The sequence below is a fragment of the Silene latifolia genome, chromosome 9, assembly GCF_048544455.1.
Source record: "Silene latifolia isolate original U9 population chromosome 9, ASM4854445v1, whole genome shotgun sequence".
Taxonomy (NCBI): Eukaryota; Viridiplantae; Streptophyta; class Magnoliopsida; order Caryophyllales; family Caryophyllaceae; genus Silene; species Silene latifolia.
Window position 1 is genome coordinate 195,650,893 of NC_133534.1, and position 144,179 is coordinate 195,795,071.

Genomic DNA, 144,179 nt, shown 5'->3' on the forward strand with positions numbered 1-144,179 from the left:
CAAACAAAACAATCTTCAAAAACGCACTAAAAAAACGACTCGCCTTTCTTTTCAAGCAAAAGACGAGTCAAAACAACGACAACCAAAAATGGCACCTCAAGACCCACATAAGGTCCGCCAACAACCCAAAGTACGTTCCCGATTCAATGGGATACTTTCAACGACTTAAAAGGGCAATCTTACGCCAATTTGAGCGCAAAGAGGTCAAAATTTCAAAAGACGACCACAACGAGGCAACGTTATTTTACCGCGTCTCAATGCGACCTAAACTACCAATAAGGTCCATTTCAAAATAAAATGACTCAATTAAAGCCCAAACAGACTCTTCTTTTGTCAGACATAAGACCGTCACAAAAGGCAAAAATTCCAATCTTGCCCACAATACCCAACAAAGGTCCAAAATGGCAAACACGGTCATCCCCGACTACAATGCAACCTAGTGGGGTACACAACTCAAGCAAATAAACTTGACATTGTGAAATGAGACGGTTTCCATGTCTCATTCACATTTTTCGAGCATAGGGAGCGGAAACGGGGACCAAAATGCAAACTAAAAGCACCCCTATACTCCTAAAAAGGTTTCTAACCTAATGCAATCATCAATTTCACTCGAAATTGGCTTAATAAAAAACGCTCAATTTGATTTTTAAGGGTATATGATTTTACCCTAATTCAATCAAAGAAAAGACCAAAAAATTCAAATGCATTCAAGAGGAATTACAGACCTTGAGATGACATGTTGATAATGGCAAGAAAACGAGCAAGGAAGCAAGGTCGACAATGGCGATTTTGGCCTGTTTGTCGCGTGTTTAAAGAAGACGGAGTGAGAATGGGGAAGCTCCCTTCCCTCGCCAAGGTGCTCGCGCCTCAATGAGGCCTCCCTTTGCTTTTCCAGCGAAGTTCTGGGCTTTAGCCCAATTCCCCAAACAAACTATCAAATTTCAAAAAAAGGCAATTAAAACCGCCCTTTCATTTCAAAAATAATAGTGAAATTCAAAATTCACTATTTCTTCAAATTTCAAACGACGGCAATTAAAATATTCATTTCACTTCAAAAATCAACAATAGTGAAAATTCAAAATCCACTATTTCTTCAAATGTCAACGACGGTAACAAAAACGGTCACTTCAAAAACAATAATAGTGAAATTCAAAATTTGCTATTTCCACGGCGGCGTCAAAAGCCCCATCTGTCAAAAACCAAGCAGGTAGCAGGATTCAAACCCGCTATCCCCACAAACATTCAATACAAGCACCGAGATTTCCCAACAGGATGTCGGGGGCTTCCTCGCGAAGCCCGCTATTTCAAAACAAGCCCATCCAACATGGCTATTTCCACGGTCGATCAATCGACCCTTCATTATAGCAGGCGGGCCTTACAATCGCGTATGGCTCGCAGGCCTTACAAACGCATTATGGCTGGCGGGTCTTACAATCGCAAATGGCTGGCGGGCCTTACAACCGCGTATGGCTGATGAGCCTTACAATGCATTATGGCTGGCGAGCCTTACAATCGCATATGGCTGGCGAGCCTTACAACGCATTATGGCTGGCGAGCCGTACAAAGCACCGCGGCTGGCGAGCCCCTTTTCATATACGCGCAGCGGCTGGCGAGCCCCTTCATATACGCCTAGTGGCTGGCGAGCCCCTTCATATCCGCAGCATGGCTGGCGGGTCTTAAAAACGCACATTCAATGCAGCTGGCGAGCCTTTGTCCGCAAACAATGATACAAATCAAGTACGTATCCCTAAAATACCTCGGGTATAACTCCTCCCCACAGCTGGCAAAGCTTTGTCCGCAAACAATGATACAAATCTAGGACGTATCCCGAAGATGCCTCGGGTACGACTCCTCCCAACAGCTGGCGAGCCTTTGTCCGCCAACAAGATACGACTCGAGGACATATCCCGAAGATGCTCAGGTATGACTCCTTCTTATTTCTAGCCAGCTTTTGTACGTAGTTGTAGATACCCAGTATCTGCTGAGACTCCAACAAACACCCGATGATTATCGGACTACAACATGTTTTGGGATCGCAGCGTTTGATCGACAGTTTGTGTACAACTTTACGTCGGAAAACTTAAAACGATTTCGAAAACAAAACATTTCAAAACATTTCAAAAATACCTGGAGTGTCTAATGCACGGCGACGGGGTCGCGATGACACTAACTAGAGTCAAAATCGACACCGGACCAAAAACCGACTCAAAAATTCAAATCCCGACTCCAACAACGAGTCAAACCGAGTCAAACACAAAAACAAAATATCTCAAAGCCTTCTATGCTAAGTTTTCCCGGATTCATGTTGGTCAAGTACCAAACATGTGACTACAAAACCTAGGATAGAACAAATCATGATTGCGTTTGTTGTGAAAGCAACAACACAGCTCGAAGACCCGCGACGTGGCTCGCGCCTCTTTGAGCAGCCCAAGTGGCCACGTCGCTCAAACCTCACACAACCACTCATTCTCCTATAAATACCCCTCAAATGCCACCCATTTGAGAGTTACGCCAGTGTCCGCCCCCTCTTTTCTCACTTAAAATTCTCGACTCGACTTCTAAAGTCACAATCCGACGCGTGTTTACGACCTCACGATCGTAAACACGAGCCTTACATTTTGTTTGGTACCGTCATCGTGCATTAAACCACTTGACCTACCACTTCGACCACTACACCATCACTAAACTTTTAAAACACTCTTTTTACTTACCAAAACGGTTTTAAACCGAGTTTTTTCCGATTAAACAAGTTGTTACACTTACGTCGGTCACTCGCCATAACCAAACATGTAAGTATGAGGGTGTAAAAATCCTCTTTTATTATGTTTTCATTTGTTCATGACTCTAACATGCTAAAACATGCATAACATGAACCAAAACATGGAATAAACGAGCCAAAACTGATTTTTGGTCTGAGGCAGAAGCCCCTTATGTCGCCAAATGGCTCGCGCCTAAATGGGGTACTCAGACCAGAGATCAAACGTGTTTGTTCTCGTCATTTCCCTCAATCCATTTTTCATATTTGTAATCGGTTTTTACCATTTCAAGTATTTTCGAAACCTTTTTGTTTCATTTCACATGTTTTAACCATAAAACATTTTTCACCCTTGGTTCTTCATACCATGACGGTTAAATCCGTGTTTCGGTGATAATATTTGGTTAATGACATTTAAAAGGTAATTTAAAGCCTTTTATTCCATTTCTTTACATTTTCAAACAAACATATTAGTCACCAACACGAAATCATCCTTGGTTCTACATACCATGACGGATTTTAACCCGGGTACGATGATGAGTATCGACTAATTACATTCCAAATGGGCTTAAAACAATTAGTCCATGATCATTTTCAAAACTATTCATGTCAAGTTTGTCAAATCGAACCCGACACCGAATATTATCAAATAATGATGATTATTCGAGTCTAGTTCTTCAAATCAACAAATGCGGTCTAAACGACCCTTTCAAAATCAAACCGGGTTCAAAAACCCATTTTTAACACGTTTTTCAACGTTTTCTAAACAGTCAGAATACGGCATACAACCGTTGGCTAACCCGCGCCTCAAGCAGGCCTTTTCCTTCGCATTTTCAAAACCAGAGGGAGGCCCCTTACATCGCCGGCTGGCTCGCACCTCTTATAGCCGTCTGGTACAGGGCCTGTTCCCATCCAGCATTAGTCCAAGACGATCCCGACTCCAGTTAACCCGGATATAGGACGGATCAGATGACTATTCGATTATTCAAACCACATTTGCAAAATGCCATACTAAGACAAATGGATCATGTTATGCACCCTAAACCTAATACGGTAAATGGATGTTTAATTTCCGTTTTGCATGCAAATCAATCATTAATCCAACTCGACATCTTATACTTGATACGTGGATTAAATCAACCGACTTAGAAAGCTCTCACATGTTAGGTTTAAATCATTGGATGCGCATTCATGCATTGAAACCGTTTTATCAACTTTTGCATTCACCCAACCAAGATCGATCAGTAGAGGCCGCTAAACGCGGGCGGGATTGGATGTCTGATTAAAGGGCTTCCCAATACGTACCTTCACCTCTTACTCAGAAACTTTGGATAGTGGACGACCTTATCCAGGGCGTACGAGAGTCATTCTAGAGATAGGATACTAAAGAGGGACGATTTCCTTATCTTTAGTACCTATGTCAAACGCTGCTTTGTGCTTCGATTTGACCGAGGTATAAAGTGGATTTCGAACGGGTTCCAGGCATCCCACAAATGCTTGGTGGCGACTCCGAACATCTCTAATCGTTTCGAGACCCTTACCGAGACGAAACCGACCGATCTAAAACGATCTGGTCGAAAGCATTTTTTACGCCGCCGAGCGTGGCTTTCAAAAAAGACCGCTGCCATTGTCCACAGATCGGCTGGGCATAAGCAGGTGGGCCATGTCCTCAGATTGGCGGCTCCGCTGGGGATAACTAGGACACTTACGTCTTTGTGATCCCGAGATGGTGAGACTCAAACGAGGTCTTGGTTGAATGCATTAATTGATATTACGGTCACGGTCGGGTTCCTTGTCCGGGCCCACAACCTAACCCTTTTCGACCAATTGGCTCGTCTCATCGGCGTGAGTTTTCTCATCCCCGCGTTTCGAATCCCGATTGAGTCAAGCATACCATTGACGTCACACATTTCTGTTTCGTCATAGAGCTTTCATCACTTTCGAGCACGAGGCTAGGGCACCCTCCTTACACATTTTGTTTGGATTGGTATCCCTCTCGCAAATCGGGGTTTGATTGCTTGGTGTGTAACCCACCCTTTTAAGCCAAAACCCGTGTCAGCATGATGCATAATATAATGAACTGTGAGTGCTTATGTGCTAGTTGATCATAAGTCCTTCCGTGTCATTTTCAAACTTTCAAAAACACCCTTTTTACGCCGTTATAATGGCCATTTCAAACCTCAGTCTTTCGCCGGCCGATGCACGCCTTTCTAGGCCGTCGTAATGACGATTTTCAAACCCGGTTTTGTATAACCATTACAAAACGCCTTTCTAGGCCGTCGTAATGACGATTTTCAAACCCGATTTTGTATAACCATTTCAAAACGCCTTTCTAGGCCGTCGTAATGACCATTTTCAAACCCGGTTTTGTATAACCATTTCAAAACGCCTTTCTAGGCCGTCGTAATGACGATTTTCAAACTCGGTTTTGTATAACCATTTCAAAACGCCTTTCTAGGCCGTCGTAATGACGATTTTCAAACCCGGTTTTGTATAACCATTTCAAATCACCTTTCTAGGTGTAGATACCTCGTTTCTGCACCTCCCGCAAACCACCCGGTGATGATTGGGCCGCATGTTTGGTACGCGGAACGATTTGTGACAGTTCGTAAGTTTATCGTCAAGTGATCGCTCAAACACTTATGTCTACCTCATGGTCGTCATCTAGGTGTCATTACGGTCGTTTTGGCAGTAGTTAGAGTACATTTGGAGTCCGGGTCAAAAACCGTCTTCATTTTCTAAAACCGTCAAATCCCGAGTCAAAGCAATGTGCTTGTTTACCTAAGGTTAGGATGTCATAAAATGTTGAGATTATATCTCATTTTGAGTCTCATGTCACTTCATTAGGCTAAACTAAAAGTTTACATTACAAAATGTGCATTTCATTTAGTTAAATTGACAACCTGAGCTTTAGGCCCGTTTTACGAGGTGATACCGACTTTTTTGGGTCAGGCCTATTTGACAGAAAGTTCTAGATCTCTTTCTTAGCTTTCCAACGCCACCGAATTCACCTTAATCCGAGTCTTGTAGAGAAAGTTATGCCTAAAATACGACAGGCTGTCAAACGTTTTCTACGCGAGAGGAACCTACCGGGAAAGGACGCGCAAGTCTTTGCGCCTCTTCCAAGGGACGCAGCACCGCCGCGCCTCTTCCTCAAGGTTTTCTTTTTGTCCAAGTTTCCGCGTTTAACCTAAGTCGGTTGTTTCCGGATCTTTCCTTCCGTATCCTAGTCTTACCATAATTCCGTCGTGTGATTAGTATAAATAAGGAGCTTCGCTCCTCATATTTCTCACGCGAGTGTCCGCCCTTCTCTTCCTCCTTTGCATTCTAGACTTTGTTCTTACTTTTTGGCGTCTACGTGCTTGAACTTTCGACCACGTAAGCTCGGATCCTTCTGAGTACCAGCCTCCCCGTTTGCATGACCGACCAATTTGACCAACTACACATCAATCAACTTAATTAACTTAATCGTTTTCCTCTTACGAGGGCACTTTCTTTGCATTCGCGTCGAGCATCACTAATCGATATCTTAGGCCTTCTCGTTTCGTCAACATGTAAGTCTGAGGGTGTATAATCCTTGTTTATTTATTGTATTTATTTATTGTATCATCATCAATTGTAAGGTTTATGTCGAAAATACCTTTTAAAACCGATTTCTAAAACCATGCTTTAAAACCTCTTTTTACGGATTTCCAACAGATAACCGTTGATAAAGGACGCAAAGAATCGCGCGCCTCTTGAAAGGAGCGCAGATTCTGCCGCGCCTCTTCGTGAGGGGCCGCGCAGATTCTCGCTTCCTTTCTTCTTCGTTCGTCCTCTGTTATTCGTCAAAGTTATTTTATTTGTTTCGTTTGTTTGTTAAATCTTCATCACAGCATATAATTCACATGTATATTTAATCATCATCATCATTAATTTATTTTAATCATCACAAATCCGACTTAAATCCCTTATAATCCAATATTTGCGGGTTTTCGTCATTAAATTCAATTCCGGGTTGTAGAGATTCAATTCATCAATATTGGGTTTCTGGAATTCGTCTTTGATATAGTTTAGACCCGTCTATTGTCATATTCATCACATATTCGTCATTAATCCATCGTATTTAACTTAATTAATTCAATTAATTTGTTTGACTCATTAATATTTTTCACTTCTGTCATTATTCCATTGTGTATTAATTCGTTTAATTCCGTCTCATCCATGTTTTGTTGTTTTATGACCCCATTCATATGTTAAATAACCTATTAATCACTTTCATCCGAGTAAATAATTTAATCCGTCGTTAAATTGACCAACGAGCCTTAACAACACGCAATTCCGGCTTCACAACCAGAATTCAGGCCAGGAATAGACGCAGCGTCTGCTGCGCCTATTCCAAAGGACGCAGCTCTGCTGCGCCTGTTCCGGGTTGAATTCTGACCCTGAACTCCGTTTCTGCCTTGACCTAATTTAAATTAGTTTACGTATAATCAACTATTATTCGTATTATCACCTTCTGTTGTGTTCGTTAATTTATTCTTTTATTCTTCTTTCTTCAAATTATCCGTTTTAAAGGTATTTTCGACATAAATCGCATAACCCAGTGTAATTATTGTAATTTTCATTATTATAATTTATAATTATTGTATTTCCTTTATCATTTGTATATTTTCACATATAATTGAACATTAAATCCTACTTCGACCCAATTGTATGCTAATTACGTGTCAACCGACTTAGTCTAGATCTCACATGCTAGGATTAAAACTTGGATGTTGCATTGCATGCATATAGCCGACGATATATCGAGTACGAATAACTTCCCTAATCATTAGTAGAGGCCGCTATCGAGGCGGGCGGGATTAGGTGTTCGATCAAAAGAGCTTCCTAATACGTACCCTCACCCCTTACTCCAGATATCTGTGAATACCCGTGTTCATTGGCATCCACGAGAGTCATTCTAGACATAGAAGGCTAAGGGTAACGATTGCTTAGTGTTCATGTCACTACTTTGTGTCTTGACATGACACGAGGTATTCGAACGGTTCCAATTTCCCATAAAAATTGGTGGCAACTCCATACAAAAATGCAAACGCTTGTTTCTCTTTTCCTCCCAAGCGCCCCCGTGGGCCCCCGCTGTCCACAGTTTGGCGACTCCGCTGGGGATAATACACTTACGTGTAGAAAGGGTGAAACTTGAACAAGGTTAGGGAATAGTTTGTACAAGACAATTGTCGGTTTTCATAACTCGGTCTTCCTAGATCGTTTATTCGGCCTTCCTAGGCCCAACCCAACCCATTCGACCAATCGTCCCGTCTAAACGGTCCTGATTCTTATTCGGGCCTAAGGATGAATAGCGATTGACGTCATCCATACCATGGTACTTACTCTTGTTTGTATCAAGGGCCTTCACTACTTGAGGAAATGGACTAGGAATCGGCCTTACTCTTGTTTGGTACGAGCCTCTCCACAGACTTCGGGTTTGATGGTTCGGTATGGCAACCCACCCTTTAAACCAAAACCCTTTTAAAAGCACTCAGCATCCCGTTATAATGCTTGTATAAATGTTTGTACCATATGTGATCACCATTTCTAAAACAAACCATGACGATTTTTGTAAAATCAAAATCTTCTTCAAAATGTAAAAGTTTTCGAATAGGCCAAATTTAGCGCAAAACCGAGTCGAAACTCTATCCATTTGTCGAGTCAAACTTCGGGCCTAAAACCCATTTAAAAAATAAATACAAAAAACAAAGAAAAGGAAAAAAAACCAAAAACGTTTTATTCAAAATATTTTCAAACCGTGTAAATATAAATGTGTAAATTCAATCGGGCTAAGTTAGAGTCAAAGTTCAAACCGACTATATCCTAGTCGGAACTCTGTCAAGTCATAAACCCGCTTTCCTTTACATTTTTGGTTCTTCGAGTCAAGTCTTAAGGCGTCACGCCGTCATTTTGGACCCCCCTACCCCAATTCAGTTAGGATCTAAACACTCGAGTCATACGTTCTGAGGCTCAACACACGAGTCTCAACACACGAGTCTCAACACACGAGTCTTAATGGGCCTCATATTTCAGTCTAAACTACAACAGTCTTCTTAACACCTATAAGCAAACCTCGAGTCCAGAATCAACACGTGTCGTCAATCCCGTCAATAAGGTCAACTGTATAAATGTCATTCCGTCAAAGTTAACACTCGAGGCTAAAATTATAGTCAAGCACCGTGAATTCAAACACGGGAAGTCGCTCACGACATTTCATGAATCACAAGTCAAGTCTAGATGTGTCATCTTATCCATTCCTTTATTTGTTGCCTTAGTATGCGTGATCCCATGTCGAATCAAGTTGTAATGCGCGTCATTTCTGTCGAGTAGGAATCCGGCAAGTTCCGTCAGTCAGCCAAGCCACAATCACCGTGTCTCTCCAAGACGTTTATGCCATGATCCTAGAAGTTCAAGCTACAGTGGAAAATTTGAGCATTCGCGTCCTCACCCTTGAAAATGGAATGGTGGAAAAGAACATGCCAACTTGGGAAACCTCTAGTCTAGGTCGTCCAAAGCTTATCTCTTGCAATAACCATCGTCCTAGAAAGCCGAAAACAGCTGAAAAGAAACCTGGGAGGCATCAAAGGGTGCTTACCGATTTAGGCATGTCTTATGCCGATGCTTTGAAGAGACTTTCTGCCCAAGGCATGCTACATCCAATAGGGCCGACTCCGGATCCACCATTGGAGAAACAGGTGAACCTCTGGAAGGGCAACAAATACTGCTTATATCACCAAGGTAGAGGCCATGATAGTGAAGAGTGTTTTCTCTTGAAACACACCATCGAAGATATGATCGAAGAGGGCAAGCTTCCCAAGCCACCTTCCGCCAAGAAATCCAAGAAGATCGACCCTCTTGGGTCCAATATCAATAAACATGATGAAGAATCATTCCTGGATTGTTATCATCTCCTCAATCATCATGATAACGAAGAGATCAATGTCCTCGAAGACGAAGATATCCAAAATGGAATGCTCATGCTTTCCATGGCCTTCAACAATAAATTCTCCAAAATAGAAGGGGCCATTGATATCCTAAACTCTCGACTTGCCAACATAGAGAACCAGTTCGCTGAAATGGGTAAGAAGCTCGATGCCCAACCTCTCAAGATGAAAAGGGTCCAGACAAACCCTCAACCTAATAGTCCTAAAGCAAAAACTGAGCAATGTATCTTTAGTTCTTCTAATCCAAGCATCAAAATCAACAAAGTCAACCTCATGGAGCCTTTGTAAAAAAACTCTCCCAGGTCATTCACAAGTTTAGGCATACCGTATGCCCTAGCCTTAAACAAATTATCCACTCTAGGTCTTCTTGAACCAATAGGGCCTACCCCAGATCCGGAAAGGAAGTCTAAGTTTTGGGATGGCAATTCGTATTGTCAATACCATAGAGGAAGGGGAAATGACACCGAGAATTGTTACAAACTAAAGAATATCATCCAGGATAATATCGAGAACGGCAAGTACCATGAATCGACCTTTGCTCAAGCTGACATTAAGTGTGATAGGGCTAAACTCATGGAAGCTCCACCCAGAAGACCGAGACGGGCTCCTAGAGCATTCGCTAACCTTAGCATTACTTATGCGGCGGCACTACAAATGTTAGTATCACAGGGCAAATTACACCTAATCGGTCCAACTCCAGACCCTGAAAACATACTACCTAGATGGGACAGTAATGCATATTGCCAATATCATCGTGGTAGGGGACATGATACAGAAGCGTGCTTTTGTTTGAAGCATATAGTCCAAGATATGATTGAAAGTGGGAAGTTGTCCCTCTCAACTTTTAACCTACAAGGTAGCTTAGGCAATCCTCATGGATATACCACTTATCAAGAAACTCTTCTTGACTGTTATCCTTCCTGTGTTCCCAATAATGAGGACGAGGTGTTCAAATGGATGAATGCTCAAAGTCAGATGCCGAAGCCAGTTGCTAGAAGAGTAAAAGTTCAAGCGTGGGCCGATGATTACGAGTCTAGATTTGAAATCGAGTCAAAGTCCAAATCCGAGTCCGAGTCTTAGGCTTTCTATCCCATAATTTTGTCATAATGTCTTTCTTCGTGTCCATTTTCATTCCTAGTGACAACCTGGGGGCTGTCCCACGAGTCACGTGTCTTCTCGAGTCTATGTTAAATATATTTATCATTCATTTCAATAAAGGTACAATTTTCAATCCACATATTCTTCTATCATATCTCTTCCACTACAAGAAAAACGCGGGTTACTAACGGCCCTACCGACGGAAAAAAGAGGCCGTCAGAAAACACGGGTTACTGACGGATGTGTGATGGAAATTCCGTCAGTAAAGTTTCCTGACGGATATCCCGTCAGTATCTATTGGCGCGTTAACCAAGTCAAAGGCGCCAAAAAAACTGTGACGGAAATTCCGTCAGTAATCTCTTAATACTGACGGAAAATCCGTCAGTGGGCTTTACACGTTAAATTGGATTACAGCTGGAAATCAATTTAGCCTCCTGACGGAATATCCGTCGTTTTTTTTCTAATCGACGGAATATCCGTCGGTGGGTCAATTATTAGTTGATATTAGTGTGTGACAGGGTGTCACAATAATTGTAGCACTGACGGATATTCCGTCAGAATTTTCAAAATACTGACGGATATTCCGTCAGGATTTCTACTTTAACTGACGTGTACAGTCACTTGCATTATTTTCTGATAAAGTGAACGTATGACGGATTTTCCGTCAGTATTTTGACAATAACCGACGGAATTTCCGTCAGAGGTTTCTATTAACTTAAACACGCGAAGAGTTTCTCCTTCACTTTACTAAAATTCCCCCAAATCAATTAAAATCGCCTTAACCCTTACCTCCTTAAAACCCGACACCACCACCACCCTCCTCCACTTCCGGCGCCACCACCACCACCACCAACACCACCACGCCGTCGCCATCACTATAAGGTAATTAACTTTATCTTTTTTTTCTATTTCCTTTATCTTTTTCCTTCTCCTTCATCCTTTTCCTTCTCCTTTTCTTATTTATCTTTTTTTTTTGTTAATAGTAGGCCGCCGCCTCCGCCCGCCTCCGCCAGCCGCAGCCGCCACTGCCCTTTCTTTTTCATTTTTTTTTGTCAAGTTAATTAGGTATTACTCCTTTTAATTTTTTTAATTAGTTTAATTAATTTAGATTATTAATTATTGTTTTAATCCGTCAGAGGTTTCTACTGACGGATATTCCGTCAGAATTGTGAAAAAACTGACGGATATTACTCTTTTTAATTTTTTTAATTAGTTTAATTAATTTAGATTATTAGTTATTGTTTTAATTGTTGTTGAAAAAGGGTTGGTGTTGATGCATGTTGACTTAGGATAGAAGCCAATGTTGTGACGGATGTATGTTGTTAATTTAGATTATTAGTTATAATTTTTTTTTTTTTAATGTATGCATGTTGACTTAAGATAGATATTTAATTTTATTGTTAAAAATTAGATTATTGCTAAATGTTAATTAGAATAGATATGAATTAGACTAGATATGTAAAATGAAAAGTAAATCATGTTAGTTTTTGTTAATTGAAAAAGTAGTCATTGTTGTATGTTTTGTTTTTAATATTGTTAAAATTATTGTTCATATTGACCTAGTACCCGTTCAAAAATTACTCACTAGGAGTAATTTTTGAATAGTCCCGATTTTGGGATTTGTCTTTTGCACGTTTTAAATCACTTAGGTAGTAAACATGTGCTTGTGATTTGTTAATGAGAAAAGAGTTTGGTGACAATTCCTTTAATGTTCTCTAAATGCATATGTAGAGTAATTATTTATTCTATATTGTGTATTTGGAGAACGGATGGGAATTTCTTTAAATTTTTTTTCTCATTAATAAATCACAAGTACATGTTTGCTAGTGACTTAAAACGTACATTGATGGGTTTAGGTTGGAGTGATAAGGACCCAATTCAAAGAAATACAATATTTATATTGGTTAAAATGTTAAATTATTGTTTATTATGCTTGATTTTGATTGTTGTTAGGTTATTATCTTTTTTAATGACATATATAAATGTGTAGATATATAATAACATGAAAAGATTAGAACGGCAGTGGATGTATGAAAGATTAGACGAAAAAAAGAAACCCAAGAAAGCATATGCAGAGGGGGTGAAAGAGTTTATTAAATTCGCGGAAGGAAGTAGTGAGTACAAGAATTTAGGTGAAATGAGGTGTCCGTGTAAGAAATGCAAAAACCTAGGTTTTAAAAGGAAAGCAGATGTTCAAATTCGTCTTTGGTCGTATGGTTTCGCCGATAATTAATATGTATGGACGTATCACGGTGAGAAACTACCTAGTACAAATGCTAGTGAGAATCCTTACCGTGAGTTCGTGGAAAATGCATTGCGTGATACTGTTGACCAAATTTTGGAGGATCGACTTAATCCTGATGACCTTAACAATGAAGAAGTGCGTTATGAAACCCCGAACCCCCAAGTTTCTTCGTTCTTTAAAATGTTAGAGCAAGCTGAACAACCGGTGTTTGAGGGAAGTGATATGAGTTTGTTGCAAGCAGCTGCTAGGTTGTTATCAATCAAATGTGAGAACAACATATCTCTTAGATGCGCTAATAGTTTTGTGTCGTTCGTTGGTGACATAATTCCAAAGGAAAATCAAATGGCGCGCAATTTTTATGAGATTAAAAAAGTTCTGAAGGGACTCCAACTTCCCCATGAAAAGATTGATGCATGTATCAATGGATGCATGCTTTTCTGGGAGGAAAATTCTAATCTTGAAGAATGTACAAAGTGTCGTGCATCTCGGTATAAAGGTAAAAAGAATTCAAGTGGGAGGCGAATTCCATGTAAACCAATAACTTATTTCCCGCTTGCGCCAAGGTTACAACTACTATATGCAACCAAGCACATAGCAGGTGAGATGAGTTGGCACTACAAAAACTCTCGATTAAGAGAAAGGGGGACAATGGCACATCTAAGTGATGGAGAAGCGTGGAAGCATTTCGATAGAGAGCATCCAGATTTTGCAAGTGAACCCCGGAATGTTAGGCTAGGTTTGTGTACGGATGGATTTCAACCTTTTGGGCAGTTTGGGACGAAATACTCTTGTTGGCCCGTGATTGTGACTCCGTACAACTTACCTCCTTGGTTATGCATGAAGAGACAATTTCTGTTCTTGTCTGTGCTAGTTCCCGGTCCTAAGAATCCGAAGTCAAATTTAGATGTTTTCCTCCAACCGTTGATCAAAGAGTTGAAACAACTTTGGGAAACCGGCATTAATGTGGACGATCAACGATTTCCCGGCTTATGGCATGCTTTCTGGTTTGTCCACAAGTGGATATCGTGCCTGTCCTTATTGTCCTAAAAATGATCATAGATCTTTTTGGCTTAAAAATAGCAAAAAGGTTTGTTGGTTTGATTGTCACCGTGAGTTCTTAACACCTGATCATCCTTTCCGCGACAATTGTAAGCATTTTCTTAAAAACAGAAAAACTGAGAATCGCATAGCCGCATCGAAACTAACGGGTGATGAAGTGTGGGAATCCGTAAAAGAGTTGCCTAAAATAGTTGATGCTTCTGATAAAGAATTGAAAAGATTGAAAGATCAGAATGAAGGTTGGTGGAAACAAAGCATATTCTGGGAACTTCCCTATTGGAAAAAGTTGCTGATTCGACACAACTTGGATGTTATGCACATTGAGAAAAAAATTTTTGAACAACTTATCAACACCATCATGGATGTACCAGGTAAAACTAAATTTGACAATAAGGGTAAAGAAGACTTTAATGAACTTTGCTATAAACGGACCACATCATCTAGGTTTGTTTTATCAAACGCGGAGAAAAAGGCTCTATGTGACTGGGTTGCTAACTTAAAATTCCCGGATGGTTATGCTTCAGATTTGAGTCGGTGTGTTGACCATAAAAAGATGGTGTTACATTCCATGAAAAGTCATGATTGTCATGTCTTTATGGAACGACTACTCCCCGTTGCCTTGAAAGAGTTGCTCCCGACAGGTCCTTGGAATGCAATAACTGAGATAAGCCAATTTTTTAGAGACCTGTGTACTTCTACGATTAGAGTTGATTCTATGGAACGTCTAGAGTCAAACATTGCGGAGATAATATGCAAGTTAGAGAAGATATTTCCCCCGTCTTTTTTCAATTCCATGGAGCATTTGCCTCTTCACCTACCTTATGAAGCAAAAGTTGGAGGACCTGTTCAATATCGATGGATGTATCCATTTGAGAGATTTCTTAATCATATAAAAAAAAAGATTGGCAACAAAGCTCGGGTGGAGGGTTCAATATGCAACGCTTTTTTGTTAGAGGAAATTTCAAATTTCTGTTCTTTTTATTTCGAAGATCACATTGACACAAAAGCAAAAGACTTAGATGTTGGTGTAAATTCCGATGACCAGTTGAAATCTAAGTTACCTGAGTTATTCAATGATGACATGGGAACTACAACCGGAAAATGTATACAGAGGTACTTAACTGAGAAAGAGTATGAAGAAGCTCATTTTTATGTGCTAAGGAACTGTGGAGATTTTTTAGATACTTATGAAAAGTAAGTTAATACTTCATCATTACTCAATTGTTTTTTAATTATCAAATTAGATCGAATTTATAGGTAATTAATACATAACTAAAACATGCTTTCCCTACTTATAGGGAATTTGAGGCACATATCAAAATCAATTTTCCTGATGTCACATCCTCTGATGATGTTTGGGCATCACATGAGAAAAGTTTTCCGAAATGGTTCCGAAATCAAGTAAGTGATGATACATTTTCTTTGAAATTGAACTATACATTTAGATTTTTTATTAGATATTGAAAAAAATATAACAACTTAATTAACATTTTTTTATTCATAGGTTCATAGATTGAAGGATCATCTAATAATAGTTTTAGCATTGGGTCCTAGTAACATGGTGAAGTATTGGAGACGGAATTCCATCAACGGCTATAAGTTTCGAGCTTATAAGGAAGGAGTTGATGTTTCGAAGTCTACGTTAAGCAATGGGGTTTATGTGAATTCAACTGAAGGGTTGGACTACTATGGAACCCTAAATGAAGTAATTGAGCTTTCTTATTATGCCGGGCAAAGGGTTTATAGGGTTATATTGTTTAAATGTGATTGGCTTGATAATTCCCCACAAGGACTTAGTATCCATAAGGTTTATGGACTTGTAGATGTAAACGAGAAAAAGAAACTTCGTGGACATAACCCATTTGTGGCAGCTTTTCAAGTCGATCAAGTTTGTTATGCTCCTTATCCAACCATTAAGAAAGGTAATCAAGGTATTCAGTGGTCCGCGGTTTTTAAAACCAAGGCAAGATCACAAGTTGATGCTCCTATTGAAGAAAGTGTCTTTCAAGAAGATGTGGTTGTGAATGATCACTCAATTTCACCGATTTTGTTGGAAGATATAGAGGATGAAGATGTATACGAAGTGACAGTGGAAAGAGGTCAAGGGGAATATGACAGAGACGTCGAAGAAGAAGGGGATGAAGATGAAGTTGAAGAACTTATTAGATACGAAAATGAGGAATCAGAGGAAGAAGTAGGAGTGCTTTTTCGGAAGATGAACTGTTTTGATTTGTAGTGATAGTGATAGTGAGGAGGACTAGTTGTAATTGTACAATTATTAAACATTCAATAAAATATGCCCTCCGTTTTTTTACTTGTCGTTCTAAGCTATTTGTTTTTTTGTTTTATACATGTCGTTTTAGCTTAACATCAATAGTGTGTTTCAATTTTCAAGGTTTGGTTATAAGAAACCTCTCAATTCACCCAATAAAATGCATTAAAGAAGAGGCAAGTGGTAATTAGTTCAAAGTTTTCCATAGTGTTTTTTTCAATTGTTTATATATATCCTGCAGAAATGGTTGTTTTGAACTAACGATTTTTTTTTTGAACTAACAATTTGAATTGTTTACATGCAGTGATTATGCCGAACATTTTTCGCCGTATGATTGGGAGCAATAGTAAGGCAAATGCATCTCAACGGAATCGGGAGGACGACGAGGTTGAGAATGAGGAAAATCCTGAACCTCCAACAGATAGACAGGAGAACATGCAGGTGATTCTCTCAGAGGCCCGTGCTCGGCCAGATCATTTTTGGTAAGTTTATGTTACTTTTTTAATTTTTAAAAAACTTAACATTTACAGTTTTAATTTCAAATATTTATGTGTTTTTCAGGTGGGATGACGAACCAATCAAGAAATATGTTACTTGGTCGTTCACCTGTAACACAGGAGATGAGTACTTCACTAGGTGGGGTGAAGCGAGTAACGCACAGCGTCGGAAGATGTGGAATTACTTTGCGGTAATTATGTTTTTCAATAATAATTTTCTTAAGTTTATAATAATTTTCTTAAGTTTATAAGAATTTTCCAAAGTTTTATATAACTAATTTCACACTTGTTTTTGAAACAGACTCATGTAAGATCCATCGATCCTGGGTATGATCCTATTCCTGAGTGGTAGGCGAGGGTAACGAGGCGGATTACCACTCTTATTAATGGACTAAAATATAACAAGAAACCGCCAAAGTGGGTGCCTGCTACTTAGTTGGAGAACCTTAGTAATAGGCCAAATGATCCTACTTTTGCCAAACATTCGAAAATCAACACGGCAAATAGGAAGTCGGGTGGGAAAGATGGGAAAGCATTGGGCACCCACACTCTTGGTCGGAAGAGTTGCTCCGATGCTTTCAAGGAATTGGTAAGTATTGTTTATATTGCTTTTAAAAAGTGGTTAATATATATGATTGACAAATATATACTTGATTTTACTTGTTTCCATAATAATTTCAGGGTCAAGAGGCCACCCTCCACAAGATGTTTATGAAGACGAAGAAAAATAAGAAGGGCGAGTGGGTTAACCCTCGAGCGGCTGATATTGAGGTAAATTCTTGAATTTAATTTAATATTTATTTTTATTACAAAAAACGATAATCTCTTTCTTATAAAGATAGGTATATATATATCATTTCTGACGATTTTCTATTTTTTCAGCGTGATTTCCAAGAGGAGATGAGTCAGCCATTGCCACCTGGACAGTCTCCCGACGAGATTCGGGCCTACTACAAGGCTGTAGGAGGCTTTGACGAGAAGAACCGGATGTTTGGGACAGGAGATACAGGGGCCCAAATATGGTATGATCTTCCTCCTAACAAAGCTGGCCGACGGTCTTTATCTTATGCTCCTAGCATGATTTCACAGCTTTCCACCCAAATGAATGATGAGCAATCTGCTCGAGTTGCTCTTGAAAGACAGGTTCGTGAACAGGCTGAAAAAATGGCGGCAATGAGAAAGGCTTGGGCTGATTTGCAAGCATCTCAACCCCCAAACACGTGTTCACAATTTACTCCACATAGACGGGATGACTTTGGGGGTGGTGATGACGGGTTTGGAGGTATTGGTGGTAGTTTTATTGACCCTATAAACACTTAGAGCCTTTAAGTTAGAGCCTTTAGGTTAGAGCCTTTAGGTTAGAACTTTAGTTTAGTTAGTATTGTCGTCTAGTAAGTATGAAAGACATGGTAAAACAATTCTCTGTTTAATTTGTAAGACAATGTACAAATTTGACTATGTTTTTATGTAAAACAATTTGCGTCCCCTTCTCTTTTGTTGTCTATTGATTCCCGCATTAGGGGTCGACGTGAAATGGATTCCCACTTGGCGGTCGACGATTGGATGTGTTTTGCAGGTTTTGTTTATATTGGAAACGATGCAAATAGGCATCGTGGCTGGGCAGAAGGCTGTATTTGAAACGATGCAAAAAACGCATCGTGGCTGGGCAGCAGGCTGCTGTATCCTCTCTTGTTTTTTAATAAATCTGACGGAAATTCCGTCAGTATTTTCTTTTTACCGACGGAATTTCCGTCACTGTTTTTCTCCATCATTTTCCCAGAATTAACAGAAATGTGCCACGTGTCTACACACTGACGGAAATTCCGTCAGTACAAAGCAAAATACTGACGGAATATCCGTCACTACCCTCTGTTAATTTGATTTCAGAAACTTACGTGGAATGCCACGTGTCTAGACACCACTGACGGAAATTCCGTCAGTAATGAGAAACACTGACGGAAATTCCGTCACTATTGACCTATAAATAAAGACGGATTTTCCGTCAAAGATCCGTCAGTTTTTTGGAAGACTGACGGAAATTCCGTCAGTACAGGTATTTTACTGACGAAATAAGCTGACCCTGATTACTGACGGAATTTCCGTCAGGAAATTGCAATACTGACGGAAATGCCGTCAGTATGGGCTTTATTTTTCCGTCAGTTTCCCGCGTTTTTCTTGTAGTGTTCCTTCATCCCATTTCCTGTGACAACAAGAATTGATTTGAGACATTTTAAAACAAACAACAACAATGTGAGTACCCTTATACGATGTTCCGTTCTATGTTGTAGAGGACCTGAAACTCCGTGTCCATTTTTCTTACCTATTCCATGTCTGGCAATAGAAACCACAATATAACCTTAGTTTAGCACGAGCCTATCTCTAGAGATTCTAGGACGAATCCAGACCATCTCCCTTGTTAGCAATCCATGACGGAAGGCAAGCCCATTCCCCACAATAAACAACCCGTGTTACAAAAAAGACCAACCCGTTTCACACCCAAGGTGCTAGTCTAACCCAAATCCATGTTGGCAAACAAATCCAAGACGATACGAGCCATGATCAAAGACAAAGGCTCAATCAAGAAAAATGATCCAAGATCAATATCCAAGAAAAACGAGTCAAAAGAACAAGGCTCAATCAATGAAGCAAGTCAATGTCGATATCCAAAGTCAAAATTGTCTTCAAAACCTGGATCAAGAATCTGAGCAGAAGCCAAGATAAGTTCTAGACCAAGAATCTGAGTCTGAATCAAGAACGAGTACGCAAAATCCAAGTGCCAAACGGAATACTGCTGAAGTCCATATAGAATCAAGACATCAATGAAAGATGGTCATCTAGCACCCTCATTTAGCCTTTCACACATCACACACCCTAAGTCCTTCTCGAGACCGTTACAGGGAGATAGTTAGGAATTTTGAGAATCCTCTAAAGCTCGTCAAATATAACCATCCTTTAGGGCCAAGACATGGAAATTTGAACCCACGTCATTTTAACCTACCTTTATGTGCTCAGGCTACATCAAGCCAAGAGACTCAATTTCCAAGCCACATTACAAGCCATAACCCCATCAAGTCTTAACTCCACAAAATCAAGCTCCAGAGATTTGTTCATCAAAGCCTCTTATGTCCAAGTTCCACATTCCAAATATCCAATCCAGTTTCACCTTGACCCAGACACGGAGTCTTCAATACTTTGCTACCCAGAATGGGACATACCCATATCATCCTTAGGGTCCACTCTTAAGTGTGCTCACATGACAAGGAAATTTTTACTAAATTAGTTACACCTCTTTGGTCTATGATCAAAGGGAGTTATCTCAAATCAGTTCTTCGAGTCACCAAAGGAATACACCCTTGTGACCCTGCACTTTAAGGCCCTAACAACATAGCTTAGGCACACAGCTGAACTACGATCTAGTTTGATTTCACCTACTCAGGTGGATACGTAGGCAGTCCTTTCTTACCCAAGAAGGATACAACCACAACACCCAAACAAAATTAACCAAACCACAGAACTACGATCTGGTTTGATTTCACTTCACGTGAATACGTAGGCAGTCCTCAAGGACACAACCATCCCAATTTTCAACCTTCCAACCTCAACCAACACCTCTATACTAGGGGCTCCTTTTTGTCGCCCAGCCTTTTTTACCAAAGTCCAGAGTCATCCTCTCATCCTGGGGGCTTCTTTTCCAAGATGTCACCCTTCCTTTATTCCTCTAAGTCTAGCTAGTACTCGGGACAATGACAACGGTCTTAGATCAATTCTCCAAGTTATCGTGCCTCAAGAGGGGTTTCTTTTACAGCAAACGGTGGTGAAGAAGTCCTAGTAGACAGATGATCCATGGCTCATGCCTTGCCTTTATATGCCTTCATCATTCTTGCAATTCTTATACCTTTGGAACTGATATGCATTGTCACCCACACTTGGCTAGGGGTTGCGCATACTTAAGCAAAGTCTGTCAAAGTCATCCCTGTGTCGCGTCAAATTCAAGTAGTGTCGTGTCAGTCAAACCTAAGTCTACATTTCGCGTTGCGTCCTTATAAGGTCTACGCCGCGTCAGTCACGTGTCTAAAGCCCATTTGAATATGCATAACGCATTACAAACGACAAACTTCTTTGAACAAGTTTTAAACAACTTTTAAAAAGAGACAACTTTTGTAAAACCTATGTGTTTCCTCATTCGAGGTCCATGTGATAATTGCTTACGTGCATATATTAGATTGCATTCTTGTGTGGCTACTAACCATGCAGGTAAGTATCAGAAGCAGTACTTTATCAAGACCTCGCTTGCCATAACGAACGAATACTCTTTGACAGGTGTTTCGACACACCTCTATTCTGTTCCCCCAGCGAGAGTAAGCGGATAGACAATCTCTCTCAAGACATGGAAATAAATTCCCGATTATGTTCCCCCAGCGAGAGTTCACGACCGACAGTCATTTCCTCTCGAGACATGGAGATCAGCATTGACCCAACATTCTTCTGAAGTTTGTTTGAAGATGACCCAAGCAGATTTCTCCCAGCAGTTCCCGCCTGTGTCCTGCTACTTACAATATTTCTCGAAGTCTACCCAAGCAGTTTTCTCTCAGCAGTTCCCGCCTGTGTCCTGCTACTCGCAATTTTTCTTGTTCCCAAGCCAGAGCCTCCTTCCTTAGGTTCGTAAACCCAAAGTTAGGATTCGTACCCTTAGATTCTTAGATCCCAAAATGGCCTCCTTTAGGTTCGTAAACCTTTAAGCTCCCACACCAACATCCTTAGGTTCATAAACCCATAAATCCTTTTGGAGTTGTCATACCTTTTCTTTTTTCCTCAGAAAGCTCAAACGCACGCGTTTAAAACAAGAATTAGCAACCCAGTAGTTCCTAAACTTAACCTTAGGATCCCAATTCCTCTTAGGTTCATAAGCCTTTAAGTTCCCATACCAGCCGTCCTTTTAGGTTCATATTGTAATACTCCGTATTTTATAATACTACTTAAGTCGGGTTAATTGTTTAGTCGATAATTACGTCAAGTTGTTTTACTTGACTCGTGTGGTATCGTAAGATCGAGTACGTCAAGTTATTTTACTTGACTCGCGTGGTATCGTAAGATCTAGTTGTTTCGTAAGTTAATTAAGACGGGTTTATATGGAATTCGAGATGTGAGCTAACCCATTTACCCTCGACCCATTTGAGTTTACCCAAATGTTTAATCCAATTAACCCAACACCCAACATCATGTCTTTAACCTAATTTTTACCCTAACACTACACAACCCTCATCTCACCTGCCTCCCTCACTTCGACGGCACGCATTTTCAGATTCACACAAAGAGCCTTTCATTTGATTGAAGATTTCTCATCGATTCCAACCTAATTCGATTTCCCTGTTTGTAAGTCGATTTCATTCCATTGTTTATACTGTTTTAAAGTATTCGTCTTCAAAAAGTTTGAAAAGAGAGTCCTGTTTATTTGATGTCTAGTTTATGCATATAAAAGCTCGTAGTTAAATTCTTTATGGTTTGTCCTAGGTGATTTATTTATGAACATGTCGCTGAAAAGTCCGCGAATCTGATTTGGTTGTGGAAAATGATTTGAAACCCTAATTTTTATGTCGATTCAGTTATGAGGCTTCTTCATACATCATCTTTGTATAGTCTAGATGATAATAGGATTTGGAATTTCTGAAAAATAATGTTTTAAACTCGTTTTATGAATCAATACTTTTTATGCGACGGTTTCTGTCAGTTTTTGGAAATCAGTCTGAAAACCCTTGATAAGTTTGGAATTTTAGAAAAACACGTTAGATATAATTTGTAGCTAAGACTCATGGGGTTTCAATCCAATTGGCCTTGTATCAATTTGATTTTTCTGGAATTAGTTATGTATTTTATTCCGAGTCTATCATGTGCTGGAAAATCAGGAAAAGTCGTGTTTGTTCTTTAAGTTGATATTCCTATTAAGTTATGATGAGTCTAGGTGGTGTGCATGATTATTTGATTGAGTAGGTGGTAATTATACATAATTATGATATGTAGGTGATGGATATGTGAAGGATCGTAATTGGTTGCTTGTGTGTGCTTGGATTGCGAAAAGGTAGGGAAATACACTTGACTTCTTATCGTGTTGTTGAATTGTGTTGACTTGTTTGTGTTTCATATGACCAAATTGTGAACGTGACTTGATTCGTGGTTGTGGATTACGCTATGATATGGTTGACTGAACTGTTCGTGTTGAGTGTGTTATCACAACATTTGGTAGCTGGCATGATTTCATTCATTGATATACATATTGTATTGCATTGTTTTCTTGTTGGGCATTCATATGCATTGGAGATGGAGGATGTTGAGGTGATGTGGTGTGGTGATGATGATGTTGTGATAAGGCCCGGGCGGGTTCTGCAGGACTTGCCCTGGTGTCCTCAGTGCGAGTGCGCAGATCGGCTACGGTCGATATATATAGTCTACCGGGGATCGGTATGGCTGGGTTGTCCGGGTTATGAGATATGAGATATGAGTTATGAGATATGAGTTATGAGATATGAGTAATGAGATATGAGATGGAGATGGAGGTGACGGAGGAGCATGCATATCATATTTTGTTGTTGCATTATATTACCCTACTCAACCTCGTGGTTGACCCTGTGTATTCGTGAACACCTGTGATGAACCTTTTAATGGGGAGCAGGTTGACAGGTACCTCAGAGACTGATAGGAGCTGGATGGGAAGAGAGCTTGGATTGCACGACTTAGAGCTAGCCCACTTTTATTTCTGTTTAGTTATCGACTTTATTTTCGTTTGAGACTTGTTTCATTTCGGATGTATAATTATATAAATTGCCTTGGAGTTTAATTTGTTATTCACTACCTCGGGAAACCGAGATGGTAATGATCCGGTTTATTAGGGAATGTCTTGCTAAAGGCTCCTTCATAAACCGGGGTGTTACAAAGTGGTATCGAGCATACGATCCTCGTGCCTAAACCAATGAACCCAATGAACGTAGGATGTGTCTAAATAAAATGAACCCCTGGGAATAAACTGTTAGGAGCTCACAGTGCGGTTAAGAAGGCGCCCTTAATGCGTGCTCTTTTGCCCTCTCAGTTTTGAACCAGGTAACCCGAGAGAAATTGAGGTAATGGGGTAGTTAGAAGGAAACCTTGGATATAATCGAGTTGATGTATACCTTGAGACCCATATATTCTAACCATTCTGCAGGACAACGTTATGGTAAGTATTTTGTATGAATGATGACGCGATCATATGATGTTGTGGAGATGAGAAATGAAATTTTCGTGTTCAGGTTGATAATCAATGAAGTGTTGGATTGTGGTAATCGCGAGCGTGAAAATGATTGCGAATTGATGATATTTATCTGGATGGATGTTGAATGATGTGTTGATAGTACTATTATGTCTAGTGATATGCGGTTATGTGATCCCGAAGCCATGCTAGTATAGTATCGTGATAGTAATGAGAAACACTATTGAATTGCATGTTTCTAGTCATAGCAATCGTGATTTAGATGTAAGGAGTAGATCGTGATGCGAAGGGATTCTATGGGATAGATGTTTACGTAAGTACAAAGTGTGAGATTTAAGTTGGGATGGGTTAGTATACATAGTATGTTCATAAGAGCTTGTAACATAGTAAAGAATGACCTAGTGCTGAAACTCGTTTTGTCTGATTTTACTCTTTAAATGACCTTACTGCCATTTCTTTTCTGTTTACTGCCTATGGATGAATATTTTATGAGATATAGCCTCGTGAGTTAGTGTTCATTTGGCGTTGGTTTCATGCTTATAGGATATACGGATTAGGAGTAATAAATATTTTAGTGGGCTGTGGTTAGGAAGTTCCTGTGCAGTGATGTTTTGACCAACGATTTTGTAAAAATCCTCATTTAAATTGTATTAATAATTTTTGCATAATTCCAACTCCTTCGATCAGAAGATTCGCATATGCTTTCAAATTGATAAGCCACGAAAATTCGTGATGTCTCTATATTAAATGGTAAGTTTTGCAAACTGACCCAAGTTTCGGACCAATTGCTGCCACATACTTGCTTGGACCAACTGAGTTGCAAGATCCTTTAAAAATTGAATTCTTGAGCTTTGGACCTCATTCTTTTTCTCACGAGTTACTAACTCTATGTATGTTATAAAAAGTAATATAACTCAAGTTTTCGTTGAACGGTTATTTATTCGTGACTTTTGAAAGTTACAATGTGAATCATGACTTGTAAAATGTGCGTTCTATGTTAAAGTTTTCATATAATTGTTTGGTTATTTCGTGAGCCTTATTAATGTGACCTTATAATGTTTTATATCATGATAGTAGCACGCATGTACAGTAGTTATGTATCTTAACAAGTGATAAAATTAAAATTTAGTTGATAACATTGTTGGCATGATAGTATGAGTGAAATTGAATAGCTTAATTTGATTCTTAATCGAGGGTGAAATATTTTATACGAGTCCAGTTGTTTGCATATTTTATATATGTTTGGCATGTTGTAATATCTCTGGTGTGTTCATCATATTTGCGTAGTAGTCGGATATATGTAAATATAAAACTATATTGTCATATCTTGGTAAAGTTGATGGCGTTTTAATTTGATTGTTCTAATATACTCGCACGAATAATTATAATAATTATGTTTAAATGTTTACACATGGATGGTAGTAATGAGTATGTCTAAATGTTCACACATGTAGGATGTCATCTAAGTTCTCATGTCTTTTATGTGAGTCTGTGTGCCTATAGTTATACTTATTACTTTTATTGCATTAATTTATTTCAGTTGAACCTACACTTATGATAATAAAATAGTGTTGTTGTTCCTTATTGGATAGGTTCATAGTTATATTGTCATGAAATGCTAAGGTGATTGTTGCAATTGTCACGATATTTGAAATATAGTTGATATAGTTACGATATAGTTACGATATTTGAAATATATTCTCAAACCGTCGAATTATAATGGGATAACCCTTTGATGATTCACATGATATGCATTGGTTTAAATGATAGTCGTTATAGTTACGTTTAATTGAGCCTACAATTGCCTAATTGTTCAAATCGTGCAAATCGGAAAAGTTGTTGAAGTTGCTAGTAATTTACCATAGATAAGGTTCTACAAAGTATATGATGGCAAATGTGTATGTTTAAGTTGTTTATGCGAGATCTTTTGTTTTTCTTGAAAATGAGTTATACTAAGTTCTTTGGACACAATTGAACGATATGGTTGCTAATGAAGTAATGTTGTGGTTGTCATGGATCATATGTTGCTACTTTTATTGGGAAATATGTTTTTTAATTGATATCGTGCAAACAATTTTGATAATTTAAAATATGAATTTTGAGTATGTTGTTGATTGTTTAAATTCATCGGCCTAATTCGTGACCTGAACCAGTGAGTGAGTAAATGGTTGTATGGACATGTCAATAAGATCCTGTGATTGTGATGGATAGTAGTGGTAGATCTATTTTCTGTGATATTTTTACAAATGTGAGAAGTTTCTTAAATTGTTTTGTTATTTTTACTCTCGCTCGTTCATGGTCTATAATTGATCATCAAATTTGCTTAATTACATACATGCCCTTTGCCCTCGTGCTTACTCTATCCCAACACCAACTTTGATTATGAAGACCATTAGTTAGTGAGCTATTTTCGTCATATGCGAGGACGTGGTTGAGTTTTATTTTCTTTGTCGAGGTAACACGGTATTACCGTCCCTAATACTTTATTATTGTTCGGGGTTGTATGTGTATGTGTCATTATTTGTCATCGTTTTATGATATCAATTTGTACAAGGTAATTGTGAATTTCTGGTGATTGTCATTATTTCGGTTACTTAATTATGAATTTTGAAAGTTGTTGCATGATGTTTGATTGTTGAGATTGTAAGTTATGTGAGTTTCATATAAAAGTTAATCAAACATGAATTATGTGATGTAACCATGTAATACTACGATATGAATTCGTAACATGAACGGTAGGCTTATGATATGAGTATGAACCTTGTTATATGATAATATAATCTTAATCGTTTCGGTGGGTTTTGTGTAAAGTAGTCTCAATTATAGAAACGCTATTACATTGCTTGAATTTTGCCTAGTGTCTTTCTCTAAACCTGATTTGCATAAATATGGATTTTACTTCTATGATGTGATTACTGATATGAAATATTTTAATCCGTCAAGTATGAACTATGAGTTAGTGATTGTCTACATTGATGTAAATGTGTTAATTTGGTATCAAAGCATCCAAGTAATTGTTACCTTGATTTTGTGTAATGCGTAGCATGAAATTGACAAGTGTGTTTTGTTCTTTGGAAAAGTCGGATGTTAGTTGTCGTATAGAGTAATTAGCTTATCGATGATTTGTGTCTATTGTTTCAAGTAATCTTCTTGAACTTTGGATGTGGAATTTCATAATGGGGTTACGGGGACGTAACCATGTTTTAAGGAGGATAGGATTGTAAAATCGTGGTGGTTTACGATCTGGCTAAGTGGTATGTTATGATTGGCTGACTGAGAATTGACCATGCATGGAGTCTGCTGTTTTAATTTGTTATTACTCGGTCAATGTTGTGGTTCTTTAAGTGCCACATACTTCTGTCGTATGTCCAACTTTGGGGACAAAGTTTCTTAAGGGGGGTAGAATATAACACTTCGCGTTTTAGAGCTTATGTTTATGTACTACTTGTGTTGTCTTATGCTTGGGGATGTTTGGTTATCGTTATGGGGTGGCGAACTTCGGGACGAAGTTCATTTTAAGGGGGGAAGACTGTAATACTCCGTATTTTATAATACTACTTAAGTCGGGTTAATTGTTTAGTCGATAATTACGTCAAGTTGTTTTACTTGACTCGCGTGGTATCGTAAGATCGAGTACGTCAAGTTATTTTACTTGACTCGCGTGGTATCGTAAGATCTAGTTGTTTCGTAAGTTAATTAAGACGGGTTTATATGGAATTCGAGATGTGAGCTAAGCCATTTACCCTCGACCCATTTGAGTTTACCCAAATGTTTAATCCAATTAACCCAACACCCAACATCATGTCTTTAACCTAATTTTTACCCTAACACTACACAACCCTCATCTCACCTGCCTCCCTCACTTCGACGGCACGCATTTTCAGATTCACACAAAGAGCCTTTCATTTGATTGAAGATTTCTCATCGATTCCAACCTAATTCGATTTCCCTGTTTGTAAGTCGATTTCATTCCATTGTTTATACTGTTTTAAAGTATTCGTCTTCAAAAAGTTTGAAAAGAGAGTCCTGTTTATTTGATGTCTAGTTTATGCATATAAAAGCTCGTAGTTAAATTCTTTATGGTTTGTCCTAGGTGATTTATTTATGAACATGTCGCTGAAAAGTCCGCGAATCTGATTTGGTTGTGGAAAATGATTTGAAACCCTAATTTTTATGTCGATTCAGTTATGAGGCTTCTTCATACATCATCTTTGTATAGTCTAGATGATAATAGGATTTGGAATTTCTGAAAAATAATGTTTTAAACTCGTTTTATGAATCAATACTTTTTATGCGACGGTTTCTGTCAGTTTTTGGAAATCAGTCTGAAAACCCTTGATAAGTTTGGAATTTTAGAAAAACACGTTAGATATAATTTGTAGCTAAGACTCATGGGGTTTCAATCCAATTGGCCTTGTATCAATTTGATTTTTCTGGAATTAGTTATGTATTTTATTCCGAGTCTGTCACGTGCTGGAAAATCAGGAAAAGTCGTGTTTGTTCTTTAAGTTGATATTCCTATTAAGTTATGATGAGTCTAGGTGGTGTGCATGATTATTTGATTGAGTAGGTGGTAATTATACATAATTATGATATGTAGGTGATGGATATGTGAAGGATCGTAATTGGTTGCTTGTGTGTGCTTGGATTGCGAAAAGGTAGGGAAATACACTTGACTTCTTATCGTGTTGTTGAATTGTGTTGACTTGTTTGTGTTTCATATGACCAAATTGTGAACGTGACTTGATTCGTGGTTGTGGATTACGCTATGATATGGTTGACTGAACTGTTCGTGTTGAGTGTGTTATCACAACATTTGGTAGCTGGCATGATTTCATTCATTGATATACATATTGTATTGCATTGTTTACTGTTGGGCATTCATATGCATTGGAGATGGAGGATGTTGAGGTGATGTGGTGTGGTGATGATGATGTTGTGATAAGGCCCAGGCGGGTTCTGCAGGACTTGCCCTGGTGTCCTCAGCTGCGAGCTGGCAGATCGGCTACGGTCGATATATATAGTCTACCGGGGATCGGTATGGCTGGGTTGTCCGGGTTATGAGATATGAGATATGAGTTATGAGATATGAGTTATGAGATATGAGTAATGAGATATGAGATGAGATGGAGATGGAGGTGACGGAGGAGCATGCATATCATATTTTGTTGTTGCATTATATTACCCTACTCAACCTCGTGGTTGACCCTGTGTATTCGTGAACACCTGTGATGAACCTTTTAATGGGGAGCAGGTTGACAGGTACCTCAGAGACTGATAGGAGCTGGATGGGAAGAGAGCTTGGATTGCCTGACTTAGAGCTAGCCCACTTTTTTTTTGTTTAGTTATCGACTTTATTTTCGAGTTTGAGACTTGTTTCATTTTAGGATGTATAATTATATAAATTGCCTTGGAGTTTAATTTGTTATTCACTACCTCGGGAAACCGAGATGGTAACAGTCCGGTTTATTAGGGAATGTCTTGCTAAAGGCTCCTTCATAAACCGGGGTGTTACACATATACCCAGGTTCACACACCTAGCTTCTTTTAAGTTCCCAAACTCCCTAGAGTTTACACTTATACCCTTTAGGATCATATTCCTTTAGGATCTCCTTTTCCTTTTAGGATCATATTCCTTTAGGATCACCTTTCCTTAGAGTTCCTACACCCAAACCTTGGTTACCCCTTTAAGTTGAACTTATATTTGACCTCCTTCCCGTCGATGCTTTCCTTTAGGGTCCCACACCCTAGCTCAATCCTTATATATCTCTTAGGTCTTACCCTTAGCTCCTACGCTTACCCTTAGCTCCTACGCTTACCCTTAGCTCATACGCAACTCCGGAAGCATCTCGAGAAAGAAGTCTCAGGTATGGTCTCTTCTTATGGCTGGCGAGCTTCCTTACGTAGTCTAATGGACTTTAAACGACCCTCCCCGATAGTCGACAGACTCTAAAATGTTCCCGACGACAGGTCCTTGGCTCATACCCCTTGAGCCGCCTCGCGTCGCCATAGTCGTCAGGTTGTAATCTTCGATTGACCTGATGGCTATACTTGACTTTCGCCTTGTCCAAGCCTCAGTCAAAGTGGGGGCTCTGTAGATACCTCGTTTCTGCACCTCCCGCAAACCACCCGGTGATGATTGGGCCGCATGTTTGGTACGCGGAACGATTTGTGACAGTTCATAAGTTTATCGTCAAGTGATCGCTCAAACATTTATGTCTACCTCATGGTCGTCATCTAGGTGTCATTGCGGTCGTTTTGGCAGTAGTTAGAGTACATTTGGAGTCCGGGTCAAAAACCGTCTTCATTTTCTAAAACCGTCAAATCCCGAGTCAAAGCAATGTGCTTGTTTACCTAAGGTTAGGATGTCATAAAATGTTGAGATTATATCTCATTTTGAGTCTCATGTCACTTCATTAGGCTAAACTAAAAGTTTACATTACAAAATGTGCATTTCATTTAGTTAAATTGACAACCTGAGCTTTAGGCCCGTTTTACGTGGTGATAACGACTTTTTTGGGTCAGGCCTATTTGACAGAAAGTTCTAGATCTCTTTCTTAGCTTTCCAACGCCACCGAAATCACCTTAATCCGAGTCTTGTAGAGAAAGTTATGCCTAAAATACGACAGGCTGTCAAACGCGTTTTCTACGCGCAGAAGAACCTACCCGGGAAAGGACGCAGCAAGTGCTGCGCCTCTTCCAAGGGACGCAGCACCTAATGCGCCTCTTCCTCAAGGTTTTCTTTTTGTCCAAGTTTCCGCGTTTAACCTAAGTCGGTTGTTTCCGGATCTTTCCTTCCGTATCCTAGTCTTACCATAATTCCGTCGTGTGATTAGTATAAATAAGGAGCTTCGCTCCTCATATTTCTCACGCGAGTGTCCGCCCTTCTCTTCCCCCTTTGCATTCTAGACTTTGTTCTTACTTTTTGGCGTCTACGTGCTTGAACTTTCGACCACGTAAGCTCGGATCCTTCTGAGTACCAGCCTCCCCGTTTGCATGACCGACCAATTTGACCAACTACACATCAATCAACTTAATTAACTTAATCGTTTTCCTCTTACGAGGGCACTTTCTTTGCATTCGTGTCGAGCATCACTAATCGATATCTTAGTCCTTCTCGTTTCGTCAACATGTAAGTCTGAGGGTGTATAATCCTTGTTTATTTATTGTATTTATTTATTGTATCATCATCAATTGTAAGGTTTATGTCGAAAATACCTTTTAAAACCGATTTCTAAAACCATGCTTTAAAACCTCTTTTTACGGATTTCCAGCAGATAACCGTTGAGAAAGGACGCAAAGAATCGCTGCGCCTCTTGAAGGAGCTTATTCTCGCTGCGCCTCTTCGTGAGGGCCGCGCATTCTCGCTTCCTTTCTTCTTCGTTCGTCCTCTGTTATTCGTCAAAGTTCTTTTATTTGTTTCGTTTGTTTGTTAATTCTTCATCACAGCATATAATTCACATGTATATTTAATCATCATCATTAATTTATTTTAATCATCACAAATCCGACTTAAATCCCTTATAATCCAATATTTGCGGGTTTTCGTCATTAAATTCAATTCCGGGTTGTAGAGATTCAATTCATCAATATTGGGTTTCTGGAATTCGTCTTTGATATAGTTTAGACCTGTCTATTGTCATATTCATCACATATTCGTCATTAATCCATCGTATTTAACTTAATTAATTCAATTAATTTGTTTGACTCATTAATATTTTTCACTTCTGTCATTATTCCATCATGTATTAATTCGTTTAATTCCGTCTCATCCATGTTTTGTTGTTTTATGACCCCATTCATATGTTAAATAACCTATTAATCACTTTCATCCGAGTAAATAATTTAATCCGTCGTTAAATTCACCAACGAGCCTTAACAACACGCAATTCCGGCTTCACAGCCAGAATTCAGGCCAGGAATAGACGCAGCGTCTGCTGCGCCTATTCCAAAGGACGCAGCTCTGCTGCACCTGTTCCGGGTTGAATTCTGACCCTGAACTCCGTTTCTGCCTTGACCTATTTTAAATTAGTTTAAGTATAATCAACTATTATTCGTATTATCACCTTCTGTTGTGTTCGTTAATTTATTCTTTTATTCTTCTTTCTTCAAATTATCCGTTTTAAAGGTATTTTCGACATAAATCGCCTAACCCAGTGTAATTATTGTAATTTTCATTATTGTAATTTATAATTATTGTATTTCCTTTATCATTTGTATATTTTCACATATAATTGAACACTAAATCCTACTTCGACCCAATTGTATGCTAATTACGTGTCAACCGACTTAGTCTAATTCTCACATGCTAGGATTAAAACTTGGATGTTGCATTGCATGCATATAGCCGACGATATATCGAGTACGAATAACTTCCCTAATCATTAGTAGAGGCCGCTATCGAGGCGGGCGGGATTAGGTGTTCAATCAAAAGAGCTTCCTAATACGTACCCTCACCCCTTACTCCAAATATCTGTGAACATCCGTGTTCATTGGCATCTACGAGAGTCATTCTAGACATAGAATGCTAAGGGTAATGATTGCTTAGTGTTCATGTCACTACTTTGTGTCTTGACATGACACGAGGTATTCGAACGGTTCCAATTTCCCATAAAAATTGGTGGCGACTCCATACAAAAATGCAAACGCTTGTTTCTCTTTTCCTCCCAAGCGCCCCCGTGGGCCCCCGCTGTCCACACTAGGCCGTCGTAATGACGATTTTTCAAACCCGGTTTTGTATAACCGTTTCAAATCACCTTTTTACGCCGTTATAATCGCCGCGTCTAGACACGAATTTTAACCCGTTTCGCGCCGACAATGGCTCTTTCAAAACCCGAGAAAACCACACACCCTTTTCTCGAGACACTTTCGAGATCCCGAGGACCATGCACCGTCTCCGAGACCTTTTCAAACATTTTAAACTCGATTTTCAAAACATACAGTTTCGAATTTCAAAACCGTCTTGGGAAGCAACACACTGTTTTCCGAGCCGACTCAAACTCAAACCGTCTTTTGCAAATAAACTTAAGACAACCCTTTTCAACTGATCTACTTGCGGAGATTTCTATCTTTGGAAGCCGCCCATTAAAGCGACAAATGAATCTTTTTGAAAATTCCTATTTTCGAAAACTTCAGTCCACCATTCCAATTCTGCCTCGTGTCTATCGAGTCAAAGCAAACGTACTTATGGGTCTTTATTTATGAGTCGTCTCACCACGAGACCCGTCCAATGGCGTCACGCCGTCATGTTGGACTCGTGTCAAAGATTCGGTCAAACACCATCACGTCATAAATCGAGTCAGCACCGAGGGACCACTCACGGTCACACCGTCTTGTTGAGTCGATCTTTGTCTGGTCCTCTGTGTTGTCTGCGTTCAGTCTTGGAACCGTGTCGGATTGAGTTGTAATGTGAGCCGTTTTTCTGCCTCAGAGCCATGACCCCATCTTCAACTTCGTCTGTCAACCACAACAACAATGATAACAACAGAGATGTCACAACTGATCAGCTAGCCAGCCTGCTTACCGCTCTTAAGGTCACTCTGGATTGCGTCGAGACCCGTATCCACGCTCTCGAGAACAAGGAAATTGGGGAACACAATACCCCACCTCTGGCTGAAACTGAGAAGAGGCTGAAACTCTTGGAAGAGCAGCTCCTAGCCCGGGGCAACAATATGCACCTTGAAAATAACCGAAGGTTCGAACCTGTTGGGGACCACTTACCTGACAACTTCACCCTTACCGATGTGCCTAAGTTCAAGGGAGTGGAGGACCCACTCAACCACATCTGTGCTTTCAAAGACTACATGGCCATTAAGGGGGTCAAACAGGAGCTCTTTACCCGGATCTTCCCATCCTCTCTGGAGCCGATTCCTAGCCAATGGTACTACTCCTTGGATCCGAAAAACCTTACCACTTGGGATGAGATCGCAGTTGAGTTTGCCAAACAGTATGCCGACAACGTCGAAATCCGGGCCAACACCCGTACTCTCGAGGTGCTAACCCAAAACGACAATGAAGGATTCACTGAGTTTCTAACCCGTTGGAGGAGGGTGAGTACTCAGCTGGTCAGTAAGCCGAGTGAATAAACTCTGGTGGAAAAATTTGTCAACAACCTCCGCCCGGTTTATGCCAACCTGCTGAGGTATCAGAATATCAAAAATTTTCAAGATCTGCAGATTCTGGGGACACGTATTGAGGACGACCTCCGAAGGGTTTCTTAGCATAAACCACCGGCAGGGGTTACCAGGGATCCACCTCGACCGGATCTCGCCCTTACGGTCAGACAAACAAGATTAATGAGGTCAACCTCGTCGAACCATCTGCCAAGAAAATCGAGCGCCCCCAGAGAGTGTTCACCAACATAGGGTCGACTTATGCAAGTGCCCTGAAAAGGCTCATGGACCAAGGGAAGCTACAACCGATCGGACCCAACCCGGATCCGACCGATGCCAAGAAGTCCCGATTTTGGAACCCCAACGCCTACTGCCAGTATCATCGAGAGAAAGGGCATGATACCGAAAATTGCTTCAAACTCAAGCACCTCATTCAGGACATGATTGAGAAAGGACATTTGCCCATACCCCCACCAACCAAACCGAACAACAAAACGACTCCCCCGGGAATTCACGCCATCTCTGACGACGAGCCGGCCCTAGACTGCTCTCATCTCATCTTGCCAATAGACGACGGGGTGAATGTTCTGGAAAAGGACCCTTCAGACGGAGTGTTCGTGTTCAGTGCTGCCACCATGCTCACTATGTTTCAGCAAGTTGAAGAGGCCATAGCCAACCTCTCTGAGAGAATCACCCGACTGGACGACGCCTATCGTCGACTCATCTTCAATCCCCCAACACCGCGTCCGAGGGAGAATTCCCCAAGCATTTAAAACTACCCACCCCAGGATGGATTGCTCCCGCGACCATTTTGGCATAGGCCTCACGAAAATCACCCTCAAAATAACTACCCCCACAAAAATCGCCCTCACAAAAATATTCCCCACAAGAACTACCCACCGAGGAATACCCCTCCAAGGTATCCTCGAGACCCTGAAATTAACGGCATATGGCGGGAGGATGTTGAAGATGTCTATGTCATCCCAGGGAAGGAAAAGCGGACGAAGGAAATCGGACACCTCACCCGGTCTGTACGTCCCTATCAGAATCCGAGCAACTCAACGGCCGTTCCAACAACGAATGACCAAATCGTCCCAGAGGTGGACACTCAACCAAAGGCCCCCGAGAACTCAATCTTGAAACAGCTCCAGAAAGCGAAAGCCGAAATCTCAATTTGGCAACTAATCGCAACGTCTTTTGAGCATCGACAGGCCTTGCTGCAGGCCTTGGGAAAATTAACTGTGCCCTCCACCTCTTCTCCAGAAGAAATAGTGGCACACATGACGAGAGACGCCCTGATCTGAGCAACCCGGTCGTCTTCTCCGGCGAGGATATTCCCCTGTTCGGAGCCAATCATAACCTGGCCCTGTACATCACCGTACAATGCCTCCAAAAGAATATACCAATGGTCCTCGTGGATGACGGTTCCGCCGTGATTGTCATTCCTCTCAAAACTGCCCACAGGCTGGGTATCAAGGAATCTGATTTAATCCTAACACATCAAGGTGTACGCGCCTACGACGGCACTCGTCGCAAGTTCGCTGGGCTAGTCACTTTGACCGTCGCAACCGGACCCTGAGAAAGACAAACCAGTTTTCAAGTGGTCGACATCGACGCGTCCTTCAACATGCTCCTGGGACGTCCCTGGATTCACGCTGTCAAGGCAGTCACATCAACGCTCCACCAAAAGATCAGGGTCCCTTTCAACGGGAAAACGATCACGATCCCCGCTTCCCCAATCAAAGCAGTTATGAGAAGAGGGGTAGCCTCCCAAGCCATTGAGGAGGACGACAATGAAATGTGGGGTTTCCAAGCCGTAAACGCCATAACTGATGAACCTGCATCCTCTGAGTGTGACCCGTTCACCAACCTCACGATCAACCGTATCATGATGCGTCAGGGTTATTTCCCGGGTTTGCCGCTCAATCCACTAAAGGACCCATTGCCTCCCTTGAAACAGGCTAAGGCCCCCAACATTCCCTTTGGGCTAGGATACGAACCTACCAATGAAGATATCTGGGAGATGAACCTCCTAATCCGAAAACGCAAGAAGCACGGAGTCACCCTCCGTCCCTACCACCTGACTCTCAACGGATACTTTGTCCCCGAGGGAGAGTCTGAACTCTACCACGGCTTTCCGGAGCCGATCTATGACTCTTTGTCAAGGGCTAGATACCCGGGAGTGGAAGTCTTCCAGGACTGCTACTTTATTCCCAACAACATTGAAGCTGCATCAACTGAGTCCAAACTGTCACCATGCCTTGACGGACAAGCTGTCAGACTCCTCTTTGGGGAAGATAACATCATACACCTCGACTATGAGGACATCATCAACATCGCCCTGAAAGACAATCAGTTTGATCCAACCGCCTTGATCTCCGATACTGACCCGGAGAAAGCTACCCAGGGCTGGAGGAAAACCATCAAGTGCACTGATCGCCAAGGCCGCATTCTCAAGATAACAACTGGAGAAGGCCCTATGTTCAAGGAGGGAGGTGAAGAAGGATCTAAGTCTGAGTCTGAGTCGGAGTCAGAGTCTGTTATAGCTCCTAACACTCCAGATGTCCCAGTCAAGGTCCCCTTCCCACTGTTTTATCACAAAGTCGTGGCTGATTCAGAGGCTGAGTCTACTAGGGTCACCCCCACTCCAATGAAAGGTGACGACCTGGAGTCTGTAAAAGGGGCCACTTCCTCTGTCGTGTCGCCTCTGACTGACCACGAGATGTCTGTCCTTTCCGAGCTTTTCGCTCGTGTCAACTTAATGAACGCTAAGTTTGCTTATGACTCGTCTCAATTTAACTGCAATGCAATTCTGAATGATCATGAGGAACTTGACTTGGGTAACTACCCACCTCACTTAGCCAACGAACTTAACAAGCGAGAAACCAGAACCCCCATCATTGAGGAATACGAACCTATTAAAGTAGGAACCGACAAGACACCTAAAGAACTTAGGATAGGGACAACCCTGGACCCCTCGGAAAGATAACAATTCATTGACCTCCTCCACGAATACAAGGACGTGTTCGCCTGGTCTTACAAAGATATGGCTGGGATTGACAGAGAAATTGCAGAGCACCGGATACCCATTAAACCCGGATCTAAACATGTGAAGCAGAAGCTACGCCGGATGCGTCCTGAATGGGCCCTAAAAATCAAAGAAGAGGTAGACAAACAGTTCAAGGCTGGGTTCATCAAAGTGTCTGAATACTCGGATTGGGTGGCCAACATTGTGCCGGTACCGAAGAAAGACGGGAGAATTCGGGTTTGCGTCGACTTCAGGGATCTGAACAAGGTAAGTCCAAAAGATGACTTCCCTTTGCCACATGTTGACATTCTGGTGGACAACACTGCCGAGCATGCTCTCCTATCATTAATGGACGGGTATGCTGGGTACAACCAGATTAAGATGGCTGAGGAAGACATGCACAAGACTGCGTTCACTACACAGTGGGGTACATATTGCTACACGGTCATGCCTTTCGGCCTCATCAACGCCGGGGCAACCTATCAAAGAACCGCTACCACTCTCCTACATGATATGATGCACAAGGAGGTAGAGGTGTATGTGGATGACATGATTGTCAAATCAAAAGAACGGGACGGCCACATCAATGCCCTCCGGAAATTCTTCGCTCGTCTGCGGAAGTATAACATGAGACTAAATCCTCAGAAGTGTGCATTCGGGGTCACCTCCGGAAAACTCTTAGGACATGTCGTCAGCAAGAGAGGCATTGAGATTGATCCAACCAAAATCAAAGCCCTTCAACAAATGCCTCGGCCATGGAACGAGAAGGAGATTCAGGGATATCTCGGTCAGATCCAATACATCAGCCGGTTCATTGCCAAGCTCACTATGATTTGCGAACCGATATTCAAGAAGCTTCGTGCCTCCGATCACACCGATTAGGATGACAACTGTCAGAAGGCGTTCGACAGGATGAAGGAAATCCTATCCATACCTCCTGTCCTCATGCCACCTCAACCAGGGATTTCTCTATCCCTATACCTGACTGTTACCAACACAGCCATGGGCGCAATGCTAGCACAAACAGTTGGCAACGAGGAGCGAGCCATCTACTACATCAGCAAAAAGTTCATTGAGTACGAGACGAGGTATACCCAACTGGAAAAGACATACCTTGCCCTAGTATGGTCAACAAAGAAGCTGCGGCATTACATACTCAGCTACACGGTCCACATCTACTCCAAGATGGACCCGGTTAAATACATCTTCGAAAAACCCGTACTAAACGGAAGGCTGTCTAGATGGACACTCATGCTGTCTGAATTTGACCTCAAGTTCGTACCCCTCAAGGTTATCAAGGGAAGACCAGGCGCCGACTTCCTAGTAGAAAATCCCGTCAACGAGGATCCAACGACCGACACATGGTCACTTCCTAACGAAGACATCCTTTGTGCCGGCTCTGACGCCTGGGACCTATACTTTGATGGTGCATCTAATCTGAGAGGCTTCGGGGTAGGAATCCTTCTAATATCACCAGAGGGAGAACATGTTCGGATCTCGGTCAAGCTAGACTTCGCCGTCGCCAACAATGCCGCTGAATATGAAGCATGTCTCATCGGCCTATAAGCAGCCATCACACTTGGCATCAAGAGATTGAGGGTCCATGGCGATTCCTCACTCATCATCAATCAGGTATCCGGATCATGGAAAATCCGATCTGACAGCCTAGCTTCTTACCAAGCGAAGATCAGTCAAGAGGCCGAGTTCTTCAACCAAGTCGACTACTTCCACTTGCCGCGAGAGGAAAATCAATTTGCTGATGCCCTGGCAAAGCTTGTCGCGCTCGTCAACATACCTGACGACATGACATCGATGCCCCTATGTGTCGAGAGAAGGAGCGAGCCAGCTCACATTTGTGCCATTATCGACGACAAGGAAAGCCATTATGAACCTTGGTACCAAGCCATCCTCAATTACAAAACCAAAACCGAATTCCCACCCAACTCTGATCAAAGAGGACAAAGAGCCATCCGTTTACTTGCATCACAATTCGTGATAAACCAAAATCAACTCTACAAAAGAACACCCCAAGGAATTCCCCTCCTTTGCATTGACCATCACAAAGCCAAGAAGGTCATGGGAGAGGTTCACGACGGATAATGTGGCCCTCACATGAGTGCAATGATGCTTACACGGAAAATCATGCGGCTAGGTTACTACTGGACCACCATGGAAGCCGATTGTCGTAACTACGTCAAACATTGCCACAATTGCCAAATCTTCGCCAACATACAACACATACCACCATCCCTTTTATACACCATGACATCACCCTGGCCATTCTCAACCTGGGGCATCGACATCATCGGGAAAGTCAACCCGATAGGCACCAAGGGGCATTGCTTCGTCCTCGTCGCTATCGACTACTTTACCAAATGTGTAGAAGCACAGTCATATGCAGTCTTGACCGCCAAACAAGTGGCCAAGTTCATTCAAAACAACATCATTTGCCGATATGGGGTACCCCATGAAATCATCAGCGATCAAGGCTCCGACTTCCGGGCGGAAACTCAAGCTTTGCTGGACAAATACAAGATCAAACGACATCGATCATCCCCATATCGTCCCCAAACTAACGGAGCGGTGGAGGCAGCGAACAAAACTCTTGTTACCATTATCAAGAAAATGCAAGACAACTACCGCGATTGGCCGAGCAAACTCCCATTCGCACTCTGGGGATATCGAACCTCCATTCGAACACCGACAGGCGCCACACCCTTCTACCTAGCATACGGTATGGAGGCGGTTCAACCGGTAGAGTTAGAGGTCCCATCTCTACGCATCCTACTAGAGAGTCAAGTCCCTGAGGCGGAATTGACCCGTCGAAGGTACGAACAACTCACTCTTCTAGACGAACGACGACTCAACGCCTTGCACAACGTCCAGCTATACCAACGACGTATACAACGGGCATTCAACAAGAAGGTTAAACCCAGAAACATCCAAGAGGGCGACTTGGTCCTCAAGTCAGTTCGAGCACCGTTACCCGTCGATCCGAGGGGAAAATTCAAACTTAACTGGGTCGGGCCATACCTGGTCAAGAAAATACTTTCGGGGGGCGTAGTGAGACTGAGTGACCTAGACGGGGAAGACTTTACAAACCCGACCAACCTAGACCAACTCAAGAAATACTACCCTTGAACCATAGCAACCAACAACCTAGCCTAGTTTTACAACTAGCATCGACCTCAACCCTTTTCAAGTCAAGTTCCTCAATATGTTCTGATTTGAAATTGTATGTTTCATCGAGTCTAAGCTGTGGCACCTTGCCCGTTTCAAATGTCCTTTGATCCGTCAAAGGCACTGTCCATTTGCACTACCAAAAATAAACCCCCTGAACTACGAGCATGGTTTGATTTCACCTCTTTAGGTGGATACGTAGGCAGTCCCTCTTATGCCTGAGGGATACAACCACAAAACCCAATTCAAATTCACAAAATATTTCGAACTACGATCATGGTTTGATTTCACCTCTTCAGGTGGATACGTAGGCAGTCCTTTCTTACACAAGAAGGATACAACCATTCCCACAATAAAAAAAAACATCCCCATCAAAAAAGAGAAAGGGAAAACCATTCCCTTTCCCCACAAAATACAAAAATGAGCCTTTCTCCCTTTCCACAAAATACCACTTTCCCAAGTGCAAACATTTAGGACGATTCAAATCGAATTGCCTTTACCAATGGATGGAAGAAACAAACGTTCACAACGTTATATACGAGCAATCCTCTTATTTAATGGGAGGGATTACATTTTCAACAACAAATAAAGCTCGACGAGTCTACAACTTGTCAAAGCTAAGGTGTCCACTAACACACCTCACATAATAAAACTAGCACAAAACACACAACAACTAGCTTGTACAACATAATAAAAACTCACAACAATAATACAACATAATAATAAAGTGGGTAATGGAGGTCTTCACTCTTCCATTCTACCCTTGCCTTTTCCCTCGGGGTACATCTTCCCCTTGTTCTTCTTGTTGGCCCGCCTAGCATGGACCTCTTCCTCGGAACGGATCCTAAACGGATCTAAGACGGCGACGGCTTCCGGTCTAGCACAAGACCCCATATTTGACCCAAGACAAGCCAATGCACGGCCCACCATATTCTTGAGGCCGGAACTCCTCCTCTTCGGTGGTCTCATCACATCGGGGGTAGCTCCATCAACATACTCCTCGAAGAAAGCACGGTTGGCCTTGCCAACCTCTCGATACTTCAAATCGACAACCTCGTCCTTACGAAATTTGGATCTCTCTTCCAAGAACGGAGCACGTGACCACTTGACATAAGTGGGAGTCACCCATGTCGTAGCAGCGGGGTTTGGCACCTCCCAAAGTGGCCGAGTGGCCCACCATCTTTCGAAGAACTCCACTAGCTCGGAGTTCCGGAACACATTCTCTTGGACAAGAGTATCTTGAGCGGGCCCCTTTTGTTGACGATCCATTTGCCTCATGAGCCTTTCGGGATAAATGAAGGAAACTACCTTCAAGCCCACCACCATCAAAGAACGAGGGATAGCACCCGAAGCGGGCAACCCCGTAAAGGACCTCAAGTGCCACCACGGCACCACCCAACGAATATGAGGACCACCCTCCTCCGCCAATCTTGCGGCCCAATAGGCCTCGGTGGAAGCAAAACTATCCGAGTACAACTTCTTTCTCATGGTAAGGTGAAGGAAGGAGTAAGAAGAAGGACTAACCGGAGGCTCTACATACCTTAGCCTCTCCAATAGCCACACTTGGAGGATCCTTGGCGATCTAAAAGAGGGAGCTTCTCCAGAAGAGCCTTCCTTGTCCAAAGCTTGGATAATCTCTCCAAGCACCAACCACGATGGATCTCTACCATGCTCCATTTGCTCAATCACATGAATAAGGGTCATGCTACCATGGCATCTTGGCCCCTCCTTCTTCAAGACATCAACAAAGAGGTACACATGGACAAGGCAAAATGCAAGAGCCCTTCTCCTAGCCACCTCCGAGACATTAGCATCTAATCGATTTGAAAAGATGTTGATAAGAGCCAACATATCCACGCCATGTGGATCAAGAAGAAAGTTGATTTAGCTTGTTGATAAGCCCAACATGGAACGGAATTTCTCCTTGTAGCACAACCGAGTCGGAGGAAGCACCGGAGCACAACCCGGCCACCCGCCAATGACTCCAACTTCTTCGGCGAGAGGACAAATTTCACCTTTCAGGAAAACGAAAACATGTTGTTTCGAATCCCAAAACCGAGAACATGCTTCAAGAAATGAAGGTTGCACCTTGACTTGACGAAGCACCAACAATTGACCAACTCCCATACAATCGAGTTGATACTTCTCGGGAGGCGGCAAATCCCGGCACCATTGCCGCAAGGCGTTCTTGAAAGCATCCATGAAATATTTTTGTGGAAAAAGAAGAGGTTTTGTAGAGATGTTTTTGTGTTTCGGATGATGAAACAATGAAGCGCAAACGTCCCTATTTATACAAAATGATCAGAGCATTTTTCAGAAAAAGAGGAGAGTCGGCTTCCATCGCCAAGACGATCGCGCCTCTTTGAGGCTTCCCCAGGATTCCCGCTGTTGACTTGTCTCTTTCAACATGTGTTTTCTCCTGACACCTCAAACCTCCCGCCAGGAACCTCGCGCCTCTTCGGGATGATTCGGGAAATTTTGTGTTTCCTCACACTCACATTTCCTTGTTTTCGCGTTTTACGAAATCCGACACGGTTTCCATGACGCAGCTTTAAACATACGGATTTTTCTTTCTTTTTTTAAAGGGAGGAAGGGCTAGTCACCCCGTTCCGCGATGAATCGTTTCCATGTCAGTCGAAATTCCGAAAATTTTTCGCTTTTTTACAATTCAAAAATCAAAATCGAAAATTGATAACACGGCATCAATTTTCCTCAAAAATTCAAGCGCTCACAAATTCGAGTCTTGACATCAAAAGCCAAATATACTCGTAAAAATCCTTTTCTAAAATTATTTCCTGACGGTTTGAGTTTTATATTTTTTCGAGTCAATTTTCAAAATTTCGATGCAATTTAATTCACGACACGAGTTAATTGCTCAAATTTTCAGCAATTCCTTTGAATTCCGAACGTGACGATTTGTCACGGAATTTTCAAAATTCATTTCAAAATTTCAAATTTTAACTTCAAGTCATCTTGGTTAATTTTGTTTTCAATCAAATGTTTTTACGTGTTTGCGTTTTGCGTATGTGCTATCTATCGCCTGTTTTCTATGCTAACGATGCAGGAACTAGTGCGAAGCAAAAGGAGAATCAACAGCCGACGGCGTTCCTCTGAAACACAATACAAAAAGCCAACATTCACAAAATAAACTACAGTCCAAAAACACATATATACACCGCCTCACGCAAAATGTAAATTTGTACAGACAAGAGTCCAAGACACGGACATACTACAACGACTACTCGACGTCTCCCGTCGGACCAGTCCTGGTCTCACTAGGAGTCGCTGCCAACGCAGACACCACCACTAGCTCAGACTCCCTCTCCGGGGAACTCTCTAGCGTCTCACGCTCCATCTCGACGTGAAGCTCCTCCGCTGCAGCCAACTGAGCCTTCAGTGAGGCAATCTCCGCGTCTCGGCTCCGCAGCTCGTCCTCGTGACGCCTCAAGTCCCGGTCCCGACGGGTAATCCCCAACCCCTGGGCCTCGATCATAGACCTGGCTGCCTCCAAATCAGCACGGACCCGAGCAAACTCCGCCGGATCCGCAGTGCCCTGCAAAACACAATAACAGATCCTCAAGATCTAAAAATGTTAAACACAACACCAAATACACGAAATACAACACACAAAACGTACCTGAGAAAGCCGAGCCTCCCTCGTAGCCAGCGCCCTTTAGCGGTTGGCCATCCGCCACAAGTCCTGGTGACTGACAGTCGTCACCTGCAAAATAAAAATTTCCTTCAAAATAATGTAAGGCAAAGTATAAATGGAGAGAATGTTCAAGTCGGGAACTCACCCTAAGAACAGTCAACCTCCACACCATACCGGATCGGCCACCTCGGCCACCGCGGGCTCCGGTAAACGCAACTGAAGCTCCTCGCCACCTGGCCCCTGAAAAGTGGTCTCCGTCGGGAAAGCTGGGGGCAGAGTCCTCATCAGCGGGTCGACTCCCTGCCATTTGGAACCACATCAAAAATGACAAACCCTCCTATCAAGAGAGGCAATGAAAACAAAAGAAAAGAGGAAAACATACCTCGATCGGGTACCAAGCAAGCCTCGATAACCGGAAGGTGTCGTAGTCGGCGTCCCGCAGCAACAGCTCCTCACCTCCCCGACCGTGAAGGTGCTCCTCAACCTCATCAGGAGTCGACTCCTAGAACAACACCCCAGGTGGGTCAACCGGCACGACGAAGGTCTCGGTAAAGCACTGGCAAACTAGACGCTCGCCTAAGTACCAAACCGGCTCAATCGCCGTCTCCAAGTACAAGCGCAGGGAGCTGCGAGGTCGTAAACGCTCCGTGATGGCAGCCGGCATACCCGTGTAGTGCTCCCAGGGCCGCCCAACAAACTGCATTCGAGACAAAGCTGCTCAGCTAACTGGGGGCTTCACAAGCTACCTAATCATCCTATCTCTGTCTATCTCTATCTAAGGGAGAAGGGGGAAGAGAAAAAGAACTTACATCAGCAACCCGAAGCTTATTCACGCGACGCCTGCAGTCCTCGTAAGTCGACTTGGTCGACTTCTTCCGAGACACCGTCCAACCCCTCACAGCAGGGTAAGCCGAGGGAACACCGTCTGTAGTCCCCGGACGCAGAGGACTGAAGTAAGCATACAACCAAGCCTGTAATCAAACACAGCAAACACAAATCAACCAATTTCTCAAAAAATTGCCTAAATCAAACTCAAAAAACTACCACAAAAAAACGCTCGTACCTCAAAGCTGAGGCCGGGACCAACCAGAGCAGGAGCACTACCCGCTCCCACTGTCTCCGAACGCACCGCCGCGTGCAAGTACCGGGTGAAACTCGCCAAAGCCGGCGTAACCCAGTCAAACCGACCCAAAGTGTCAAGGTCGGCAAGAAGAGGAAGCACCTTGGTCGACAAGCGCTCGCCCTTGTCACCCAAGAAGTACCACAACCACAGCCGCGCCTCCCTCGCGTCGGTCTCAACCTCTGCCTCCGGGTTCGCCAACGGCGCCGAAACAACACCTGCCACCCTCTTAGTGAAGTGGTCCTTCACGTAAGAACTCACAATCAGGTACGGAGTGACGTCGGAAGGCTCCGGCAAAGCAGTATCGATCAAAGCAGTGACCGCAGGAGAGGACACTCTCTCCGGAGTCGCGGTAAACTCAATGGGAAGCTCACCATAGGGAAGGCCGAATACCATAGCAAAGTCCTCTAGAGTCACGCTGACCTCCCCAAACTCCACGTGGAACGACGACGTCGTGTCCCAGTACCGATCCAACATAGCGCGGATCAAACACAGGTTCGACCTAATCGAGGACCTGTGAATGTCCCGCCAAGCGGCCACCAACGGCCCAAAAGCCGACCTCTCTATCAACGACCTCGACCCAGCTTGGAGAACGTCGTAGAGGCCCAAGCAGGTAGAAAAGCTCGAGAAAGTCCTCATGGTGCCGATCTCCTGAAATCAAAAACAGACAACGTCAGAATGCCTATTTAGGCTCGACATTTCAAAAATGACAAAATTCAACCGGGGAATGCGACTCACCATGCCCTCGTGAGCACGGTAGGAAAGGTGCCGGTCCAGTCGAAACAACAACTGGCTACCGTCAAAACCCTCGGCCCACTCAGGCGCCACCCGTAAAAGCAACCCCCGCGGGGCCGTAACTCGCCTGGCTCTCCAGGTCGCGACGTCAGCATCGTCCTCAGCCGTCTCCGCTCTCCGCCTCTTGTGACCGCGAGACTCAACGTGGTGGACAGGGCCCAACTCAACAACCCTGTTGACGTCCCGCAACGTCCGCCTAGTCGCCCGAGGACGTCGCTCCCTCAAAGAACCCTCCTCCCGGAGGTACTCGCCTCAGCCCCAGTCTGAGCTCTACCGGCGCTAACAGCCCCAACAACGGGCTCTGCATGCTCCTCGACGGCCCCTGAGGCCCCAATAGTCTGCTCAAGAGGCCTCTCCTCCTAAGTAACGTCCTCCACAACCACGGCGGGTGTGCTAATCGGAGTACTAACCGGGCCCGACCCGAACAACTCCTCAAAAGTCGCAGCCATGGACTCGGCCTGCCCCGAACACTCTCCTACAAACAAAAAAGCGTCAGCCGAAATTTCGGCATTACGACGGCATGAAATGGATAAACCCAAAAAAAAACACAACCTGCAATACAAAAACAAAGGGCAATCCCGCCCCAAACCATTCACAAAAAAAACACAAAAATGACTCGCCCCTCTTTTCAAGCAAAAGATGAGTCAAAACCACAAAAACGGCATTACAAGACCCATACAAGGTCCGCGAAGAACCCGAAATACATTCCCGACACAATGGGGATTTCACACTCCCGACACAATGGGGATTTTTCTACGGTTCAAAAAGGCAAATTCATACGCTAATTTGAGCCCAAACATGTCAAAAATTCAAAAACGACCGCAAAAAGGCAAACGTGATTTTATCACGCCCCAAGGTGACCTAAAATACCAATAAGGTCCATTTCAAGGCAAACTGACTCAATTCAAGCACAAACAAGCGCTTATTTTATCAGACGTAAGACCGTCGCAAAAGGCAAAAATCCAATTTTGCCCACAAACATCCAACGAAGGTCCTTAAAAGGCAAACACGGGTTTTCCCAACTACAATGCAACCTAATGGGACCCACTCCCCGAGCAAATAAACTTGGCATTGTGAAATAAGACGGTTTCTCGCATCACTCACGTTTTTCGAGCATAGGGAGCGGGAACGGGGACCAAAATGCAAACTAAAAGAACCTCTATACTCCTAAACAGGTTTCTAACCTAATGCAAACATCAATTTCACTCGAAATTGGCTCAATCAAAAACGCCCAATTCGATTTTTAGAGCAAAATTTCGCCCTAATTTAATCAAGTTAAAATCGACAAATTTGAAAGGATTCAAGAGGGAATACTTACCTTGAGATGACATTTGTTGACAATGGCACGGACAAAAGCAAGCTAGAAGGTCCTTTAATGGCGATTCTGCGAGATTTTTGAGGTTGAAGATGAATGATCATCCGCGGCTCAACCTCGCGTCTTTTTAACAGAAAATAGGGAACCCGGCTTCTATCGCCAGATGGCTCGCGCCTAAACCAGGCCTCCCCTTTTCTTTTTCAGCAAAAATTGGGTTTTGGCCCAATTCCCCACAACAAATTCGAATTTTCGTTGACGATATTGAATGTCGTCATTTCCTCGAAAAACAAACAAAACCAAATAGTGAAAATTCAAATTCGCTATTTTCAAAAACTTCAAGCAACGGCGGCACATAAACCGTCACTTCAATCAATAGTGAAGATTTCAAATTCACTATTTCTTTCAAAATGTCAACGGCGGCACATAAACCGTCACTTCAATCAATAGTGAAGATTCCAAATTCACTATTTCTTTCAAAGTGTCAACGGCGGCACATAAACCGTCACTTCAATCAATAGTGAAGATTCCAAATTCACTATTTCTTTCAAATGTCAACGGCGGCACATAAACCGTCACTTCAATCAATAGTGAAGATTCCAAGTTCACTATTTCTTTCAAACGTCAACGGCGGCACCGTCACTTCAAACGCTATAGCAAACTCAAATTTGCTATTTTCCTTCAAAATTAAAACAAACGGCGATCAAAACCGCCACTACAAATTCAAGCCGACGAATGGTGAAAATTCCAAATTCACTATTCCTTCAAATACCAGCAGGGGGTTTCCTCGCGGAACCCACTCATTCCAAAAATAGTGGTAATGAGAATCCATACCCACTATTTCCCCAGCAGCTTCACGAGTTCGCTACTTTAAAAACAAGCCCATTCGACGCGGCTACCCCATGGTCCATTAACCGACCGTATCATTAGCTGGCGAGCCTTTGTCCGCAAACATTCAAGGACAGATCCCGAAGATGCCTCGGGTACATTTCCTTATCATTGGCTGGCGAGCCTTTGTCCGCAAACATTCAAGGACAAATCCCCAAGATACCTCGGGTACATTTCTTTATCACCAGGGCTGGCGAGCTTTTGTCCGCAACCTTTCAAGGACACATCCCGAAGATGCCTCGGGTACATTTCTTTGTCTCGGCTGGCGAGCCTTACAACGCACCGCGGCTGGCGAGCCCTCCTCACAAACGCACCAGGGCTGGTTGTCCGCAACCTTTTAAGGACACATCCCTAGGATGCCTCGGGTACATTTCCTTATCTCGACTGGCGAGCCTTACAACGCATCGCGGCTGGCGAGCCCTCCTCACATACGCACCGCAGCTGGCGAGCATTTATCCGCAACCATGCAAGGGCATACCCGAAGATGCCTCAGGTATGACTCCTTCTTATGGCTGGCGAGCCTTAACACGTAGTCTAATGGACTTTAAACGACCCGTACGGACAGTCGAAAGACTTTAAAATGTTCCCGACGACAGGTCCTTTGACTCGTACCCTCGAGTCGCCTTGGCGTCGCCCTTCCCGACGGCAAGTCCTTGGCCCGAATCCTTTCGAGCCGCCTGGACGTCGCTTGGGTCTTCAGATTGTAATCTTCGATTGACCTGGGGACTCTACTTTGACTTTCGCCCTGTCCAAGCCTTAGTCAAAGTGGGGGCTCTGTAGATACCCAGTATCTGCTGAGACTTCAACAAACACCCGATGATTATCGGACTACAACATGTTTTGGGATCGCAGCATTTGATCGACAGTTTGTGTACAACTTTACGTCGGAAAACTTAAAATGATTTCGAAAACAAAACATTTCAAAACATTTCAAAAATAACTGGAGTGTTTAATGCACGGTGACGGGGTCGCGATGACACTAACTAGAGTCAAAACCGACACCGGACCAAAAACCGACTTAAAAATTCAAATCCCGGCTCCAACAACGAGTCAAACACAAAAACAAAATATCTCAAAGCCTTCTATGCTAAGTTTTCCCGGATTCATGTTGGTCAAGTACCAAACATGTGACTACAAAACCTAGGATAGAACAAATCATGATTGCGTTTGTTGTGAAAGCGACAACACAGCTCGAAGACCCGCGATGTGGCTCGCGCCTCTTTGAGCAGCCCAAGTGGCCACGTCGCTCAAAACTCACACAACCACTCATTCTCCTATAAATACCCCTCAAATGCCACCCATTTGAGAGTTACGCGAGTGTCCGCCCCCCCCCCCCCTTTTCTCCCTTAAAATTCTCGACTCGACTTCTAAAGTCACAATCCGACGCGTGTTGACGACCTACCGATCGTAAACACGAGCCTTACACATTTTTTGGTACCATCATCGTGCATTAAACCACTTGACCTACCACTTTGATGCGACCATAATTGGCGCATATTTAGCCCCCGAATTACCATTGTTTCTATGCTTTTTAGTGCCTATTTAAGTCATTTCTTATCTTTAGTTCTTTGTTTTGCATATTCTTTGAGATTTTGATCCCTTGGTAGGAAAGGAGTAAGAATCTTGCATTTTCATGGCAAAACAAGGCTAAATTGATCACATTCAATGACCAAGCATCAAGGAGAGACAAGACTAGAAGGCCTTTGTACATAGCATAATAGAAGAGCATTGTTGAGAAAAGGATCCTTGAGTCCCCAAGGAAATCCCCAAGGAATTCATGAAGAAAAGGGAAGAAAAAGAAGAAGGAAAGTCATTGAACTACAATCCGAACGGATTGTAGAGAATCCGTCCGTCCTCGCCAGTCCGAGCGTCCTCACCAGGAATCCGCTCGGATTCCCCATGCCCAGTCCGAGCGTCTTGTTCCTTGATCCGCTCGGATCGTCCATCCCAGATCCGGCCGTCCCGACTCCCAGCCGCACGGATCACAGCACAGCACAGTTTCGTTCTTCAAGCTACGAAATGGAGAAGCCCTTCTCTCGGATAATCCCGGAGGCTCCTTGCTCAACTTAAAAAGTGTAATTACTAGTTTAGCCCTTAGTTAACCCTAATGCATCCTCCCTAATTTTCACTATAAATACCCCATTAGTCTAATTAGAGGAGCATGTTCTTTTTATCAATAGTTAGAGTAGTTAATATCAATCAAATCTCTCTTCAATATTGTAATCAAGTATTAATCTAGTTTTAATCCAAGTTTTAGTTCTTGAATCTCTCTCTTGTTCTTCATTTATTTTGGGTAATTAGAAGATTATTGGGTTTATTGGGAGATTGACAACCTTCCATCAATCATCAAGTTCTTCTATTATTCTTTGCATCTTTATTATTGGAATCATTAGTAGGTATAATCTCTTAATCCCTTTTTAATTATTGCTAATTACTTTCATTTATTCATCATGTTTCATTATGTTAGTATGATTGACAACCTTTCTAGCATGATCAATATGATAATGAGTGAGTAGTCTCTTAGCTAGGGTTTAATGGGTGATTAGGGAAACCAACATGGGGAATGATTCATGCTTAAATTAATATGCTTTCATATCTTATTTGCTTGCTTGTTTTGATCTTAATACATGCACATGTTATATTTGATGAAATGCTAAGCCTATGAATCCTTGCATTTACTATCATCTTCTATCCTTTCAACTTGACTTGTAAGACATAACCCAACTCGAGTCTTGTTAGACCATGCATGTGTTGAGTAGGAAAGATTAAGTCGACTTGTAGGTGTTGTACAATCTAATCGATTCGGCTCCGGGACCCAAACTTTCCTAGGATTGTAAGATATAACCCAACTCGATCCATCACAACAATAATTGCTTGCTTATAATTTGAGAACATGTTTGTATGATCATATCCCATGAATCCCCTATGAACCCATGACACCCTAGTGCTTTTAATCAATTGTTTACACCCCTTATTTTATTTACCTTGCTAGTTTATTTTCATTGTTATTTTAGTTTAGTAACCTTCTACATCAACCCAATTTGTGACACCCCCTAGACACCGCTAGTTACAATAGAATCTTCATTTCAATACCCGTCCCTTGGGATCCGACCTTTACTTGCCTCTTTACTAATTGTAGAGTTGTTTGTGAAGTATAAATTGTGTTTTGTATCGACCATTGACCAACGACCACATATGTTTAATTGTGAACACCAAATGGCTCCGATCAAAAATGGCGCCGTTGCCGGGGACGGTGTTTAATTGATTTAAGATTTCTTTTATTGTTATTAGTTGTGTCTTTTTTCACCTTGGGGAAGTAAAACTCCTCAAGGTTTGTTCTAATTGTTTTCTAGTTGTTTGATATTTTGCATGTCTAGAAGGTTACAAAGAGATTTGTTACCTTTTGACCGTGAAATCGAAAGAACCTTGACGAATAATAGGAGACTTGTTAGGAGGAATTTGGGAGGTATTGGTGAAGTTGTTCAACCCACTAGTGAGTTTGTCAATCCTTTCGCAATAGAAGGAGAAGAGAACCCATTTAACAATATCCCACAAAATCCACCTACAATGCCTAAATTCTCGTCACACTCTATACCCACCGAGGAGGATTTACCAAATGGTACTCCTACCCCGCAACATCTCACCGGTAATTTTATTGCCAAGTCCGCCTTCATCCAACTAGTTGAGAGGAGCCAATTCGGGGGAATGCCTAGTGAGGACCCTCATTCTCATATGGAAACATTTTGTGATTATTGTGAAGCTATCTCTCAAACGGGCGTGACTCAAGACCAAATAAGATGGGTCTTATTTCCTTTTTCGTTAATCGGCACCGCAAAGCAATGGTTGAAGGGCCTTGATAAGGCCACTCTTGGAATAGATTCTTGGAAGAAGTTAGCTCTAGCTTTCTACAAAAAATTCTACCCACCGGAGAAGACCAATATGCTAAGAGCTCAAATTACGGGTTTTAAGCAAAGGGATGAAGAGTCTTTGTATGAAGGTTGGGAGCGGTTCAAAGGTATTTGTCTCTCATGTCCTCACCATGGACTTAGCGAATGGTTTTTAGTGCAACAATTTTGGAATGGTTTATATGAAGATTCAAGGAACATTCTCAATATGGGATCAAATGGAATGTTCACCGAAGTTGATGACAATCAAACATGGAACAAGATTGAGGAAATGGCGGTCCATAATTCGCAATATAGTAGGCCTCGCAAGGCTACTAGAGAAGGAAAGTATGAAGTGGACACCGTTACTCAATTGGGTGCTCAACTTAGTGCTCACATTGACACAATCAACTTGAAGTTTGAACAAGCTATGGCTAGACTTGAGGAAAACTCAAAATCATCAAAGCATCATGTCAATGCCATGACGGCATCCTCATCAATCCCAAGCGGGATATGTGAGAATTGTGGAACCTTGGGTCATGACTCAAGTGAATGTAGGGGAACAACCGAACAAGTTAATGCTTTCCAAGCTTACAAAAGTGGTACCCCTTATTCAAATTTTTACAATGAAAACACCAAGTTCCATCCAAATCTCTCATACAAGAGCCAAAATGTTCAAAACCCTCAAACAACATACACTCCACCACCCATGAGAAATCATAATCAAAGACCCTTTTTCAACCAAAACCAAAGTTACCAAAATCAAAATCCATACAATCACCACAATGACCAAAGTTTTGATGTCCAAAAAGCGGTCCTTCAAATGCAAAAAAATCAACACGAATTTTTCACCCAAATGCAAAAGGATAGCCAAGCAAAAGACACCACCATCAACAACATTCTAGCTCACACCAAGATGTTGGAAACACAATTGACCCAACTAGCATCTTCAAACTCACAAAGGCAAAAGGGGCAATTACCACCTCAAGGTAATCCCCCTAGACATGAAACGGTTAGTGCCATTCACTTGAGAAGTGGTACAACATATGAAGCACCGAAGGAGCAAGTTGAGAATGAAGTTGTGAGAGCTAGTGAGAATGAAGTTGTAGTGCAAGGTTCCAAGGTAGGAGAATCATCAAAAGAAGAAAGTTCAAAGAAAAATGAAGACAAAGCCAAAGAAAAGGAACCCATTGTGATTAGACTTCCTTTTCCAAGTCGTCAAGCCAAGCCTAAATTTGATGATCAACTTGGAAAGTTCATGGAAATTGTGAAGAATTTAGAAGTCTCAATTCCTTTCACGGAATTAATCAATCACGTTCCGGCCTATGTAAAGTACATGAAAGATATCCCCACAAAGAAGAAGTCAATCCGGAAACTTGAGACTATCGCCTTCACTAAGGTGAGTAGTGCAATTCTTCAAGGGAGTTCACCTCCAAAGTTAAAGGATCCGGGAAGCTTCTCAATACCGTGTACCATTGGCGACACGACGATCAACAAAGCCTTATGTGATCTAGGGGCTAGAGTGAGTGTCATGCCGTACTCGGTAAGTAAAAGGTTGGGAATGGGAGAGCTTAAATGTACCAATATCACTCTTCAAATGGCCGATAGATCGACAAAGACACCATTAGGGATATGGGAAGATGTCCCCGTGCGAATTGGGAAGTTTTTCATCCCGGTGGACTTTGTCATTGTTGATATGGAGGAAGATTCCAACATTCCAATCATCTTAGGAAGACCTTTCCTACACACCGCGGGTGCGGTGATTGATGTGAAACATGGAGAGCTCACTCTAGAAGTGGGAGATGAAAGCATAACATTTAATCTTGACAAGACCATGAGAGCTCCTCGTTTGCATGAGCCATGTTTCATGATTGACCATTATAGCCGAAAAGATGAAAAGAAGAAATCGGAACTCCAATGGAGGAAGAAAATTGAAGATGCTCCATTCAAAGAGCAAGTGAATTGTGACAAGGAGAGCTTGCAAAGCTCATCAAAATCAACCAAGGAAGAAGATGATGGCCTCATTGGCCAAGAGAAGAAATTGGGAGAGTTGTCTCCATCCAAGCAAGAGATTTTCAATGATCAACTCAATGAAGTTTATGGTCTTTGGGACAACGAATTTGAAGGGATCTTTAATCCCTACATTGGGCATGCTATCGATCATGATCAACAACAAGGGCCACGGTCTATTGAGGACCTCTACCACAACAATGAACAAGCTTTTAATTATTTCTTCGAGGTGTTGAGCAACATCAACAACACCTTGAACATGCCCCCTTGACATCTCATCAAGAATGAGAGTTTGGTGGAGTCCTCCTAAACCACCATTTGTAAATATTTCTAACTCCCTAACTTACTTTTCAATTTTTGTATTGCATTTTTGTCATTTTTGGATTTTATTTACTTTGATCAAAATAATTGTCATGAAAAGAGAGAAGTGAGGGAGGGATTAACAATTTTAAATTGATGTGTAGTGCTTTACCTTAGTGTGGGGATGGCAATTGCCTAGGCTATTCATGCCTTAGTAATGCCCCCACAATGAAGAACACAAGATTTGAAAGAAAGAAAGAAAGAATGATAAGGGAAATGCATTGTGCACGAATGAAGCGAATCGAATCCGGAACAAAGGACAAGGATCCGAGCGGATTCCGATAATCCGCCCGTCTGCGCAGAGAATCCGTCCGTCTTTCGAGAAGACGCCCGTCTTGGGCTTGGGCTGAAAACGCAAATTCTTGATGTTGAAGAATCCGAGCGGATTTCTGGAAAGACGCCCGTCTCACAGAATCCGTCCGTCTTTTGACTAAGACGCCCGTCTTGCAGCTGAAGAAAAACAAAGAAAAATCTCTGGACAAGAATCCGTCCGTCCTGCACGAAATCCGTCCGTCTCATCCAAAAAGAATCCGAGCGGATTCCCCAGAATCCGCCCGTCTCTAGGCGGGATTTTTGAAAATTTGAAGCCGAAGAATCCGAGCGGATTGCGCCTAATCCGCACGGATTGTCCCTGCGTCCTAATATTGTCGAGTTCTTTAAATACCCACCCCACCTTCATTCACTCATAAACACTACCCATAACATCAAAACCCTCATCCTCTCCATCTCAAAAACAAAAACCCTCAACAAAAATCAAATCAACCCATCCTTCAAACAACAAATTAATCACTCCATCTTCATTAACAATCAAAACCAAGCACAAAATCTTCACCTTTGAATTGATTTTTGTTCTCATAAAGGCAAAGCCTTTCACCTTCAAAATCGATTTGGGCATTCTACAAATTGAAGATTTTTGACTCTTTACTTGGTTAGCTCATCAAATGGCAAGAACAAAGGGAGCAACAAAGGCACCAAAAGCAAAGGCTCTCTCTCAAAGACAAAAAGCTCTACAAACAAAGAAAGCTATGGCAATGGTGGTAGCAACACCAAGCTTGGAAGTGCAACCACAACAACAAAAAATTTCTATGGAAGCATCACCTTCTACTCCGGTAATTAACCAACTCTTGCATTACCCGGAGGTAACATTCATTTCCGATGCCCATAGAGATACATTTGTCAAGTTTGCTATGAAACAAATCCAATCCACCAAATTCATATGTCAAGATGCTTTAGAGAAGTTAGGTGTTCTTGAACAAACAAGAGTCTTTTTCAATGCCATGGGTTTGAAGAAATTGTTTGAAATGAAGGAAGTAACATACCCCTCCCTTGTTTTGGAATTCTTAAGTTCTTTAAAAGTGACAAAAGTTGAGAATAGGGAAAATATTGAGTTTCGTCTAGCTAACACTAGTAGACGCATTACCTTTCCGGAATTGGGTAAAATTTTGGGTCTTAGCGATGAACATAAATTTTATAAGCAATATGGGAAGTATGATCCCGAGCCTCTTTGGGAGGCAATCTCCGGGAAGAAATTTGAAGATTTTAAAGCTTGTCGTGCTCTTTTGGTCCATCATCCGGGCATAAGAGTATGGCACAAAGTTGTGGGAAATACCATAATTGCTAGGAAAGACACCAATCATTTTACGGGACTCGATTTTATTCTCCTTGAATCAACTTTGAATATTGGAAGAATTCACACCAAGCCCTACAATTCTTTGAGGCTATTGGTTGATAGATGGCTCCATGTAGATAGTGGGAAGAAGGGTCAAACCGTAATTGTTAATGGCGGCCTTGTCACGGTCCTAGCCAAGCACTTTGATCCTAATTTCAATAAGGATAGCAAGTACAAGGCTAAGGATGGTGGCCATCTTATTGATATGTCCACCTTGATTAACAAGGGCGAGTTCGCGACTTTAGGACGTCTCCTAAGTCTTTGCATTAGCTCCTAACAACTCCTACCCGGGTTCATATTAGTTTAACTCCCTAGCTTCATTAGGTTCATTAGTTACAAGTTCCAAAACCTGCCTCTGATACCACTTTGTAATACCCCCATACACCAAGATGCCTTACCAAGACCACCTAATGCATGGAAGTGATACCACTTTGTAATACCCCCGAGGCAATGTATATAAAAAGGACCATAAAAAATCGTACTTTATTAAAAAAAAAGTTTAGTGCAATACAAACCAAAACCAAAACTGTCAAATGAAATACAACTGTTCCAAATACCAAAACCAACTAAAAGAAATATAAATTTCAACAACACAACGGAAGACTTTAAGTGACACGTGGTGACTCGATCCCAGCTATCCCTCGCGCTATCCATCTCATACCTGCTCAATAACTGCTCACCATCCCCGAATGGATCACCACAGTGTTTAAAACAATTAAACAGGGTCAGTTACTGATTACACAATATAAGATAAGTCAATATCAACAATACAACAATCACCCAACTCCGTCACATCACCAATCACCTGACTAGCCTGAAGAACTAGTCCTGCCAGATTACGGCCGTAACCAGTAATCCTCACCGCCAGTGGGGACCGCAGCCACTACTACAGATACAGGCTATAACAACGGTAAAAAACCGTTGTTATATAAAAAAGCGGACGTTGTTAAAGCGTCCGTTGTAGAAGGTTTTAACAACGGTTGGCTTACTTAAGGAAACCGTTGTTAAAACTATTAACCACGGTTTTATGTATAAAAACCCGTTGTGGAAAGTGTGACACAATTTTGGGGGGAAAGTTATAACAACGGGTTTTAATATACAAAACCGTTGTTATAACTAAAGACAACGGGTTGTTATAAAATAACCGTTGTTGTTTGTTCTTAAAAAATAAAAAAAAATTAAATTAAATATTACTAGATGCATGCATAATTACGGCTGTTAGAATTCGATGCATGCATTATTACCGACATCACTTTGTACATATGAACGGATAATATGGAATGAGAAGGGTTAGTAATAGGATTTGAAGCAGCATTATTGAGAGATATGATGATGATTATGGCACAACTTCCTAACATATTTATTAATTAAAAAGCAATTAACTCAACCCACACATTGCTTAGTATAAATACATTGCATATCTCAACTAACATTTCCATTATCTCATATATTCATCTCCAAACTCTAACTGTTAAAATAAACTCTACTTAATCTTTCAAATCAAACTCAAAAAACTCTAACAAAATGAATGATTTCATCCTAAAGACTCTTACCATGATCGAGAACAACAACAACTTCATCCGCCGGTTCCTCCATATTGAGGAAAGTTTCAGGAGCTACCTTGCGGAAGCTCGATCCGCACTGAAGCACGCCAAAGAAGATGGCTTGACGGAGCAGCAGCAGTTGCAGCTATATGACGATATAGCAACTGCAGAACGGAACCTCCAAATAGCCAAGGAGGAGAGGATGGATACGATAGAGCACAATAAGATCCTCCATGAAAATATAAGAATTGCATTTTTACATATGTAATTTTTTTTTTTTAATTTATGTATTTATAAATATATATATATATATATATTAATTATGTTTATCTTACTTCTTCATCTTGCTTCTTCATTGTTTTAGTAACTAATTATGCGAACAATACTTAAACAAATAACATAATGGTCGATAAAAACACATATATGCAAAAGAAATAAATAGAAAAAGAAAATAATGACGATGAAACTAGGATTTGGCGAGATTTACCTGATAAATACAGAACGTAATAGACGATGAAATCACAGTGACGGCGAGAAGATAAAGCGACGATGAGAAAGAGAGAAATAGAGAAAGAGAGAAAGAGAGTGTGTATGTGTTTTGTGTTTTGTGTTTGTTTGTCTGCTGTGTTTGTGTTTGTGTATTAAGGGTTGTGTTTTGTGGCTGCAGCAGACTTCTGTTTGTGTGGTTTATAGTATGGAAGGTATTGACAACGGTTATTAAACAACAACCGTTGTGAAATATGTTTTAACAACGGTTGTAAAAAACACCCGTTGTCAAATATGTTTTAACAACGGGTTTCAAAAGTAACCGTTGTGATTACTTTTCACTAACTTTGCGCCAATTTTGCGCCAAATTATTAACAACGGTTCCGCATGTGTGACCCGTTGTTAAAAATAATAACAACGGTTTTTATAACCATACCCGTTGTAATTGATTTTAGTAAAATTCGCGCCATACATTCTACAACGTCTATTGTGATTTTCGTGAATAATCGTTGTTAAAGGGGCGTTGTAGTTGCCTAAATTTGTAGTAGCCGTTCCCACCTAAGCCCCACTCATCAATACCGAGCGCAAACCCAAGTTCATTATTGTGCACATCCCCTTTGTGGCGGGTTCCACAAAGGGTGAATCAAGGGCGTGAAGCCACTCCCGCAAGTGACTCCACTCACCCGTGGGCGCACCTCGCGAAGCACAGACAAACACAACCAACCAACTATACATCAACAATTACCAATTACCAAATCCAATACGATATAGATCAACAACAATAAACAACCATCAACAATCAACCATCAAATACAATATAACCAATAACTGAGTAGGGAAACCCTACCTGGAAAAGCAATCACCAAGATCGTCAGAATCAGCTAATCAGAAACGTCTCTCTACGAAATCACCTTCTATCAATCACACAATCATACCATTACCATCTAACAATCACAATACTCCCAAAACCCCAAAAATACACAATTAGGGTTTCAACCAAAATCAATGAAAGGACATAAAAATCATACTATGATCTTACCCACAATGCGACGGTCTCAACGGCGTAAAGAACTTAGAAATCCGACGACACAAGCCTTGGGATTTGATAGTAATGCGAAAGAGAGAAGCAACGTAACTTATTTTAATCTTTATGAAAGTTAAAGTAGGGTAAAAAGTGAAAAGAACTGACGAAAGGTGTTTATATATCTTTCTCGCATTGCTAACAAAACCCGTCAAAAACAACTCGTAAAACCGACTTACTCGATCATGTAAGTCAGTTACTCGAGCGAGTGGCCCCTACTCGATCGAGTACCCATCAAACAGAACACTGTTTCGTAACCAAAACACACTTACTCGGCAGAGTAAGCCTTACTCGATAGAGTACCCAACAGCACAGAAAATCGTAGTATTATAAGCCCATTTTGATCATACTTAATGAATCCGCCAAAGGAGTTGTCGATGGCTTAGACAATATGCATTCTGTGATATTCTATTGGTAACTCGGGGAGAATGATCCACGTTGGGACCATTTTGATCATAGCCATAGATGGCTGGAAATTTGGGGACCAAGCTAGGACATGCAGGTACTGTCCATGGAAGAATCATGGCCCATTATCTTTAATACCCTGAATTTCAACAGCACTTTCTATTTTACAAGAATAGTAACCCTTTCCAAGTCCAATTAAATTAATTGGATGTTTATAATTCCACACGGTATAGAGGAGGAGGATAAATGGTTTGACTCCAAAGATTTCCCAGTGAGCTCAATTATTAAAGTGTTTTCCCATTTAGATCTGATTGACAGCAAAACCGGTTGGGGTAGTTTGATAACTGGGTCGGAGGTGGTGGGATTGGTGTTAGAGGTGGGGGTTTGATTGGGTTTTTGAGGTGAGGTAGGGAGGGGATCAGATTCTCAAGAATCGAATCGGTTAGAGCGGCTCGGTACGAGGTGGGTGGTAATAAACCCAAGGCTCTAAAGAGCCGTTGCTCTCACAAATCAAGGGATTATCCTTGATTAATCCTTCACATATTTGTACATATAGCTGTTGCATATTATTCTTTACCATATATATGAAGATCTCTAGCTTGTATATATAGTTAGTCATATGCTTGTGTAAGGATACAATAAACGTGAATGATAATCAACATATTTCCCATATATTGTTTCTAATATGGTATCAGTAACTAGGTTAATAATCCTCTAAAACAATCCTTTCCTTCCTCTGTTTTCTTTTCTGAAAAAAAAAAAACAAAACACCAAACAGCCGTCTTCATCAATGACGGTCTCCACAGAGAAACCCCACGAATCAAAAACCGAGTCTTCATATAATCTCATCCATGTCGAGAATACCGGCAGCAAAATCACTCAAATCGCATTCAACGGCACTAATTACGACGAATGGTCCCAATCCTTTAAGCTTGCTCTCCTTGCTAAGGGTAAATTGGGATATATAGATGGCACCATCAGTAAGCCGCCTGATTCCGACTCAAATATCGAATCATGGCGAAGTGCAAATGCGTTGGTCACTCTTTGGATATATAATGCCCATGAATCTGACATTCGCAAGCAAGTCTCGTTACGTCCTGAGGCAAAACAAGTATGGGACAACATCAAGACCCGTTTCTGCCAAGCCAATGACGCACGTGTGTATCGATTGCAGGCTGACTTAATCGCCTGCCGTCAAGGACCTACGGAATCATTAATGTCATACTATGGTCGCATCACAACCCTCTGGGATGAAAAACTCGAAAACCATCCCCTTCCGTCCTGCTCATGTAACCCATGTCGTTGCGATTTGGTGACGGTCATGGACGCTCGTAGGGAGAAGAAAAGGGTCCGGGATTTCTTGCTTGGTCTCGATGAACGTTTCTACAACGCACGGTCTCATATTCTCGGTACCAATCCTCTTCCCAATTTAAATTTTGCCTATAATCGTTTGTTACAGGAAGAAGGCGTTCGAAATTTAACTGCTCAACGTATTGAATCCAAACCCGAACCCATGGCCTTTGCTACCCGTATAAACCAGGGAAGTCGAGGGCAAGGAGGGGTTCGTAATGATCCACCACCTACTGGTATTAATCGTACTCGTTGTATTGCTTGTAATCGCTTCGGTCATAATTATAAAATCTGTTTTCGTGTCACCGGTCTTTTTCCCGAGTGGTGGGGGGACAGACCGCGTGACCTTATAGTCGTGGATGCTAGTGACCCCAACAATCCCGTCGTCGTTAAAACTTACCGTGGCAGGGATAGGCGTCATAATACAGCTGGTCCGCAACCCCGTGCTCACATGGTTGCGGGGCAGTCCTCTACTTCCTCCCAACAGTCGGGTAATAACAGGTTTGATGTCAACAATGTTGGGAAATGTGTCCTCAACAATAGTGCGATCACATGATTTAAATATCATTATTAAATCTCATTTTAAGAATACATGTGGGATGTAATATTTTACAGTCAACTGGTCCACACATATCGGTAATGATTGGCTGACTAGAGTTTGACATTATTGTCGTGCGACGGTGGTGATCAGTTGATCCCCTTAGGTCATACCTATAGGGAAATACTCTTAATTGATTATTTAATCAATCATATACCGATATGAGTTAATTAAATTGCTTAAAATTGACGGATGATTTTGTGAGTATAATTTACGTATCTTATTGTAAATATGATTAAATAAGACACGGTCTAAGTAATCGAATTATTTTATTACTTGGATGAAATTATTGTTTAAAGAAACAATTGAAACGGAATGAATAAATTATTATAAATACAGAATGTTGTAGTTTATAATTTGGAAACCATTTTGGTACAAGTAATTACGAATTACTAGTCGATTTTGTATATGACATATTTTATGAGTATGTTGATTTTTAATATGTTAAAAATACATTACAATTTCATATGTCAAGTAACATGTCACATATGTTATAATTGACAAATGACAAAATAAAATGGACCATCCATTTTATTTTGTATGTACCGAAATTATAAGGAGTTAGTGGAATAAAATTGTGTTAATTGTTTAGTGGTAGACACAATGATAAAAGCTAACTAGTAGGCTTGCATGCCTAGTCTCTTGTGAAGAGCAAATATGAAAGCTATTGGGCAACCTACCCAAGGCCAAAATTTCGGCCAAAATGAAAAGAAAAGAAAGAGTTTTCTTTTTCCTAATTCATTCATTTATACAAGAATATAATTTTCTAGTGTGAGAAAATTAATATACTCTCTAAATATTATGAAATCTAGAGAAATAAACTCACAAATATTATCACCTCTTGACCGAAATTCTCAAGAGTAAAAATACAATTTATTTGTATCAATTTTATTGTAAAACCATTATTATTACTAGATCTATATAGTATTGGTTTATTAAGATGTATTCCTTGGGTATATGCTTTTGGGAGGGATTCTACATTTGAGTCCTTGTTCATCCATTGAGGAAAGCACAAGAACAAAAGAGAAGGAGATCTCTTTTGTGCCCATAAAATCGAAACATCCATTGTAAGAATATGATTTCTTCTCTATTTTGTTTATTTGTTTGCATGCATAAAATCCACATTTAATTTTATGACAAATTAATTTCGACATATAAGAAGTATGTTAGTATGTATATGAATCTACATTTCCTTCAATTGGTATCAGAGCCACGGTTTGTTTGCATGCAAATCGGTTAAAAGTTTTTCCGAGTTACAAGAATAACAAATAAAACTTGTAAATTTTGTGTTATTATGATATATCACGAAATTAATCCATGCATGTTAAAATTTCTGGTCCTAAAATGTTTTAGGATATTTTGGTTAATTTTTCGGATTTTTATTGTTCATATTTAACAATAATGGCATTTAAATGTGATTTTATGAGTAAAAATGTCATTTTTGGTCTAAAATTAGCTATACTTCGAATTTTTCATTGATTTTTGGATATGTTGTCACATATATTATTTTGAGATAACCTGTAAATTTTCATAATTTTTGGACTTGTTATGCTCGAAAAATGAATTTCTCATTATTAAATTCGGATTTAAGTGAAAAATAGGTTAATATGAGTTAAATTTCGAATCTGGTCATAGAAAATTAATATGTTGTCACATGCAATTTTACAAGATGTGTGTAAAATAATTGGCTATAAAGAAGTCTTTTTGCATGATTTATGGATTTTTGAAGAAAAATAGCATAAATAGTGACATTATTAGTTGAAAATTAATAAAACATAATCTATGACTTAGGAAAAACGTCTAATGTTGCATTTTATTATCTTTTTCAGATCTAAAATTGAAAAGTTAATGAAAATAATTTTTCCATGTTTTTATGATTATTTTATTAAAAATCGATAAACCGCAACATTGTTTTTCTGGTAAATTTTCGAAATTTTTAACCTAAGATTTTGAACATTATGAGTGTCATGGAATTTTTCCAGAATGTTCATGAGTTTAAATTTTGAATTTTGAATTTATTTGAAATTTTGTGATTTATTTGAAGTTTAATAGCTTATTTTGTAATTTTTAGTCCATTTATGAACAATTTTATAAAATATGGGTTAATTATGGTCAAATTATTAGTGAAGACTATATTTTGAGTCCTAAGAGGTTAGGGTAATTAACTTATGCATAAATATGAGTTTATGTATTTTTGTGATTATAAAAATGTTGAAATCACGCAAATCCGTAAAAACCGAGTAATATACGATATTGGCAAATTAAAGGCGATTTAGCATAAAATTGAGCATGTTCTTACATATTATAATGCTGCATTTTCTTTATGATTGTCATAATTTTAATTTATGTAATTTTTGAATTATGTAATTTTACTTAGTATGGCCTTAGATTTTAATTGGTATTTCCCGAAATGTATGGGAATATCGATTCGGTTGTAATTTTTTATTGTGATCTCGTATCACCGTTTTGTAATTTAATAGATTTATTTTATTTTAGTTACAAATGTATAATAGGAAATTATGTAATTTGTTATGTAATTTTATTCATTCCGGAGTTCCCAAAGACGGATTTCTTCAAGAATGGTGATACATAAAGACGGTGTTACCTCGAGATGCGTGCCACAACCGAAGTTCAAGGGACCAATGGAGTTGGTTTCCGAATATGTAATAGTTAAATAGTTTTTCTATTTTAGGAAAGGCCATACTAGGATTTATTTATTTTATGCTTGTATTTTATTTTATGTCACATGCATCGCTAAATCGCCATAACTAAACATGCATTGTTATTTTATCGAGTTCATCGACCGTGTCAATTAGAATTATCGTAGTTCACCGCTTTAGTTCACTTAAAACGTAATAGATAATAAATTGACATGACCTCTCGCTAAAACAATCAATTGAGACATAGCCTTACCAAATAGTAGAAACCATGAAAACCTATTTCGCGAGGGAGTGCACTCGGCTACCCCGGGGTACAAACCTTGTTACGTAGGGGAAGTGGGTGATAAATGTTAATCCACCGAATTCATGTTGATGAGGGTTTCATCGGCTACCCCGTGCCTAAGTTGATGTGGGTTTGGATAATGGACACATTTATTCGAAATTTAGATTGAACTCAACAAAAGTAATTGATAAGGGTTTCATCGGCTACCCCGTGCCCTTGTTGATGTGTTTTGGGCTATAGATAAATATTAGAGTAATTTTATCGACCGAGAGTTCTAAAAGTAGAATCGATTAAAGAGTTAATCCACCGAGTTATATTGATAAGGGTTTCATCGGCTACCCCGTGCCCAAGTTAATATGAATTTGGATCTTGGAATCATTTATCATAGTTGGGTAGAGGTCACTATGTAAATGCTATACTTGTTTACAAGTATTAATATAACGATGAATGTTTTGTTTTCCACTATTCCGTTATCATATTGTTCTATTTCTTTACCACAATTCATATACGATATCATTTCGATTTTGATTCAAATCTCCATTAAAACATCGTAACTAAAGACAAATATGAATTTGCTTCTAAAACCTCAAGTGATCCATTGCTAAGGATCTCTTGTAAAGAGTATAGATAAAGGATATTCATTATCAAACAGGTTTTTGATTCTTGACTAACACATCTACTTACAATGGACTGTTATGTTTCATATACTTAATTTAATTAAGTACCTTGAAATGATAAATTGTTTTGGTAATTAGATTTGTTGGAATTCATAATTGACCAAAATAATGCAACCACTTCAACGAAAGTTTTAAGACTAATACGAACAAATGAAGAGTAATCTTCATGAATTCAATTTTGCTTCTCAAAGCAAAGACTCATTGAAATAAGTGGGAGCATTCTCTTAAACCGTTAAGATGAGGACGAGGTTCAAGAAGTAAAAATAATAATGGAATTGATACAAGGTAATGTTGAAAGTAAAGTCATTGAGGAATGACGTTACTAAACCTATCAATCCCGACCAATAAAGTTTCCATTGTCTTAAATGTTGGACACAAGAAAGGAAACTGCCCCAAATTATTGAAGAATCAACAAGTTAGTTGTGGGACATCTAATGGGACCTTCTTTTTAAATGTTTATTTGATTAAACATAAATTTTGCTAATACCACTTCGTCAATATTAGAAACCAGTGGAGGTTTTCATCATTGTACTTGATACATAGGATGATTAGAATATGACGACTAGCAACAATAATGTCGAGAGATAGAGTAATTGTGTACTCAATCTAGTTTTTGGATTTAAAGTTGTACTTAATTGTGACTATTAAGTGCATAAACTCTAAATAAGAATATAAACTTGTTAAGATACAAAAAGGGTTTTCACTTTTGTGACCCTATACACCACGATTTGATGTATGGCTAGCCCATTATCAAGGTGATTATATTCTAAAACAAACTAGAATGACATATCATGTAGATGATGTAAGATTCAAATTGGTAACCCAAGATTAAACCTTAAATTTTGGAATGATGAACGCAAAGAGTTATCAAGTACTCTTGAAAGCATTAGATCGTTAATGGTATATGCGTATCTTGTATTCAAAGCAAGATGTCTCGTGCCTTTTGGTTGAAAAGGAGATCGAGGTTGTAAATCATTGATCCAAAATAGGTTGATCATTTTCTTTTACCAACGATTTAAGTTGACACTAATGTGTTCACTTAATAAAGTAAATAGAGAAATCTTTGAAGAAGTTCAAAAGTTCAAGGAATCACGATTTAGTCGTGATGGGATTATCAAAGTGAAGACTTTGATATAAGCCAAAGGAAATGTGATATAGTATCACAAGTTAATCTCTCTTATCACGCATTATGAAATAATGTGTGGTTGGATAAGAAATCAAACGCTATTCAATATGGTTTGAACTTCGATCAAGTTACTTTGAGTCACTTGATCCTTTTGGGGATTTAATCATTTTGTCTAAATTATTTTTCCACTAAATCAAAACATATGAGATATGAAATGGTAAGGGTACCATGCTTGTAAGTTCTGACAAGAAACAAATGCTCATTTTTCCCTTTCAATTTTCACGAGTACGACGGGTATGCGGCTCATGAAGCTGTCTTTCTAAAATACAAGTTTATTTCTAGAAGACAGAGTGGGAGAAATTATTCAAAGAGCCACAAAGATGTTATGTCGCAAGAAACTGGTCTTTCTTGGCTACGTGAGATGTTTTGTGTAAAACGTTGTCGCAAGAAACTGGTCTTTCTTGGCTACATGAGACGTTTTGTGTAAGACATTGTTTCTTCAAAACCTAAGAGGTTAAAATTCGTCACTTGTTAAAAATGATGAATTCATGTTACTTTTAAGAAAGTAAAGAGCTTATAACTTACAAAAGAAATTGTTTGATTCAAGTTGATTACTTCTAGAAAGTAATGAACATATGACTTACATAAGAGTGTTTAAAGTCACAACTCAATACAAGGCCTAGAGCCATGAAAATCCGAAACAAAAAGGCTTGATTAGTGACAAAGGGTTTTGCACTAATAAAGAGATATTTCAAAGCAAGATTGGTTGCAAAGGGTTTTGCACTAATTGAATTGCTTAAGTCTATTTGGATCTTCTTAGGGATTGTGTTTCATTATGAGGTTCTGAAATACATAGCGAGTGAATCTAAAACCCACTTCTTCAATAGAAGAAATGTATTCAATACATGTCATGAGTTTATTAGATTCTTGCAATCCTAAGATAATGTGAAACTTAAGAGAGGGTCTTAAGTAGGACATCAATGAGTAAGAATCAATATTTTGATCATGTGATAAAACGTTTGTCGATAAGTCGAGAGGTTGTGTTTATACATGGAGTTTAGTGGGAGTTACGGAAATTTTAATTAGTCCGATATGTGGATGACATATTGATCATTAAGAATGATTTAAGACTTTTGGAGTATTATAATACATCTTGAATATCCGGATTTATGAAGATAAATCCACATGATATTAGCGTCAGTAAGAAGTCTTATGTTGATAAGATTCATGACTAGTTTAATTAAATTGAACATATTTGATTGATTCCATTTGCTTCCGCTGCCGGATCAATTAAATGAGTAATGATGTATAACACTTCATATACTTTGAGTATGATGAATTGTTTTCAAAATCGAATTTAAGTAATCTTTACCTAGTATATAAAGATTACCCTTAAAGTGCATACAGAAGCATTAAGGAAGTAAAGCAAGGTGTTTATGATGCAATTTTGTGTAAGGGTGTTACACAAGTGACAATTGACAATTGAGATTGCGCATGGTTTCCGACAAAACCATAATCAAAACACATTAAGATGGTTAAGATACCATTGCGGCTATGTTAATTAAGAAGTAGATTTTCTAGAATCGTTCTAGGCAATAAAGAACAATGAGAAATATTTATAATGGAAATTGAGTACACTTGTAATCATGAGATGTACAAGAGGATGAGTCCCCACACACTTTGTGAAAACAAAGTGGGAGCTATTCTTAGGCTAGAGGGCCTATGTCTTGATTGGATCTCGACACGTACTCAGAAAGTTTTGTGATGCAAATGTATACATTACAAAGGAAAACGAATATGTAGTAAGGTTGAGTAAGGTACAAGAAGTTGATAAAACCTACTAACCAAAGCCTTCTCATAGGCTAAACATGATGAGACATGTCATTTCAATTGAATTGAAATGAACAACTACATACAAGATCAAATTAGATTATAGAACACGAAATAGTAATCAAGCATTGACTATTCACATGTGATAATCGCATTTGTCGTTTGAGTTTTACTTTAAAACTCTTTTATTATACCTTGTTACATCCAAACGGGTTGTAGAGACAATTGAACCCCGTTAAAGTGAACACGGATTAGCATGGTATTCGCCCATAGTCACTTGTATGAGGTGACATCTCGAAGTGACTAGAGTGTGATGCGATTGATGGCAAGTTCAAGTGCCATAGAGTCATGTGAGATGACTAGTCGATCACATAGGCAGACTGTTAGGAACATTTTGTCGGGCCTTATGACCGCTTATAGAGTTCTGGCAAATTTATATAGCCTGGTCGTGGCGAGAGCTGCTATATTATTCTAATGAGTCGATTCTTTTGACTAAAGACTATTCACCTAAGATGGCACAGTTTCAGATTAACTTTGATTTGTGTTACTACGACCTTCGTAAATGGGGTCAAATGGGCATATTTTGGGTTATGATGGCTGTGGCTAGTCGAAGGGAATGAGTGCGATAGGAATTGTCCATCCCCTTGTCAGGGTTAAAACAATATCTCAGGGCCACTCGAGGAGTAATGAACTGGAAATGCGTGGCCACGCTCGGAAGGTATCTATGATAGATAAATCCGGTCAAATCAGTTATTCTCCAGATCGAGGAAACCACTCTCGATATGATCACTTGCAAGTACGACCCGAAAGACACCTTGCATTGAGTGGGAGATAGTAATAGGACAAGAGAATTGGTGACGCACACTTGTCGAGGACAAGTGGGAGATTGTTGGGAAATGTGTCCTCAACAATAGTGCGATCACATGATTTAAATATCATTATTAAATCTCATTTTAAGAATACATGTGGGATGTAATATTTTACAGTCAACTGGTCCACACATATCGGTAATGATTGGTGACTAGAGTTTGACATTACGTCGTCGTGCGACGGTGGTGATCGATTGATCCCCTTAGGTCATACCTATAGGGAAATACTCTTAATTGATTATTTAATTAATCATATACCGATATGAGTTAATTAAATTGCTTAAAATTGACGGATGATTTTGTGAGTATAATTTACGTATCTTATTGTAAATATGATTAAATAAGACACGGTCTAAGTAATCGAATTATTTTATTACTTGGATGAAATTATTGTTTAAAGAAACAATTGAAACGGAATGAATAAATTATTATAAATACAGAATGTTGTAGTTTATAATTTGGAAACCATTTTGGTACAAGTAATTACGAATTACTAGTCGATTTTGTATATGACATATTTTATGAGTATGTTTATTTTTAATATGTTAAAAATACATTACAATTTCATATGTCAAGTAACATGTCACATATGTTATAATTGACAAATGACAAAATAAAATGGACCATCCATTTTATTTTGTATGTACCGAAATTATAAGGAGTTAGTGGAATAAAATTGTGTTAATTGTTTAGTGGTAGACACAATGATAAAAGCTAACTAGTAGGCTTGCATGCCTAGTCTCTTGTGAAGAGCAAATATGAAAGCTATTGGGCAACCTACCCAAGGCCAAAATTTCGGCCAAAATGAAAAGAAAAGAAAGAGTTTTCTTTTTCCTAATTCATTCATTTATACAAGAATATAATTTTCTAGTGTGAGAAAATTAATATACTCTCTAAATATTATGAAATCTAGAGAAATAAACTCACAAATATTATCACCTCTTGACCGAAATTCTCAAGAGTAAAAATACAATTTATTTGTATCAATTTTATTGTAAAACCATTATTATTAGTAGATCTATATAGTATTGGTTTATTAAGATGTATTCCTTGGGTATATGCTTTTGGGAGGGATTCTACATTTGAGTCCTTGTTCATCCATTGAGGAAAGCACAAGAACAAAAGAGAAGGAGATCTCTTTTGTGCCCATTAAATCGAAACATCCATTGTAAGAATATGATTTCTTCTCTATTTTGTTTATTTGTTTGCATGCATAAAATCCACATTTAATTTTATGACAAATTAATTTCGACATATAAGAAGTATGTTAGTATGTATATGAATCTACATTTCCTTCAAACAATATGTCCCCAGCCGAATTGGTGGAGCTCCAACACTTGTGGGAATCACACAAGTCCGCTTCCACAGACCGTCTCAATGGTAATACTCCTTTTTCTTCTTGGATTGTGGATACCGGGGCATCACGTACGACACATGTCGGGATGTCTCTCACATTTTACAAATATTCGTCAAATACCACCCTTATCTGTTGGTTTACCAAATGGAGATTTTACGAAAGCTACCAAATGTGGTGATATATTTCTCTCATCCCGTCTTGTTTTAAAAGATGTTTTATATGCCGCGAACTTACAATGTCATCTTATTTCTGTTTCGAGTCTACTTCTTCATGACTCTCTAATTATTCAATTTTCTCAAAAATTATGTCTCATCCAGGACCGTTCCTCGAGGATGCTGATTGAAGCATGTGAGCAACGTGAGGGGCTGTACTATTTAACAGGTGTCCACACTGACGAAGTCAAAGCTTATTCTGTGAGCCTCAATAATACCGTCGAGCTATGTCATAGAAGGTTGGGACATCCGTCCACAAATATTTCGCCATTTTTACCATTTATTGATACAAACTCTCGTCATAGTTCTCATTTTTTAAGTAAGACATGTGATGTTTGCCTTCGTGCTAAACAAACACGTGAACAATTTTCTTTAAGCTCAAATAATGCTATTGAACCTTTTGATCTCATTCACTGCGATTTATGGGGTAAATACTCCGCTAACGGCTCATGTGAATCCATTTATCGGAATCATCACTATTCATAGCTTGTGAAAACGTAACCGGATCATTATCCACACTAATGTAAAATTCACATTGATATACTTCATAGTCATCTGAAATAGCTGGCTTTCTAGGTCTTGTGGACCTTCTTAATGTTATTTCAGGTGCTGTATCAACAACCTCAGTGACGATGTTATCATTCGGGAGTGGAGGATCATCAACATTAGGTTCCACAATATTGACTGAGTCAACATTATCATTATGTGGAACTTCATCAATAGAAATTGGGGGCAAAGGAACTGGAATTGCCACCCTAACCTCATTGACGACGACATCCCTTACCTGATCACTCCCACTAACTTCGCCATTCTCAAGGAATTTGGCATTTCCGGTTTCAACAATTCTTGTCTTGTGTGTAGGACAGTAAAACTTATACCCTTTGGACTTTTCTGGATAGCCGATAAAGAAACCACTAATGGTTCTAGGATCAAGCTTCCTTTCAAGTGGATTATAAATGCGTGCCTCTGCTGGGCATCCCCATACATGTAAGTGTTGAAGACTCGGTTTCCATCCTTTCCACAGTTCAAATGGTGTCTTTGAAATCGCTTTATCGGGAACCCGATTTCCAACATACACAGCGATCATAAGGGCGTGCATCCACAACTTCATGGGTAGATTGGTATTACTCATCATTGTCCTCACAGCCTCTAATAGGGTTCGATTACGCCTCTCAGCAACACCATTCATCCATGGAGAACCAGGAGTTGTGTTCTGAGGGACAATACCCAAACTTTCAAGGAGTTTTGCAAAAGGACCAGGATGTTGTCCTGATTCATCATATTTGCCATAATATTCACCACCCCTATCTGACCTTACGATTTTCACTTTCTTTCCCAATTGCCTTTCCACCTCCTCAATGTAAACCTCTAAAGCGTTTACTGATTGAGATTTTTCTTGCAAAAGGTAAAGATAAAAATAACGTGAATAATCATCAATAAAGGTGATGAAATATTTCTCTCCGCTCATGGAGGGAACATCAAATGGACCACATATGTACGTATGTATAATTTCTAAAAAGCGAGTGCTTCTTGTGGACCCTTTCTTGGTGTGTTTGGTTTGCTTACCCTTAATGCATTCCACACACGTCCCAAAATCCGTAAAATCAAGAGAAGGTAGTATATTGTCTTTAACCAATATGCTCATTCTTTCTCTTGAAATATGGGCCAAACGTTTTTGCCACAAGAAGGAGGAACTTTCATTAGACCTTCCACGTTTCGAACTAACATTATTATGCAGGGAAACATTATGAGAAACACAAAGAGATTCTGAAAACAATTTATCTAAATAAATTCGATACAATCTGTTTTCCAAAATTCCAGAACCAACAAAAATATTGTCTCGAAACATACTGAAACAACCTTGTCCAAAACTTAATTTAAACCCATCATTATCTAACTTAGAAACTGAAATTAAATTGCGTCCGAAGGAGGGAACATAAAGGGTATCCTCCAACTTCAACTTAAATCCAGTGCTTAATTCCAAGCTAAACCTTCCAATGGCTTCTACGAAGGCTTTATCTTTATTCCCCATGTATAAGGAGGCCTCATTTAGATTTATGGTTCTTGTCGTAAGGTATCCCTGCAACGAATTGGAAACATGTACATTAGAGCCTGAATCTAGCCACCATGTATTAGAAGGAACTTCAACATAATTTGATTCGAAACATACTAAAGCCAAAGGCTTACCCTTCTTTTCGAACCAATTCTTACGCTTTATGCAGTCATTCTGAAAGTGCCCAGGTTTCTTACAGAAAAAACAACTTTCTTGCTTCTTAATATCCTTATTTATGCCAGATCCAGACAACTTATCAGAAGGGCCAGACTTCATGCCCTTTCTGTTTCCAAACTTACCCTTAGCTTTCCCGCTTACATGATGCACATGATGTGCCTGGGATAAGCAAGTACTCTTACTTGAGGCATCAGCCTCATCTTTGTTTGATTCTTCTTTGCTTCTGAACCAGTTTATTGGTCAATTCATTAACACTCCAAATTTCCTTAACAGTGTTGTAATGAAGATGGAAAGCATCAAACTTATCGGCAAAGAGTTGATGATAAACTGGGCGAGGAACGGATCCTCAACTTTCATGCCCAGTTTTCCCAACTTAGTGCCAGATTCGTCATGTGTAACACATCTTTCTTTGCATGGTGGTTACACTCTCATTATACTTAGCGGTGGTAAGTTCGGACATAAGCCTTCCGGCTATCGCTTTATTGGTAGTCCGAAAGCGTTCCTTAATGATTTCCATGTACTTGCTTGGTGTGTTACTGACTGTCTCTCGAAAATGGAGGACTTAATGTTTGGTGCGGTGGTAAGACGCAAAAACTTTAGGCAAAGACTATCAGATTTCTTCTACCAGTTATACTCTTCAAGTACTTTTTACACGCATCGAAGTGGTTGGTGGAGCGACCGATAAGCACTTGATCGAGTTCAAGGATCCCTAAATAGAACTCGAGATGCTCTTTCAATTCTGAGTAATTAGTACCATCAAGTTGTGGAACAGCTTGGACACAGTTATTGAGAGAGTTTTGCAACGGTACTGCATTATGAACAATGCTCAAAACATTAGGCTTTGAGTTTAACACACAATAGCAATTATGACTAAGACTTGAAACTTAAATGAGTAACTCATAAACATTTATCAGGCAAGTATAGTATCTGTGGACAACCTACACATGCTTAATTACATAATAGAGTATACTCTCCTTAATGAGTGTTTCACTTTAATGTCAGGTTACCTGTGGGTAAAACCTTAATACAAGTTACTTTACTCTCCTTAATGGGTGTTTTACTTTAATGTCAGGTTACCTGTGGGTAAAACCTTAATACAAGTTACTTTACCCCATAATACCCGTCGCTGTGAGTACCAAAGATAAAATTTATATTTCCTATTAAGACTAACCTAGGCTAGTGGTAACAGGGTCGAACCACAAGAAGGCAGTTGTAAACTTTAGTTGATTTATATTCAGTCTAAGGTAACTAGTGTGGGGGTTGATTTGAATTGGTCTGAGACTAAGAACAAATAAAGATAATAAACTAAATAAACGATTTAAACAGATAAAAGGAAGGTACTAGGATGATCGGTTCATTATAGCTTCGGCGGCAGCAAACTAAGTCGGTCTGAATCAAACTCAGGTAAGGCGGGAAATAAAGAGGTCCTCTCGGTCCACTCTTAACAAATAGCATCTTTCGATCTCGCTATAGGTCCCTAATGTCACTAATACTGACTTTCGTCCTGAAAAGTGGCTAACGGTCTAAACTATACCTATTTTTCGATCTTTGCACAGTTTAGTCGTTTTAATTGATGGTCAAATAACCTTCCCTATCTTTTGATCTAATGGGTCAGTCACAAATTAGGTATCTAACTGGTCGCATGCATTCGATTCGTTAAATACAACATTAAAATCAATTGAAACGAAGGAAAACCTTACGAGGCCAGTCGATCGACCAACAGTGTCAGTCGATCGACCAACACGCGGGTACAGTCTGTGTATAATCTATTGCCGCCTATGCTACAACTCGCCTACATCCTAGCACAAACTATTTAGCTACTCATGGCAATGATGAAAACTATAACAACATTAAAGATTAAGACTAAGGAATTCATGCTTGAATTGACGATATAAAGAAATTGCATAAGATGATAATTACGGCTTTCGGGAAACTAACTAGCAAATCTATCTCTACGAATGCAATAAAGACGAACTGAAAATAAAAGTAAATTGAAATAGGGCAGAGTAATACCAAGATTGCAGAGGAACGATTAAGAACAAGAACAAAATTCTGATGCTCACAATATTCCAAACCCTAATTAGTAAACTAAAACTTAATGTAATTTCTGATAATAAAACTTGAATAATTAACTCTCTCTAAACTGAAAGTTTGCGTTACGTTATATAGCAAATAAGCGTAACAATTATTCCAAAACCTAAACTTCACGGGCTTCAAGATTCACGGTCTTTTAATTCACGTCTGAAATAGAAATCTGGTCGATCGACTGATAGGACTAGTCGATCGACTGCTTGGCAGTGAACAGTAGCTTCTGGAACTCGATAGTTGGTCGATCGACTGAGGGTGATGGTCGATCGACTACTTGAGCTGCTACTTGACTTCTTTATTCTCGTGGATTCGTCTTTTGGGCCTTGGATTGCGCACCAAGCTCGTTCCTTAAGTGATTCCTTTACGTCATTTGCAATGCAAATTACTCGGGGACGTATTTAGCTCGATTTCCGCTTAATTCTTCACATTTCTGCAATAATGTACAAAATACGGAAGTAGACGGAAATAGGGAGAAATGTAGCATAAACTACAAGAATGAGCTCTGAAATGCGTGTAAAATGGGATGTAAAACATCATATAAAAGACACGCATCAAACATCCCCAAACCAAACCCTTGCTTGTCCCCAAGCAAGAACTAGACTCGATCTAATGACCTAATGGAACGAGTTCAATCTCAGAGCGAATTGTCAACTGCAAAGCCTAAACCAGTTTAATGCACAACCAACAATCAATTAGTAATGTGAATCATGCAAACGAATTATGTAGTCGTAAAAAAAAAAGGCTGCTGAACCGTTGACTATAGAGACTTATCAAATTGGACTCTCGCGGGTCGCTCAAATCACTCTATAAGCACAGGTGATATATATGTAAGATAGAAAGAATTAATTTTGTAGTGACTCTCACCTAACTACGACCTATGAAGACATGCCAGCAATAAAATATGAAAATGATCTCTATAACCGTACATATGCATTCCAACCAACAAATGACCATGACACATGCCGAGGTATATATGGGATATGTGAGGTATGGGTAAGAAGGGGCAAAACATTTTATGGAAAAGTAGAGGGACAGGTGATCAAGCTAGTACCAAAACGGAACCAAATGGCAACATCCAACTTCTTTCTCATAGACAAACGAAACGCTGCTATAGCAAGCACAAATCTCACAATCTCCAAATTAACAAATCAATAAACTCCCCATAAGAAATAAATAAATCATGGGAGCAAAAATCGCCAAAAGATAAGGATTAATTTATGCGAATTGATTTCTTCCTCGGATCTTCAGTCGATCGACCAAAAGGAGCAGTCGATCGACTGCTTTAAACAGTACATAACATTTTCTTTTTTTTTTCTTTCTTTCTTTCCTTTTCCTTCTTTTCATTTTCCCAACGATACCTCAACAGAGCATATGCCACCAAAAACGAGTAACAACCCCAAGAACACAGACTACTAGCTTGACAAAGGCAGGCTATGTGTAGGATGTAGTAAATGGGACAAAAAAGGATATTTTTGGCAGTGTGGAGCTTATGGGCAAAACGAAAAAAAGGGAACCTCTACCACATGTGTCAACGAACCACAAACCGAATGCATACAGGTATTAAGTAGATCAAGTTCATATATATGCAAATTAAGGAAACATGCCTCATAAGGAGTAACTACTCACATTCCTAGATAAACCGGTCATGAATGTCACCAGTTATAGGCTCTAAATCTCAGAAATAATGATGTAGTTTGCCAAAATCTAAATCAAGTCTCAAGTTCAGCAAGAATATAACGAAAACTCGTAGATATGCATTTACGATTCTATTAATAACATGTTAATCAAGCAAGGCTCAGACAAAACAGATGCAAATGCAATATCATCCTTCAAATACTACCGTTCCGACTCGACCTATATGCTAAAATAAACGTGCATTTTATGGAATTTTTTGAAATTTTTTTGAATTTTGTGTATATATGAGAAATGAAACAACAATGCAAAACAAAATGTAAACGTGAATGCAAGCATATGATATGCGACGCAAAACCCTTCCCCAAACCAAATCGTACAATGTCCCCATTGTGCAAAATCATGTAATGAAGAAAAGAGAAATGGGAATTTGCGAGAAAAGAAATAAAGCAAATAAGACATGAAGAAGACTTGGGAAACTCACAAGACTTTAAGCGCAGCAAAGGAAACCTCCCCAAACCAGCGTGAGCCAGGAGGTTTCAGTAGCCAGCAGTGCTACTAAAAAGTACCTGAAAGACAGAAAATACTACGCATAAGACTGAGAAAACAATTTTGAGGCGGTAAATATTGTGCGTAATTGAGAAAATAGAGGAAATAATTAATTGGACGGAAAGTAAAGCGGAGTAGAAAACTCCCTTAAGTCCACATATCGACCAAACACAGCAGGGGAGAGGTCGTGAACGAATACAGCAGCAGCAGTGGTCGATCGACCAAGAAGAGCAGTCGATCGACCAGGTGGGCGTGAACAGTGGCTCCTGTAAACCTGCATATCAGTCGATCGACCATATAGGTCAGTCGATCGACTGATAACACTGCTGCAACTTCTTATTTCTTCGTATTAGCTCAATAACTCGAGCTACCGAGGTCTAAAAACCTGCAAATGCACAATAATACGCGCCCAAAATTGCGCAAAACCCAAAATAATGTCTAAAGTGCATAAAAATCCTAAGCAAATAAAATAAAAGCGAAGTTTTCGCGCACACAAAAAGCAATAAAAATGTCTTAACAAAGCAAATAAAATGAAGTTTATAACTAGCTCGATCAACTAATAGTTGATCAAGAAGGACCACGGTATGGCCCACTTCGTCGGCTTCTGGCTACTAGAGGTAGCCTCAATGGTGCTCAGTTTATCAGCTGCACCCTCCTTAGCTTCAACAGTCGGAGAGCTCAATGGGAAAATTTCATCAACTCTCCAATCAAGGACCTCTGCCGGCTCATCCAAGTACAAATCACACTCCTTTACTTTGACCGGCTCGTCCTTCAGTTCCTCGTCAGTCCCATAGCTTAGGTAACCAAGACCACCTCTTGAAATGATTTGCTCTCTCGCGGCTGGAATGACTTGCAGCTTGCCCTTCCCCAAACCAGCTCCTGCATTATTAGAAATAGACAAATCTTCCTCCAGTTTGCTCCCGATATGGGGCGGAGGGGTTAAAACAGGAATAGAAATAGGCATATCGGGAAGTACAAAGTACGATTTCTTTTCAGAAACCGTATTACAAGTTACATGCCACATGGGATCCTTTTTCTTAGCCGGCTGGGCAAAGACAATAGAGTGCTTTCCCACTTTGAAGGTCAAGGTTCCTAGACCGACATCTATGACTGCACCAGCAGTGTGCAGAAATGGCCTACCCAAAATGATTGGTATATGGTCATCCTCAGGCATGTCAAGGACAACAAAGTCAACAGGGAAGAAAAACTTCCCTATTGGGACGGGTATGTCCTCTAGGACTCCTATAGGCTCGACCGCAGATCGGTCAGCCATCTGAACTGTCATTTCAGTTATTGCAAACCTGGTCAGTTTAAGCTTCCTAGCTAGACTCAAGGGCATGACACTTATGCTAGCTCCTAAGTCACATAATGCCTTTTCGATAGAAAAGGTACCTATGCTACAAGGGACGGAAAAACTGCCCGGGTCTTCTAACTTAAGGGGCGCAGTGTGAGACAGATAGGAACAAGACTCTTTAGTTAACGCAACAGTGTGAACATGTTCAAGCGATTTTTTCTTTGACAATAACTGTTTCATAAACTTAGTGTAAGCTGGCACTTGGTTAACTAACTCAAGGAAGGGTACTTGAACATTCAAGCTACGAATAACTTTCTCAAATTTACTGAAAGATACCTGTTCCTTCGTCGGCACGAGTCTCTCCGGATATGGGGCTGTAAGGAGTACCTTAGCCCTGTGACACCCTTAAATCTAGCCTTAAATAATTACGTAAATTCTACAGAAAAACTGGTAGGATATGTTTGTAAATGGTTCAACTAGTCAAAAACCTGCAATTTCAAAAAAATTTCTTCCTAAACCATTCACAACCAATCCAACTCAAGATGAGTGTCAAAAACCCTGCAACAGCTGATAAACTAATTTACATACATAACTAAGGACGCGGAAATATAAGGATACAGACCAAAAATAGTAAAGGGAGACATATGTCCCTTCAAATAATATACAAACCAAAAGTGTAAAAGGTTTACTAATAGAATAGCCAAAACTAGGTCCAAGGTTCCTTGCTCACTAGCCCGTCTGTGACCCCAACTAAGCATCAACAACCTGTCAATCGCATTTTATACAAACACGAAAGCCACAATTCAGTGGGGAGTAACTTCGAGTCCTCCCAGCCACGAATCGTCATAATTAATGTAACATGTAGTAAAACATGTAAACTATATGATAATTCATCTAATTTCAAAGCATCCTAACATATGAATGCTAAATTGACTAATTAAAACTATCATGTGAAAAATTTAACAAATTGTAATCCAAACTCTATCAACCATAGCCGGCTTGCATCTCACCTTCTATGATTCATAGAATCATCAAACAAGAAAGGGCAATATATCAAAGACAGGCATAAGTTCTTCGTACGGTCAATAGTCACTTTGTAACTCGAGTCTATACCACGAGGTAGGGAAGGTAATCGAACCGGTATCTTGGCTCAGCGGTTACTATTAAGAAAACATGGCCAAGAGACAACACAACCCTAGCCTAAAATCAAGAGACCTAGACATGCGGATACACACCACCGCACCCAAGACCCACAACTTTTTTTAAAACAAAGTGAAGTGAGTACGCTAAGGACACCACCGAAGGGTTGACTAGTACTTAAGCTGACCCCATACTATCAAAATAAGTACCTGAGGTCATGCCCCAACTTGGATATAAATCCACTAGTCAGGAACACAAAGGCTATCAAGCAGTGAACATATACTCGTCAGAGACTATAAAGACCTATCTATGATGAAGGCCGAAATACTCACCTAGGACCTAGTCCCAGCTAGTCCCAGCTTGAATACTTTAGCCCACACCACACAAGACTCACCACACAAGTCAAGTAAGACACCCACTTAACCTTAAGAGGGCAAAAAGTCCCACTTACCAACCTAAATGCTAACATTCGATCATGTTAAAGGCTATATAAATGTCTATTTACAGCATACAATCCCAACAGAATCCTTAATAAGAATTCAATACTAGTTTCTAATTCTAACAATAGTAACCATATTAAAGGCTTTAGGGGAATCTAGGGCCATTACTACAAAATAAGAAGCTATTTAAATTCAACTAACTAAATAAGAAGCTATTTAAATTCAACTAACTACACATGTGAAATAGAGATATAATAAATGGCCTAAAATAAGAAAAAGGCCGATTATCTAATTCATTCAACCGAATTTTTACCCGCAACCCCAGCCCTGCGACAGGTACGGGTCAAATTGCGGCTGACCAATCACTCAATTAACTGACATCGCATCAGTTAAAGGGACTAAGGCTCAGTTTTCGGCACAATCAACAAAACATTACAATTATCACAATAAAATTCATTTTGAGCCTATTAATTACAATTTCATTTCGTAAACTATCCTAACATGTGATAATTATCAATATAACATAATTCATCTACCATTAACATAACTTTTAGTTACTATTATGATTCACTTCACAAGTTTAACCATGTGTACTTATTCTAATTACATCCTTAATGAACCTAAAATGACGGACAAAATATGGAAAACCGCGAAACAAGCAACGGACCGACCCGGGCCAGCCGTGGGCCTGCCACGGGCCTGCCGGCCTGCTGCCCCACCCTTACTCCTCTCATGTTTTTCCATTTTTGCTCAGTATAAGACCGTCTGAAAATTAATTAATCGTCCCCAATTCAACTTTGATAAATTTAAACTAACAAAAGGCATAATTTAAGCTAACAATTGACATGCATACAACCATTCTAAACATGTGAAAACTAATTCTCAAACAAAAATTCACCAAACATACAAAAATCAAAAACATGTGACGATCTTTCGTCGAGTAACTCGAAATATGTTACCTTAAGCTAGAAAAAAAGAGCAATTAGCACCTCAAACCCAAACCCTAACTAGCAACTATCCGCTATCTTCGATAATATACGAGTCCCCGAACTCGTCCTCCAAATCTTCACCTAATTAAACAATAAAAACACCATAAATAAGCATATAAACCGAAATTACCGAATTTTGGTCTTAAAACAACTTAATGAAAACTGAAATTAAATTATACCAAGTTGTAGATCGCGACGAGAGGATTCCGGAAAGGTAAATTATGCGAAAAACGGACTAGAAACGAGTAAGATATGGTGAATTTGAGCTTGATTTTGTGAAAATGGTGATTTGTTAATTGAAGAAGATGAAGGATAGTGGAAAAACAGAAAAAAGAAAGAAAAGGGGGGGAAGGGAGCCGTGTAAGGGAGAAAGGAAGGAGGAAAGGAGGTGCGGGATTTTTAGTCGGGATTTTTACGAGTCGGTTTTGACTCGTTTCAATAATAATTAAATCCGTAAGTCAAACGCAAATTCCGTCAAGACCAAAGTTTTTAAACATGAGATTACAATAAAATTGGATATTCATACTACCCATTTCCAAATTCGTTTACCCAACGTTCAAACGAATTGTCATTTTCCCCCCGATACGCCCTTATTTCGAAATAAAAGATTTTACACGGTTTAAACTATTTTTAAACATTTCAAAACTATCAAAATAAATACTTTTCTTCAAAATATAATAAAATTATATTTCTTTGAATTATTTTTACTTTAAATACATTAATGTCAAATTTTACTTGATTAATTAACTATTTTCGAAATATATTAACGGTCCGAAATTTACGGGGCGTTACAATCACCCCTCCTTTTAAAAAGTTTCGCCCTCGAAACTTAGAAGGAGAAATTATAGTAATAAGAAAATATAGGTATCTTTTCAATGAAACGGTGATACTCTTGTTGATCAGACAAGAACATCCATATTCATCTCAAGATATAAAAATATTTCTACACCAATAAATGAGAAAACCCATTATTGGGACGTCACCAACAACGAGATTTAACATTCACTAATGTTAAAACCATTGCAAATCATAAAAGCATTTTCAAACTTTTAGTTTAAAATTCTATAGTAAGAATACTATCTTTACTAATTATGATTATACAAGGCTTAGTAACTCGGAAAAATAGTAATAAAAGGAATACCTTACGAGAATAATTCAGGATATTTAGCTAACATAGAAGCTTCAGTCTCCCAAGTCTCTTCTTCGACATTTCCACAACGCCAAAGAACACGGACTAGAGGTACAACTTTGCTCCTAAGTTGCTTGTTGGCTTTGTCAAGAATCCGAATTGGCCTTTCTTCAACCACCAAGTTAGGCTCCAATTCAAGAATTTCTTCTTGGATTATATGGCTAGGGTCACTAATATACTTCCTCAATTGAGAAACATGGAAGACATTGTGAACCTTGCTCAGATTTGGGGGCAAATCTAAACGATAAGCAACTGGACCAATCTTTTCAATCACCAGGAAAGGTCCAATATATTTAGGGCTCAGCTTCCCTTTTACGCCGAACCGTTTTACCTCTTTCATAGGTGACACTTTAAGAAATACTTGATCATCAACCTCAAAGGAAAGTGGTCGACGACGGACATCAGCATATGATTTTTGACGGTCCTGAGCGGCTTTCATCCGCTCCCGAATGATCTTAACTTGTTCAATGGACTCTGTCACCAAATCAGGTCCTAACATTGGAACATTTTGGGTTTGATCCCAACATACAGGAGTACGACATTTTCTACCATACAGAGCTTCATATGGTGCCATTTTAATGGAAGCTTGATAGCTGTTGTTATAAGAGAATTCAACCAAAGGTAAACATTTCTCTCAAGAAGTTTGGAAATCTAAGGCACGGGCACGAAGAAGATCCTCTAAGGTTTGAATTGCTCTCTCTGTCTGACCATCAGTGGCGGCGTGAAAAGCAGTGCTCATTAATAGTTTACTACCCAAGGCCTCCTGTAATGCAGTCCAGAAACGAGAACAAAATCGAGGGTCTCGATCTGAAACTATATCTTTAGGAACCCCATGATAGCGCACCACTTCATTCACATAGGCACCAGCTAGAACTTCTAATCTCCAAGTCTCTTTGATGGGAATAAACCGAGCACATTTAGTCAATCGGTCCACAATCACCCAAATAGCATTCTTCCCAGTGGAAGTCCTGGGTAAAGCCATTACAAAATCCATGGATATAGACTCCCATTTCCAAAGAGGAACATCCAAGGGTTGAAGCAAACCCTCGGGCTTTTGATGTTCTATCTTTACTTTCTGGCAGGTGAGGCATTTACTGACATACTCCATAACTTCAATTTTCATCCTAGGCCACCAGAATTGCAATCTCAAATCTTTGTACATCTTGGTACCTCCCGGATGAATGGAGTAAGGAGAAAGGTGTGCTTCATCAAAAACTCTTTTTCTCAAATCAGCTGCACTCGGAACATAGATTCTACCATGATAACGGAGATACCCATCATCATCAATCTTACAATCCTTAGCTTGCCCAAGTTGAATTTTAGCTCGAATGGATATGAAAGTAGGATCATTAGGAAGGCAAGTACGGATCTCACGGTGGAAGTCAGGTTCAGCTGACATGGCATCAAGATGATGAGAGCCCCTTTTTACAAGGCTTACTCCCAATTTTGAAGTTCTAAAGCAAGTTCAGAAGGTAAGTCCCGAAAAGAATTCAAAGAATGACAGGATTTCCTGCTAAGAGCATCAGCCACCACATTAGCTTTTCCTTCGTGATAAATTAGATTGGCATCATAGTCATTCACCAATTCTAACCATCTCCTTTGTCTCATGTTCAGCTCTTTTTGGGTAAAGAGATATTTCAGGCTCTTGTGGTCGGTGTAGATGTTGCAATGGACTCCAATGAGGTAGTGTCTCCAAATCTTCAAAGCATGTACTACCGCAGCTAATTCAAGATCATGAGTCGGGTAGTTAACTTCATGAATTCTAAGCTGTCGAGAGGCATAAGCAATGACTTTCACTTTTTGCATCAAGACACAACCTATACCATGCTTAGAAGCATCACAGTATACATCAAAGTCCACTCCTTCTTCAGGTAAGGTCAACACCGGAGCGGTAGTCAACCTCTTTTTCAATTCCTGGAAGGCATTTTCACACTCTTCAGACCACACAAACTTAGACTCTTTCTTCAATTGAGTGAGTCATCGGCCTAGCAATCTTTGAAAAATCCTTCACAAATCGCCGATAGTAACCCGCCAAGCCAAGGAAACTACGGATTTCAGAAACATTGGTTGGACTTTTCCAATCAACAACGGCTTCAATTTTGGCAGGATCTACCATAACACCCTCTTTTGAAATGACATGCCCAAGGAAGGTCACTTTAGGTAACCAGAACTCACATTTAGAGAATTTAGCATACCATTTTTCACGACGCAAAATCTCCAAAACAGCACGAAGGTGTTGGACATGTTCTTCTTCAGATTTAGAATAGATCAAGATGTCATCAATGAACACTACAACGCATTTGTCAAGGTGTTCTCTGAAAGTACGGTTCATCTGATCCATGAATACTGTTGGAGCATTGGTCAAACCGAATGGCATCACCATAAACTCGAAATGACCATACCTCGTACTGAAGGCAGTTCTAGGAATGTCAGCTTCTCGGACTGGAATTTGATGATAGCCCGAACGAAGATCAATTTTAGAAAAAGTAGAAGCACCACGGAGCTGATCGAAAAGATCATCAATTCTAGGAAGAGGATATTTATTCTTGATAGTAACTCGGTTAAGTTCACGATAATCTATGCATAATCGCATAGACCCATCCTTCTTTCTTACAAAGAGAACAGGAGCACCCCAAGGTGAAAAGCTAGGTTGAATAAAACCTTTGGCAATCAGGTCATCCAGCTGAGTCTTCAGCTCTTTCATTTCAGACGGTGCCAGCCTATAAGGAGCTTTAGCAATAGGGCCGGTACCAGGAATAAGATCAATAGCAAATTCAACTTCCCTTTCAGAAGGAATTCCCGGTAGCTCATCAGGAAAAACATCGGGAAATTCACATACTACAGGAATGTTCTCTTTAGGAGGCAGAGATGAAGAATCAGAAGTAGTCACCATACACAAAAAAGCTTGATGACCCTTTTTCATTGCATTGATAAACTTCATAGCAGAAATTAATTTAGTACCGGTTTGTCTTTTAACCATTTGATAAGACACACGGTGACCTGAAGGGTTTGTAAGAATTATTTTCTGATCTCGACATTCAAATCGAGCATGATAAGTATGTAACCAATCCATGCCCAAAATGACATCAAATTCTTCAAGTGGAAATTGGAAAAGATTTGCTGGAAATATAGATCCCATAATAGAAATAGGGACTTCCGGATAGATTTTAGAATAGGAAAAGATATCACCAGAGGGTAAAGATATAGATGTACTTTCTTCTTGTGATGATTCAAGTGATAATTTATTGGAGAGTTTTATTGAAATAAAAGATAAAGAGGCACCCGTATCAAATAGTGCCAAACAAGGAGCATCAAAAATAGAAAATGTACCGGTAATGATATCAGGATGTGCCTCAGCTTCAGCTCGGCTCATGACAAAGATACGGCCCTTCGGCCTCACTGGCCTCACTGGGGCGCCAGGAGTAGCAGGAGTCATCACCTTCCTCTCCGGGCAAACATTAGCCTTGTGGCCTGGTTTGTTACAAGAAAAGCATATGATAGGGTCAATGAAGCATTTACCAGGGTGTGCTGGTTTCTTGCAGTTATAGCACAGTCGATCTCTAGTACCTTTATTATCATTAAAAGCTGAAGATTGACCACCCCGGTTAGCTTGAACATTAGAAACAAATCTTCTCTTGTTTGGGTCAGAGGGAGAAGAGATGAACCTAGGTGAAGGAGTAAAGGGCCTAGAAGAGGGATATAAAGGCCTCTTGCCAAGATTAGAACTAGTGGCACGAGCTTCATTTTCAATGTCTTTTAGGGAATTTTCAGCCCACAAGGCATCATTATAAATGGAAACAAAGCTAGTGGAATCCCGACGGACCATGCTTTTGATCTTAGGGGAGAGCTTTTCAAGATAAAAGAAAGCTTTTTCGTTGTCATCCTTCACCAATCGAGTTGCATAATGAGCCAACTCGTTGAATTTATCGGTGAAGGCCTGAACTGGAAGGCTTCCTTGCTTCAACTCCATAAATCCCTTCAACTTTTGCTGTTTCAGCTCTTGAGGATAGAAACGGGCCTCCACTAACTCCTTGAAACATATCCAGTCAAATCCTGGTTCAGCTGAAACGGTAGGCCCAGTCATGGACCACCACCGGTCTGCTTCTCGTACTAGGAAATGAGAGGCTAGCTTCACTTTATGTTCCTCCTTGACATCATACAACGTGAAGCTTTTCTCCAACTCCCGAAACCACCCTGTAAGAGCAGCTGGATCAATCTCTCCACCATAAGTGGGAGTGTTGATTCGGGTCAATTGGTTAGCCACCCAAGTATAGGTGCCTGGAGTACCTTCAGCTGGCGGAGGAAGAGGAGCTTGTTGATTTTGTTGATTTTGGAGAATTTGAGTAAGAACTAATAAAATAGCATCATCAATGTCTCTTCTTGGCGGAGCCATCTTTCAAAAGGGAAAAATTTAATTAGTACCTATCAATTAGCAATCACAAACAGACTACCACATAAAATCCTAATTCTACCCATCCTACCCTTCTCTCAAGTTTATTACTTAAAGGTCAAGTGATTTCTAAGTGGGGTGCACAAACGTGCGTCGGGAGCAATAGACTCTGATACCAACTGTGACACCCTTAAATCTAGCCTTAAATAATTACGTAAATTCTACAGAAAAACTGGTAGGATATGTTTGTAAATGGTTCAACTAGTCAAAAACCTGCAATTTCAAAAAATTTTCTTCCTAAACCATTCACAACCAATCCAACTCAAGATGAGTGTCAAAAACCCTGCAACAGCTGATAAACTAATTTACATACATAACTAAGGACGCGGAAATATAAGGATACAGACCAAAAATAGTAAAGGGAGACATATGTCCCTTCAAATAATATACAAACCAAAAGTGTAAAAGGTTTCCTAATAGAATAGCCAAAACTAGGTCCAAGGTTCCTTGCTCACTAGCCCGTCTGTGACCCCAACTAAGCATCAACAACCTGTCAATCGCATTTTATACAAACACGAAAGCCACAATTCAGTGGGGAGTAACTTCGAGTCCTCCCAGCCACGAATCGTCATAATTAATGTAACATGTAGTAAAACATGTAAACTATATGATAATTCATCTAATTTCAAAGCATCCTAACATATGAATGCTAAATTGACTAATTAAAACTATCATGTGAAAAATTTAACAAATTGTAATCCAAACTCTATCAACCATAGCCGGCTTGCATCTCACCTTCTATGATTCATAGAATCATCAAACAAGAAAGGGCAATATATCAAAGACAGGCATAAGTTCTTAGTACGGTCAATAGTCACTTTGTAACTCGAGTCTATACCACGAGGTAGGGAAGGTAATCGAACCGGTATCTTGGCTCAGCGGTTACTATTAAGAAAACATGGCCAAGAGACAACACAACCCTAGCCTAAAATCTGCGCAGACCTAGACATGCGGATACACACCACCGCACCCAAGACCCACAACTTTTTTTAAAACAAAGTGAAGTGAGTACCCTAAGGACACCACCGAAGGGTTGGCTAGTACTTAAGCTGACCCCATACTATCAAAATAAGTACCTGAGGTCATGCCCCAACTTGGATATAAATCCACTAGTCAGGAACACAAAGGCTATCAAGCATTGAACATATACTCGTCAGAGACTATAAAGACCTATCTATGATGAAGGCCGAAATACTCACCTAGGACCTAGTCCCAGCTTGAATACTTTAGCCCACACCACACAAGACTCACCACACAAGTCAAGTAAGACACCCACTTAACCTTAAGAGTGCAAAAAGTCCTACTTACCAACCTAAATGCTAACATTCTATCATGTTAAAGGCTATATAAATGTCTATTTACAGCATACAATCCCAACAGAATCCTTAATAAGAATTCAATACTAGTTTCTAATTCTAACAATAGTAACCATATTAAAGGCTTTAGGGGAATCTAGGGCCATTACTACAAAATAAGAAACTATTTAAATTCAACTAACTAAATAAGAAGCTATTTAAATTCAACTAACTACACATGTGAAATAGAGATATAATAAATGGCCTAAAACAAGAAAAAGGTCGATTATCTAATTCATTCAACCGAATTTTTACCCGCAACCCCAGCCCTGCGACAGGTACGGGTCAAATTGCGGCTGACCAATCACTCAATTAACTGACATCGCATCAGTCAAAGGGACTAAGGCTCAGTTTTCGGCACAATCAACAAAACATTACAATTATCACAATAAAATTCATTTTGAGTCTATTAATTACAATTTCATTTCGTAAACTATCCTAACATGTGATAATTATCAATATAACATAATTTATCTACCATTAACATAACTTTTAGTTACTATTATGATTCACTTCACAAGTTTAACCATGTGTACTTATTCTAGTTACATCCTTAATGAACCTAAAATGACTGACAAAACATGGAAAACCGCGAAACAAGCAACGGACCGACCCGGGCCAGCCGTGGGCTAGCCGTGGGCCTGCCACGGGCCTGCCGGCCTGCTGCCCCACCCTTACTCCTCTCATTTTTTTCCATTTTTGCTCAGTATAAGACCGTCTGAAAATTAATTAATCGTCCCCAATTCAACTTTGATAAATTTAAACTAACAAAAGGCATAATTTAAGCTAACAATTGACATGCATGCAACCATTCTAAACATGTGAAAACTAATTCTCAAACAAAAATTCACCAAACATACAAAAATCAAAAACATGTGACGATCTTTCGTCGAGTAACTCGAAATATGTTACCTTAAGCTAGAAAAAAAGAGCAATTAGCACCTCAAACCCAAACCCTAACTAGCAACTATCCGCTATCTTCGATAATATACGAGTCCCCGAACTCGTCCTCCAAATCTTCACCTAATTAAACAATAAAAACACCATAAATAAGCATATAAACCGAAATTACCGAATTTTGGTCTTAAAACAACTTAATGAAAACTGAAATTAAATTATACCAAGTTGTAGATCGCGACGAGAGGATTCCGGAAAGGTAAATTATGCGAAAAACGGACTAGAAACGAGTAAGATATGGTGAATTTGAGCTTGATTTTGTGAAAATGGTGATTTGTTAATTGAAGAAGATGAAGGATAGTGGAAAAACAGAAAAAAGAAAGAAAAGGGGGGGAAGGGAGCCGTGTAAGGGAGAAAGGAAGGAGGAAAGGAGGTGCGGGATTTTTAGTCGGGATTTTTACGAGTCGGTTTTGACTCGTTTCAATAATAATTAAATCCGTAAGTCAAACGCAAATTCCGTCAAGACCAAAGTTTTTAAACACGAGATTACAATAAAAATGGATATTCATACTACCCATTTCCAAATTCGTTTACCCAACGTTCAAACGAATTGTCATTTTCCCCCCGATACGCCCTTATTTCGAAATAAAAGATTTTACACGGTTTAAACTATTTTTAAACATTTCAAAACTATCAAAATAAATACTTTTCTTCAAAATATAATAAAATTATATTTCTTTGAATTATTTTTACTTTAAATACATTAATGTCAAATTTTACTTGATTAATTAACTATTTTCGAAATATATTAACGGTCCGAAATTTACGGGGCGTTACAAGCCCTCTCCTCTAAATCACGTGTGCCGGTATCCTTGGACTTTGGCTGGAAGTCCATCACCTTTTCCTTGTTGAAGCTTGACCCTTCCTCAGACCGTCTCAAATGAGAACCATTAACCGTCATAGGATCGAACTTCGGAGCCGAGACTGACCCATCAGCACTTGGGTCTGCCCCCAATATTTTCGGGACCGTGGTACCCCGAAACAAGTGGTCTCTCAAATTGTCGGGCATTGAAGGACGAAATTCCTCGCTATCAGCAGTGATCTTGGTCGATCGACCACTGTCCTCAGTCGATCGACTGGGTTGCACAGTTCTAGAAGCTCCTGTAACCCGTGATTCAGTCGATCGACTAGGTACTTTAGTCGATCGACTGAAATGCCTGGCATCCGTCTTTTTCTTTGAGTTATTCGTTCCAGCTTTGTTTTGACTCGGATCTGCCTCATTCTTTTCAACAGCATCCTCGACCATGGCAGGACCTTCAAGGGTGGACCCGCTCCTCAAAGTGATGGCGTTTAGGGTCTCCTTTTGTTCAGGTTGAGTCGGTAAGTGTCCCGGAGCTCGAGTGTTACTTTTGCTAGCCAATTGAGCAATTTGGCTTTCTAGTAACTTCATCCCGGCCTCTCTAGCTTGGGACTCCTTCAGCAACAAATTCTTTAGCTCGGAAAATTCAGAATTCTACGATTGTTGCTGCTGCGGCACATAGGGAGGTTTCTGATATTGTTGTTGCTTGTGATGAGGGGGCACGTAGGGTTGTTGCTGCGGCGGAGGTTGAGTTGGATTCAAGACATTTTGGCTTCTCCAACTCAAGTTTGGATGGGTTGGCTCGTAGTAGGTGTTTGTCTGCCTATAGTGTTGGAAGGCAGCACAAGACTCAAAAGGACTAGGGCAGTGCTTCGAAACGTGTCCCTCAGCTCCACACCTTTCACAGACGAAAGGACCGTCTGACACAGCATTTACTTGGTATATCCCACCTTTAGAAGCTCCTCCTAGCTCATATTTATCAAACCTTGCAGTGAGAGCCTCAAGCGCAGCAACAGAGGAAGATTCAGCAGCTCTCCTCTGGTTCCCTCTGGAATTCCCATACTCGGCCTTATGGGTAGCTAGATCGTCAATGATCTTCCACCCCTTTGTTGCTCCCAAATTCTCAGCAAATCGGCCATTGGCTGCAGCATCCAAGATGGCCCTCTGATCGTCGTACAACCCATTGTAGAAATGATTGCACAAGCTCCACTTTTCGAACCCATGGTGCGGTATGGTTCGCACCAGTTTCTTAAATCGGACCCATGCCTCGTGGAAGTTCTCATCTGGCCCTTGTTTAAAGCCCATGATTTGAGCTCTAATAGCAGTCGTCCTTGAAGCAGAAAAGTACTTCTTGTAGAATGCCAATGCCAATGAATTCCAATCAGTGATCGCCTGAACGGTTCGGTCCAAATCTCTATACCACTCCCTTGCAGCATCACGAAGGGAGAAGATGAACATGGTCTCCTTGATCTGATCTTGGGTCACGCCAGTTGGTGGGGGTATGGAGCAGCAGTAGTCAATAAAGGTCTCCATATGCTTAGCTGCATCTTCATTTGCAGCTCCACCGAACTGGTTTCTCTCGACCATAGTGATGTATGCAGGCTTTGGTTCGAACTTCCTGACATCTCCTGGTAGTTCGAACCCCTTATATAAATTTGCAGCAGTCGGCTCAGAATGACTAGCTATACTTGCTTCCTCGGCCATGTCTGAAGTTTCTGGAGAGGTAACTGTCTCGACTGAAGAAGTGGAAACGGGCGAAGATGGTGGATTATTTTCGAACAGTTCGTTCTCGTAATAGCTTGACAGAGTACTCAGCTCTTCCTCTGTCTGTTGCTCTTGAAATAATATCCTCTTTACGTGCAAGGATCTTTCAATCTCAGGATCGAATGGTAGTAGTGGACCACCCTGTGACCTGCGCATAAGAGGAAACTACAACAAAAAGTAAGAAAAGTTTAAGGAACGGATGTTCCTTAAACTAAGAGAGACTAAAATTAAAACAACTAAAATTAGGACTATTGCCTCCCCGACAACGGCACCAAAATTTGATACCCGTCGCTGTGAGTACCAAAGATAAAATTTATATTTCCTATTAAGACTAACCTAGGCTAGTGGTAACAGGGTCGAACCACAAGGAGGCAGTTGTAAACTTTAGTTGATTTATATGCAGTCTAAGGTAACTAGTGTGGGGGTTGATTTGAATTGGTCTGAGACTAAGAGCAAATAAAGATAATAAACTAAATAAACGATTTAAACAGATAAAAAGAAGGTACTAGGATGATCGGTTCATTATAGCTTCGGCGGCAGCAAACTAAGTCGGTCTGAATCAAACTCAGGTAAGGCGGGAAATAAAGAGGTCATCTCGGTCCACTCTTAACAAATAGCATCTTTCGATCTCGCTATAGGTCCCTAATGTCACTAATACTGACTTTCGTCCTGAAAAGTGGATAACGGTCTAAACTATACCTATCTTTCGATCTTTGCACAGTTTAGTCGTTTTAATTGATGGTCAAATAACCTTCCCTATCTTTCGATCTAATGGGTCAGTCACAAATTAGGTATCTAACTGGTCGCATGCATTCGATTCGTTAAATACAACATTAAAATCAATTGAAACGAAGGAAAACCTTACGAGGCCAGTCGATCGACCAACATTGTCAGTCGATCGACCAACAGGCGGGTACAGTCCGTGTATAATCTATTGCCGCCTATGCTACAACTCGCCTACATCCTAACACAAACTATTTAGCTACTCATGGCAATGATGAAGACTATAACAACATTAAAGATTAAGACTAAGGAATTCATGCTTGAATTGACGATATAAAGAAATTGCATAAGATGATAATTACGGCTTTCGGGAAACTAACTAGCAAATCTATCTCTACGAATGCAATAAAGACGAACTGAAAATAAAAGTAAATTGAAATAGGGCAGAGTAATACCAAGATTGCAGAGGAACGATTAAGAACAAGAACAAAATTCCGATGCTCACAATATTCCAAACCCTAATTAGTAAACTAAAACTTAATGTAATTTCTGATAATAAAACTTGAATAATTAACTCTCTCTAAACTGAAAGTTTGCGTTACGTTATATAGCAAATAAGCGTAACAATTATTCCAAAACCTAAACTTCACGGGCTTCAAGATTCACGGTCTTTTAATTCACGTCTGAAATAGAAATCTGGTCGATCGACTGATAGGACTAGTCGATCGACTGCTTGGCAGTGAACAGTAGCTTCTGGAACCCGATAGTTGGTCGATCGACTGAGGGTGATGGTCGATCGACTAATTGAGCTGCTACTTGACTTCTTTATTCTCGTGGATTCGTCTTTTGGGCCTTGGATTGCGCACCAAGCTCGTTCCTTAAGTGATTCCTTTACGTCATTTGCAATGCAAATTACTCGGGGACGGATTTAGCTCGATTTCCGCTGAATTCTTCACATTTCTGCAATAATGTACAAAATACGGAAGTAGACGGAAATAGGGAGAAATGTAGCATAAACTACAAGAATAAGCTCTGAAATGCGTGTAAAATGGGATGTAAAACATCATATAAAAGACACGCATCACCCCATTAGATGCTTAGTCGGAAATTCACTACATAATTTGAGTCCACTGTGGCGAACCTCAACCTAATGTGAATGTTCAATATGATTCCATTATGAGATTTGATCGCGTACGAGATGAAATCACTGTGGTGAATTTCAACTTGTCATAATGCGAATGTCTCTTACATTCGATATCAAATGATATATTTACACAAATAATATGTAGGCTTACAACAACAATATGATAATTATATTAACTTATGTACTTAATAACATAAATATCACACGAGCATACATAATCAAACATAAGGTATCGTAAACTATAATGCGAGAAGGAACTTATTCATGCTTAAGAGCTTCGATCGAGTGAAACATTAGCTCGATCGAGAACTATTATGAATAAAACAAAAATCATAATTTTTAACCAAAAACGTCTTGAAACTCAATGAAGACGTCAGAATTAGGCTTAAAAACGCTAACCCTGCTATGCCGTCTGGTTTAGAACGCCGTTTACACTCGAAAAACATTGTTATAACATCAAAATCCGACACTCAAAACTGATGAACAATAACTTTCTGCGTGAACAGTGCTCGTGAATAGTGGTGTCGGTGAACAGTGTAGATGTGCGATAAAGAACCATAAACAATAAAATACAAACATCATACGAATTGAAATAATTCGATTAGGACATCATAAGAATTGAAATAATTCAATTAGGGCATCATAAGAATTGAAATAATTCAATTAGGGCATCATAAGACTTGAAATAATTCAGTTAGGGCAGCGGAAACAATCAACCATGAATGAAAATAATAATATCATAATTAAACATTAATTTCATTCAAAAGACATAATTGAAACATTAATCAGAACTATAACTGCAATCACAATCACAATCGCTCGATACCACATGTAAACATAAATTTAGAGGATCTTGATTGCAGTGATAATTACAGATGAGTACTTACGTGAAGTAGTCATTAGATCTGATAAGGAGATTCCTTGAAATCAACAAGAAGATAAACTCCAATCTTTTGCCTTCTCCTGCCTTCCTTATTCTCTAATTCTCTTCTTGTGTGTTTCTCTTAATGAGTATGAATTAGGTTAAAACCACAAACAGGTGTAGCTTTTATTATATAGGTGGCAGGAGGGGCATAATTAGATAAGTGGGCCTAATATGTTAATGGCCTGTAAACATTAACCGTAATCCACTTAGTCTATTACTCCGACTAAAAACCCGAAACATCATATTTAGCTATTATCTATTAGAATGACTGACGTCAGTAATTAGGTCCACATAATAATAGATAATTAATATAATAATTCTTACAATCACGTCTAAGATGCCTCCAACTCAAGGCCAGACATGCATATTAAGTATTATAAACTAGTGTAGATCCCGCGCAAATGCGCGGTAAATACAGACCTTTTAATTTTTAGTGTATTAGTTATAGATTTTAGATTTATATCTCGCGAATTTTTATAAAAAAACAACTAATATTAAAATTAATTAAAAGAATTGAATAATTGCATAAATTGTGTTTTTTATGAAAATATTTTAACTACAACAATTTTTTTTAAAAAAAATCTTTTTTTGAAAAATCAATTAGTTTAAGTAGTGGGCCCAACATATGATGGTATAATTAGAAAAGTTAAAGATTGCAAGAAGTATCACGGTAGAATATTTGCAAAATCAATTAGTTTAAGTAGTGGGCCCAACTTAGAACGTGATATGTGGTTTTTTCGGTCCAGAAGGCAGGCCCAATCATAGTGAAAAGCACTTGGGCGGGAAACTACTAAGAGAATTTTATTCTCTTAGTAGTAGGGGGATGCGGAGGAAGCTAATAGAGTTATCCATATCCACAAATAGAAAGATACATACATCTAGTAGAGTGAAACAAAAAAAAAAAAAACAAAAAAAAAAAAAAGTGTATTCTTAAAAAGGTTGAACTAAGATGATAGAAGAAGAGCGAAACACCATAAAAATTAAGAGTAGACACTTAGTAAAACCATGTGAGCCAACATGGAATGGCATTGTCCCACTTTCTGAATTAGATCAAGTAGGCATCATTACACATTCATCCCATGTACACTTCTTCCATAAACCAATTGATGAAGAATGGCTCAACCCTTGTGAAAATAGGGTTCTAATAACCCTAAAAGAGTCGTTAAGCCGCACATTAGTGTCATTTTATCCACTTGCTGGACGATTGCGGTCTTTAAGTGGGGGTCGATTTGAGCTTGAGTGCAATGCCATGGGTGTCGAGCTCATTGATGCTGAAAGTAAGTTAAAAATAACTGATTATGGTGACTTATACTCATGTAGTCAGAAATTTATGGATCTATTACCTAAAATGGATTACCATGCACATGGGAAACCCATCGATGATATTCCGGTTCTCGTTGTGCAAGTCACACGGTTTGAATATGGCGGTATAAGCTTTGGAATGTCGGTCTCCCACGTGGTTGTTGACGGGAGAAGTGCATTCCATTTTACTAAGGAATGGGCAAGGCTGGCTCGAGGTGAGAAATTGATTAAGATAGAACCCTGCCATGATCGAAGATCCCTACTCGCTGATGAAGTTATAGCAGGTGCCATGGATCTCGATTTCGAGCCAGGGAACTGCTTTACTGAACTCTATTCGGATCAAGTAGAAGACTCCGTCACACCTTGTGATGACGGGCCAGGAAACTACTTCAGTCAAATTTATTCAGGTCAAGTGGAAAAGCTTGAATGGGGAAAGAAAGTTACACCAACCTTTATATTACTCTCTAAGGAAAAGATAGAGAGGTTAAAGGAAGTTGCAAATACTAACGAAGACGGGCATGGGCGTCCGTACAGCCGCTTCGAGATTATTACGGCCTATATGTGGACTTGTGTAAGCAAGGCACGAGATCTCAATACTGAAGAAATTACAACCTTACCTGTTTGTGTTGATGTACGTGGTCGTCTCGAGCCACCATTACCGTCAAGGTATTCACTTTTTTTTTATAGTATGTTTCTTCCGTGTAGGAGTGTTTTATATATACGCCATTGTCTCAATCATTTTATTTATCTTTGATTTAAATACTTTTTTTATAGAATTAAATAGGCAAATAAATAATTTAGATTGAATAATATCATATTCCGGGCCCTAAGCTAATTAACTTACAATTAGTTTATTTACTTTGTATTTCTTAATTATGTGTTTAAATTTGATAAAATAACCTTTATAAATAATAATAAATAAATAATTGAGACAAAGGATGTAACATTTTTTTGAAGGTCGAACTGTGTTTGTTGAATACTTGAATATGGTGATTGACTGACTATATCACCATCTTTAACACTGCCGTTCTGACTAGGGTATTGTTCTGATTGTCTCCATGTACATAAATAAACAACATAATCTATATCTATCCATATATATAAATAAATACTTGAGGCTGTTTTCGAGCGATGTGGTAGTCTCCAACTATTTTAAATTTTTAATACACTAAATATAAAATTATTTAATTATTTACAATTTTTCTATTAAAATTAGAAAATAAGTAATTAATTATAATTTTTCCTATTAGAATTAGTAAATTAAAATTAATTATTTACTTAATTATTTACGCTTTTTCCATTAAAATTAAGAAATAATTAATTATTTACAAAATTTTTATTAGAATTAGAAAATTAAAATTACTTATTTACAATTTTCCTATTAGAATGACACAAGATAAATGATAAGGGAAAGACGGATGGTAAGATTACTTGGTGTAAAAACGTGACGATAAATTTCAAAAACTGTCGTTTAACGATGGCAATAAATGACAGGGGATCGATTAACTTAAATAACAATTATTTGGTATGTATAAACATTTTTTTTATTATGGAGTAATATATTTAGTAAATGCAACAATTAGTTTTGAATAAACTGAAAAACAAAACAAAAAATCATTAAGACAAGTACTTACATAGACGTAATATAATATCTTCACTTTTTATTTACTATGGAGTATATATATTTAGGAAAGACAACAATTAATTTAGGAATAATTAAAAAATTGAGATAATAGATGTCAAAAAAAAAAAATCATTAAGACAAATGTTATATCTACTAAATGAAAACAGAGTTAAAATTGTCATTTTCAATGTGCACGGGTCAAAATTCATTTTGTCTGTGCGCGTGTTCAACAGACGCATACGAGTATGACAAAATGAAAAATAGTTTTGACAATTGCACAAAATGACGGAATTGCAACTATCTAAGATATGTTAAATTTTACTAATTTTGTGTTATTTTTCATCTGAATAATTTTTCTCATATATATATATCGGCTTTGAATGAACCCGCCCAAGTAATAAGATAAAGTAAAAACTCAATTTTGGCTTCAAAAGGTAGAAACTCAATCTTAGCTAAGCAGGATGATATATCAGACTACTCGACCAATTGACCCCAATATAAAATTTATGGATTTAAATCTAAAACCTTAAATATGACTTTAATTTATAGTATTGCTTAACTAAAAGTCAAGAGATTTTAGTACTTTATTTTAAAACATTATTTATAAAAATAATTAAATATTAAAGAAGATAATTAATAAATATAAAAAGTTTCTTAAATGTTATTTGTAATGCAAATTTTAAATAGCATCCCCGTGCAAATTAAACGGGTTTAAAACTAGTTTAAATAATTTAAATTTGAAAGTAGTTTTGCAGCGAAACGTTCAATGTGTGTTGTAAAGACAAAATCGTTCCTAATAGATTGTGCATTGCTCTCTCATGTCCCTCAATTTAATGTACTAATTAATGTTCAACAAAGCACGCACTCTTTTCGGCTACAGTCGTTTAGTAAACTTTTATATTCATTGTGACATGTGAGGGTTAATTTAATCGAAACTAAATGAATAATTGAACGGAGGAAGCACAATACAAAATAACAATTGACGTCTCTTAGCCAATACTCTCTATATAGACACTGTTCTTTCTGACTTTTTAAAGCTGAACTAAACTGAACTGAATGTAACTGAACTGAGCTGAACTAAACTGAACTGAACTGAAATAAATGGAGTTGAACTAAACTAAAGCTGATTGTAGCTGAACTGAACCAAAATAATAATAATAATAATAATAATAATAGTAATAGTAATAGTAATAGTAATAGTTTTTTTTTTGGTGTAAACCAGGGTGTCCACCGTCGGCAACAGTGTACAATCCCCTCGCCGCGCGTGCTCTTACGAAGAGGTAAACGGCTGGCCAAAGAGTTTGCTCAATTCCCATTGGCAGGGATCGAACCCCTGACCTCATGGTTAAGGGATGAGGTGAGCAACCAACACACCAAACACATTTGGTTATAGTAATAGTAATAGTAATAATAATAATAGATACAATTATAATTATTAATATTAATACTATTACATTAATATTATTACTATTATTATATTACAATTTTTACTATTTTTACTACTACTACTACTACTATTATTAGAAGAAGAAGAAGAAGAAGAAGAAGATTACTAATAATAATAATATATATACTAATAATTATACTAATTTGAGTGTTTAGGTAGCCACCATAAACCACCTTCTATCCTAATTAGATGTAATAATGGAGCACCAATTTGCCAAATTGTTGTTCAAAGCCCAGCTCCTGTAAGTATCATACTAATTCGAGTGATTCGATAGCAACCAAAAACTACCATCAATCCTAATTTAATTAATTAAATAAATAAAAGTTAACAAATCCTAATTTTATCTTTAACAAACAAATAAATTTTGAAGGATTAATTAAAAATCAACAAATAATATTAATAATTGATAAAAAAAAGTAAAATACTTTAATAATTGTTAAATTGGAATCAATCTTTTGAGTCATTTGAGCAATTAGAATAAGTTTTAGGAAAAATGATTATTTAAGAGTTCATTTGGTTGTGTTTTAGGTAAAAAGGGTACTAAATGAAATTTTTAAGAAAAAATGTATGTGAAAAAATAAAGTTTGTATTTGAAAAAAAAAACGTATTTATAATAAAAGTAATAATAGTAATATTTTTAATAATAATATTTGTTTATTAAAATTAATAATAGCAATGTTATTAATAATATTATAATTAATTGATATTCATATTCATATTAATAAGAGTATTGGTAATTGTATTATTTATATTAATATCGATATTATTAATTATAGTAATCACAATATTCGTTATAATAATAATAATAGCAGTGATGATTAATTAATTATTATTAATAATGATAAAAATATTAATAATATTGATATAACAATTTTAATATAATAATAATAAATAAATATTAAAATATTAATAAAATCTATAAGTTTAAGATAAGTAGAAATTAAATGTGCTGAACTTAGTTGGGGCTGAACTGAACTGAATGAATCTGAGCTGAACTGAAATGAACTGAACTGAAGTGAACTGGACTGAGTGTAACTAAACTGAACTGAATTGAACTGAATAGAGCTGAGCTGAACTGAAGTGAGCTGAAAATAAGTCAGAAAGAACAATGATCAATTTTTAATGTGTTTCATTTTTGGGTGTTTCATAATTTTTGTTTTCCCTTTTTATATTAGAAAGATTTTTCGTTTGTAATATAATTAGACAATTGTCCACTTGTAGGGCTAAGGAAACCGAATAACTGATCCGGATATAAGGACTGGATCGGATATTCAGTTTTAAAATTATGAATTTTGAGGATCTAGATCACATTTGGTCCGATTAATTTGGATATCCGGAAATGTGGATATCCGGATATCAAGATATGGATCCCATCCAGTTTGAATGCAGGATAGAGTCGGTCTCAGCCTCATTTGGTTTGTCTTAAAAAGACAATCGGATCATTTCGTATTTTTCACACCACTAAAATAAATGTCTGTCTACTTAATACATGATAAGGATATCGCCATCGATTGCATAATTTACAATTCTTAAAACCGCAAAATTTACATGATAACAATAAAAAAATCAAAGGAACGTTAATTATTAGATTGCTACATTAGGGACGGTAGAGATTACTAGATTAAAGAGGCGAGATGAAATTAGGGTTTGGATTTGTCAGTTTGTATAATTGTGTATAACTTGTACTGTCATGTATAATGTATATTATTGTATAATGTGTACCGTAGTTTATTTTTAAGTTTTTCCTTTTTTTTTAATTTTTTTAAAATTTAGATCTGATTCGGATATCCAGTTTTAAAATTTGTCAATCCACATTTAACCCATTTTAATCGGAAAACGCCGGATCAGATATTCTATTTAAATGGTATCCAGATATTTGGATTTTTTAATTTGGAATGCTGGTTTATCAAGAATACAAAAAATATTTTTATGCTCAGTCATGTCCACTTGTGCCATAAATTAATGTAAATCGATGCTTGGTACAACAAAAGTATTTTTTTGATACCGTGAACAAAGATTTAACCTATACAAGTTTCACATCTGATTTATTTATATCGTACAAAAAAAAGAGAGAGAAGAACAAAGGATCGTGTAGATTTCTCTATTAACTAACAAGGTAATTTTATTGATCTACAAATGAAACTTCGTTTTGGATTAGAAAATGTATTCTCTCCCAGACTTCTTTAGAATAGGAAAAGCAAATTTATTAAAAGAGCTATTTAAATTTTTTTGGAATTTATTAAAAGAGTTATTACTTAAATGGTCTAAACTGCATCAATTATGAGCGGTGGTGAATGACACTACATCATTTCCATATTGCAGTTACTTTGGGAATGCAATTGTCGACGTGGAAGCTACAAGTAATGTAGGAGAGCTCCTTTCACGTCATTTAAGCTATGCATGCAGCCGTGTAAGTGAAGCAATAGAGAAGGTAACGGGTGAATATGTATCCTCAACAATTGAGTATTTGAAAAACAAGAAAGGTTTAGCTAAGTATCAATACATAGATAATTGAGGAAACATCGAGTGCCCTTCTTCAACCACTGATGATTATAATGTTGATGTTATGAGCTGGCTAAATCTCTCCGATCTCGGAATCGATTTTGGTTGGGGAAAGGATTTTTATACTGGACCATGTATTGTTAATGGCTTTGATGGTGATACTATGCTTTTTCCTTGCGATAATGCCGGATCGGTCGTCGTTAGTGTCTGCTTGCTACCCAAGGAAAAGTTCTTGGAATATGTCAACTCTCCAATTGTATGAGTCAGATCCACAGTAACGTATTAAACAGCTTGGCGTCAAAATCTAGGTCAACAAGTTTCTATGAATAAGTTGATTGTCCGTTTTATTTCCCTTTTACATGTTAAGGTTATGGAGTTATTAAACTATAAAAGTACTACTTCCTCATATTCTCTATGTTCTTCTACATTATTTTTTGGGTAGAATTTAGTGGTGTGATGTTAAATGGATATAAATAAAAGTAAGAGAGAGAATGGGGGATCAAAATTTATTATAACCACAAAACATAGACAATTAAAGAAAGTGGAAGATCTTTGTGAATTTGCCGTTTTAGGAAATGTGGAAGATCTTAGAGAATAGGAAGGAGCATAAAAGTACAAGAATTTAATATTCGTTTTTGTATGTGGTTAGATCCAATTTCGGGATACAGTATTTTGAAACGTGTATGTGAATCACCGCAATAACGGTAAGAAAAATACAATAATAAAATACGGAATTTTAGGAAAATTTTAAAACTTTTAAAGTTTAAAGTGCGGGTTCATTAAAATCTGAAACATAAATAAAGAATGCCGTGGACATGGGCCACCCGCGCCGCGCGCACCCGCGCGTTGGTTTCGAGGCGGCGACACTTCTCCCACGGAACCTTGGTTTGCCAAAGCACGTCATAGGCCGTTACCGATTCGCGAGGCATTGAAACCGGTGAAAGGTTGAATAAGCCTTGCATTTGTGGAGTCGCCACCAATTTATTGTGCAAAAATTGAAAATCGTTCGAATACCTCGTGTCATGTCAAGACACAAAGTAATGACATGAATACTAAGAAATTCGTTACCCTTAGCATTCTATGTCTAGAATGACTCTCGAAGATGCCAATGGACACGGATGTCCAGAGATAACTGGATTAAGGGGTGAGGGTACGTATTAGGAAGCTCTTTAATCGAACACCTAATCCCGCCCGCCTCAATAGCGGCATCTACTAATGATTAGGGAAATTGTTCATATTTGATATTTCGTCGATGTAATGCATGCAATGCAACAAACACAGATTAATCCTAGCATGTGACATTAATGTAATACCCCGTATTTTTTATATAATTAATTAAACGGATATTATTGAATTAAACGGATATTATTAAATGGATATTATTATATATTAATTATTATACATTTTATATTACTAATTAAGTCGGGTAAATTGTCGAGTCGATAATTATGATAAGTTATTTTAATTAACTCGCGTTGTATCGATATAAGTTAATTGTGACGGGTTTATAAGAATTCGAATTGTGAGCTAATCGGTTGAGTGGCCCAATAATCGCCCAGCCCATTTAACCCTAAGCCCAACTAAACACTAACCCTAACCCTAAACCTAATAGTACCCCTAATCCCTCAACAGTCAACCCGCCTCCCTCCTCTCATTCACTCAACCCGCCTCCCTCCTTTCTTCAACACCAATCTCGGCCTTTCACGCAATTCGAGAGAGAGAGAGAGTGTGTGTGGCTGTTGGTTACGCAGCATGGAAGAGCTAGGGGTGTTGGTCGACGTTCATAGGCGGCCGTGGTGGTTGTTATGGTGACGGAAAGGTAAGCACTCCACATTTCTCCTCTGTTTTCATCTATTATGTCGGGTTTTGGTTGAGGTTGTGTGTTTTAGGGAGGGGATAAGGGTGGTTGATGTCGGGGTAATGGTAAAGGGTGGTATGTGGCGAGTGTATTGGTGGTGGTTAGGGTGGTTTTAGGTGGTGTTATTGGCAGAGAAAGGCGGCAGCGATAAAGGGGGTAGAAACGGGTTTGGTCACGGGTTTCAGGCGAGTTTAGAGGGGTAAGGTTTGGGTGGCACCACCGTGGACTAGGGGGAGGTCGAAACGGTGGTGCTAAGGTGGCTGTGTGCGTGGATTGGCGGCGAGTGGAATGGTGGTGGTTTGGCAGGGGGTAGTTGTTGGTTGCGGTGGTGGCAGGTTGAGAACGAGTGGTGTTTGGTGATGCGTGGTGGCGAACCAGGCCAAAAGAAGGCCACGGCCTGACTCGCCGGCGGCAGTCGACCACCTTGGGGTCGGTGGTTGGTGGTGGGGGCGAAGTGGGCAGCAGGTCAGGTGGTTGTCGTGGTGGTGTAGGTGGCGCGTGAGGGTGTGAGCGTGTGTGAAGGGACGGGGGTTGATGACGGGTATTCGAGTTGTTTTTGAAACGGGTTTTCATAGTTAATCGTTATATTTCGTAATGGGTCGTATTCTTAATTAATTAATTAATCCCCGAGTGCATTAAAATAATTAAAGACGGATTTTTGAGTCGGGTTTGTTAAAAGAGAAAAGTTACTATATCGGGAAAGTTTCATTTTAAGAAGTTCTACTTTAGTAACTTTCTATTTTGGGAAGTTGGGTCAATTACTAATCGGGTTATTTTAACTATCAAATGGGTCGGGATTGTATTTCGGGAAAACTTCTATTTCGGGAGATGTCTATATTCGGTAGTTGGTAATTAAAAATATTATAATTGTTTTAGGTGTCGGATTCGTGAAGGATCGATAATCAAATGCATTGCTTTGCTTTCTGGACTGCTTAAACTGCTTAATTGGAATTGCTGGCACTTGAGGTAGGGAAATACACTTACTCTATTATCGTTGTTGAATTGTGTTGACTGGATTCCTGGTTGTTGATTTACGTTATCATTTATATTCGGAAAGGTGATTGACTGATTTGATCGTATTGAGTATGACATCACGACATCGGGTAACTGGCATGATTTTTGTGATTCATCAGTTCATTTATTTATATATATATCATGTTACATCAATTATTGTTGAGCATTTCATATGCATTGGAGTTGGAGGATGATGTGGTAGTGACGATGTTGAGATACGATGTGATGTTGTGATAAGGCCCAGGCGGGTTCTGCAGGACTTGCCCTGGTGTCCTCAGCTGTTGAGCTGGTAGATCGGCTTCGGTCGATATATAGTCTACAGGGGATCGGTATGGCTGGGTTGTCCGGGGTATGAGATGTGTGTGATGAGTTGAGATGGAGATGGAGGTGACGGAGTATCATGCATATCATATTTTATTGTTTTATTGTTTTCCCTACTCAACCTCGTGGTTGACCCTGTGTATTCGTGAACACCTGTGATGAACCGTTTTATGGGGAGCAGTTTTGACAGGTTTAAGAGATAGGACGGGAGCTTAATGGGCGTGAGACACTGGATCAGACGACTTAGTAGCTAGATCATCATCTAGAAGGCTTTCACTTTCATTTATGTCAGTTCTTGTAATTGAGTTGAAAAGAGGATTTGTAATAATTAAGTTAAAATATTATATAAATTGCCTTGGAGTTTAATTTGTCATTCACTACCTCGGGACACCGAGATGGTAACAGTCCGTTTTATTAGGGAATGTCTTGACGAGGACTTCTTTTATAAACCGGGGTGTTACAAAGTAGTATCAGAGCGAACGATCCTCAGGCCTAAACCAATGAGCCCAATGAACATAGGATGTGTCTAAATAAAATGAACCCCGGGATAGAACTGTTAGGAGCACACTACGGTAAGGTATGAGTTAGGGGCCCCCTCACACCGAACCAGTGGTCCTCTCGATTGAACCGAAACCATGAGTGTATACGAGAGAAAGGGTAGAATAGTTGCTTGAGGATGAACAGGAAATTCATATATCGTTGCCTAAGTGTTAATTGATTGATACATTGATTATTGCAGGACAACGCTACGGTAAGTAAATTGTATGAATGATGTGTTGATAGCACTACTATGATTAAGTAATATGCGGTTATGTGATCCCAAAGCCATGCTAGTATAGTCTTGTGATAGTAATAAGAAACGCTATTGAATTGCATGTTTATAGTCATAGCAATCGTGATATAGATGTACGGAGTAGATCGAGATGCGAAGGGTATTTATGGGATAGATGTTTACGTAAGTACAGTGTGAGATTTAAGTTGGGATGAGTTAGTATCGATAGTAAGGTTGTAAGAGTTTGAAACATAGAAAATGAATAACTTAGTGATAAAACTCGTTCTGGTTGGTGTTACCCTTTAACTGACCTTACTACCATTTCTTTTCTGTTTATTGCCTATCGATGAAAATTTTATGGGAAATAGCCTCGTGAGTTAGTGATCATTTGACGTTGGTTTCACGCTTATATGATATACGGATTATGAGTAATAAATATTTTAGTGAACTGTGGTTAGGAAGTTCTGTGCAGTGATGTTTTGACCAACGATTTTGTAAAAATCCTCATTTAAATGGTATAATTAATTTTCACATAATTCAAACTCCATCGATCATAAAATTCACATATGTTTTCAAATTAATAAGTCACGAAAAATCGTGATGTGTCAATAGTAAATAATAAGTTTTGCAAACTGACCCAAGTTTTGGACCAATTGTTGTCACATGTTTGTTGAGACCAAATAAGTTGTAAAATTCTTTAAAAATGGAATTCTTGTGCTTTAAACCTAATTCTATTTCCCTGTGTTTTGAACTCACCGTGTTTTATAAAAGTCATATGAAACAAGTTTTAATCGAACAATTATTTATTCGTGATTTTTGGAAGTTACAACGTGAATCAAAACATTTAAAATGTGCGTCTATGTCGAATTTGCATACGATTGTTTGATTAATTCATGAGTCTTAGTAATTTGAATTTATAATGTTTTATATGACGGTAGTAGCACGCATGTTCAGTAGTTATGTATTTTAACAAGTGATAAAATTAAAACTTAGTTGATAACATTGTTGGCATGATAGTATGAGTAAAATTGAATAGCTTAAACTGACTTTTAATCAAGGGTGAAAAATATTGTACGAGTCCAGTTGTTTGCATATTTTATATACGTTTGGCATGTTGGAATATCTTTGGTGTGTTCATCATATTTGCATAGTGGTCGGATATATATAAATATAAAACTATATTGTCATATCTTGGTAAAGTTGATGGTATTAAAAGTAATTTGATTGTTCTAATATACTCGCATGAAAATTATAATAGTTATGTTTAAAGGTTTATACATGGATGGTAGTAATGATTGTGTCTAAATGTTCACACATGTAGAATGTCATCTGAGTTCTAATGTCTTTTATGTGAGTCGGTGTGCCTATAGTTATACTTATTGCTTTCATTGCATTAAATTATTTCAGTGAACCTAAGCCGAGGACATGATAATAAACAATGTTGTTATTTCTTATTGGATATGTTCGCCATTATATCGTCATAAAATGCTAAAGTGATTCTTGCAATTGTATGGGCATGATATAAAAGAAATTATTTGATGTAGCACGGCATTTGGCATATCTATCTTCTCGAGTCATCACTATCAATTATATTTTAATAAGGATTGTTTATGATAATTATATTGGCAATTATAATGGGATAACCCTTTTGATGATTCACATGATAGGCGTTGGTTTAAATGATTGTCGTTAAAGCTACGTTTAATTGAGCCGTGAATATAACTGAGTAAAGAAGTGCAACTAAAATCCTGATGTCGAGGTAATAGTCGTTCATTAGTAAAGATAGGACTGAAATGAATAAGATGAACCGGTAAATTACGATATATGAGTCGACACCTAAGCTGGTTTTGTTTAAAGGAATTTAATTAAGTTTATCTGATTTTGAGTTCGTAGTAAGCTGTAAATGGATTCTATGTACGGCTCTGTTATAAGATTATGTTAAGAAAATTATTCACCAGCCAGTAAGAAAGTAAAAGTTTTTGAAAATAAAGTTAAATTTTGGTCATATGAGTATAAATTCGGAATGAGATTTCCAGCCAGTGTCTGGTGGTATGGTTTCATGATATTGCTAGTCTGGAGTAATGAAACTAGAACGGAGTCATAAGTAGTGGGTTAAATTAGCCAGGTTGTTCGTTCATATAGCGAATTGGTGGGTTGTGGTTAGTTACGAGTGTCAAAACGGGAAATGTAATGTGGTGATTTAAGTGAGTTGTGTGTCAACATGGTACGTTAATGTTAGCATGACAGGTAACGAATATTTGTAAAATTGGTGTCGTTAAATACGTTAATCTTGTATGTCATTGTGTTGGGTACAGTTTAAATATATTCAATACCAAGAACGAAATTTTATGCATGATAGTCTTGTATGTTAACTTTCCAATATCGTTGTTTACTCGCTTGTTTTGACTCGACCAATAAGTTTGTAAAATTTGCCAATCAAGGTGCTTTCGTCATTCATGAATAAATACCAAACCCTTTTGCTGTGAGGATTAAAAATATTTCTAGGCTGATAAATACTGCGAACTGGTTGTCTTCATTTTATTGGTGATTCTGTGTCTTGATCTAAATCTGTCCAATTAAGTGAAGGAAAGTCAGATTGGACCTATTAGGTTATAAATTTTCATAAATCGATTTATCAAAGTATTGACCCTAATTCTTTTCGGAGGTTGATTGACCTCCTATGTTTCTAAAGCACGAGATTACAATGATTGGTGAGAGGAATAATTACTAATGATTTTACTGGTAACGGTAGCTTCCTTGAGAGAGTTGGTATATTGGTTGTCCTTAGGTAAGGATTAGTTAACTGGAACGTGAGTTGTGAATCTTTTATTCTCTTTCAGTCGATAACAGTAGTTTGAGAACTTTAGTTATAATAATGAAGGTTACGAGGACGTAACCATGTTTCTAGTTGGGTAGGATTGTAAAATCTCGATGCTTAATTTACACTTGTTTGAAGGTTATAGTGACCAAGTTGACGTTTAGTTGTGGAGTACCTATGCAAATGAGTTCTATATGATTTGTTCCTACTTCTGTTAGTTGGTTGATGTGTAAAAGGAGAGTGTGATTAAACCACCGATATTGAGTTATCAGTTGTGGGGCCTTTGTGTCGAGTTACGTTTGCGGTCCAGTGAGACCATGGTTATTGAGTTACTTGAGTTTGAGATCGGAAATTAGATGGAAGATGACGGTGTTCTCAGGTGATTATTTAGTTGTTATACATGTGTGTTATCAGGTAGTTATTAGTTATAGTTAGTTGGATTAAGTAAAGACGAGTTAAACTTCGGGACGAAGTTTATTTTTAGGAGGGCAGAATGTAACATTTCGTATTTGTTATGTGTAATTGATGTGTCAAAAGTGTGTGTTAACCGAGTTAGAAATACGCGACGTCCGTAAGTACGATATGCAATACCCTTCTGAGGTTTGGGTAAGGGAGCGAACTTCGGGACGAAGTTCATTTTAAGGGGGGAAGACTGTAATACCCCGTATTTTTTATATAATTAATTAAACGGATATTATTGAATTAAACGGATATTATTAAATGGATATTATTATATATTAATTATTATACATTTTATATTACTAATTAAGTCGGGTAAATTGTCGAGTCGATAATTATGATAAGTTATTTTAATTAACTCGCGTTGTATCGATATAAGTTAATTGTGACGGGTTTATAAGAATTCGAATTGTGAGCTAATCAGTTGAGCTGGCCCAATAACTGTCCAGCCCATTTAACCCTAAGCCCAACTAAACACTAACCCTAACCCTAAACCTAATAGTACCCCTAATCCCTCAACAGTCAACCCGCCTCCCTCCTCTCATTCACTCAACCCGCCTCCCTCCTTTCTTCAACACCAATCTCGGCCTTTCACGCAATTCGAGAGAGAGAGAGAGTGTGTGTGGCTGTTGGTTACGCAGCATGGAAGAGCTAGGGGTGTTGGTCGACGTTCATAGGCGGCCGTGGTGGTTGTTATGGTGACGGAAAGGTAAGCACTCCACATTTCTCCTCTGTTTTCATCTATTATGTCGGGTTTTGGTTGAGGTTGTGTGTTTTAGGGAGGGGATAAGGGTGGTTGATGTCGGGGTAATGGTAAAGGGTGGTATGTGGCGAGTGTATTGGTGGTGGTTAGGGTGGTTTTAGGTGGTGTTATTGGCAGAGAAAGGCGGCAGCGATAAAGGGGGTAGAAACGGGTTTGGTCACGGGTTTCAGGCGAGTTTAGAGGGGTAAGGTTTGGGTGGCACCACCGTGGACTAGGGGGAGGTCGAAACGGTGGTGCTAAGGTGGCTGTGTGCGTGGATTGGCGGCGAGTGGAATGGTGGTGGTTTGGCAGGGGGTAGTTGTTGGTTGCGGTGGTGGCAGGTTGAGAACGAGTGGTGTTTGGTGATGCGTGGTGGCGAACCAGGCCAAAAGAAGGCCACGGCCTGACTCGCCGGCGGCAGTCGACCACCTTGGGGTCGGTGGTTGGTGGTGGGGGCGAAGTGGGCAGCAGGTCAGGTGGTTGTCGTGGTGGTGTAGGTGGCGCGTGAGGGTGTGAGCGTGTGTGAATGGACGGGGGTTGATGACGGGTATTCGAGTTGTTTTTGAAACGGGTTTTCATAGTTAATCGTTATATTTCGTAATGGGTCGTATTCTTAATTAATTAATTAATCCCCGAGTGCATTAAAATAATTAAAGACGGATTTTTGAGTCGGGTTTGTTAAAAGAGAAAAGTTACTATATCGGGAAAGTTTCATTTTAAGAAGTTCTACTTTAGTAACTTTCTATTTTGGGAAGTTGGGTCAATTACTAATCGGGTTATTTTAACTATCAGATGGGAATAAGTTTGGTGTCGGGATTGTATTTCGGGAAAACTTCTATTTCGGGAGATGTCTATATTCGGTAGTTGGTAATTAAAAATATTATAATTGTTTTAGGTGTCGGATTCGTGAAGGATCGATAATCAAATGCATTGCTTTGCTTTCTGGACTGCTTAAACTGCTTAATTGGAATTGCTGGCACTTGAGGTAGGGAAATACACTTACTCTATTATCGTTGTTGAATTGTGTTGACTGGATTCCTGGTTGTTGATTTACGTTATCATTTATATTCGGAAAGGTGATTGACTGATTTGATCGTATTGAGTATGACATCACGACATCGGGTAACTGGCATGATTTTTGTGATTCATCAGTTCATTTATTTATATATATATCATGTTACATCAATTACTGTTGAGCATTTCATATGCATTGGAGTTGGAGGATGATGTGGTAGTGACGATGTTGAGATACGATGTGATGTTGTGATAAGGCCCAGGCGGGTTCTGCAGGACTTGCCCTGGTGTCCTCAGCTGTTGAGCTGGCAGATCGGCTTCGGTCGATATATAGTCTACCGGGGATCGGTATGGCTGGGTTGTCCGGGGTATGAGATGTGTGTGATGAGTTGAGATGGAGATGGAGGTGACGGAGTATCATGCATATCATATTTTATTGTTTTATTGTTTTCCCTACTCAACCTCGTGGTTTACCTTGTGTATTCGTGAACACCTGTGATGAACCGTTTTATGGGGAGCAGTTTTGACAGGTTTAAGAGATAGGACGGGAGCTTAATGGGCGTGAGACACTGGATCAGACGACTTAGTAGCTAGATCATCATCTAGAAGGCTTTCACTTTCATTTATGTCAGTTCTTGTAATTGAGTTGAAAAGAGGATTTGTAATAATTAAGTTAAAATATTATATAAATTGCCTTGGAGTTTAATTTGTTATTCACTACCTCGGGAAACCGAGATGGTAACAGTCTGTTTTATTAGGGAATGTCTTGACGAGGACTTCTTTTATAAACCGGGGTGTTACAAGACTAAGTCAATTAACACGTAATTTAGCAAACAATTTGGGTCGAAGTTGGAAGTTAGAATCAATTACATGCGAATGCCATACAATTAAATCACGCATAAATACAATAAATGAAATACAATAAATGAAATACAATAAATGAAATACAATAGTTAAAATAAAATTACAAAGTTTATTTGATCTACGTCAAAAGCACGCTCGAAACGGGGTTTTGAAGAAGAAAATTAAAAGAAAATTAAAATATGAAAATACGGCAGATTAGAAGTGATAATACGAATAATAGTTGATTTAAAACGTAATCAGAAGCTACGTTAAAGCAAGAAGAAGTTTAGAGACTGCAGCCAACCCAGAACAGATGTTGCACCCCTTGGAAGAGGCGTAGCTCTTTCTGCGCCTGTTCTAGAGCTGGGCTCTGGCTGTGAAGTCAGAACCGCAGATTGTTATCGTTCATTGGTAATTTAAAATCGATTATTGATATCATACTCGAGTGTAAGTGTTTTAACAGGTTATATACATATGGAACCGTCATAAAATGAATTAAAGATGAGAATTTACAGCGATTTACATGATTACAATGAATTCGTGTCGGAAATATAAAAGGACAAAACTTTGAACTTGAAAGCGTAATTGAATTTGTAAAGCTGAAACCAAATAAAGAAAACTATGTACAAAAGACGAATTCCAGAGAATCGATATGAGAAAATCGACCCTTTAAAATCCGGGTTTGAATAGACGACGAAAACCCGCAAATATTGAATTATAAGGGATTTATGTCGAATTATGCATTATAGTTTAGAAAGGAATATTAAAAACATGCTTATACACTGAAGCTTAACAAAAGAAACGAAAGAAATAAGAGAAATAGAAAGTTGCAGAAGGTCGAGGAAGAAGAAGAAGAGCAGGAGCAGCGGCAGCCTCTAGAAGAGGTAAGCAGATGCTGCGACCCTTCAAAGAGGTGCAGCTGCGTTTCTTCTCGACGTCAGACCTCCGATGTTTTATAAAAACGGTTTTAAATGATGGAATTTTAAGGCGGTTTTGAGCGTGCTTTTGATATAGACCTTACAGTAGATGATACAAAATAAGAAGTACAATAAATAAATGGGATTTACACCCTCAGACTTACATATTTGACGAAACGAGATTTACTAAAGTTATCGTTTAGTGATTGCTCGACTCGAATATGCGTGGAAAGTGCCCTTGTTAAAGGACCTAGAAGATTGATTAGATTGATTAAGTGGAGTTGGTCAAATTGGTCGGTCTATGCTACGTGACTGGGACTCAGAATGATCTGAGCTTACGTGGTCAATTGATCAAGAACGTAGGCGTCGAAAGCAAAAGCGTATTCTAGAATGAAAAGAGTGAGAAAGAAGGGGGGGGAACACTCGCGTGCCAAATATGGAGGCCGAAGGTCTCTATTTATACTAAACACACGGAGGAGTTTAGGAAGGACACGGATACAGAAACAAATCACGGAAATATTCTGGAAAGCGTGGAAAGAGGGCTGGGGAAGAGGCGCAACAACTACTGCGACCCTTGTAAGAGGCGCAGCAGCAGCTGCATTATTTCCCTAGAGGTTCCCTCCTCAGCTAAAAAGATTTCCGCGTTTTTTTATGGAATTTCGGTAGATATGCACTTCCCTATTCCGTGAAACACAATATACGGAATATATTTCCTTTAAAAATATTAACTTTAATTAGGAACAAATATCTAGAGAATTCTAGAACACTCCGGAATATTCCGACTCGGTATTTAAACAGTTTTTAGAAATGCAGCTGTTTTTGACCCAGACTCCAAATGAACTCTCATTACTGTCAAAACGACCGTATCGGCGCGTAGATGATGACCATGAGGTTTACTCGAGTGTTTGAGATATCACTTGTCGATAAACTTACGAACTGTCATAAAATCGTTCCGCGTACCAAACATGCGGCCCAATTATCATTGGGTGGTTAGCGGGAGGGGCAGAAATGAGGTATCTACAGAGCCCCCAATTGGACCGTGGCTTGGACAAGGCAAAAGTCAATGTATAAACCTCAGGTAAATCGAAGATTGCAACCTGACGACTATGGCGATGCGAGGCGGCTCAAGGGATCTGAGCCAAGGACCTGTCGTCGGGAACATTTTAGAGTCTTGCGACTATCGGGGAAGGTCGTTTAAAGTCCATTAGACTATGTATGGAAGCTCGCCAGCCATAAGAAGAAACCATACCTGGGGAACTTGCTTGCATCGGTCTCAAGCGAACTCTATTTTTGAGAAGTACGTGGGCTATGAGCGATAACGAACTCTCACTGGGTAACATATTGATGACTCCGTTGGGGAAGAATCATACGCTGGGTCGACAACGGCGCGCCCTTCGCACCGCTGGGGAGAAATATAATAAATGAGTCGACAACAACGCGTCCTTCGCATTGTTGAGGAAGAAATAACAGATCGACAACGACACACCCTTGGCATCGTTGAGGAAAATAAAAGTGTAAATCGACAACGGCACGCCCTTGGCACCGCTGAGGAGAAAATAGTAGGTCGACAATGACGCGCCCTTGGCATCATTGAAAAAAGTGTAAATCGAAAACGGCACGCCCTTGGCACCGCTGAGGAGAAAATAGTAGGTCGACAATGACGCGCCCTTGGCATCATTGAATAAAATAAAGGTATCGACAACGACGCGCACTTGGCCGCTGAGGAAAAATAAAGGCATAGATCGACAACGGCGCGCCCTTGGCACCATTGAGGAGGAAATCGACAACGACGCGTCCTTAGCATCGCTGAGGAAAATAAAGGTATCGACAACGACGCGCCCTTTGCACCGCTGAGGAAAAAACCTGCTCGGGTCATTGCAAGCGAAATTCCGATAAAGAGGAGAAGCCAATGAACTGTATTTAGTGATCATGAATTCTTGCTGGAAACAAAATGTCGTGGTTGTCTGTAGTCTGTTGAAGAAAATGCTGATCCGGACGAAGAGAACGCAAAAACGGAGCCATATGTTGTGGAAAAGGCGCATGAATCCTGGGCCCACAAATAACGAACTCATAACGAATTTCATCGAATTTTGAGGAAGCTTATTGAGGAAAAGGCGCAGCAAGAGCTGCGACCTTTGGAAGAGGCGTAGCTAGTGCTGCGTCCTTTCCCAAGTTCGTTTATGTCTGGGTAAAAACCCGACTTAAGTCGTGTTTTATTTTCATTTCAAAACACAAATACTTCGTTTCTTCATAAAAAATCAACCAAATTACGTCAAGAATTTGATCAAATCTCGCCATTAACCATGACTAATCAAGGTATGTGTTTTGTACTTGCTTTAATTCGCGTTTGAGCCTGATTTTTGGGTCGAAAACTAGGGTTTTTATCCCCATTTATGTCCAAAATTTGGGGCTTTCGTCCAAAATGAATTTGCCTCATAAAATTGACATTAGAAATGAGTAATTGGCCATGCTAGGAATAAAACCATATATCCCTTTCGAATTTTCGTCGAGTATTAAGGATTTGAGGATGAAATGTGACGGTTTCTCTGCTAAACCGTAAAACCCTTCGAAAATGGCCCTATACTAGCCCATTTTTTTTACGAAACTTCATGTTTTGGAACCGTTGAGTAATGGGTAAACTTGCTATCATGCCGGATTTTCATTTGTGACAGCTCCTCCGGGACACTTTTATATGGCATAATTGACATTGTAGCGAAATGCTGCTGAATTTTCAACTCGAACCCGCAACTAGGCTCGAACTTAGACTCTTATTGACCCATCCTACCACATGTGTGGTTGGACTTTGTAAAGCGTGGCCAAAGATGGCCAGAAATAACGCTTTTTTACGCTTGAAATGCTCGAAAATGCTTGGAATCATGCTTAGCATTACTTTATTTGCTTTTATTGCAGAGGATATTCCTTCTACGTCGGGGAGAGACTTCATGGAGACCAACGTTGAGCCTTATACCATTCAGGAGATGGAGGAGGACCTAGAGGAGGAGGCCCCACGGAGGGCCAACGTGGGACGAGGCGGTCACTAGCTGGCATAAGCGCCTGAGTAGGCCGACAAATGGGATGGCAGATATCTCATTTGGGTAGCGGAGAGCCACTTGTCATACAGGACGGCGAGGAGTATGGTAAGCCTTCAACTTGTCATTTCTTAATTCATTTACTTCTTACCAATTTCCTTGTTTGTTCATTTCTTGTCATTTGATATGCTTAAGAAAACTTTCTTTTGAATTGACGCAGGATGTTGGGAACATAAGATCCTTCTCTGGTTATACGACGATGATGGATGCCTTCGGGAAGCTGACGGTGGAGAAGAAGGACATCATCGAGTAGGGAGCTTTCGGCGCCTTGGTGCGAGTGGAGAGAGATCAAGGAAAGGAAGATTCGGGCTAACCTTTGCCTGATTCGAGCCTTTCTTGATTGGTTCTGGGACACGATGTCGACTTTCCATATGACTTTTTGTGAGATCGGGGTCACCTTGGAGGACTACAGCATGATCTCGGGTCTGTCATGTGGAGAGGAGCCCGTGGTGTGGTCGTCGACGACAATGAGAGTAGACTCGGCCGAGGCGGGGAGTCTGATCGGCTGGAACCTAGCTACGAGTGCGGCCCAGGTTTCTGGTTTGGTGCCGAGTACCTACGTGAGGGACTACTTCAGCGGTAGGGTTCAGGCGAGGGTGATGATGGATGAACGCATGGTGCCTCCACCTCCTTGTACTGCTGAGCAGCGGGCTGGCTTGTGGCTGTGGTGGTTCTTGTCTTTGATTTACCACGGAGACAAGGGGGAGAGGCTGGCGACGAAGCTTCTTCCGTTTCTTGCTGACTTGAGTAGCCTAGGTCATTGGGACTGGTTTACTCCTAGCTTTGCGGTCCTCACACGTTACATAAGGGCCATGGTTCGTCCGGAGTTGATGGAGAAGGGGACTTCTCCTGCCACTATCGGCCCTGGACTTCTGTTGAAGGTACGAACCTTTTTTTTCAAATATGAAAGATCATTTTGTCGTCATTTTTCTCTCTTTTGAAAACATGAAAGATAATTTTTGTAGAGAATGAGCTGTAACCACTATTATTCGTCTGCAGGCGTGGGTGTACTCCTACTTTCCTAGTTTTGCGCGCATGAGGGTGACAGACGTACCGAAGGAGTACCCCGTCGTTAAGGACTGGTTCGTGTGTCGTCAGAAGAGCCAGCAATCATCTTATGACGTTTGTCGAAGGGGCGTGAATGCCCTGAGCTTAGAGAGCGTAAGTATCTTTGATTTTCGTTTTTATATCTTTTCTTTGCTTAGAGACGATCATAGGAATGACCCCCCGTTTCCCTGCCTTAGTGGGTGCCTAGGCCTTGGGAGAGCTACATTGGAGCTCCTGCTTTTATGGCTGAGGTTCGCCGCCCTCGGAGTTCGAGTATGTGACACCCCCACAGACCAAGGTGCCTTACGAGGACAACCCTAGCATGAGAGACCGTCACCATCTCGGTTGCCCGAGGTTAGTATATCAAAGTTACCAATCCAAAAAAAAATTATTAAAGTATAAATGATTAACTGGTTACATAGTTCAAAATCCAAAAACCAAAGTACATGTGTCTAGTGTTCAACAACTAAAACTGAAAACTAAAAGCTCTTGACAGCGGCAGCTAGACTCGAGTGATGAGTCCCCATGACGATCCCATAGCTAAAGCACATCATCACCTGTCACAATCTGCTCACCATCCCCGAATAGATCACCACAGATTTATAAAACAACAACGGGGTCAGTTACTATATAACCAAAATAAGACAAGTACAGAAAGGCAAACTGCTGATCATCACACCTCCAACTCCCGATCTCACATAGTAACTGACTACACACTAAAGTGTGTAACCCTGCCAGATTACCCATCGCAACAGGTAATCCACACCGCCAGTGGGGGACTACAGCCAATCCCCACCAAATCCCCGCTCATCAACGAGCGATAACCCTGTTCATTATTGTGCACATCCCCTCCTGTGGCGGGTTCCACAGAGGGTGAAACTAGGTCGTGAAGCCACTCCCGCAAGTGACTCCACTCAGCCGAGGACACGCCTTGCGAACATCATCAACAACCATCACATCACCAACATCAACTCCAACACACCAACAACGATCAGCAGATAAACAATCGTACAACAATACAAACATATAGTTATAATGATTAAACAGTAAACCGAGTAGGGAAACCATACCTTTTCGCAATACGCTACACTGCAAACAATCATACAAATGCATAACGAATACCGCATTGTCACCAACAACAATGATAATCAAGAATCAACACAGACATGATGACGAAACCCTAAACCCCCAAATTAACCCATACTAGGGTTTACCATAACTCAATCTAATCCAAAATAGAAGAGCTAGAGACTTACAACAATGATCGATGCAACGCTAGATGAATCCGGAATCACAAAGGCTTGATCCTTGCTTGGAAAATGAATAAGAGAGTTGAGAGAGAGTCGTAGTAAACTTTTATAGATTCTAAAATGATTATGAAACTGACGAAATATAATAAATACCCCTCAACTCTTTTAATCGAATCTCCGAAAATTACCCGTAACTGACCGGGTACTCGGTCCGAGTACTTGATCGAGTATGCCCAACTCGACCGAGTATCTTCATACTCGATCGAGTACTGACTCACTAGAACCCAAACTCATAACACCCAACACCTTACTCGACCGAGTAAGGCCCACTCGGTCGAGTAACCCCTATACTGAAACCTTTTGTATTACAGTCTTTCCTCCTTAAAAACGAACTTCGTCCCCGAAGTTCACACTCATACCTACATAGCATGCACACATACCACTTTACCAACCAACACCACTGAGAACTCATCCTCCAACCTTGACACTAACTCACCCAACAAGGCCTACCTCAACAACGCCACTCAACCTAGCATCAACCATAGAATAGCCTCTCTAACTTCCTAATACCATCGAATGCCAACAACACAACAGCCACCAACTCGCTAGCAATCCTAATACCAACACAATCCATCAAGCGAGGGAGAAAGACTACCAAAAACCAAAACAGAATGTTAAATTCTACCACCCTTAAAACGAACTTCGTCCTCGAAGTTTACTCACACACATAAACACCATCACCCAATCCGTTAACACTATCGATGTTTACTCACACTCTTAAACATCATACTACTACAAGCAGTGCCATTACCTGTAATAAAATCGACCATCACACAAATCCATCCTTATTCTAAACCAACACTCAAACTTCCAATAGAAACCTGTATGACAATCAAACTCTCTTTGTCGCATTCGACTCCTCTTAAGATAAATGTTACGTCCTCGTAACTCACTAATACTAGGCTCTTTGTTATACCTCCCATAATCCTCATTACCACCGCATGTCAACGATAACCCACTATAACCTCAACACCTACAACCATTCCTATATCAAGGGCTCTCTTTCTCTAACAGTTCTCGTGCCTCCAATGATTCTGCACTCCATCTAACCTATAGCACAAAATCCTCAGTATAACCACTACTCTATCTCTTCAACATTACCGCCAAATGACATACTTCTCTACACATCCACTTATTTCCACAATCATAACTCACGATCCACGATTGTTATACACACTCACACTAGATCCTCAAGTTCTTCTGTTTATTGTCGTAAAACTCATCCATAACTCAACGTAATACTAGTTCCCAGTACCCTATACTCACTGTCCCGAATATCATTATACCATGACAACGGCGGAAACATACACAACTTTCTTCCATATCCTACTCCACCCTCACTCCTAAGCCGAAACTGGTAAGAAATATTAATAAACAAAACAACACTCTATATGCCAAGACCGACACTGACAGCAAACAACAGTAAACAAACAACAATCTATATAACTGATATATATACTTTCGAAAATTCGTCTCATCAGTAAATAAACAACAATCTATATAACCGTGCCAGATCGCCACTCGAGGCACATCAACCATATCGATAGTCATCAAAACTTTTACAATCTCATAACACTGACCCAGTACAACTTCCTTGACCAGAAGACTTTCTTAAAACCGCTCTACGAGATCACGACGCAACCTATTACATGGAATCACAGATACCAACCTTACGAATATTATCCATACCATGACTCATGAGGTCAGAACCTCACACAAACATTTACACATATCATGGACCCATAATCGAATGTAACTAGCCAATCCTGATTACGTAAGTTACGACCTGATAAGGTTAACTCTCGCCCGTGCTTAACTCGTATGCCCCTCCTAACACATTCTCCCATTCGCATAACTACCACTTTCTGACAAATGTAACCATAACGTCAGTACCCAACTACCAGAAAACACCTCCTATATCCACATCTTATACTCCCTCACGACCATACATACCAATCAGTCTCCATAAAATCAACCCCTTTAGAACAACTAACTTCCCTATGTAACATCATCTGTAACCACTACTGACAACACTACGACACCACCATTCTTCGTGTGACTACTCTTCAACCATCATCTCTAAATATAACAATTCATTTCCTCTCCTGGTTATCACCCCAAATAACGAACATCAAACGATCAACAAAATTTACCTCAACTGTTGGGAAATGTGTCCTCAACAATAGTGCGATCACATGATTTAAATATCATTATTAAATCTCATTACAAGAATACGGAAGGGATGATACATAATATATATATAGTCAACTGGTCCACACATATCGGTAATGATTGGCTGGCTAGAGTTTGACATTACTGTCGTGCGACGGTGGTGATCAGTTGATCCCTTGAGGTCACACCTAAAGGACGATTCCCTTAATTGAAAAGGTTAATTAATTGTATACCGTCTGATTAATTAATTCCTTAAAATTGAACAAATTATTATAAAAGAGAGAATAATGACATCTTATTATAATGTGATTAAATGAGATTTCATTTAGTAATTTAAGAAGTTATATTACTAAAATTAATCGGTGTTTGCGAAACACGCGAGATGAGAATGATAAGTTAGTTATAATTACAAGATATTGTGAATTATACTAACTAGTAATTAAATGACCATTTTATGAGAAAGTAATTTTATATTACTAGTCAATTTGTTAAATATGATTTATTTAATTTATAAATGATATTTAATTTGTTAAATATGCATTTTAAATTAAAACAAGACATAAGACATGTCACATGTCACATGACATACAATTGTACAATTGACAAAAATAAAATGGACTCAATATTACAAGGAAAACTGTTTTATATGTAGTGAGTGGGTGTTGATGGTTTTTGTTATTTAAATAATAAAATAAACATCATGATAACACCTACTACTAGCTAGCTTTTCTTGTGAAGAACAAAAGCAAATTGGGAAGAAAAATTTGTCTATTCTATGCCCTCCCAACCGGTTTTCTATATACAACATTAGAGAGAAAATTTTCTCTAATTAATTCATTCTCACTTTTTATGAAAAACCTCCCTTCTCTCTCTTGTTCTTCACAAAAACTCATTTTTGTGAATCTAATTTGTTTAAATCAAACACTAATAATACTAAAAGTAGTATATGAGTATTAGTAATAGATTTTAAGGTAAACCACAATATAAACATCTAGTACATGTTAGTTTGTGGGATTAAGGGATAGTTTTGGGTGCAACTAATTGGAGGGCTTCTAATTTGAAGTCAAGTATGTTCATCCATTAATGGAAAGCTCAAGAACTAACAAGAAGGAGATCTTGTTGGTGCCCAATATGACCGAAATTATTATGGTGAGAAAATGTTTTCTTATCTTCTTTTATTAAAGTTTGCATGCATAAAATCCACCTTTAATTTTATGACAAATTAATTTTACATATATGAGTATGTTAGTATGTATATGAACCTACATTTCCTACAATCGGTATCAAGAGCCACGGTTGTTTGCATGCAAATCGGTTAAAAGTTTTTCCGAGTTATAAGAATAACATATAAAACTTGCAAAATTTGTGTTATTATGAGATATCACGAAATTAATTAATGCATGTTAATATTTCTGGTCCTAAAATGTTTTAGGATATTTTGGTTAATTTTTCGGATTTTTATTGTTCATAATTTTCAATAATGGCATTTAAATGTGATTTTATGAGTAAAAATGTCATTTTTGGTCTAAAATTAGCTATACTTCGAATTTTCGGTTGATTTTTGGATATGTTGTCACATATATTATTTTGAGATAACCTGTAAATTTTCATAATTTTTGGACTTGTTATGCTCGAAAAATGAATTTTTCATTATTAAATTCGGATTTAAGTGAAAAATAGGTTAATATGAGTTAAATTTCGAATCTGGTCATAGAAAATTAATATGTTGTCACATGCAATTTTACAAGATGTGTGTAAAATAATTGGCTATAAAGAAGTCTTTTTGCATGATTTATGAATTTTTGAAGAAAAATAGCATAAATAGTGACATTATTAGTGGAAAATTAATAAAAACATAATCTATGACTTAGGAAAAACCTCTAATGTTGCATTTTATTATATTTTTCAGATCTAAAATTGAAAATTTAATGAAAATAATTTTTCCATGTTTTTATGATTATTTTATTAAAAATCGATAAACCGCAACATTGTTTTTCCGGTAAATTTTCGAAATTTTTAACCTAAGATTTTGAACATTATGAGTGTCATGGAATTTTTTCCAGAATGTTCATGAATTTAAATTTCAAATTTTGAATTTATTTGAAATTTTGTGATTTATTTGAAGTTTAATGGCTTATTTTTGTATTTTTGGTCCATTTATGAACAATTTTGTATATATGGGTTAATTATGGTCAAATTATTAGTGAAGACTATATTTTGAGTCCTAAGAGGTTAGGGTAATTAACTTATGCATAAATATGAGTTTATGCATTTTTGTGATTATAAAATGTTGAAATCACGCAAATCCGTAAAAACCGAGTAATATACGATATTGGCTAATTAAAGGCGATTTAGCATAAAAATTGAGCATGTTCATACATATTATAATGCAGCATTTTTCTTTATGATTGTCATAATTTTAATTTATGTAATTTTGAATTATGTAATTTTACTTAGTATGGCCTTAGATTTTAATTGGTATTTCCCGAAATGTATGGGAATATCGATTCGGTTGTAATTTTTATTGTGATCTCGTATCACCGTTTTGTAATTTAATAGATTTATTTTATTTTAGTTACAAATGTATAATAGGAAATTATGTAATTTATTATGTAATTTTATTCATTCGGAGTTCCCAAAGACGGATTTCTTCAAGAATGGCGATACATAAAGACGGTGTTACCTCGAGATGCGTGAAACAACCGAAGTTCAAGGGACCAATGGAGTTGGTTTCCGAATATGTAATAGATAAATAGTTTTCTATTTTAGGAAAGGCCATACTAGGATTTATTTATCTTTATGCTTGCATTTTATTTTATGTCACATGCATCGCTAAATCGCCATAACTAAAACATGCATTTTTATCTTATCGAGTTTATCGACCGTGTCAATTCAAATTATCGTAGTTCACCGCTTTAGTTCACTTAAAACGTGATAGATAATAAATTGACATGACCTCTCGCTAAAACAATTAATTGAGACATAGCCTTACCAAATAGTAGAAACCATGAAAACCTATTTCGCGAGGGAGTGCACTCGGCTACCCCGGGGTACAAACCTTGTTACGTAGGGGAAGTGGGTGATGAATGTTAATCCACCGAATTCATGTTGATAAGGGATGTATCGGCTACCCCGTGCCCAAGTTGATGTGGGTTTGGATAATGGACACATTTATTCGAAATTTGGATTGAACTCAACAAAAGTAATTGATAAGGGTTGCATCGGCTACCCCGTGCCCTTGTTGATGTGTTTTGGGCTACAGATAAACATTAGAGTAATTTTATCGACCAAGAGTTCTAAAAGTAGAATCGATTAAAAGGTTAATCCACCGAGTTATATTGATAAAGGTTGCATCGGCTACCCCGTGCCTAAGTCAATATGAATTTGGGTCTTGGAATCATTTATCATAGTTGGGTAGAGGTCACTATGTAAATGCTTTACTTGTTATTTACAAGTATTAATAAAACGATAAATGTTAAGTTTTCCATTATTCCGTTATAATATTGTTCTATTTCTTTACCACAATTCATATACGATATCATTTCGATTTTTGATTCAAATCTCGATTAAAACATCGTAACTAAAGACAAAATTTAAATTTTTCTTCTAAAAACCTCATTTTATCCATTGGAAGGATCTCTTGTAAAGAGTATAGATAAAAGTTATTTGTTATCAAACAGGTTTTTGATTCTTGACTAACACGTCTACTTACAATGGATTGTTTTTCATATACTTAAATGAATTAAGTACCTTGAAAAGATAAAATTGTTTTGGTGATTAGATTTTCAGAATTCGTAATTGACCAAAATAACGCAACCACTTCGATGAAAGTTTTAAGACTAAAACGAACAAATGAAGAGTAATCTTCATGAAATTCAATTTTGCTTCTCAAAGCAAAGACTCATTGAAATAAGTGGGAGCATTCTCTTAAACCGTTAAGATGAGGACGAGGTTCAAGAAGTAAAGATTATAATGGAATTGATACAAGGTTATGTCAAAGGTAAAGTTGTTGAGAATAACGATACTAAACCTATCAATCCCGACCGATAAAGTTTCCGTTGTCTTAAATGTTAGACACGAGAAAGGAAACTACCCCAAATTATTGAAGAATCAACAAGTTAGTTGTGGGACATCTAATGGGACCTTCTTCTTTAAATGTTTATTTGATTAAACATAAGTTTTGCTAGTACTACTTCGTCAATATTAGAAACCAATGGAGGTTTTCATCATTGTACTTGATACATAGGATGATTAGAATATGACGACTAGCAACAATAATGTCGAGAGATAGAGTAATTGTGTACTCAATCTAGTTTTTGGATTTAAAGTTGTACTTAATTATGACTATTAAGTGCATAAACTCTAAATAAGAATATAAACTTGTTAAGATACAAAAGAGGTTTCACTTTTGTGACCCTTTACACCACAATTTGATATATTGCTAGCCCATTATCAAGGTGATTATATTCTAAACCAAACTAGAATGATATATCATGAAGATGATGCAAGACTCAAAATGGTAACCCAAGATTAAACCTTAAATTTTGGAATGATGAACGCAAAGAGTTATCAAGTACTCTTGAAACCATTAGATTGTTAATGGTATATGTGTATCTTGTATTCAAAGCAAGATGTCTCGTGCCTTTTGGTTGAAAAGGAGATCGAGGTTTTAAATCATTGATCCAAAATAGGTTGATCATTTTCTTTTACCAACGATTTAGGTTGACGCTAATGTGTTCACTTAATAAGGTAAATAGAGAAATCTTTGAAGAATTTCAAAGAATTCAAGGAATCACGATTTAAGTCGTGATGGGATTATCAAAGTGAAGACTTTGATATAAACCAAAGGAAATGTGATATAGTATCACAAGTTAATCTCTCTTAGCATGCATTATGGAATAATGTGTGGTTAGCTAAGAAATCAAACGCTATTCGATATGGTTTGGATTTCAATCAAGTTACTTTGAGTTACTTGATCATTTTGGGGATTTTTGTCTAAATTATTTTTCCACTAAATCGAATCATATGAGATATGAAATGGTAAAGGTACCATGTTTGTAAGTTTTTCACAAGAAACAAATGCTCATTTTTCCTTGCAATTATCACGAGCACACGACAGGTTTGCGGCTCATGAAGTCTGTCTTTCTAAAATACAGGTTTATTTCTAGAAGACAGAGTGGGAGAAATTATTCAAGAGCCACAAAGAATGTTATGTCGCAAGAAACTGGTCTTTCTTGGCTACATGAGACGTTTTGTGTAAGACGTTGTTTCTTCAAAACCTAGGAGGTTAAATTCGTCACTTGTTAAAAATGATGAATTCATGCTACTTTTAAGAAAGTAAAGAGCTTATAACTTACAAAAGAAATTGTTTGATTCAAGTTGATTACTTCTAGAAAGTAATGAACATATGACTTACATAAGAGTGTTTAAGTCACAACTCAATACAAGGCTTAGAGCCATGAAAATCCGAATCAAAAGGGCTTGATTAGTGACAAAGTGTTTTGCACTAATAAAGAGATATTTCAAAGCAAATTTGTTGCAAAGGGTTTTGCACTAATTGAAATGATTAAGTCTATTTGGATCTTCTTAGGGATTGTGTTTCATTATGAAGTTATGAAATACATAGCGAATGAATCTAAAACCCACTTCTTCAATAGAAGGAATGTATTCAATACATGTCTTGAGTTTAGTAGATTCTTGCAACCCTAAGATAATGTGAAACTTGAGAGAGGGTCTTAAGTGGGACATCAATGAGTTAGAATCAACATTTTGATCATGTGACAAAACATTTCTCGATAAGTCGAGAAATTGTGTTTATACATGAAGTTTAGTGGGAGTTACGGAAGTTTTAATTAGTCCGATATGTGGATGACATATTGATCATTGAGAATGATTTAAGACTCTTGGAGTATTATAATACATCTTGAATATCCGGATTTATGAAGATAAATCCACATGATATTAGCGTCATTAAGAAGTCTTATGTTGATAAGATTCATGACTAGTTCAATTAAATTGAATATATTTGATTGATTTCATTTGCTTCCGCTGCCGAATCAATTAAAAAGAAATGATGTATAACACTTCATATGCTTTGAGTATGATGAATTGTTTTCAAAATCGAATTTAAGTAATCTTTACCAAGTGAGCTATAAAGATTACCCTTAAGTGCTTGCAGAAGCATTAAGGCTATGATGCAAAGTGTTTATGATGCAATATTGTGTAAGGGTGTTACACAAGTGACAATTGACAATTGAGATTGCGCATGGTTTCCGACAAAACCATAATCAAAACACATTAGGATGGTTAAGATACCATTGTGGCAATGTTTATTAAGAAGTAGATTTTCTAGAATCGTTCTAGGCAATAAAGAACAATGAGAGATATTTATAACGGAAATTGAGTACACTTGCGATCATGAGATGTGCAAGAAGGATGAGTCCCGCACACTGTGAAAACAGTGGGAGCTATTCTTAGGCTAGAGGGCCTATGTCTTGATTGGATCTCGACACGTACTCAGAAAGTTTTGTAATGCAAATGTATACATTATAAAGGAAAACGAGTATGTAGTGAGGTTAAGTAAGGTACAAGAAGTTGATAAAACCTACTAACCAAAGCCTTCTCAAAGGCTAAACATGATGAGTCATGTCATTTCAATTGAATTGAAATGAACAACTATGTACAAGATCAAATTAGATTATAGAACATGAAATAGTAATCAGGCATTGACTATTCATATGTGATAATCGCATTTGTCGTTCGAGTTTTACTTTAAAACTCTTTTATTATACTTTGTTACATCCAAACGGGTTGTAGAGACAATTGAACCCCGTTAAAGTGAACACAGATTAGCATTGTATTCGCCCATAGTCACTTGTATGAGGTGACGTCTCGAAGTGACTAGAGTGTGATGCGATTGATGGCAAGTTCAAGTGCCATAGAGTCATGTGAGATGACTAGTCGATCACATAGGCAGATGTTAGGAACACTTTGTCGGGCAAAGTGACCGCTTATAGAGTTTCGGCAAATTTATAAAGCCTGGTCGTGGCGAGAGCTACTATAGTATTCTAATGAGTCAATTCTTTTGACTAAAGACTGTTTGCCTAAGATGGCACAGTTTCAGATTAACTTTGATTTGTGTTACTACGACCTTCGTAAATGGGGTCAAATGGGCATATTTTGGGTTATGATGGCTGTGGCTAGTCGAAGGGAATAAGTGCGATAGGAATTGTCCACCCCCTTGTCAGGGTTAAAACAATATCTCAGGGCCACTCGAGGAGTAATGAATCGGAAATACGTGGCCACGCTCGGAAGGTATCCGAGTGGATAAATCCGGTCAAACAGTTATTCTCCAGATCGAGGAAACCACTCTCGATATGATCACTTGCAAGTACGACCTGAAAGACACCTTGCATTGAGTGGGAGATAGTAATAGGACAAGAGAATTGGTGACGCACACTTGTCGAGGACAAGTGGGAGATTGTTGGGAAATGTGTCCTCAACAATAGTGCGATCACATGATTTAAATATCATTATTAAATCTCATTACAAGAATACGGAAGGGATGATACATAATATATATATAGTCAACTGGTCCACACATATCGGTAATGATTGGCTGGCTAGAGTTTGACATTACTTTCGTGCGACGGTGGTGATCGATTGATCCTTGAGGTCACACCTAAAGGACGATTCCCTTAATTGAAAAGGTTAATTAATTGTATACCGATCTGATTAATTAATTCCTTAAAATTGAACAAATTATTATAAAAGAGAGAATAATGACATCTTATTATAATGTGATTAAATGAGATTTCATTTAGTAATTTAAGAAGTTATATTACTAAAATTAATCGGTGTTTGCGAAACACGCGAGATGAGAATGATAAGTTAGTTATAATTACAAGATATTGTGAATTATACTAACTAGTAATTAAATGACCATTTTATGAGAAAGTAATTTTATATTACTAGTCAATTTGTTAAATATGATTTATTTAATTTATAAATGATATTTAATTTGTTAAATATGCATTTTAAATTAAAACAAGACATAAGACATGTCACATGTCACATGACATACAATTGTACAATTGACAAAAATAAAATGGACTCAATATTACAAGGAAAACCGTTTTATATGTAGTGAGTGGGTGTTGATGGTTTTTGTTATTTAAATAATAAAATAAACATCATGATAACACCTACTACTAGCTAGCTTTTCTTGTGAAGAACAAAAGCAAATTGGGAAGAAAAATTTGTCTATTCTATGCCCTCCCAACCGGTTTTCTATATACAACATTAGAGAGAAAATTTTCTCTAATTAATTCATTCTCACTTTTTATGAAAAACCTCCCTTCTCTCTCTTGTTCTTCACAAAAACTCATTTTTGTGAATCTAATTTGTTTAAATCAAACACTAATAATACTAAAAGTAGTATATGAGTATTAGTAATAGATTTTAAGGTAAACCACAATATAAACATCTAGTACATGTTAGTTTGTGGGATTAAGGGATAGTTTTGGGTGCAACTAATTGGAGGGCTTCTAATTTGAAGTCAAGTATGTTCATCCATTAATGGAAAGCTCAAGAACTAACAAGAAGGAGATCTTGTTGGTGCCCAATATGACCGAAATTATTATGGTGAGAAAATGTTTTCTTATCTTCTTTTATTAAAGTTTGCATGCATAAAATCCACCTTTAATTTTATGACAAATTAATTTTACATATATGAGTATGTTAGTATGTATATGAACCTACATTTTCTTCATCAACAACTATCCAACCTTTATCCTTGATTATATAATCATCTACCTCACCACCATAGTCGCCTACCGTACAAACACCCTACCAACTTCCTACTCCTTTAAACCCTCAAACTCAGGTCTGACAAGTCGTCCTGCAATTTATATATATACTCCTTTAACTCACGCCCTCATGGTAGCATCACACAATTCCATGATGCCTGACTTTCATGTCCCCTAATTCTTGTTCATGTTCAATCAACTTACCATCATACCTCTCTTTCCATTACTTCCAAAAATCAAATTCTATAAGCCTATGTCATTATTTCTCATTCATTTCTTATCAACAATCCTTCTCATCACACTTTTCACTCATACTGTCCACCGATAGATCCACCCACTCAATGATTTCTCCTTAATTCATTACATCTTCTTCTAATAATCCTAGATAACCAAACTTTGCTTCATCCGGTGACCTCCAAAGGGTTATACATTAGGCTCACCTTCTAGTAATAGAAATCTCCATAACGACTAGTACCTATATATCCTTATTGCGGCATCCCTCGATCTAAGCTCTCTAGTCACCATTTTCATCTCCTTACCCAACATCGTCATAATCGTCTCTCTCCAGAAATCACTATATATCCCAAATTACCATAATTTTCACATCCCTCATTTCAAATTTTGTTTCTAACATTCTTTGAGTTTACATTACTAATCTATCTTCACTTGACCATATACAATCATCACTACACCACTGAAGTCAACGACTAATTCACTCACCATAGCTCATAGAATGTGCACCTCATCTCAATAACTCGTCAACTTCACTTATTCTTTCCATTATCCATCACAATTACGTATAATCATGTCCTCTCTACCCAACACATATCCTTCAAAAGCCGGCATTCTCTACATCATTGTAGCTGGTAACTTACGTATCAAGACCGTCACATACATAAAGAATGCTTTAAGACCCAAAACATACGTGTGCACATACCCCACGACTAAAAAAAATGTAAGAACATAGCCACCGACCCAAAATGACCGCCTAATGAGGTACTCGGTCGAGTACATGGCATACTCGGTCGAGTATAGGATACACGGTCGAGTAACAATATTACTCGACCGAGTTTTCGACCCCAAAAGCTGACCCAATTGTCACAGAACGATTACTCGGTTGATTATTGGGAATACCAGCCGAGTAGCCCTTACTCGGTCGAGTATTACCTTACTCGGTCGAGTACCAACTCAGTTCTCAGCAATGTCCAGGTTTTGTACAACAGTCATATCTCACTCGTTACTTGGTCATTTTTGGCGTGTGGCCTATCGTTAGAATCGTAAGAGGACAAGCTATCACCTCCAATTGGAATCACAGCAATATCCTTTCTAGAACTCGACTTATGACAGTTTTAAAACAACCCTTCCATAATCCGTTTTCATACAAATCAATTTTTCTTAACAAAATAACTTAAATATGAATAAGACAAACAATAACAACTCAATACTTCTAAAAACAAATCAGTACATAGTTGAACTTTTATCATACCCACATGAAAATTAAACACGATGTTCATATATGTATAGACGCATGACCTTAATGACATGCTACTACCAACAAACCAATCATTAACATCATCATGATCATATACACATGTACCACTACCCTTTTGAAAGCCACGTATTAAACAGGTAACATGCTCAACATTTTTCATGCTCAAGATCTATCGTATACGAATTCACAATTCACCTTTCATATTTTACCGTGTTCCAACACTTTCACCATTCATCCAACAACTTCACAAGATGCAAGTTATAGGTATCACACACACATGAATCAACATACAACAGTTCCTAAGACTCCCCCTTGTGACCGTCTTGAGATCGTAAGGGCCTCAATGCGACTTCGGGACGTCTCCCAAGTCTTTATGGTAGCTCCAAACATCTCTCCCCGGGTTCCTTTTATTTAGACTCCCTAAGTTCATTGGGTTCATTAGTTTTAGGTTCCAGAATCGTCGCTCTGATACCACTTTGTGACACCCCCACATATCAAGGTGCGTTACCAGGACCACCCTAGCATGAGAGACCGTCACCATCTCATTTTCCCGAGTTTAGTATATCAAAATTACCAATGCAAAACATAATTATTAAAGTATAAATGATTAACTGGTTACATAGTTAAAAATCCAAAAACCAAAGTACATGTGTCTAGTGTTCAACAACTAAAACTGAAAACTAAAAGCTCTTGACAGCAACAGCTAGACTCGAGTGATGACTTCACATGACGGCCCCATAGGTAAAGCACATCATCACCTGTCACAATCTGCTGACCATCTCCGAATGGATCACCACAGATTTTATAAAACAACAACGGGGTGTAATACTCCGTATTTATGTCTTGGGGGGTACTCTATCGAGTAGCCCTTACTCTGTCGAGTAAGGGCAAGTTGCGAAGATAAATAGTTTCTGACCTGTTGGGCACTCGATCGAGTAGCTGGGGCACTCGATCGAGAGTAGGGTACTCGATCGAGTACCTTGGGTACTCGATCGAGTGTCCGTTTATCGGGGGTTTTTCTCGGGTTTTGTTAATTACGCGATTAAGGTATTTAAACATATTCGTCTTTATTCTAAATCACTTTTTACAAAACCTAAAACCTGTTTAAGAGAGAAAGCAACTGGTTCTTCTTCCTAATCGCGTTCTTGACAATTCCCGGAGTTCAGACGGTCAGTTTGTATCGTAGTTCGCGTCGTTGGATTCCTTGCGTCGAGGGTAAGCTTCTAGCATAATTTTTATAATGTTTTGCTAGGTTTGGTCAAACCCTAATTTAGGGTTTGGGGGTTTTATGAGTAGTAACTAATTGGTAGTCTTTATGTGTTATGTATGATAGGAGGAGAATTCGTAGAGGAGCCGTTTTGATACAAATTTGTAGATACCGTCTGCGTGTTGTGCTTTCCAGGTAGGATTTCCTACTCAGTATTAGTCCCATAATGGGATATTGGTGATGTGCTGTAGTTAGTTGTTTAATATGTGATTGTGATTGTGATTGTGATTGTGATTGTGATTGTGATTGTGATTGGTTTCTATGGCTCTCGAGATGCGTTCTCGGCTGAGTGGGGTCACTTGCGGGAGTGATCTCACGCCCTAGTTTCGCCCTTCGTGGAACCCGCCACGAAAGGGGATGTGCACATTAATGGACAGGGTTATCGCTCGTACGATGAGCGGGGCTTAGGTGGGAACGGCTGCGGTCCCCCACTGGCAGGGCTGGTCCAGTGGACAGTCAGTGTTGAGATGATGGGAGTTGGTGGTGGTGTGTGTGATAGTTCAGCTGTATGTTGTCTTGTTATTGCCGTTTATATTGATTGTGTGATTAGTACTGACCCCGGTGTTGTTTTGTAAAACCTGCGGTGATCCATTCGGGGATGGTGAGCAGATATTGAGCAGGTATAGAGATGAGTACGGGAATAGCTGGGATGGCCACGACATGACGATAGAGTCTTCCATTCGTAGTTTAGCTTTATTTACATTTCGATTGAGAACGAGATAGTTTGGATTGATGTATTGTACTTTCAGTTTGGTTTCAAGGATTGTATTTATCATTAAACTATTTATAATAAATGTTGTTTCCGTTTTGTCTATTTGATTATCATACCTCGGGCGACCGAGATGGTGATGTCTTCATACCTGAGTGGTCCTGGTAAGGCACTTGGAGTATGGGGGTGTTACAAATGGTATCAGAGCCAGGTTCCTGAAACCTGTAACCAATGAACTTAATGAACATAGGGAGTCAATTAAAATGAACCCGGGGTAAAAGTCGTAGGAGCTAGTGCAAAGGCTTGGGAGACGTCCTAAAGTCGCAAGGGGTCGCCCTACAACTTTGAACCGGTCACATGGGGGAATGTGTGTGTTGAGTCATGTGTGTGCTTAGTAACTTGCGTAACGATGTGATGGAATGTGTTGATGGTCGTATGTTCGAATTGGAAGTTGATGAGATAAAAGAAAAGTGATGTTATATATATATAGATATTGTTGATGAAATGATAGCATGATGGAATGTTTACAACGTGGCAATTAATAGCATGATTGATATGATATAATGTGATTTATAAAGTTAGCATGTTAGTATATGACGTAATATGCGGGTAGCTATTACGTAGGGGTGGTACTTGATCGAGTGAGGCTGACTCGATCGGGTAGGTTTTTGACGATTTTGAGTCCAGAATCGCGTTTTGGGGCACTCGATCGAGTAACTAGGGGTACTCGATCGAGTAGGGGGTCACTCGATCGAGTAGCCTAGATACTCGATCGAGTGGGTTAGAGATCAGAAGGTCTGTTTGGTTCTGGAGTTTGGGTACTCGATCGAGTACATGGGGGCACTCGATCGAGTATCCCGTTACTCGATCGAGTGGGTTTGGATACTCGATCGAGTAGGTGCTGGGCAACGCGTTTTTGTGTTTTGAGGTCTAGTACGTGTGTTTATGTTTATCCCTTTCTTGTATAGCTTCAAGATGCCGCCCAAGAGAAATGCCTTGTATGCGAGAGCTGAGCTTATGACTACGGACGACATCGTCAAGATGTTAGAGCACCAGGATGCTCTTACTGAGACCCTGAAGAGAGTGAATGAGGATAAGGATAAGAGTAAGGAGAAGGAGGTTGACCATGCTAAAGTCAGCCTCTATATTGCGAGGTTTAATCCGAAGGAGTATAAGGGAGTTGAGGAGCCTAATCTTCTAGATAGTTGGCTGAGGGAGATGGACAACATACTAGATTTAGTTCGTTGTCCTGACGAGATGAGAGTGGATCAGGCTGCATTTTATCTGAGGGGGAGGCGGTGGCAAGTGGTGGGACTCGGTGAAAGTGAGTGCCAAGGAGATATATACCAACCAGGGGTTACCTGCTATACCTTGGGAGGAGTTTCGTAGAGGGCGGTGAGGAAGGAGTTCGTGCGAACATGTGAGGAGTAAGTTGAGAGAGGAGTTCGACAAGTTTAAGATGACTGCTTGAGATGTCCGTGGCTGAGTACTACAGCAGTTCAATGAGAAATCTAGATATCTTGAGGATATGGGTTTGAGTGAGGAGAATCGGCTTTGAGGTTTGAGAGAGGGCTAACCACGAAAATTATGGATAAGTTACATGTGGGAGTCCTTGCGATGTAAAGGAAGCATATGAGAGGGCCGGGAGAGCCGAGAGGCTAGTGGAGATGGCTCGGGAGAGGTCGGGTGGAGAGAAGAGGAAGTCGGAAAGCGAGGGTGGTGGCCAATCTAATTTCAAGAAAGGCAACCACAATCAATCTAAGGGGTTTTCTTTCGGGTCGGGTTTAGTGCGGGAACTTCCTTTGGGAGAGGCCGTGGGAGTGTGAGCAATAGCTGGGGAGTGACTGCTTTGGTTGTGGTGGCGTAGGCCACAAGAGACATGAGTGCACAAGTGCACGGGATCTTTGAGAGACTGCGCAGCTTCGCGAGCAACAGACCGGCGGGATTATGGCCAAACCGAGGAGGTCAGAGCTACCAGAGTGGAGGCAACCGCAACGGCGGTAATTCTTATCAGAAGACACCGACGAACAACAACAACAACAATCAGGGGTCGGGTGCTAAGCCGACCGCATCAGCCAGTACTGTTCAGGGAGGTGGGCAGAAGACCAGGGCAAGTTGTTCATGATGGACAAGAAAGCAGCTGAGGAGGATGAGCACGTTATCACCGGTACATTTCTTGTTAATGGTGTTCCTACCTTTGTTTTGTTTGATTCGGGGGCTTCTCAGTCGTTTGTGTCTTCGAGTCATGTAAAACAGTTGGGTTTGAGAGTATATGAGTCTGTTAGGGAACAAGTTTTTATACCTTCGGGAGAGTCGGTATCGTGTGGGAGGTTGTTTAGAGATGTATCCTTGATAGTTGGGCAAGTTGATTTCCCTGTAGACTTGCTAGAGTTTCCTTTTAATGGTTTTCAGATGATAGTTGGGATGGATTGGTTAGGAAAGTATAAAGCTAAGATAGACTGTCATCAAAAGAAAGTGTCCCTAAGAGGCCCTAAGGGTGTTAGTGTGTCTTACCGTGGGTTTCTAGTCAAACCCAAAGTTAAGTTGATTGCAGCTGTCACCTTGAAGTCGTATCCGAGGAAGGGATGTCCCTCGATTTTGTGCCATGTGAGAGATGACCGGATAGAGAGCCCCTAGCGATTGACGAGATACCGATGTGGTGGGAGAGTTTGAGATGTTTTTCGAGAGGAGATTAGGGGTTGCCACCGAAGAGGGAGATAGATTTCACCGTTGAGTTGAAGCCGGGGACGGGGCCAATCTCTAAGGCACCGTACCGTATGGGTCCTAAGGAGATGGAGGAGCTTAGGAAGCAGTTGGATGATTTGATAGAGAAGGGATACATTAGACCAAGTGTATCGCCTTGGAGAGCACCAGTTCTTTTCGTGAAGAATAAAGATGGGAGTTTGAGGCTGTGCATAGATTACAGAAAGTTGAACCGTGTGACGATAAAGAACAAGTATCCTTTGCCAAGGATAGATGACCTGTTTGATCAGTTGAGTGGTGCAACAGTCTTTTCTAAGATTGATTTGAGGTCGGGGTACCATCGGGTGAAGATTAGAGAGGTGGACATACCGAAGACAGACTTTCACGTCGAGGTATGGCCATTATGAGTATGTGGTGATGCCGTTTGGGTTGTCTAATGCGCGGCGGTGTTTATGGATCGATGAATAGGATCTTGGACAGTTCTTGGACCGATTCGTGGTGGTGTTTATCGATGATATCTTAGTCTACTCTAAGACTAAGGAGGAGCATGAGGAGCATCCGAGGATCGTGTTGCAGACTTTGAGGGATCATGAGTTGTATGCTAAGTTGTCCAAGTGTGAGTTTTGGTTGGAGAAAGTTGCTTTTCTGGGGCATGTAATCTCTAAAGATGGGGTAGCTGTGGATCCGGCGAAGATTGAGGCAGTGACAAAGTGGGAAGCACCAAAGAATGTTTTTGAAGTGAGAAGTTTCTTGGGTTTATTTGGATACTACAGACGGTTCGTGAAAGATTTCTCCAAGATAGCTAGACCGATGACAGCGTTGATGAGGAAAGAGAACAGTTTTCGTTGGGATGAGAGTTGTGAGACGGCGTTCCAAACATTAAAGGAGCGTTTGACCACGGCTCCTGTCCTAGCATTGCCTGAAGGAGTGAGAATTTCGAGGTTTATACGAGATGCCTCGAAGAATGGGTTGGGGTGTGAGTTGATGCGAGAATGGTAAAGTAATTGCCTATGCTTCTAGGCGTTGAAGCCTTATGAGGAGAACTACCCTACTCATGATCCGGAGTTGGGTGCGGTGGTGTTTGCTCTCAAGATTTGGAGACATTACCTTTATGGAGCAATCTTTAAGGTATTTTTCTGATCACAAGAGTCTCAAGTACATCTTCACGCAGAAGGAGTTGAACATGAGACAGAGGAGGTGGATGGAGTTGATTGGCGACTATGACATGGAAATAATCTACCATGAAGGGAAGGCCAACGTTGTAGCCGATGCTTTGAGTAGGAAGAGTGTACATTCTTTGTGTACATCTCTATCTTTGATGAGGTTGAGAGATGAGGTAGCGAGCTTTGGGATTCATATGATGCAGAAAGGAGATGCCATGGGTGATATGAAGGTACATATGGAGTTTTATGATGACATTCGGGATAAGCGGGCTTTGGATCCTAAGATAGGGGAGTGGAGAGTGGGGTAGAGAAAGGGAAAGTGTCCCGCTTTTCCATTCATACGAGATGGTAGTTTGAGGTTTGATGGTAGGTGGTGTGTTCCTAATGACGAGGAGTTGAAAAAGACAATCATGATAGAAGCGCATTGCACACCATATTCAGTTCATCCGGGTGGAGACAAGCTTTACAAAGATTTGAAGAAAACGTTTTGGTGGCCGGGGATGAAGAAAGAGACAAGTGAGTTTGTGTCCCGTTGTTTGACATGCCGAGAGAGTTAAAGGGGAACAGAGAAGACCACAAGGCAAGGTTCAGTCCTTGGAGGTGCCTGAGTGGAAGTGGGAATCCATTTCCATGGATTTCATTGTGGGTTTGCCGAAGAGTCAACAAGGTAACAATATGATTTGGGTGATAGTAGATCGTCGACCAAGTCACTCACTTTGTTCCAATGAAAGATACATGGACTAAGGCACAATTGGCTATGGCCTATCGAAAGAACGTCTTAAGTTACATGGAGTCCCTAAGGACATAGTGTCTGACAGAGATGCGAGGTTTATATCGAGGTTTTGGAAGGAGTTGCAGGAATCGTTGGGAACAGCTTTGAAGATGAGTACAGCATTTCATCCTGCGACAGATGGGCAGACTGAGAGAACAATCAAGACCCTTGAGGATATGTTGCGAGCTTGTGTGATGGATTTCGGTGGTAGCTGGGAGCAGAGGTTGGACTTGATAGAGTTTTCTTACAATAACAGCTATCACACTAGTATTGGTATGGCACCGTTTGAGGCTTTGTATGGGAGGAGGTGTAGGAGTCCAATCTGTTGGGACGATAGTGCTGAGGCAGTGGTTTTAGGACCAGAGATGGTGCATGAGATGGTGGAACAGATTAAGATGATCAGAGAACGGATGAGAGCGGCCCAGGATCGACAGAAGAGTTATGCAGATCTACATCGTCGGGACATAGAGTTTCAGGTTGGAGACAAGGTTCTTCTGAAAGTGTCTCCTATGCGCGGAGTTATGAGATTTGGGAAGAAAGGCAAGCTAAGTCAGAAGTTTATAGGGCCTTATGAGATCTTAGAGCGAGTTGGGGAAGTGGCTTATCGCTTGGCTTTACCGGCTGCGTTGGAGAGAGTACATAATGTGTTTCATGTATCGCAGCTGCGGAAGTATGTGAGTGACCCGTCACATGTGTTGGAGGCAGAGAGTTTAGAGCTGGATGAGTCTTTATCATATCTTGAGGTACCTAAGCAGATCCTAGACCGAAAGGTTAGAAAGACAAGGAGTGGTGAGACAGTTTTGCTTAAGATCCTTTGGTCTAACCACGAGACCGAGGAAGCTACATGGGAGGTAGAGGATATCATGAAAGAGCGTTACCCCTTTCTTTTTGATCAGGTATGTGTGGTTACGGGGACGTAACCTTGTTTCTTTTAGGGGGGTAGGAGATGATCGCGAGCAGTTTTTAAGAGTTTTATGCACCTTTTTGTATGTTGCGTCGGTAGGTTGTCGGGCTGAGTTGGGTAAGTAGCGTGTTTTATGTTGAGTTTTGTTTTGGTTGTTGAGTCGGTAATGTTTTGGAGTACCTTGGTTTTAGTAGTGGTTTGAACTTCGGGGACGAAGTTCCTTTTAAGGAGGGAAGACTGTAATACTCCGTATTTATGTCTTGGGGGGTACTCTATCGAGTAGCCCTTACTCTGTCGAGTAAGGGCAAGTTGCGAAGATAAATAGTTTCGACTGTTGGGCACTCGATCGAGTAGTGGGGCACTCGATCGAGTAGAAGGTACTCGATCGAGTACCTTGGGTACTCGATCGAGTGTCCGGTTTATCGGGGGTTTTTCTCGGGTTTTGTTAATTACGCGATTAAGGTATTTAAACATATTCGTCTTTATTCTAAATCACTTTTTACAAAACCTAAAACCTGTTTAAGAGAGAAAGCAACTGGTTCTTCTTCCTAATCGCGTTCTTGACAATTCCCGGAGTTCGGACGGTCGGTTTGCATCGTAGTTCGCGTCGTTGGATTCCTTGCGTCGAGGGTAAGCTTCTAGCATAATTTTTATAATGTTTTGCTAGGTTTGGTCAAACCCTAATTTAGGGTTTGGGGGTTTTATGAGTAGTAAGTAATTGGTAGTCTTTATGTGTTATGTATGATAGGAGGAGAATTCGTAGAGGAGCCGTTTTGATACAAATTTGTAGATACCGTCTGCGTGTTGTGCTTTCCGGTAGGATTTCCTACTCGTATTAGTCCCATAATGGGATATTGGTGATGTCTTTGTAGTTAGTTGTTTAATATGTGATTGTGATTGTGATTGTGATTGTGATTGGTTTCTATGGCTCTCGAGATGCGTTCTCGGCTGAGTGGGGTCACTTGCGGGAGTGATCTCACGCCCTAGTTTCGCCCTTCGTGGAACCCGCCACGAAAGGGGATGTGCACATTAATGGACGGGGTTATCGCTCGTACGATGAGCGGGGCTTAGGTGGGAACGGCTGCGGTCCCCCCAGTGGCTGGTCCAAAGTGGACGATCGGTGTTGAGATGATGGGAGTTGGTGGTGGTGTGTGTGATAGTTCATTTGTATGTTGTCTTGTTATTGCCGTTTATATTGATTGTGTGATTAGTACTGACCCCGGTGTTGTTTTGTAAAACCTGCGGTGATCCATTCGGGGATGGTGAGCAGATATTGAGCAGGTATAGAGATGAGTACGGGAATAGCTGGGATGGCCACGACATAACGATAGAGTCTTCCGCTGTAGTTTAGCTTTATTTACATTTCAGTTGAGAACAGATAGTTTGGATTGATGTATTGTACTTTCAGTTTGGTTTCAAGGATTGTATTTATCATTAAACTATTTATAATAAATGTTGTTTCCGTTTTGTCTATTTGATTATCATACCTCGGGCGACCGAGATGGTGATGTCTTCATACCTGAGTGGTCCTGGTAAGGCACTTGGAGTATGGGGGTGTTACACGGGGTCAGTTACTATATAACCAAAATAAGACAAGTACAGAAAGGCAAACTGCTGATCATCACACCTCTAACTACCGATCTCACATAGTAACTGACTACACACTAAAGTGTGTAACCCTGCCAGATTACCCATCGCAACAGGTAATCCACACTCCCAGTGGGGGACCGTAGCCAATCCCCACCAAATCCCCGCTCATCAACGAGCGATAACCCTGTTCATTAATGTGCAGATCCCCTCCTGTGGCGAGTTCCAAAGAGGGCGAAACTAGGGCGTGAAGTCACTCCCGCAAGTGACTCCACTCAGCCGAGGACGCGCCTTGCGAACATCATCAACAACCATCACATCACCAACATCAACTCCAACACACCAACAACGATCAGCAGATAAACAATCGTACAACAATACAACATATACTTATAATGATTAAACAGTAAACTGAGTAGGGAAACCCTACCTTTTCGCAATCCGCTACACTGAAAATAATCATATAAATGCATAACGAATATCGCATCGTTACCTACAACAATGATAATCAACAATCAATACACATATGATGACCAAACCCTAAACCCTCAAATTAACCCAAACTGGGGTATACCATAACTTAATCTAATCCAAACTAGAAGAACTAGAGACTTACAACAACGATAGATGCAACCCTAGATGATCCGGAATCACAAAGGCTTGATCCTTGCTTGGAAAATGAATAAGAGATTTTTGAGAGAGTCGTAGTAAACTTTAATGGATTCTAAAATGATTTAGAAACTGATGAAATATAATAAATACCCCTCAACTCTTTTAATCGAATATCCGGAAATTACCCATAACTGACCGGGTACTCGGTCGAGTACAGGGCGTACTCGATCGAGTACGCCCAACTTGACCGAGTATCTTTATACTCGATCGAGTACTGACTCACCAGAACCCAAACTCATAACACCCAACACCTTACTCGACCGAGTAAGGCCCACTCGACCGAGTATACCGAAACCTGTGGTATTATAGAGTCGGTTACTGTTGACGACGCCCATGGGGCCAGTGTGGTACATGGGTGAGCGTTTGGCTCGGCAGTGCTCTCGTGACACTTTTACGTTCCCATCGATCCTACACGGACGATGTTTAGGTAGCCCTTAGAGGCTGAGAGGACGACTGACCTGGCCGGTGCGAGTGGTGACGCTCTCCTTGTTCCTGGCCGATCGTGGTAAGCATATTCACTTGTTATTTTTGATAAAACTGATAAATGAGGAATGATCACCAAAATAATGAATCATTTGAGTTTTGTAAGAGATCGAGGTGTCAGGCATCGAGCCCTCAGCTTTTCCAGGGACACTAGAGTACACCGACTCGACGGGCATGACGACGATCTCGGAGATCCAGGACTTCAGCGAGGCAATGACCGATGCTGGCTTGGACGAGTGGCAGCACATCGTGAGGAGGGTAAGCCCCCAACTTTGGCTGTCTTTTGTACTTTTACGCCTTATTACATATGAATGCATTTGCTTGAACCTTTTATGTATTTGAATGAAGGTGGCACCGTCCAGGCACACGGAGATGTGGAGGATGGCCAACCGGCTATGAGCTACAGCCATTGAGGCCGTTGCAGGTGGCTCCGGGAGGCAGGTGTGAACCTTTCATAACCGTTCTTTATTTCTCATCTTTACTACTTCCAACTCTGTGAAGGGAAATAAAATATTGCTCCATTTCTTCTGTGTAGAGGGAGCGTAGCTTGAAGTGTGAGCTGGCGTAGTGCCAGGAGGAGACGGCCCGCTTGTTGCAAGAGCTCGAGGCTAAAGACGCTGAGATCGCTGCCCTTGAGGCGACAGTAGCTGAGCTGAGGGGTCGCCAGGACTAGTTAGCTGGCTGTTTGTTCTATAGTTGTAGATTTTCTTTTGATGTCACTTTGGGCAGGAGCCCGTATTTTGATGTACACTTTGCTTTTTGGTTGTATATATGATGGCATGTGTGCCTTTGCTGCTGGGTGTTTGCTGTATCTGCAGGTTAGCTTAAAAAACAGGTTTGGCATGTGACGGTTTGCGCCGTCATGCTGCCGAAATTCACGTAGAAAATCACATAGCGAAACAAATAATAAGAAGAATTAATTTAGATAAATGACCTAAATAAGCTTGAAAATGAAAAAAAAGTGCCCGAAAACGGACAAAAATGACGTGACCGGACGGTAGGGAGGGCTACCTCCTAGAAAAAGAATTTAAAAGAAATGTCTAAGTGTATTAGAAATATCTTGAAAAGAGGGAGTGAAATGATTCCACGAAAAGAAAAAGAAAATAAAAATGAGTAATTGTGCGTATATGGCGAAAATGTTGATTTTGCCTCGAAAAGCGAACCCGTAGCGATTAGGAAACACAAATTTGGCAATTACACGGAATTACCGAATTAAATCCTTATAGGAATAGGAAATTTTAACTAAAACGGAATTAATAAAGATCCACGGCCGTCAAACGAGGGAAAGGACCCGAGGAAGAGGCGCAGCAGGAGCTGCGATTTTTCGAAGAGGCGCAGCAACTGCTGCGTCTTCTCTCTAACTTGTTCGTCCTCAGCTGAAATTAGGAAACAATGAATAGTATAAATAGAGACCTCGATTGAGCTTATATTCTCACAATTCTTTCTTTCTCGACTTCGTCTATTACATAAAACCTCTTATATATCTTCTAAAAAATTCCAACAAAATGGATGCCTTTGAAAATCGCATTAAGGAGTGGACGAATGAATTCACCAATGTGGAAGAACACGACATGGGTGCTTTCAATTTGGGATCAATCATAAGCTTGAAGCCATTGAAGGTAGTGAGGCCCTTCTTGGATGCTTGTCTTGAATATTGGGACCCGAATTTCCATGTATTTGCCTTTCCGGGAGGCGAAATTTGTCCTTTTCCTGAAGAAATTGCTGCGGTCGGGGGGTGTGATGCAGAGAGTGTTCCGGCTATTCCCCCTAGCTCTAAAGGATATAAAAACAAATTTAGGGATGTGCTTGGATTGGCCAAGGCTGAGGTAGACCGTCTTGTGACCTTACAAGGCGTTCACATGTTTTAATTTGTTGATCGATTTATAAATAGGGAGGACCCCACTATTTCTTATGTGGCGAGGCGCCGAGCTTATGGATTTTGCCTTCTTCATTTATGTATCCTTCGAGGGCATGTTGACCAAGAGATGAGGGGTGACCCTCGATTTCTGGGCATAGTGAAGCAAATGGAACTGCGCAGGAGCCCAACATGCTTTATTCTATGGCAGACCATCCTAGGATTGAACAATAGGAAGGGGAACCGCGAGAATCCTTATCTTGGGAGTCCTATTATTTTACAGGTAAGAAACCGTCTTTTGTCCTATTTGGCCAATTTTATTATTTTCTTTTTTTTTTAAAAAAAAAAATTCCGGTTTTGGGACTGGCCTTTTTATATCATAGGTCCACTCATGTGAGGACCACATTCTCCATCTTGAACTTCTTCCATTAGTTTCTGTGCCAGTGAATGATCAAGGTAACACAAGACGACACCAAGATGTGTTCTTTTGTACAACTCTCCCAGCATGAGGAGGTATTGAGAGCCAAGTAGGCGTATGGCGCGCTGTCCCCTCTTATCCATATCTGGTGGGTATGTACCATTGAGTTTGAAATTTAGAATGGCCTGGAACCAAGGTTTGTTGGGAAATGTGTCCTCAACAATAGTGCGATCACATGATTTAAATATCATTATTAAATCTCATTTTAAGAATACAATTGGGAAGTAATATTGTTACTGTCAACTGGTCAACATATATCGGTAATGATTGGCTGACTAGAGTTTGACATTACTGTCGTGTGACGGTGGTGATCAGTTGACCCCCTAGGTCATACCTAAAGGGCAATACTCTTAATTGATTATTTAATTAATCGTATAATGTTGCGAGTTAATTAAATTACTTGAAAATTGACGGACGATTTTGGAAGTAAAATTTACGTATCATATTGAAATGTGATTAAATAAGATACGGTCTGAGTAATTAAATTGTATAATTACTCGGATGAAATAAATTGTTTAATGTAACAATTAAATTTGAATGAACTGTTATAAATACAATCTGTTGTGATTTATAAATGGTAAAATATTTTTGGCACAAGTAATTATGAAATTACTAAGTCAATTCTTGTATGTGACGTATTTTTATTAATACGTTGATTTTTAACATGTTAAAAATACATAACAAATATATGTGACATATGACATGTAACATATAGACAATTGACAAAAATAATATGGATTCCATATTACCAAATGGGCCGAAAAATAGAGGGACTTAAGCTAATTATATGTTGTTTATAATTAGTGGGAAAACACAATGATTAAAGGCAACCCTAGCCTTGCATACCTATTGTTCCTTGTGAAGAACAATTTCTTCATGCATTGGCTCCCCTTTTGCACTCCTCTTACACGGTTTTGAGAAGAGTAATATGATCATTGTTTTTCTTTATTTTTGCCTAATAATATACTAAAGGTAGTGTATTATTTTCATTCTAATTCCATCATCAAATATAGAGATTTCTAGAGAAATAAAATCCTCTCTTCCTCTCTCATAAAAACCGAAACAAATAAGTGTTTTATAAAAGTTTTGGTTCAATTTTCTACTAAGATTAATATTATACTAGATCTTATAATATTAATTAGATTAAGTGAAAGCCTTGGGTATAAAGCTTAGGGAGAGATCTTATACTTAGATCTTTGTTCTTCCATTTGGAAAGCTCAAGAACAAAAGAGAAGGAGATCTCTTTTGTGCCCATAAAACCGAATCATACAATGTAAGGATGATTTCTCCTCTTTTGATATATTGTTTGCATGCATAAAATCCGTATTTAATTTTATGACAAATTAAATTAAAACATATATGAATATGTTAGTATGTATATGAATCTACATTTCCTTCAATCGGTATCAAGAGCCACGGTTGTTTGCATGCAAATTGGTTAAAAGTTTTTCCGAGTTATATGAATAACAAAATAAAACTTGTAAAATTCGTGTTATTATGATATATCACGAAATAATTACATGCATGTTAATATTTCTGGTCCTAAAGTGTTTTAGGAATTTTTGGTTAATTTTTCGGATTTTTATTGTTCATAATTAATAATAATGGCATTTAAATGTGATTTTATGAGTAAAAATGTCATTTTTGGTCGAAAATTAGCTATACTTCGAATTTTAAGTTGGTTTTTGGATATGTTGTGATACATATTATTTTGAGATAACCTGTAAATTTTCATAATTTTTG

General features: G+C 39.4%; 1 protein-coding gene, 2 long non-coding RNA genes, 1 other non-coding gene and 1 pseudogene across 4 annotated transcripts; 4 read left to right on the plus strand and 1 right to left on the minus strand.

Moving 5' to 3' along the window:
- The first annotated feature begins 22,033 nt into the window (after window positions 1-22,033).
- LOC141598437 (uncharacterized) lies at window positions 22,034-23,619 on the plus strand. Its single transcript, XR_012523509.1, has 3 exons — window positions 22,034-22,270; window positions 22,916-22,973; window positions 23,565-23,619. It is a non-coding gene; the product is annotated as an uncharacterized LOC141598437 (long non-coding RNA).
- A 4,289-nt stretch (window positions 23,620-27,908) lies between these two features.
- On the plus strand, window positions 27,909-29,467 carry LOC141598438 (uncharacterized). Its single transcript, XR_012523510.1, has 3 exons — window positions 27,909-28,092; window positions 28,738-28,795; window positions 29,392-29,467. It is a non-coding gene; the product is annotated as an uncharacterized LOC141598438 (long non-coding RNA).
- A 22,696-nt stretch (window positions 29,468-52,163) lies between these two features.
- LOC141603234 (small nucleolar RNA R71) lies at window positions 52,164-52,270 on the minus strand. Its single transcript, XR_012525125.1, has one exon. It is a non-coding gene; the product is annotated as a small nucleolar RNA R71 (small nucleolar RNA).
- An 8,183-nt stretch (window positions 52,271-60,453) lies between these two features.
- On the plus strand, window positions 60,454-70,756 carry LOC141602071 (uncharacterized). Its single transcript, XM_074422381.1, has 2 exons — window positions 60,454-61,249; window positions 70,731-70,756. Exons 1-2 carry the CDS (start codon window positions 60,454-60,456, stop codon window positions 70,754-70,756), a joined length of 822 nt encoding a protein of 273 aa, XP_074278482.1.
- Window positions 70,757-95,232: 24,476 nt separating this feature from the next.
- On the plus strand, window positions 95,233-101,521 carry LOC141598439 (spermidine hydroxycinnamoyl transferase-like; annotated as a pseudogene).
- Window positions 101,522-144,179: the final 42,658 nt, after the last annotated feature.

Excerpts from the sequence above, each read along its gene's own strand:
- LOC141602071 (XM_074422381.1), top strand. The coding sequence starts at position 60,454 with ATGACGGTCTCCACAGAGAAACCCCACGAATCAAAAACCGAGTCTTCA. Across the intron at positions 61,250-70,730 it reads TAATGATCCACCACCTACTG|GACCGTTCCTCGAGGATGCT; the intron begins GTATTAATCGTA and ends TGTCTCATCCAG.